The sequence below is a fragment of the Cornus florida genome, unplaced genomic scaffold (assembly GCF_030987335.1).
Source record: "Cornus florida cultivar Cherokee Brave unplaced genomic scaffold, ASM3098733v1 CherokeeBrave_3.0.0_Hap2_Chr05, whole genome shotgun sequence".
Lineage (NCBI taxonomy): Eukaryota > Viridiplantae > Streptophyta > Magnoliopsida > Cornales > Cornaceae > Cornus > Cornus florida.
Window position 1 is genome coordinate 47,628,959 of NW_026775575.1, and position 144,179 is coordinate 47,773,137.

Below are 144,179 nucleotides of genomic sequence, written 5' to 3' on the forward strand. Positions count from 1 at the left end.
TCTCTTGTGACATTGCCGTAGGTAATAGGGATGGCCACGGATTGGATTGGATTAGACATCAATCCTAATCCGATCCACTCTCAACAGATTGAAATATCTAAATCCGCCACCAATTTGTTATCCCACTGATCGGATTAGATCCGTTGAATGATGGATTGGATAGGATTGGATCCGTGGATTGGGGTTTGTCCTAAATAGTCTAACATTATTTATTTTTTAACCATAACCTACTAGATAGAATTTTAATTTATCACTACTAATTCATATATTTAACTGATCATTAACTAATACATTCTTAGAGTCCTATTAAATGATTATCAACTAATTAAATTAACTAATACATTCTTTGAATATATATATATATCATGGATCAGATCGGATTGGATCGGACTCACGGATCAGATCGGATTTTTAACTGCCCAATCTGTGAGCTACGGATTCAATTTTTTTGACCGATCTGTGTGCGTAACAATCCAATCCGATTCGCACGAATCGGATCGGATTCGCGGATTATTTGCACACCCATAGTAGGTAAGATTTGATCAACTTCTACTTTGAAAAACTTTTCTAGTAGATGCAATATTCTATGGTTATGTTTCGTAGGCATGGAATTCGGTAGAATTGGAGAAAAACAATTCAAAAAATTGAATCAAAATTTTCTCTAATTATACCAATCCCAATTCTAATGTTCCAATTCCATGTTAAACATAGCCTAAATACAATCCAAGCATTTGAAAAACAATAACCTAATAACCTAATTGAATCATCCTACTTTTTTGGGATGACAATGGACCATTGTTCAATATCCTTATTTTTTCCCATCTCCTTGTAATGTTTGTCTTACAAAACTAATAAAGTAAAAATAATAAAGGAAATGGAAAAAGGTATTAGATAAATTATGCAATTAAAAAAATTTCTAATTAAATTTCTAAAAATCACATTTACCAATCCTCTTAACTTTTTTAAAATTAAAAATAAAAAAATCATAAATTCCATTTAGTTAAATATATATAATTACACAATGTAATTAAAAATTTGCTAAAAAGTATAATACTAAACATTTTTACCAACACCACCACCTTAGAATTTATTAGTAGTTCATTGCTTATGCTAAATGATCTTTGAAAAATTCATTACAATTCATAAAAAAATTATTAAAATTCATCTTTGTCAAATTATGTTGTAAAAAGTTGCGTATTGGAATATTTTGGTTATGATGTGCGCATTTGAAAAAAACTAGATTCGCTGCATTGCAATATCACAATTGCGAACCATGGTTATGATTAGTTATGTTAATTAAATATAAGAAAGTTGCAATTTTTATTTTTATTTTTTTTTGGGTAAAGTACAATAATACATCATGAAATTTGCTACAAGACACCCATATACTAGTTGCCCTATTTTTGGACAATGACACCCCTCAGGTTTGATAAAGTTAACAAAAACACTTGATAATGACTAACAAAAACACTTGATAATGGTCAATTGACTTTATTACCCTTTTACACATTAAATTATCAATTTAAGCAATACAAGAAATTTTGATTGACTAAAATATCCTTGTATTAAATATGTTTAAATGGATTATTGGTTACAACCCATCTAAAAAACCTAATTTTTCTCTCTCTTCACTCTTTTCTTCTCTTTCCTCTCAAACCATAATGTAAACAAAGCGCTCTGTTATCCACATGGTATAAGAGTGAAATCAAACAAATCCAGCACTGCTCTCCACCTTTAGTTAATACAAGCGCACACATGTATATGTATATACACATCTATATAAACACATCACCATTAGCACAACCAAATCACCATCACCCCCAAATGTACACCAGCGGCACAAAGTCAGTTCAATGGACTCCCTACCATGTGGCGCCACCAAATTGGACATCGCTTGGAGGCTGGATCTACTTCGCCGCTGACCACGTCCAACATGGTCCGATGTGTAGGTGTTCAAAAGTGGTGATGGTGAACTGATCGGGCTCCATCGACATTGACATTTCTGACGGCGGGACTGAACCGAGCAGCGAGACACGACGATAACCATCATTTGTGTCGCCTTGGGGTAGATCAACGCCACCATGACCGATCTTGAATCACTAAAAATTTCTTCCACGGTCGCCGCCAAACACACCACTTATTCCCCAAATTCTTGCAAAGCTGGTGCTTCACCACCGATAATTTTAACCCAGTTTAGTGCCGACTTCTTTACATCCATAACCTGTTCGTATCAACTCCAAGTAGCAGATGAATCAACTCCGACTGGCGACTTTACGCCATCGTCACGAGGCTTGACACGCAGACAAAGTTGAGAACAATCTGCAAATCTATGTTGTACACCTCTTGGACAGCCTACGACGAGCTTAATCCACTTCGGCACCTAGTGACGATTTGGTCGGGAATCAATTCATACGCATTAAATCGGGTGGGGAATCAATTCGGATGCACCAAATCAGATCTCACGCTTTGGGGCGAGGGCTATGGTGGTGTCGGTGCCGCCTCTGCCGCGGCCACCATCGAAATCGTACTAGGACAATCTTTGATATATATATATATATATATACATATATTTATTTATGTGTGTGTGTATGTGTATATATGTTGAAGATTTGGGTGTTTGAAGGTGATGGTGTGTATGGTGGTGGTGGTTTTTTATCTGTTTCTTCTGTTGTGGTGGCGGTGGTGAACAGACATTGTGGTGGTGGCGGTGGTGTAACGAGGGTAATGAGGTAGAGAGAGGTGAGGTGTAACGAGGGCCAAAGTGTCATTTAGGAGTTTTGATATTTTAAAATTTAAATTAATAAAAAAATTGAAGGGCAAATTTAACATTTTACATTTTTAAGGGGTTATTTGGATTAAATTTTTGATAAGAGAGTGTCATTGTTCAAAAATTGGATAACTTATATATAAATGTTTTTATAACAAACTTCAAAGGTTGCCACCGTACTTTATCCTTATTTTTCCTTCAAAAGCAAAAAGAAAAAGTTAGGAATTTCACTTCCTTATATTTTGCTTACATGAGTTGTGCATTTAGGAATTCACACCAAGTGACAAAATCCCACGTTGTGGCCTAAACCTTCATCTCTCTCTAGAAGAGACGAAATGACTCAATAACCAGATTTGATAAGAAGTCATCTACAAGTCATTGTTTAAAAAGATTTTTCAGAAACACTCATGTTTTTTGGGGTGTTTTTTATAAATATCTTTTGAAGATATTTATTTAAGGGGTTTTTAAGATAATATCTTTTGGAAGATATTTTCATTCTGGGCAGTTTTGCGGTTATCCCTTTTTATAGGGGGCAATTAACGAAAGTTATTACAAAATACCTTATTTTGAGCCTGAATCCTCGTACGGGATTCATTTTCATATTTCATCGAGTCGTGTGTTCTTAGGATTGTTTGCTGGTCATTCCTTGTAGTTTTCAGATTGCTGGCCCCGGTTGCCGCAGAACTTGTTTGGGGCATATCTCTCTGCACGAGACTCAGTTTTCGACGTCGCTTCTTTCGTTATTCATTTTTTTTCATTTCGATTCTTTTTTGTTCACGGTGTTTTACCGTTTGAGAGTGTCTGCGCAAATTTTTCTTTTTCAGACCCCGCAGGACTCGTTCGGGGCACTTTTAGGGTTTAACTATAAATAGGGGTTTGAAAAAAATATTAAAACATTTCCTCTTCTTCTCCCACGTTTTAGACTAGCCATGGCAGTCCAAGAGGCTGCTACCCTTCTTCTCCCAAATTGACCTTCTTCCCCTTTGTAAAATGTCGTAGTGCCTTAGCGTTTATCGTACGCCTTGACGAGGTGGTCCTTTTCCCCTTATTAGAAGCCGATTCCGACCATTTTTGATTTCAGATTTTGAGTTCAGGTTTGAATTTCCATGGTGCCTCAAGGGTTAAAGTTGCTTCCCTCGTAGTCCCCAACATAACCTAGAAGTATCGTTGGATTCAGAGCGATTTCCTTCCGGTGGGGATTTAAGATTTCATCTCAAAGTGAGGTAAGAGATGTCTTAGGCTTATATAATTTTTGTATTGATTGTTTTATAAGCTTATACAACTTGTATGCATGCCTATGTAATTTATCTAGAATTTAATTTAATTATTTTCTTTGTATAAGATTTAATTCTCATAGTTGTATATAACTTGGAATTAAATTGTGACATGCTATTAAATTAGGCATTGATATGTTCATTAACATATATTAAATTGGGAGTATTTGATTAAGTATTGAAACTTTTATTTAATTATTTTCTTAAATAAAAATTTAATTCACAAGGTTGTAACTTGCATTGAATCAACTTGTAATGTGATATTAAAATAGGCCTTGGTATGTTCTTTAATCTATATTAAATTGAGAGCATTTGAAATTGTTTTAAAATCTAGAGAAAATTAATTACTTAGATTAATTAATTTTACTTTAAGTATTCTAATCACTTAATTAGATTTTTGACTTGATATTGTTGATGAGCTTGGCATGTTCTATCATATATATTAAAGTGAGAATATTTGGATAAGTTTTGAGAACTTTATTTATTTATTTTCTTAGCATTGAGTTTAATTCACCTAGTGATGCCTAGTGTAGAATTAACTTGTATCATGAAATTAAAATAGGCCTTGATATGACCTTTGACATATTTGATTTGTAAAAGTTTTGGGGTTACTTTGAAATCTTGAGAATTTAATTATTTAAGTTAATTAAATTCCCTTTTATGCTTCCATTGAGGTAATTAGGCACTGATGTTGTATTCTTGCTTAATTTGTAGTTTGTAAATTGTTATATGATTACATAATAGTTTTCCATGTGTTGAAATTATAATTTAACTTGTAAGTATTCACATTTTACTTATTTGACATTTAATATGCCATTGTAGCTTGAATGCCTAGGGCATGGCTTGTGTGTATTCCATGACTTGGTTGTACGTGGTAATTGATTTTGGTGCATTGTGTATATTTGATATACTTGTTACACAATTTGATGATTTTTGGAAAGCTTGTATGGACATTGAAAATTGTTATGGCTAGGGCATGGCTCTAGTACGGAGGATGAAAGTTCCCTCTATTTCATATAGTGCGCATTGGGTGGTACCCTGAGGGCTAGTAACCCGAAAACACCAATATAACAGTTTGTTTCCGGGTTTAGTGCGCATTAGGTAGTACCTTGCGGTTAGTAACCCGGAACCACTTGCTTGGTCATTGAGACCTTATGTCCTTTGTCTTTCCGTCATTGGTTGACTTCGCATTCAATTCATAGTTGTAGTCGTGGATTACTTTTAACTTGTGCTTGGATGCATGATACTTCATTTATTGATTAGTATACTTGGATTTGGATACTTGTATGCCTCATATATAAAAAATGCTTAGTATACTTGTGAGTGTGTACTTGTATATATGTTGCATTTTCATTTTAATATTACTTAGCGTACTTGGTGTGTACACTTGTATATTGATGATTTAGTAAGGTAGATAACCTAGTATACTTGTGGCTTGTATACTTGTCTTACGTGCATTTCAATATTAATTGTATACTTGTGTACGTATACTTGTATATTGATTATCTTGTTGCATTGTGCTGCATGATTCTATATTGTTTAAATTACATGAATGATGTGGTTTATGTTAGAAATGTTTTAAGGTAGCTTAGGATGCTCCTTGAGTCTCACCTTGGACATAGACGCTAGGTGGCAGGGACCTTAATTATTGATTTATATCAATTTAATGAACAGTAAAACGTTAGGTCTATGCATGCTTATCTTTTACGAGTAGCTTTATGTTACTTACTCACGTAGTGGGAACATTTTTCAGGTATAGGGACCATGATTTGGGATACACACTATGCCTTGGAAGTTCTGTAGACTTGAAGTTTTTATTTCATACAATTGTTAGCATGAAAGGCTATTTTTAGTTTATAATTTCAAAACTTGTATATTTGTTTCTAAATATGTAAAGTGTACATAAGTACACCTTTTGAGTTGTCTTTGATATGTATGAGATGAGGCTATAGGCCAACGACATTTGATTTGTATTCTAAGCACTTTTACTTTCAGGGCTATTTTGTTGAAAAATAGAAAAATGTAATGCTTTAACTCCATTACATTTGCATGGGTGGTGGGAAGTGGGTTTTAACACTTCCATAGTCTTCAATCATGCATGAAGTTTGGCCAAGGGCCAAATGGTCATTTGAAACATTTTTATAATTTTAAGTTTCAAATTTTCATTTTTAAGTTCATTTTCGGCATTTTTGAGCTTTGATAGGTCGTATTTTGCATCGGCTATTTTTGGGACTTGCAGACCATTCCTACACGCTTAAAATCACTAAATATGTTTGCGCGCATAATCATTTTAGCCTATAAATGCATTTGGGGTCAAATGAGCACTTGGTGCAAAGTTGCATTTTCCTCGTTTTTGGCCTAAACTGATCAGGGTCGTTCTGGGCATTTCACAGCACGTTTTAAAATTTTTTTTTGATATAGTTAGGTAGAAAACGTGATTTTAAGGGGGGTTTCTTCTTCGTGTTTTTTCAAAAAATGTCGTCTCGGACCCGAAAATCCTGCGTCAAATCTGTTTTTTTGGTGCGCGCATTTTTTTTTCAGGAAAAAAATCTAATTTAAGGGGCATTTTGGGTATTTCACTTGAAGAATAAAAACTTCTCTTGACATGGTCATGTAGGAAACATGAATATTTTTTTTTTGGGGGGAGGGGGGGTTACTTCACAACTTTTTTTCCAAAAAATGCCATCTAGGCCTTCAAAATTGCATTTCAAACTCCAAAATCTGTGCAAGCCTATAGCATGTCAGGGTGCTTGTTAAAATGCTCGTGGGGGTGCTCGATGGCGCGCGCGCGGGCCGTGAGCGCCCATGGCACCCCCGTCTCGACGTCAATTTTTGTTTTCGCTCGTTCTCCTTCTTCCAGACCCCAAATGAGATGAATTTTTTTTTTTGAAATTTTTTAATTTTTCACTGTCTTTCCAACGGTGTGCTCGGTTGCACCAAGATATTTTTAAAAAATTACCAGTTTGCCCTTTTATGCTTTATTTGTTCCTTTTTCGTCATTAGGCCATATCTTTTTCGTCCGGAATTCGAATCAAGCGATTTTTGAGTCTAACTTGGTTAATTTTTCATTGTTAATCCATTGGTGTACTTGGTTACACTTGGATATTTCTAAAAAATTACTAGTTTGCCCTTAGGGCTAAACTTGTCTGGTTTTCCTTTTTTTATTGCTTCCGCTTGCTTTCTTTGGATTCCGTGACTTTGTGAGAAGTCACGGATGTGTCTTGGCAGTGATATACATTTCTTGAGACGTTGCTTCAATGTAAAAAGGGCCATTTTGCCCTCGGGGACTTCTTTTGGTCTTTTTCTGTTCTTTTATTCCGCGTTGGTTCTTGTAGAGTTCCGTGGCCTCATGGAAGGTCGCTTTGGCATCCTAGGGATGTTGTATATCCCTAGATACCTTGTTTATGTTTTTGCTTCCGTATTTCGGATCTGTTATTAGGTCAAACTTTGATTTATCACAGGATGCACTGGCTTGAAAAACCAGGGCCGTCACAGGTGGTATCAGAGCTCCTAAGTTCGAATACCTTGGACGACGGGTTTTAGGTGCATATTATGCTTGTGTTTCCATGCTCTATGTGTTAAATTGCTTCTTGATAACATGTTTGATTTGATAGCATATCTGTTTGCTTATGTGGCAACTTGTTGAGAAGCTTACCTTAACCGCTTTAGTATTTGATTTATGCTTGTCTATCTTAGCATATGATATATGCTTGTTTATTATAACATGTTGTATGTGCTTGTCTGCCTTAGCATACTGTATATACTTGTCAGCTTTAGTACATTATCCATGCTTGTCTGATTTATCATATTATTTATGCTTGTTTGCCTTAACATGTTATATATGTTTATTTGTCTTAGCATGATTATATGTAGCATGTCATCATGCTTTACATCCTTCTCCTCTATACACTGACATGCCTTACGTGATTTTTACTACTTGTGTGAGTAGGTAGCTTGTTGCTATGCTGTATGCTAGCTGTTTATTTTTATGTCTTGTTTTGACATTACATGTTGTCCCAGCTTGGTTAGTAGAGATTGATGCCAGGGCATTGTCTCTTGGGGTCTGTCATATCCCTTGGCTATATTTTTGTTTTGCAGAGTTTCTTCCTTGGATAGGAGAAATTCATTCTGTAAGGAACCCACGACGGGAACCTTCTTGTCTTTCTTGCTGGTTTGGTTGTTTCGAGGCCTTGGTCTGATGGTTGATGCGAGTAAGGCTCATGTGAGCGTAAAATCACAGTCTTTGTCTGGTGGAATGAGATGTAGACCGTGGAGGCGCCGTTTCATCCCAACCTTCTTCCGTAGCTTCATGACATAGTCATGGGGTATTGAGATGTTGGTATTATCTCTTAGGGTTTTATGGTGACCTTGATGTGATGACATAATTGAGGTCTTTGTTTCTAGCGTCATGGGAATATGAGTCGGGATTGACTCGAGTCCTTCCTTGGGAATTTGGTAAGTTGCCTTGTGAGCCTCAGCGGCGAGGTTCTCGTGTTTTGCCTTCTTAGGACAATGGTTTTGGGATTTGGATAGATGTGTTTACCTAGGATCTTTTTGGTGTTGCCCCGAATAGGTCTTACGAGCTATTGTTGGGGTGTGAGTGGTTTCGTGACTTAATTGCATTAGTGCAATTAATTACTCTCCCTTGTCATTTAAGATTTGGGGTGGTGTTTTAGGGTTCCGTTAGAATCTTGTCCAGTTCTCATCGAACTCGTTGGCATCTTGAGTTGAGTTCTCTATTGGTGTCTCGTAATGACTAGTGTTGGAACTATCCATTGCGTCGTTGTTTTGTTTTGTGTGGCGTTAGGATTCCACCTTGGGTTTGAGTTTGTCTTGGGAAAGGCTTGTAGACTCTTTGTTTAAGGAACCTTAGTGTTTATTCTGGGAGATGATTCATTTCCTTACGGTGAGAGATTGGACCTATCCAGGTTTTTGGGATTCCATCCCTTCTTGCTTTTGACTTGTGGGATTATTATTTGCATAGTCCTTTCTTCATGTTTATATGCCTTGTTGTTTTGAGCATGCTGATGAGCGCTGAATATTGCATATTTGAGCCCCTAAATATACGTATGTTAAGGCCTAAAGTGATACTTCTATCCATTATTAGACTGATTTATGTTTATTGTGTGTTTATAGGTACTTTCCTAGAGAAACGGTTAAAACTGGGACCTTATGATGAAAAGAATGACATCAAAGCTTACAGAGTTGTTGTTGATCTTTCAAAGCAAGCTGAGAGCTTAAATGGTGAAGTTTGGAAGAATGCAAGTCCCAAAGCTCGAGCCTAAGTCTTGAGGCTCTAGCCCTGCAAGAAAAAGAAGAAAATTAACAAGGCATTAAAGCTCGAGCCTTGTACCTTTAGAGCTCAAGCCCTATTTCAATGGTGCTCGGGCCTTACCTAAGGGTACTCGAGCCTTGGTCCTCAAGCTCGAGCATGAGGCGTCGGAATTTGAAAATTTGATTTAAAAGAAGAACCAAGCTCCTAGGGCCTTGTGCTAGACCTCAAGGATCGAGCACCATCATTCAAAGCTCGAGCCTTGAGGACCAAAAGCTCGATCCCAAGACCACAAGCTTGAGCCCTATGAAGCTTAGATCGAGTAATGTTAAAAGAAGAGATCCTAAAATATTCTAAGTGTTGAAGGAAAAGACGCTTTGGAAAATAGTTGAAGAAATTTGACTAAGTATAGAATTGAAGATCGAACACCATCTTTTGAAGCTCAAGCACTAATTCTAGGAAGCTCGAGCTTTGATCCTAAAGCTCAAACTCTTCTAGGACAAATTAGATATAAAGTCGTTGGAATTATTCTTTTCCAAATCTTAATTCATTTCAGATGGGTCAGAAGACTTAAAAGCCCACCAAACCTTTATTTTCTGCTATAAAAGAAAGCATAGGCCTTGATAGAAGAGGTTCCAAGTTCCTTATTCTCGTATTATTCAGAAGGCTGATATTGTGGTGGCGACTTTTAGGGTTTCCATAACCTTAGAAGGTGAAGATCCTAAGAAGAGAAGTGTCGCCCATGACGATGAAGATAACAACAACACAGATGATATTCTGCATCATTATGAGTAGCTAATTCCTCTCTTAGGGCACTGATGTAACCCAATCTAATACTATGGTTTGATTATTTTAACTCTAGGTTATTTTTAATATATATTATGTTTATGATTACATGACTATGTGCAATTAAGACAATTCAATTGGATTTAATGTTTTAAATAGTTTTCGAATTGTTATTACCTTGTCTTAGATATAACTGTTCATTTTCTATACTCAACCCATTCTTATTGAATGGTATATGACGGATGATGAACACTGAATATTGCATATTCGAGCCCCTAAATATACGTATGTTAAGACCTAAAGTGATACTTCTTTCAATTGTTAGACTGATTTATGTTTAATATGTGTTTATAGGTACTTTCCCAGAGACACAGTTAAAACTGGGACTTTATGATGAAAAGACTAATATCGACACTTATAGAGTTGTTGCGGGTCATCCAGAGCAAGCTGAGAGCTTAAATAGTGAAGTTTAGAAGAATTCAGGATCCAAAGCTAGAGCCCAAGTCTTGAGGATCGAGCCCTGCAAGAAAAAGAAGAAAAATTAACAATGCATTGAAGCTCGAGCCTTATACCTCTAGAGCTCGAGCCCTACTCAGTGGTGCTCGAGCCTAACCTTAGGGTGCTCGAGCCTTGGCCCTCAAGTTCGAGCATAAGGCGTCGGAATTTGAAGAGTTGATTTAATGAAAAACCAAGCTCCCAGGGCCTCGTGCCAAACCTCAAGGATTGTGTACCATCATCCAAAGCTCGAGCCTTGAGTACCTAAAGCTCGAGCTTGGTACCTAGAGCTCGAGCCCATGAAACTTGGATCGAGCAATGTTAAAAGAGATGAATCCCAAAATATTCTAAGTGTCAAAGGAAAAGACGCTTCGGAAAATAGTTGAACAAATTTGGCTAAGTGTCAAAGTAAAGATCGAGCACCATTCTTTGAAGCTCGAGCAATAATTCAATGAAGCTCTAGCCTTGTTCCCAAAGCTAGAGGCTGAACCTCAAAACTTGAGCTCTATTTCCTAAAGCTTGAGCCTTCTATGACATATCAGATTTAAGTTACGGGATTATTCTCTTTACAAGTCGTATCTCATTCCAGATGGGCCAGAAGACTTAAAAGCCCACTAGACTTTTATTTTCTTCTATAAAAAAGAGGCACATGCCTTAATAGAAGAAGTTCATTTTTCTTGTATTATTCAGAAGGCTGATACTATGGTGGCGGCTTTTGGGGTTTCCATAACCTTAGAAGGTGAAGATCCGGAGAAGAGAAGTGTCGTCCGTGATGATGGAGACGATTACAACACAGATGATATTCGGTATCGTCATGAGTAGTGTAATACCCCTAATTTAACAAGGATAATTCTAGAATTTATTTAATTATTTAAATTGTGTTTTATTGATTTAGTTGTGAATTTGTTGATTTCATTATGAATTATTTAAATGACTTGTTTTTGGTTGATTATTTTATTTAATTGTTTATTTAATTGGGTTTTAATTATTGGATGTAATTGTTTTCTTTAAATAGAATTAATTATTTTTCTTGAAATTGATTTAATTGTTAAATGATTTAATTTAGTATAAATGGATTTTCTATAAATAGGGTTTTATGTTAGTAGGATTAATTAAGGGGGTTGGTTTTAGAAGTCACGTATGTAGCCGACATAATTAAGCATTAATTAGGTTTCATATGGGCTGACTAAGGATTTAGTTTAGGGTTTAAATTAAACTAGGGTTTTGTGTAAACTTATAAACCTATAAATATATCTGTATAAGGCTGTCAAGGGTTTAGAACCCTAACCACGTTGTGGAGACAGAAGAAACAGAGAGGAGGAAAACCAAAGGGGCGCCTGGAAAACTTAGAAGAAAGACGTTGAGATTTCTGAACCGAGTCTCACAGGCAAGTTTTATAACTAGCTCTACCTCTTTGACCTGTGTTCTTTGCATCCCTAACACAATCTCAGGATGAAATAAGGATTAAAACAAATCTGGTTCGCATGCTTGCATTGTTTAATAAACATATGTTTATGAACTGTTAAATTGTTTGTTTTACAGTGTTGCTTGTTTTACTGATTTGTTTTACTTAATTCATGATTTTAATGATGTCAATTGATGGATTAAGAATTTTAATAGTTCTAAAACATGGTGGGAAATCTTAAGATTATTCTGGGTCGCAGGGCTAGATACCTGAAACTGTATGTGTTCTTGTATGGGTTTTAATCCACTTAGAAACTGTTTTGCGTAATTCTTTTTCCATAGGGTTTTGATTCGTAAGTAATGGATTTAATCAACTTTAGAACACCCTATGACTTAGTTTTAATCAGTAATAAACTTTGGTTGGAGGAACAAAGTTGCCGGAGTTGGAGAAGAAGTTGAACAACATGTTTTCTTTTATGTGCATGTTAATCGTTTTTAAACTATTTTGTTTAATTCTTGTTCCCACTGAATGTGATTATTAATCAAGGAAGTTAATTAACTTTTGAACACCCAAGGACTTAATTTTAATCAGCAAGAAATTTGGTTTGGAAGATCAACACAGCCAGACACCGCCGAAATTGGAAAAACGACGCACAGGGGAAGGAGCCTGCTCTATTTCAAGTAGAGCAGGCTCAATTAAAAAGTGGAGCAGGCTCTACTTTGTAGTAGAGCCGGCTCCTTTGTGGGTTTTCATTTTTTTGGCTTTCTGCGAGACTGCTAGCTACTGTGCTTGGGTTAATGGGTTTCCAGGGGCAACTGAGAGTTTAATTAGAGGTTCTCAGTGATGTTTAAATTCTACTAAAACTTCAGAAGGCATGAAAATACATATTATACCATAGAAGGTTAGTAGAAGGGACGTTATGAAACTGTTAAGAAAGTTTACATGGTTGCTTTCTGTGGATGATTCAAGTTGTTTAAATTTTATTTAGCAATTGAATTAGGAGATTGATATGTAAATCATATAACAGGGGTATGGGATTAAGCCTATTAACTAATATAAATTCAGTTAATACTTAATAAGGAACTAGTTGATGGTTACCAAAATAATTGTTTATGTCAACTTGTAGGATGTTGTGGAGTAATTACAAGTAAGCATATAGATACTGTTAATGTTATTATTATGCTTATTGTGAGTTACAGGATGGTTATATTTATTCTCTGCATTTAAAATTTGTTAGAGAATCAGGTACTGGATGTACTGAACAAGCATGCTAGTTAAACATTCTTGTTATGCTTATGATTAGGTATGTTGATATTGATATGTTATGCTGTTATATATATATTATCAATTCTGGATGGATGTTTTGTATGCACCGGTATGGGACAGTGACATACTAGGGCGATTAGCTTAAAAATGCTAAGTCCTACCTACTCTGGAATAAGGGATGGATTAACTACAAAAGTTAAGTCCTACATGTCTTCTGTGTCAGATCAATAAATAATTGAGTGACACTTTGGTTTGGAATGGAATTTAAATATATTTTTATGATGCCACGATATGAGCCTGAGTCTCAGAGTCGTTGGTTAGGGAGCGTATATGCATTGGGATGCATAACTGGCTATGATGGTTGGATGTGTACCCTGTTAGGACTAGGTAGTCATACCCACCTTTGGGTGCGTTTTCGCATGGTGCCTACTAGTCAGGTTGAGACGGGCCTGTAGTCCAGTGAGAGTCCTGTAGTGTGATTATATATATATATTTATCTACGGACTATTAGCTATTGTTGGATTGGTTAGGATGTACATGCGTATCGGGTCTCTGCTTAGGTAGTAGTAGTATAGAACTTGCATGTGGGCCTGACCCACTCATCATTTTTCAGGTATGGGACATTTCCAGTCTAGAGCTTGTTCGTGCTGAGCAGAGACGATCTTCCATTCTACCGACGACGTAGGACTTCTTTCCAAATATTAGATTTGGATTTTGTTTTCAGTTTTTACTTTCATTCAGTTTGGGATTTTTTTTATTAGGGGTCCATTAGAGATGGATTCCCGAGTTGTTAAACTGATGGAGTTTTGGATTATCAGATTCTAAGTATTTAATTATAAAGGATTTTACTTTTAGTTTCTTCCAGCTTAAACTCTATTTATTAAATTCATTTTGTCATCTGTGTTCGCTTTAAAATACTTTAATTATTTGATATTCCCTCGGGTTTGGGCCTGGGCCTGATCAACCCGTGTCTCGAATTCGAGGGGTATCACAAGTAGCTAATTCCTCTCTTAGGGCACTGATGTAACCTAATCTAGTACTATGGTTTGATTGTTTTTAACTCTGGGATATTTTAATATATATTATGTTTTTGATTACATGACTATGAGTAATTGAGACAACTCAATTGGATTTAATGCTTTAAATAGTTTTCAAATTGTTATTACCTTATCTTAGATATAACTATTTGTTTTCTATTCTCAACCTATTCTTATTGGACAGTATCTGGCGGAGCCCTGCCGGACATAAGAATAGAGGTCATGTAATGGTGTTCCAATATTTTTTATAAAAGAATGTTTTCATAGTCTATACTTAGGAAAGATGGATTATTTACAAATTAGTTAAAATAGTTAGAGTAGGTAGGTAGATAGTCCATGCTAACTGTAGATAGGTTATAGTTAACTGCATTTTATAAAACATATTTCTTTAAAACCCAAATTGAACGAATGTTATCGAGTTCAATTCATTTGAAATTTAATTTGTTAAATCCCCATAGTTGAAACAGTTAACCATAATATGACGGTTGTGGTGAAGTCAAAACCCTAAGACCTTTTTCTCTCTGATCACTCTAGTTTAATTTTAGTTTATAATCGTGAAAACCAATCAAACAATTCAACCAGTTACCTGTAAACCAATAGAGATTAATTAAAAGCAGAACATAATACCTTATCTCCCTGTGGGTTCGACACCCTCTCTATAGTGCTATCCTACAAAGATTTGTACTATTGTGAGTGGTTATTTATAATTGATAAAACAACACAACAAGTTTTTGGCGCCGTTGCAGGGGAGATTAGTTATTTAGTTTAGTTTTTAATTAGTTTTATTTTTGGTTTACCAGTCTTCGGACTTTCTGATATCTCACCCTATTTCTTTTTCTTTTCAGGTGCAGGAAATTTGCAGTGAGAATAATGACGCTTAAGAGATAAAAAGCTTCAGTTTATTAACCCTTCTGTGAGTTTTTGCTGTTTTCTTTTACTTAGAAAATTTTGTTTTTGTCACTATTAGGATTAGTGGAACTAGTGCATGTTAACTCGCCATACTCCGTCAAAACCTTTAGTGCATGATCTTGAAATAGAGAGAACTCTTAGTCAATTAAGAAAACTTAAAAAATATTTGAATATAATAGGAAATTCCTCTAATAACATGGCTGATAATCATGATGTACTGGGTAATGACAATGGTAATGGTAATGGTAATGGAGAACGGGTGTCACCTGTTCCTCCATAACCACAATTGAGGGATCATTTTATTCGTACCACATATACTTCTCCTTCGTGCTTTGTAAATCCGGATGCTGATGCAACCCATTTTGAGATCAAGCCTGCTATGATCCAAATGCTTCCTACCTTCTGTGGGTTTGCAACAGAGGATCCTTATACGCACTTAGATGTTTTTTTGGAATTGCGTTCGATTACCAAGTTAACCACTCTTACCAATGATTCATTCATGATGCGACTTTTTCAATTCTCTTTCAAAGACAAAGCAAGAACTTGGTTGTAGTCCCTTCCACCAAATTTCATATCTATATGGGATATATTGCAATAAGAGTTCTTGAAAATGTAATACACAGTGGGTAAAACCTGTCAAATGAGAAGAGAAATCATGGCATTTTCCCAAATTCTGGGAGAATAGCTCCATGATTCATGGGAAAGATATAATGATCTTCTAAGAAAGTGTCCATACCATGATATTGCTAAATGACACTTAATACAGATTTTCTATGATAGTCTTTCTGATTCTTATAGAAACATGGTTGATGTATCTAGTAATGGAGCCTTTCTGCGTAAGAGTTCAGCTAACGCTTGGGAACTATTTGAGGCCCTAAGGGAAAATTCAGTACAATATGCGTCTTCCTCTAGGTCTAGGTCTTCACCTGGAATGCATAAGGTTGAAAAACTTTATGAGGTAGACAAATCTAGTGAGTTAGCCGCTCAAATAGAAGTATTGAACCGTAGGTTTGATAAAATCTTATCATTTGGCTTTGCTTTTGTTGCTAATCCACAAACTGCCTTACTAAAGGAAGTTTGTTCAATCTGTGCTAATCCTTCCCATTTTGCTAACACTTGCCCTATGACGAGACAATCATCTAAGATCCCACAGGAACAAGTGAATGCTACATTCTCTAGACCAGCTTATAATCCATATGCTTTTACATATAATTCTAGTTGGAGAGATCATCAAAATCTATCATAGCGTAATCAAAGTCAAGGAACCACTGTTCCTCAATCACAGGGACAGTACCAAAATTCGTCCAATCCTATGTCATAAAATAATTCTTTTAATCAATCTGGTATTTATTGTCTACCTCAGTTCAGGAATTAACCCACTCAAACTCTTAATCTTCTACCTCCAACTAGAAATTCTACTTTTGAGGATCAATTACTCATCAATGATCTTGTTGATCTTAAAGCCAATACCAAACTTCTTAATTTTCATTCACAAGCCATAGCAAAGCTAGAGGCACAAGTTGGGCAAATAGCGAGTACTCTATCTTGAAGAGAGAATGGAAAGCTGCCTAGTCAGCCAGTAGCCAACCCGAAAAGGCAGACTTACATGATTGATGAAACCAATTCCTTAGCTACTCATCATGAGCAAGTTCATGCTATTACTACATTGAGGAATGGTAAAGTGGTTGATAATCAAGTTAAAAAAGAACAGGAAGAAAAAGAGAGGCTTAGGGTTCCTATTGTTCCCATCATCCATAATCCACATCCCAAGGATGCTTCCTCATGTTTTATTCCATAATCCACCATAAGAGTTGAAGGTGAAGTCACTTCTTCATCTGCTCATAACCTTGAGACAGCTTATGAGCCAAGAGCACCTTATCTTGAACGTCTCAAGGAACCCTCCCACTTTGGTAAGTAAGGGGAGAGAATTTGAGATATGATGGAGGTCTTTAAACATGTCAAAATCAATCTTCTTCTGCTTGATGCTATAAAGTAAATTCCAGCATACTCCAAATTTTTAAAGGACTTGTGCACTCTTAAGAAAAAATTCAAAAGCCAAGTTCCTAAGAAAATTTGTCTCACCAAGTAAGTCAGTGCTATTCTTAAGTACAACACTCTGCTTAAGGTTAGAGATCCTGGTGCTCCTATAATTTCTTGTATCATTGGAAATAATGTGATAGAACAAACACTTCTTGATCTTGGAGCAAGTGTGAATCTTATTCTTTACTCAGTGTATGAGAAGCTAGGGCTGGGAGAGTTAAAACCTACGTCGGTTGTTCTACAGCTTGCTGACCGTTCTGTCAGATAACCACAAGGTATTATTAAAATTCTTTTTTTCGGTCAATTTCTTAGTTCTTGATACAAAATCGGTCCACGATTCCAAAAAAGTATATTCCAGTCATTCTTGGGCGTCCTTTTCTAGCCACATCAAATACTTGCATTAACTGTAGGACTGGAGCCATGGATTTATCTTTTGGAAATATGAAAGTCAAGTTGAACATCTTCAATGGTATTCATCATCCCCACGATGATAATGAATGCTTCTTCCTTGATGTTATTGATGAGTTGGTTGAGGAATCACTCCCAACTATTTTATCCAAGGAGACTTTAGAAGCTTGGATGAATCATTTCAATTATGAAGACTTCGATATCGAATCTTTAATAACTGAAGTGAATTCCTTGCTCAATTCCACTCCTATCATAGATTTTCCTCCATGGAAATCTAGACTTGAGCCTCTTCCTCCACTTTTTAGTACTTCGCCTATTCCCTTTTTAGAGTCTCCACCTAAGCTTGAGCTTAACCCATTACCGGAGAAGCTCAAGTATGCTTTCTTAGGTTTAAATGACACCCTCCCAGTGATTATTGCTTCCAATCTTACAAGTTCCCAAAAAAGTAGTCTCTTAAAAGTTCTTGAGCGAAATAAAGAGGCTATTGGGTGGAGTATGACTGATTTAAAAAGAATTAGTTCCACAATTTGCATGGATCAGATTCATTTGGAGGAAGATTCCTGAATATCTCAGGAACTCTAAAGAAGATTGAATCCGAATATGAAGGAGGTGGTTTTGAAGGAAGTTGTGAAGTTGCTAGATGTGGGAATAATCTACCCCATCCTAGATAGCAAGTGGGTGAGTTCTATTCAGGTAGTACCTAAAAAAATAGGTATTACAGTAGTTGAGAATTTTGAGGTTGAATTAATTACACAACGCACCACCATTGGATGGCGTGTGTGTATTGATTACTAGAAACTCAACTCCGCTACTAGAAAAGATCATTTTCCATTACCATTCATTGATCAGATTCTTGAGCGATTGGCTAGCCAGAGCTATTATTGCTTCTTATACGGATATTCCGGCTATAATCAGGTGGCCATTGATCCTAAGGATCAAGAGAAAACTACTTTTACTTGTCCATTCAGTACATTTGCATATAGACGGATGCCTTCGGATTATGTAATGCGCCAGCAACTTTCTAGAGGTGTATGATGTCTATCTTTTCGAACATAGTTGAAAAGTTTCTCGAGGTCTTTATGGATGACTTCTCTGTTTTCGGGTCCACATTTGAAAACTGTCTCCAAAATTTGTCCCTAGTACTTCAGCGTTGTAGGGAGACTAATCTTATTCTTAGTTGAAAGAAGAGCCATTTTATGGTTCAAGAGGTGATCGTTTTAGGACATACCATTTTAGAGAGAAGTATTGAAGTTGATAGAGATAAAGTAGATTTGATCTCTAAATTGCCTCCTCCTACCTCCGTAAGGGGAGTGCGATCATTTCTTGGGCACGCCGAGTTCTATCGACGTTTCATTAAAGATTTTAGCAAAATTTCTCTTCCTTTGTGTAATTTACTTTCAAAGAACGCTCCTTTTGTCTTTTATGAATCATGCCTAGAAGTTTTTCATAAGTTTCGCTCTCTTCTTTCTTCAGCTCCTATCATGAATCCTCCAAACTGGGCTCTTCCATTTGAGATCATGTGTGACATATCTGATTTTGTTATAGGTGTTGTCTTAGGACAACGAGTAGATAAGCTTCCTCATGTTATCTACTATATGAGCAAAACTCTTTCAGAAGCACAATTGAATTATACCACTACTAAAAAAAAGTTGCTTGTAGTTGTCTTTGTTTTGGACAAATTCAGATATTATCTGTTGGGTTCCAAAGTAGTGGTCTATTTTGATCATTCTGCTTTGAGACATCTTCTCTCCAAAAAGGAAACCAAACCCCGCTTAATTCGATGGATCCTCTTGCTTCAAGAGTTTGATTACGAAATCCGAGATAAGAAAGGGTCAGAGAATGTGGTAGCTGACCATCTTTCTAGAATTCTTATTGAGGATACCTTAACTTCACTTCCATTTTGTGATTCCTTTCTGGATGAACTACTGTTTGGGGTTTTTCATACGGATTTGCCTTGGTTTGCTGATATTTTGATTGTCTTGGTCAAAGCAAGAAAAAGATCGATTCTTCTCTCAGATTAAGATGTACTATTGGGAAGATCCTCAGCTCTTCAAATATTATGCTAATCAAATCATTCGTAGATGTGTTCCTAAGAGTGAGTTTTATAGTATTATGATCTTCTGTCACAATTTAGCTTGTGGAGGTCATTTCAGTGCAAAGAAAACTGTAGCTAAAATTCTTCAATGTGGTTTCTTTTGGCCTTCACTATTTCGGGATGCATACTTGTTCTGTAGGTCATGCCTTCGATGTCAGTAGTTAGGATCAATTTCCAGATGAAACATGATGCCCTTAACTCCGATCTTAGTTATAGAGGTTTTTGATATATAAGGTATTGATTTCATGGGTCTTTTTATTCAGCCAAATCATAATGAATATATTCTTGTGGCTGTTGATTATGTATCTAAATGGGTTGAAGTAGTGGCTACTAAAACCGCCGATCACGCAGTCATGCTTGAGTTCATTCAAACGAATATTTTTTGTCGGTTTGGTATGCCACGAGCTATTATTAGTGATGGGGGTGCTCATTTCTATAATAGGTATTTTCGTACTTTGGTACAAAGATACTCCATCATTCATAAAGTTGCTACTCCCTATCATCCCCAAACAAGTGGCCAAGTTGAAATATCCAATTGTAAGATTAAGAGAATTCTTGAAAAAAACGGTTAAGCCAGATCGTAAAGATTGGTCATTAAGACTAAATGATGCTTTGTGGGCTTATCGAACAGCTTTTAAGACTTCGATTGGTATGTCACCTTATCGTCTCGTCTATGGTAAAAGGGTGCCATCTTCCTGTAGAGTTAGAACATAGAGCTTTCTGGGCCATAAAAAAGGCTTAATTTTGATATGAACTCTGTTGGTTCTGACAGGAAGCTTCAACTAACTAAGCTTGAAGAATTACGTAATGATGCTTATGAGAGTGCTAAGGTTTATAAATCAAGGACTAAGGCATTTTATGACAAGCATATCATGCGTAAGACTTTTGAGCCCAGAAAGAAGGTTTGGTTATTTAATACACGACTGAAACTTTTTCCAAGAAAGCTGAAGTCATGTTGGGAAGGTCCATACATGGTTATTTCTGTTACACCCTATGGTGCAATAGAAAGACAAGATTGCAAGACTGGACAATTTTTCAAAGTCAATGGACAGAGACTTAAACCCTACATAGAGGATAATGTGCAGAGAGGCACAGTAGAGGCAGTAGAACTACATGAACCTTTTTACTTGGACTAGAGAGGTCAATTTTCGTCCAGCTATCGACGTTAAACTTAGCATGCTATCGAGTTATCGACGTTAAATTTAGCATTTATACGTTGTACCGTAGTTTATTTTTTATTTTATTTTATTTTTATTTTTAGCTTTGCTTTAATTTTTAGGGTTTAGTTTTTTTTATTTTTATTTTTTTTTATTAGTTATTTTATTTTTAGTTCATTTTAGGGTTAGGTTTATTAGGAAAAAGAAAATAAAAATTGAAAAATACAAAAAATTGTTTCTAAGCTCGAGCTTTCACTTTGAAGCTCGAGCATCAGCTACTAAAAGCTCGAGCTTGCACACGCTAAACTCGAGCCTTACATCATCACTAACTTTTGGGTTTTTGGCGGCAGGCTTGAGCTCTTATCCTGAAGCTTAAGCCATGGGTTCTAACATTTTTAAAAGGGCTGAGTTCTCCTTCTTCTATTATATCATACATCTCTCTTGTAGAGTTCTCTCTAAGTATTCTCTCCATACTAATTCTATATGATATTTAACATTCTCCTTCAAGATTTGCAGGCACTATTCTGGTAAAAATCTTCTTCTTCTTCTTCTTCATCTTCTTCCATTGTTACCTCCTTAGTTGATTAAATTTCTAAATCTGGAGCAAGAGAGTATGAGTTTCTTTTTGGATGAATGAGTCTTTGGATTTTTATACATCATCTGCATATAATGGTTGTCTAAAAAGCTTTTTAGTTGATTTACGGACTGATTTCTGAGATTTATTTTGGTGTAGTTCCAGGTAGAGCTCGAGCTCTGAAACTTTAAGCTCGGGCATTGATTGAAGCTCGAGCCTCAGTTTCCAGATTGCAGAAATTGGAGAATTTTTGGTAATTTTAGGAATTTTCTTGGAGGATACTATTAATTAAAAGTAGAGATGGTTCATCCTGCTCCTTCTAAGCATGCTTGGGTGACTAAAGATATTTTGCCAAGTGCTTGGAAGACAATTCCAATTTTTTATGAGACGACCTTTGATTATCAAACGTTCAACACTGATCCTCGCACTAGATGGGCTATGAAGTCCTTCAGTTACAGGCATTTTATAGTCCTTGTTACTAAGATTGCTTATCCTCATCTTATTCGTTGGTTTTATCTCAATCTTGTTTATAGTGAGGATGACCCATGGGAGCTTAGGACTATGATCGATGGACATGAGCTGATTATTAATCCTTATATTATTGTTACAGTTTTAGAATGTTATCATACTCTACCTGAGGTGGTAGATGAGAGACGTAGTTGTCCTACTTTCACAGCTTTCCCTAGGGTACCAATTGCAGAGAATTTGATTCAAAAGCTGTGTGATGGTATATTTGCTAGGCGAAAGTGTAGTAGTATTACCAACGCAAAGATTCCTAGGAGGTTATGGATTCTAGATTCTATCATCTCTGCTAATGTCCATCCTCTTGGGTATAAGAATATTAGGAACACTGATTTTCTCCAGGCACTTTATGCTATTCAGTTTGAGCACTAGTATTCGTTTTCTAGGATGATTTTTGGTCAGCTACTGGAGTTTTGATCAGAGATTAGCCCATATAAGACTGTTCCTACCCATATGCTACCTTTTCCATATATGATTACCAGGCTGTTAGAGTTACAGGGTTTTGTGGTAGGTCAAAAAGAGGAGTCTTGTGATGAATCTCCAAAGTTTGGAAAGAAGTAATGGAATAAGGTATGGACACATATGCCGGCACATCGCTGTAGTGTAGTAGAGTTTGGCGATGAGGGGTATATAACAGTTACTGCTAGGCAGCCAAAGGATGATAATGAGGCCACGGAGGATGAAATGGATACCTTTGATGGCCAGGCCCCACTGAGGAGGAGGCCAGTTCTTACAGCCTAGCCTGAGAGTTCTTCTCAGGATGAGATTAGGGAGCTACAGGACAGGGTGACCCAGCAGCAGGATGGATAGGCAGTGTTGAGACAGATAATGACTGCACAGTAGAGCATTCTAGAGATGCTATTACACCACACTCCGTCTGTCCCTTCTTTTTCTACAAATACTCCTCCACCTCATATAGATTAGCTGTATAGGGCTTTTATGTATTTTCTTTTGCTAGATAGGCACTTTTGTTGACTAGGGTAGTATTTTTTATGTATTTCTTTCTTTATGCTATATATCTGCCCTAAGTCTGTTATTTCAAAAGCATTGTACTAATATTGATCATTTATATACATGCTTTCTGCCTATATTGTCCTTGTGCTGATATTTGAGCTATATGTGATATGTCTCTGTTATTACTCCATATACTTGAAACTTTGATGTGTGTTGGAGTTTATTGATTTTTCCAGGTACTACTGATTAAGTTTTGGGGTGATTTCTCCATTTTCCCCTTAGTGCTTCAATTTGGTCTATCTTTGCTGATCTATATGGTAATATCTTTCTAACTTTTTTGTTCTCACATATTGAGGACAATGTGCACACTAAGTTTGGGGGTAAGGTAACTTTTGGAAAAAAAATTAAATTTTAAATTTTGATAAACACAAGGACATGATATGATATTTGATGTTATAAGCATGAGTTTGAGTCTGTTGATTGTCATATATTTTGTTTGCAGTCTGATGTTGGTTAGAAATGGTTTGTATTCTAAAATATTGTGAAAAGTGATTCTTGAACTTTTTTGAAATCAATTGGTGATCTGTGATCCACTCTGTTAGGATGATTATTGTTTAATGATATTGATCTCTGAAATGCTACACTTTGCACATATTCACACGTGCATGAATTCTATGGGGTAAAAACTAGAAATCTTGTTTGTTTTGAGTTAAACTGAGATGAGCAGGTGGATTTGATAATTTTGATAACCAGGGCATAAAAAAAAAAGAATCAAAAGAAAAATTGGAAAAAAAATTGAAAGAAAAAAGTTGGTATGTATGCAATGCAATAGAAGAAAAAATTTCTTCACCAATGTGAAAAAAAAAACCGTAAAAAAAAAAGGTCAAGTTCAGGTCTGTACCTAGATTGCTTGAGCAATTAAGTCCTTAGGGGTGTGTTTTGACACGTAATGCCCTAAGACCATCTGGTCTGGGAGTTATTGGTAGAAAACTTGTTACATAAGGAGTTTAGGTTGCCTAGATTACTTGAACAATTAGGTCCGGAGGGGTGCTTTATCACTTGATGCCTTATAACTATCTGGTCTGGGAGTTATTGGCTGAAAGTTCATTACATGGGTGAGTTAGAAAGCTTAATAAACCTGAACATTACACAGTATCCTTTTTAAAATACATACCTGTAGAAAAAAAAAACAATAATGCCTTGGGAGTTGGAATTTGAAAAGTTTACCTGTGAATTGAGGAATAGCAAAAAATAAAATCAAGTATGGACAGTAAGCTACATGTTTAATTGTAAGATCACTTTCAAAAAGTGTTTTGGAGTTTAAGATTTTTGAATGAATGACTAAACTGACATATGGGGACTGTGGCTACAAAATTGAAATTGGAAGTTGAAAGTTTTTCTGATTACATGATTAGCTGTACTTACTATATTTGACTAATTAATGAACTGCAGAGATATTATGATTTGAAAACAGGCTTGAGTGAGCTTGTTGTGCAATTAAGGCACTGATTGAGATGTTTGTAGGTACCATAACTGGAAACCCTTACGAGACTACAAATAGTTCACTAGGGGTAACCTAAGGGTTTAAAAGCTTGTTGCATAGGCTAAATGTAACCGTGATTATCACGAAAGTGGTTTTTTAGTTTTGTATTTCTAAGGGACTAGCACTATGTAAGTTTGGGGGTGTGATGAATACCGAATATTGCATATTCGAGCCCCTAAATATACGTATGTTAAGACCTCAAGTGATACTTCTATCCATTGTTAGACTGATTTATATTTAATATGTGTTTATAGGTACTTTCCTAGAGAAACGGTTAAAACTGGGACTTTATGATGAAAAGACTGATGTCAAAGCTTACAGAGTCATTGCCGGTAATCCAGAGCAAGCTAAGAGCTTAAATAGTGAAGTTTGGAAGAATTTAGGATCCAAAGCTCGAGCCCAGTCTTGAGGCTCGAGCCCTGCAAGAAAAAGAAGAAAAATCAATAAGGTATTGAAGCTCGAGCCTTGTACCTCCAGAGCTCGAAGCCTACTCAATGGTGCTCGAGCCTAACCTCAGGGTGCTCAAGCCTTGGCCCTTAAGCTTGAGCACAAGGCGTCGGAATTTGAACAGTTGATTTAATGAAAAAACCAAGCTCCTAGGGCCTCATGCTAGACCTCAACGATCGAGCACCATCATCCAAAGCTTGAGCCTTGAGTACCTAAAACTCGAGCCCATGAAGCTTGGATTGAGCAATGTTAAAAGAGATGAATCCCAAAATATTCTAAGTGTTGAAGGAAAAGACGCTTCGAAAAATAGTTGAAGAAATTTGGCTAAGTGTCAAAATGAAGATCGAGCATTATTCTTTGAAGCTCGAGCAATAATTCCATGACAGATCAGATTTAAGTTACGGGATTATTCTCTTTGTAAGTCGTATCTCATTCCAAATGGGCTAGAAGACCTAAAAGCCCACCAGACCGTTATTTTCTTCTATAAAAAGGAGGCACAGGCCTTACTAGAAGAAGTTCATTTTTCTCGTATTATTCAGAAGGCTAATATTGTGGTGGCGGCTTTTAGGGTTTCCATAACATTAGAAGGTGAAGATCCTGAGAAGAGAAGTGCTGTCCATGACGATGGAGACGACTACAACACAGATGATATTCAGCATTGTCATGAGTAGCTAATTCCTCTCTTAGGGCACTGATGTAACACAATCTAGTACTATGGTTTGATTGTTTTTAACTCTGGGATATTTTAATATATATTATGTTTTTTATTACATGACTATGAGCAATTCAGACAACTCAATTGGATTTAATGCTTTAAATAGATTTGAAATTGTTATTACCTTGTCTTAGATATAACTGTTTGTTTTCTATTCTCAACCTATTCTTATTGGACGGTATCTGGCGGAGTCCCGCTGAACATAAGAATAGAGGTCATGTAATGGTGTTCCAATATTTTTTATAAAAGAATATTTTTATAGTCTATACTTAGGAAAGATGAATTGTTTATAAATTAGTTAAATTAGTTAGAGTATGTAGGAGGATAGTCTATGCTAACCGCAGATAGGTTATAATTAACTGCATTTTATAAAACATCTTTTTTTAAAACCCGAATTGAATGAATGTTATTTAGTTCAATTCGTTTAAAATATAATTTTTAAAATCCCCAGAGTTGAAACAGTAAACCATAGTATAAAGGTTGTGATGAAGTCAAGCCCTAAGACCTTTCTCTCTCTGATCACTCTAGTTTAATTTTAGTTTATAATCGTAACAACCAATCAAACAATTCAACTAGTTGCATGTAAACCAATAAAGATTAATTAAAAGTGGAACATAATACCTCATCTCCCTGTGGGTTCGACACCCTCTCTATAGTGCTATCCTACAAAAATTTGTACTATTGGGAGTGGTTATTTATAATTGATAAAACAACACAACAGCAGAGCCCTATCGAACATAAGAATGGAGGTCATGTAATGGTGTTCTAATGTTTTTTATAAACGAATGTTTTCATAGTCTATGCTTAGGAAAGATGGACTATTTACAAAATTAGTTAAAGTAGTTAAAGTAGGTAGGTGGATAATCCATGTTAATCGCAGATAGGTTATAGTTAGCTGCAATTTATAAAACATCTTTCTTTAAACCTCGAATTGAACGAATGTTGTTGAGTTCAATTCATTTGAAATATAATTTGTTAAATCCCCAGAGCTGAAATAGCTAACCATAGTATGAAAGTTGTAGTGAAGTTAAAACCCTAAGATTTTTCTCTCTGATCACTTTAGTTTTATTTTATTTTATGTTCGTGACAACCAAAATTTTATTTTATGTTCGTGACAACCAAAATCAATCAATTCAACCAGTTGCCTGTAAACCAAATATTAGTTAAAAACAAAGCAAAGAAAACTCCTCTCCCCGTGGGATCGACACCCTTTATATAGTACTATCCTACAAAGATTCATGCTATTGCGAGTGGTATTAAATTGAGGACACACCACATGCCTTAGAAACATGTTTAGGGAATGTAACTATCTGGTAGTTATGTGATGATATAGATAATGTGTTTTTCATTTACTATATATGTTTAGTATGCTAGCGTTGTAGGTGATGTGTTGCGTGTCTCTAATGCTTGACCATATGTGATAGGTAGCATATTTAATTGCTCTTGTACACTATGTGTTTAGTTGTATGGTGCGATCTGGTCCATATGATTTGATTTTATGAGTCGTGACATGGTCACCTTATATATGTATGTCTTATGACTGATTGTTTTATATAGTTCATTCTTATTTTCATTCCTGTACTGTGCCTGGGGTTGTGTGACCTTGGTTGTCGGGATTGTGTGTGTGAGCTTGATTCGGTGTCTGGATTCCTAGGCGTAGCCTTATAGTAGGTCCACTTTAGGGCGACGTGGAGGATTTTGGGTTATTTGCCTTGCTGGGAGTCGTTATGACTAGGGCGATGGTGATGTTATTTGATTTTATAAAGTCTGATCCATTAGCTTGGGGGCATAGACTTGCCAGGTTTTGGATTTGTGACTGGTGTGGTTGACAACAGTGTTTTGAGACTTGGGGGTTGTCAGTTTTCTGGTATTGAGGATTTTAGGCCTTTAGCGTAGCGGTACCTATGGCATTATTGTCAGAGTTTTGGGATTGGCCAGGATGGTCCGACCGGACATCTTTGGACCATATCTCAACTCTCACAAAATGCCTGGTTTCCGTGGTGCTTTTGGTAATGATTGTTTTTGACATTGAGGTCATTCGTATTGATAGGTTTCATGGGTAAGCTTATTTGGGACAGGTGTTGAATTAGGCCTTTATATTGTCATGCTACCGTACAAGTCGTATGTGATGGGCGAGTGCTAGTTGCCATCGATGCTACCTTACATTACCTAGCTAGTAATATAAGTGTGGGAGGGCACTAGACGCTGTCGATGCTACCGCACCTTGAGTACATTGTGGGCGAATTCTAGTCACTATTCTTGCTGCCATGTTGCTTCTGGTCGTGTTCCTGGTTTCGGCGTATTGTTGCCTTGGTCTCCTTTGGGAAGTTGACATTGGGTTATATGTCAATTCGTTATGAGGGGTTTCTCACGGTTCACGGTTGCGTGTCTCTTTGTGGATCTTGAGGCTTCTGGGGTTGTCCTTTTGTTCTTGGTGATCCTTTCCTCGGTGTGGCCTTATGTTTAGTCCTTGTTCGGTTCTTCCTGTGATGTTCCTAATTTCGGGAACGAAATTTCCTTAAGAATGGTAGATTGTAATGACCCGATCATTTTCCTTCCTTTCCTTTTTCTCAAATTTTACGGATAAATTTTTTCCGTTGAATTTTCTTTTTTGAGTTCGATTACTCATCACTTAGTATCATCTCGAGTGCTCGGAAATGGTTTCCGAAACTCTTTCCTTTTGGATTAACAACTTCTTTTAAAGACCGAGTCATTTCCACATTTTCATTTTTTAAACATTATTCACTTTTCGTCCTTTTCCCGTTTGTTACTCTGTTGGCATAACCTCACTTTCCATGTTCGGAGTTAAGTTTGACTTCACGAGTTTTCATTCTAGTTGATTTCCTCGAAATACGTAGCTTTACTTTTGGAGAAAAGCTCGCTGGTTGTTTCTTTCTCCCGTAGGGGTGTGGATAAAAGGATTCTTCAGAAACATTGATGTTTCTTGTGGTGTTTTCCGTAAATATCTTTTGAAGATATTTATTTTAGGGGTTTTTAAGAAACTATCTTTCATTCTGGGCAGTTTTACAGTTATCCTTTTTTGTGGGGGCCATTGTGCAATTAACGAAAGTTATTACAAAATGCCTTGTTTTGAGCCTAGATCCTCGTACGAGATTCATTTTCACATTTCGTCGAGTCATGTACTCTTAGGATTGTCTACTGGTCATTCCCTGCAGTTTTCAGATTTTTGGCCTTAGTTGCCGCCGAACTTGTTTGGGACATATCTCTCTGCACGGGGCTCAATTTTCGACACCGTTTCTTCTATTTTTTATTTTTTTCATTTCGATTCTTTTTCGTTCATAGTGTTTTACCGTTTGAGTGCGTCTGCACAAATTCCACTTTTTCAAACCCGGCGGGACCCGTTCGGGGCACTTTTAGGGTTTTACTATAAATAGGGGTTTGAAAAAAAATATTAAAACATTTCCGCTTCTTCTCCCACATTCCAGACCAGCCATAGAAGTCCAAGGGGCTGCCACCATTCTTTTCTCAAATTCACCTTCTTCCCCTTTGTAAAATGCTGTAATGCCTTAGCATTTATCGTAAGCCTTGACGCGGCAGTACTTTCCCCCCTTATTAGAAGCCCATTCTGACCATTTATGAGTTCGGGTTTGGATTTTCATGGTGCCTCAAGAGTTAAAGTTGCTTCCCTCATAGTCCTCAACATAACTTAGAAGTATCGTCAGATTTGGAGCGATTTCCTTCGGGTGAGGATTTGAGATTTTATCTCAAAGTGAGGTAGGAGATGTCTTGGGCTTATATAATTGTTGTATTGATTGTTTTATAAGTTTATACAACTTGTATGCATGCCTATGTAATTTATCTAGAATTTAATTTAATTATTTTCTTTGTATAAGATTTAATTCTCGTGGTTGTATAAAGCTTGGAATTAAATTGTGGCATGCTATTAAATTAGGCCTTGATATGTTCATTAACATATATTAAATTGGGAGTATTTGATTAAATATTGAAACTTTTATTTAATAATTTTCTTGAATAAAAATTTAATTCACATGGTTGTAACTTGCATTGAATCAACTTGTAATGTGATATTAAAAGAGGCCTTGGTATGTTCTTTAACCTATGTGAAATTGAGAGCATTTGAAGTTGTTTTAAAATCTAGAAAAAATTAATTAATTAGATTAATTAATTTTTCTTTAAGTGTTCTAATCACTTAATTGGATTTTTGACTAGATATTGTTGATAAACATGGCATGTTCTGTCATATATATTAAAGTGAGAATATTTGGATAAGTTTTGAGAACTTTATTTATTTATTTTCTTGGCATTGAGTTTAATTTATCTAGTGATACCTAGTGTAGAATTAACTTGTATCATGAAATTAAAATAGGCCTTGATATGACCTTTGACATATTTAATTTGTAGAATTTTTGGGGTTACTTTGAAGTCTTGATAATTTAATTATTTAAGTTAATTAAATTCCCTTTTATGCTTCCATTGAGGTAATTAGGCACTGATGTTGTATTCTTGCTTAATTTGTAGTTTGGAACTTGTTATATGATTACATGATAGTATTCCATGAGTTGAAGTTATGATTTAACTTGTAAGTATTCACATTTTACTTATATGACATTTAATATGCCATTGTAGCTTGAATGCCTAGGGCATGGCTTTTTTGTATTCTATGACTTGGTTGTGCATGGTAATTGATTTTCATGCATTGTGTACATGTGATACACTTATTACACAACTTGATGATTTTTGGAAAGCTTGTATGGATATTAAAAATTGTTATGGCTAGGGCATGGCTCTAGTACGGGGGATGAGAGTTCCTTCTATTTCATATAATGTGCACTGGGTGGTACCCTGAGGGCTAGTAACCCAAAAACACCAATATAATGATTTTATTCCGGGTTTAGTGCGCACTAGGTAGTACCTTGCGGGTTAGTAACCCGGAACCACTTGCTTGGTCATTGAGACCTTATGTCATTTGTCTTTCTGCCATTGGTTGATTTCGCATTCATTTTCTAGTTGTAATCGTGAATTACTTTTAACTTGTGCTTAAATGCATGATACTTTATTTCTTGCTTAGTATACTTAGATTTGTATACTTGTATGCTTCGTATATCAAAAATGCTTAGTATACTTGTGAGTGTGTACTTGTATATATGTTGCATTTCCATTTCAATATTGCTTAGCGTACTTGGTGTGTGCACTTGTATATTGATGATTTAGTAAGGTAGATAACCTAGTATACTAGTGGCTTGTATAATTGTCTTATGTGCATTTCAATATTGATTGTATACGTATGCATACTTGTATATTGATTATCTTGTTGCATTGTATCATATACTTCTATGTTGCTTAAATTGTATGAATGATGTGGTTTATGCTAGAAATGTTCTAAGGTAACTTAGGATGCTCCTTGAGTCTCACCTTGGACATAGACGCTAGGTGGCATGAACCTTAATTATTGATTTATATCAATTTAATAAATAGTAAAACGTTAGGTTTATGCATGCTCATATCCTACGAGTAGCTTTATGTTACGCACCCACGTAGTGAAGACATTTTTTAGGTACAAGGACCATGATTTGGGATGCACACTATGCCTTGGAAGTTCTGTAGACTTGAAGTTTTTATTTTATGCAAATGTTAGCATGAAAGGCTATTTTTAGTTTATAATGTCAAAACTTATATATTTGTTTCTAAATATGTAGTGTGTACATAAGTACACCTTTTGAGTTGTATTTGATGTGTATGAGATGAGGCCATGGGCCTTGTATTCTAAGCATTTTTACTTTCAAGGCAATTTTGTTAAAAAATAGAAAAATGCAATGCTTTAACTCCATTACATTTGAATGGGTGGTGGGAAGTGGGTTTTAACACTTCTACAGGGTCTCTTCAATCATGCATGAAGTTTGGCCAAGGGCCAAACAGTCATTTGAAACATTTTTATAATTTTAAGTTTCAAATTTTCATTTTAAAGTTCATTTTAGACATTTTTGAGCTTTGATAGGTCATATTTTGCATCGGCCATTTTTGGGAGTCGCGGACCATTCCCTCGCTCTTAAAATCACTAAATACGTTTGTGTGCATAATCGTTTTAGCCTAGAAATGCATTTAGGGTCAAATGAGCACTTGGTGCAAAGTTACATTTTCCTCCTTTTTGGCCTAAACTGATCAGGAGTGTTCTAGGCATTTCATAGCTCGTTTTAAAATTTTCTTTCGACATGGTTGGGTAAAAAACGTGATTTTAAGGGGGGTTTCTTCTTCGTGTTTTTCCAAAAAATGTCGTCTCGAACTCGAAAACCCCGCGTCAAATCTGTGTTTTCTGGTGCGCGCATTTTTTTCAAAATATAGTCTGGTTTAAGGGATATTTTGGGTATTTCACTTGAAGAATAAAAATTTCTTTTGACATGGTCATGTAGAAAACATGATTTTATTTATTTATTTATTTATTTTTTTGGGTTACTTCACAACTTTTTCCCAAAAAATGCCATCTAGGCTTTTAAAATTGCATTTCAAACTCCAAAATCTGTGCAGGCCTATAGCATGTCAGGATGCTCGTGAGGGTGCTCGTTGGCACGCGTGTGCTCGCGGCGTGCAACGTGGGTGCCCATGGTGCCCCTGTCTCGACGTCGTGACGTCAATTTTTGTTCGTTCGGACCCCAAATGAGATGAATTTTTTTTTTTTTTTTTTTTAAAATTTGTTAATTTTTCGCTGTCTTTATAATGGTGTGCTCGGTTGCACCTAGATCTTTCTAAAAAAATACCAGTTTGCCTTTTTATGCTTTATTTTTTCGTTTTTCATTGTTAGGCCATATCTTCTTTGTCCGAAATCCGAGTCAAGCAATTTTTGAGTCTAACTTGATTAATTTTTCATTTTCAATCCATTGGTGTACTTGGTTACACTTGGATATTTCTGAAAAATTACCAGTTTTCCCTTGGGGCTAAACTTGTCCGGTTTTCCTTTTTTGTTGCTTCCGCTTGCTTTCTTTGGATTCCGTGACTTCGTGGGAAGTCATGGATGTATCTTGGGAATGATATACATTTCTTGAGACATTGCTTCCATGTAAGAAGCACCATTTTGCCCTCGGGGACTTCTTTTGGTCTTTTTCTGATATTTTATTCCGCGTCGGTTCTCGTGGAGTTCATGGCCTCATGGAAGGTCACTTTGGCATCCTACGGATGTTGTAAATCCCTAGATACCTTGTTTATGTTTTCGCTTCTACATTTCGGATCCGTTATTGGGTCAAATTTCGGTTCATCACAAGACGTACCGGCTTGAAAAACTAGGGTCGTCACAAGACTGAACCGTTATAATATGTGTGTGTGTGTATATATATATAGCTATACCTATATACTACTCTTAACTTTGTAAGGGATTTCGACATAACGATCAAACGTGAGCCAACATTCATTACTAGTTGATATTTTTTTATTTGCTTTTGTTTCTCCCATTGTTTTGATTTTCGGGTGCTTGCCAACGTTCCTCCACTACCTCTGTTTTTTTTTTCTTTGCTCACGCCGCCTCATTCACTTCTTAGATCTCATCGCTGCAAGATCTAATTTGTTGATCAATCTCTCTCACGCAACCTTCGAAGTTTGGTAATTGCCATCGATCTTACATCCTTTCTCATACTCTCTCCCTTTTTCTCCCACTTTCAGTTCACAGATCTCTAAGTCTAATGACGCGTTTGCGCCTCAAGCACAACCAACAACGATAACGAATCAAGTTTCTTAGTTTTTAACCACGGATTTGTCATCTTTTTCAGTTTTAGCAAGATTCAACCTTATTCTAATTTCCAGGGTTTAGTTTTTGGGTCTATTTCATCAATTTTCCCCTTTCCTTTTCTCTCTCTATTTTAGTCTTGGATTCAGGAATGTGAATGCTTTTATTTTTATTCTCGTTGTATATACAATTCAAGAGAAAAAATAGGTAAATAAAATTTAACTAGAACTGTGGAACCGAACCGAACCAAGCCGGTTTTTCATGGTTTAGGCTAGTTCAGTTTCATGGCTCAAATGGTTTGATTCGGTTTTAGATTTTTTGGAACTTTCGGAAGTGGTTTGGTTCCAAAAATCCTCAAAACGGGACCAAGGGTGCACCCCTAGGTTTTAGCATATTTTTTATATAACAAGATTTTTTTTTTTTCCCCCGCAATTTATCCTATTTTGTTTGTTTGTTTGTTTTTTTTTTTTTTTTTTTTTTTTTTTTTTTTTTTTTAAATTTATATGATATTAATTAAAGTGATAATAAGTTGTGCTAAACAAACTCCTTTAACTATAATTATATTCCCTTTGTCTTGAAAAAAAAAAAAAACTATATTTGTATATAATTTTGAAAAAATATTTTCTTATTCTTTTATTTATTTATTTTTCATTGACAAGAAACACATTCATATACTCACTTTTGCCTCTATGCTTCTCAATCACTTCATGTTTCCCCCTTTACTCCTTTTCTAAATTTACTTGGACATTTTTCCTCCTCCTTTTTTTATTTTATTTTATTTTTATTTATTTATTTATTTATTTTGTCTATCCCACTTGTTTCAATTTTATATTAGGTCTCAAATATTTATATCCTAAAATAACTTATTTATTTAATTATTTATCTTTTCTCTCTATCCTTATTCATTCCGATTTTATATTAGGCTTCAAATATTTATATCATAAGATAACTTCTTCTTCTTTTTATTTATTTATTTATTTTTTATTTTAATATTGGGCCAAAAAATTGTATGATTAAATATATATATTTTTTCATTCTTTTTTTTGTCTCTCTTTCACGTGTTTTTACACTAACGTTAAAAATATTTATGGATAATCCATACATATATATATATATATATATATATATATATATGGGAAAAGTGTAAAAAAATCCCCTAAACTATTAGGGTATTACAAGAAACTCCCGAACTATAAAAAAAAAAACCCCTAAACTATTGTTTTGTTGCAGTTTACCCAGTAACAAAGATTCCGGCACCGAAAAAATCAAATGACCATGTTACCCTTGCAGAAAAATGACACAGTTTAAACTTTATAGACTTAAAGCTTGTTGACATGGAATGTGAAATCTCAATAACCAATTAAATAGGGACAACACACCATTCAGCTTCGTGACCTAGAATGTGTATATCATATTAACGCATTTTAGAGAGAGAAAGAGGAGCCATAGATGGTAACAGGGGGAGGAAGATGAAGAAGAATTGAAGGGTCTTTATAAGAGAGAAATAGCGACAGAGGTTGAAGGAGAAGAAGGAATTCAAAGTTAATTTTTTTCGCACTGGATGGATAAACCCCCATCATCTTCTTAGAAGCTTGAACCTAGGGCATGAAGTTGTAGAGTTTTTTCTTTTGTCAAATAAGTTGCAGAGATGGAAATCAAATTTTCAGTGTTTCTGGATTACCAAATTAAATTAGTTACTACCATAATTTACCTATATATATATGGTTTGGATTAACATATTTATTTATTTTTTTTCCTTGCAATAGAACTAGAGTTACCATTTTTTTTCTCCCTTTTTTCTAGCAACAAAAGGGCATTACGGGCTTGTTCATATATATATATATCTGTAGAGAGAGATCATTCTGCTAGAGAGAGAAATTGTATATATATATCTATCTATAGTGAGAGAAAGTTCTGCTAAAAAGAGGAATTGGGAGAAGCTCTGAGAACCCAAAATTGACGTGACGGCGGCGAAAAATCCGTTTAAATGATGGCTTCCAACACTCTGCCAACCTCCTATCATCATCTTATTCTTCAATTATGCTTCTTCGTTATATGGGTCTGAGCCAATCAATATGAGGAAGAGACAAAGAATCCTTCTTCTTCGTCATCCTGGTCTCACTCTCGGTCTTGATTGCTCTCGTAATTACGAGAGGAGTGGTGGTGGCGGCGGCGGCGGCGGCGGCGGCGGCGGAGGACAGAATGCATAGTGGTGGCTATGGATTTGTGTATTTTCGTTGGGTTTGGGTATGGTGGAGTTTCAATTTGGTTTGGGTGGGTGGTTGAGTTTACCTTTATTGCACGAGTTATATCTTTAGTTGATATATATATATATATATATATATATTTCCTTTTTCAAAAAATTTCTTTTTTCACTTATGTATAATTATGTATATATATATATATATTTTTAATTAATTTATTTTTATCTATTACATTTGTGATTGTATTTAATTAAAATATTATTAATTAATATTTTGATTCTTATATTTGTAACTATATTTCTTTTACAATATTTATTTAGCATATTATTTTACAACTATTTTTTTTTTCTTATTTGCCTTTTGATTTAAAAAAATTATAATTCAAAATTGTCATATTTATTATTATTTTTTTCAACAAGTGCATTGTGCTCCCTCTGAAATAAAATCCGGGAGGGAGAGAGAGGGATTTGGGTAGAAGTAGATGAAGAACAGTAAGAGGAAGAAGATGAACAGTAACTATAAGGCGTGTTTGGGTGTTAATATAATTTGTGTTTTTTTAAGAGGGCCAAATTAGACTTTTCAAATTTATAAGGACAATATTGTCCATATTTTTATATATCATGCCGCGTTAGAAACACGCACTCCGATGACGGTAAAATTTTGGCCGGCCGTTCGTCTGATTGGGTCAACTGCAATAAAATTGTATAGCTCAGGGAGTTATTTGCATTTTTGATAGTTCAGGGAGTTTATTGCAGATATGGCAATAGTCCCTTTTTTCATTTTTATTTTTTTATGTTTTATCTTTTTCGTAAGTCTACTTCTCATCTCATTACAAGTTTACAGTTGTTATGAACGTATTTTTATTTTATTAAAAAATTTGTAAAAGTATTGGACTTGAGTTTTCTAAATTAGGTTGAATGGTTATTTTTCTTTAATTATTTTTTAATTTTATTAATTTTTGTTATTATAAATTTGTATGTATATATATTTGTATATTTTATTTTTGAATTGTGATTAATTTTATTTATATTATTAAAAAAGTCACTTTTTATTTTTTCACATCGACCCCAAATAGATTGAGCCCTGATCATGTTTATTGTGTGTTTATCATTTGTTGTGGTCGGAATTGTACTGTGCAGCACAGTACAATTCCTGACAGTGACCACAACAAATTACCATTCACCTTTCAATTATTAGAATAGGAAGAAGCACAAGAGAAAACCTAATAATCTTTTCACCGTTAGATGGGTAGGTGGACTCACTGGCGGCTCAAGGGGGCTTACTTGGACATTTTATATATCCATGAAAGGACGAAGACAAGTAAAATGTGTGAACACGTGCGTTTAGTGCTGTTACTCCGCAACAACCAGAGCTGATCATGTGATAATCAAATTCAATATGTAGTACTTCACAAGTTCATATACTTTAATGTGATTTTTTGGACCCATTTTCTATTGAATTTAAAATTGCGGTTTGTGAGCACAGTACAATTCCTTAGAATAGGACAATTCCTTATAATAGGAAGAAGCATAAGAGAAGAAAAATGCCAGATTTAACAATAATGCGCCATCAATATTATTATTATTATTTTATTTCCAATAATGCTTGGTGGTACTTGTGACACTTCTCTATATATATAGATCAATGTTTTAAGAGTTTCGCACAAAACATTAGACAAGCTTAGTTTATATGATGGATATGACCAATGATGAGCTTAATAAAGTGCTGCTCCATTCTCAAGCTCACATATGGAACCACATATTCAACTTCATAAACTCTATGTCACTAAAATGTGCAATTCAACTTGGCATACCAGACATCATCCACAAGCATGGACAACCTATGACTCTCTCCGAGCTTGTTGCAGTGCTCAACATCAACCAGTTCAAAACATTCTGTGTCTATCGCCTCATGCGTATTCTAGTTCACTCCGGCTTCTTTGTCAAGCAAAAAGTATCCGAAAACAAAGAAGAAGATGGTTATTTGCTCACACCCGCGTCTCGCCTTCTCCTCAAGGACGAGCCATTGAGTGTGAGACCATTTTTGCTAGCCATGCTTGATCCTATTTTGACAAAGCCATGGCATCATTTGAGCCAGTGGTTCCAAAATGGCAATCCCACGCCGTTTGACACGGCTCATGGGAGGACATTTTGGGACTACGTGGGCCATGAACCAAAGCTGAACCATTTCTTCAATGATGCTATGGCTAGTGATGCAGAGTTGGTCACTAGTGTGGTCGTTAAAGATTGTAAGGGTGTTTTTGAGGGGTTGAATTCAATAGTTGATGTTGGGGGTGGCACGGGGACTGCCGCGAAAGCCATTGCCGATGGGTTCCCACACTTGCAGTGCACTGTGCTTGATCTACCTCATGTGGTTGCTGGCTTGCAAGGGACTAAGAACTTGAACTATTTTGGTGGTGACATGTTTGAGGCAATTCCTCCTGCTGATGCTGTTCTCTTAAAGGTATATATGGAGTGTTTTTTTTTTTTTTTTTTTTTTTTTTTTTTCATAATTGGAGTGTGCGGGGTCCTAAAACTCTAATTGTGGAAGGAGCACCAATTCTTTTCTAACTAGCTAGGCCAATCCCTTGAAATTTATATATGGAGTTTTCTTTGTGATTTACTCTAGTTTTGTGAAGGAAGAGAGAAGTAAAGAGCCACCCTTCAGGTATCTATATATATATATATATATATATATATATATATATGATCTATAATATGTCTAGTGGCACTTCACTTTTAACTCTGCTTTTTCGATCATAATTTAATTGTCATAATATAAAAATTGACATGTATTACTAATTACTGAAATATATATAGAATCATATTTGTTATTCTGAAAATCAAAACCTTTATCAAATATTAAAAATATAAAACATATTTTGTTTTTTTCTTTCTTTTTTTGTTTTTTTGTCTTCAGCAAAAAAAACTTACACATACTCAATCTCATATCTGTTGTGCTGCTTTATGGGACTTATCGCTCACCTATCACTTTGGTAAAATAGCTTTACAAAAGTCACGTAGTTGTGCCTAGGTAAAATAGCTTTACCAAAAGTCACATAGTCACAATTATTTAAGTCATGATTTTGAAAAGTTTATGCTACTGATAATACGAGTGCAAATGACAAGCAGTGGATATTGCATGATTGGAGCGACGAAGAAAGTGTGAAGATTCTGAAAAGATGCAAAGAAGCAATTCCGAGCAGGGACAAGGGAGGAAAGGTGATTATCATAGACATGATGGTGGAAAATGAGAAAGGAGATGATGAATCTATAGAAACTCAGCTCTTCTTCGACATGCTGATGATGGTTCTTTTCACCGGTAAAGAGAGAAACGAGAAAGAATGGGCAAAGCTATTCTTTGATGCTGGTTTCAGTGACTATAAGATAATCCCCATACTGGGATTAAGGTCTCTCATTGAGGTTTATCCTTGATGATGAAGAAATATTTTATCAGTACTGTTTGGTTTTGTATTTAACATATGCATGGTTAAGCATGTTATATGTTTATTTTATTGGACTTGTGTAAATGTCCATAGTTAAGAATAAGGTATGAAATATCATATATATGTTCAATAAAAGAGGAAGGTGTAGTTTAACTGCTTGATCGTATTTGGTTTAAGGCCCAGCTGCTGAGGTACCACTAACAGAAACATGTGTCTTGATGATTTTATTTTAGGATTAAGTGCAGACATCCACCCTATATTATAGGTTTTGTGCACACTGACCTCTTACTTTTAAAAAGTGAGCAATGTCAGTCTTTATTGTTGGTCCCAACTTGTTATTCAGGGTTTGCCTTTTCAATGTCAACAAAGGTGTACTCACAGGCCCATTTTTGCCATATACTTGAATTCTGGTCTGCATTACACGTTGCTTCAAGGGCAATATTGTAATTTTTTACATATGTGAGGTCCTTTGAAATTCATTTGAGAAGGTACATTGTATCTTAGACTTTCAAAATAGGCTGAAAATGTAAAATTTTCTGATATACAAGGGCATCTGTTCCCTCAAGGGCATTTCAGTAGTCTTCTTTGATATTCACAAGGGTAATATGGTCACTCAAGTATGATGAGATTATTTGAAGTTCTCTAAGAAAGATACATTGTGTCACATATTAGTTTCACAGGTTTACATTGCTAATTTTCTGGTACAACACATTATTTCTGATCTCGATTACTCTCAAGGGTATTTTAGTCCTTTTCACACATGTGTGAGATCATTTTATAGTTGTTGAGGATACTACATTGCACTGCTAAGCTCAAAAATTAAATTGGTTAGCATGTACATAGGATGCATCACATGTTTTTGTAATATTGAGACAAGTGTCCTCTGGAAGGATATTTTGGTCATTGTGTATGTAGTGTATTTGCTTGACACGTGCTTAGTGGTCCTAGAGTGAGAGAGTGAGGACATCTATTCATTTCTTTGGCTCCAAGCTTGGTGTATATATTAGATATATGTATTCTTGTGAGCTGTTAATATTGATGGCGCACTAAAGGACAAAAACCTCAAAGTTGGCAAGGGCATTGTGGTCCTTTCACTCAGGGAATGTTAGAATATTCCCTCACCAATGGTTGGTAGAAAGTGCCACGTTTCTTTCTTCATTAGGGTAGGATTACAACTCAGTGTACTAGTATATATACATTGTTATAACATTAGCAGCTTTAGAGCCTCTAGTGTGTGTATTTTGAAACCCTTGTAAGCTGCAATGTGAGTTCTAATATCGAGTGACCAAATGAACAATGTTTTCTGAGTTTTGATCCAAGAATTGAGCTGCAAATTCATCTCAAAATTCTGTTTGTAAGAGAGCATTTCACTAAAGTGATGATGGAGGCCTTATGAATCAATTTTATGGTGCAAAATCATGGATTAAGGGGTCCAAATTGATTTGAGCTATTTTTGGTGTTGTGTGAAGGTTGAAGAAAGTTTATTTTATCATTTTATATATGTAGAAACTGTGTTCATGTTCATATTATTGCTGTAGTAGAGTTTCATGTCTTATATCTTAGCTTTGTTGAGTTTTCTGGTGCAAGTACCTCTGATCTGAGCTTGTATTGTTGATATCATGTTGTGAATATCTTGTTTATCATCTGAGCATGTTTATATAGTTGATTTATGGCTACGCAAAGTCATTTTTTGGTTAGAGAAATGGTCAATACAGATTTTGACTCTGTGAACGTAACCATTTCCTTAGTTTAGTTGAAATTAGCCTTGAATTGAGTTGAGAGTGTTAAATCTTGCTGTATTCTTTTTGTTTACTATTTGAGTAAGAGTATTTTGATGATATAAGGCTGTACAAATCAAATTCAAGTCCTGATTGAAGCTAAAATTGATTTTGACACATCAAACCTCACTTTTAAGATACATTCATGTTGTTAAGTTCTGTGCTATGTTTTTGGTTACTGTTCTGTAGTTAAATTGTTCATCCTTGCTTATACCACTGAAGAATATGTTTTGAGCAAGTAAAATATGACCTATTGAGATTATGTGTCCCGAGAACTAAGCTGTGCTCAGACTGCTTCTGGGCTTGAATCCTTAAAGCTAATAATCAATGTTGGTTGAGAAAATGGCATGCTCTATGTACTGAAGCTGCTATACCTTGCTGTGTTCATTGCGTTTGTCATATGTGAAAGTGTATTTAGAAGAGTAAAGGTTGTGGAAGTCAAAGTTAGGTTTTTGGTGAAGCTACATTGTGAATTGACATCTCAAACCTCAGATTCTACAAAAGGTGAACTAGGGTTTCAACTGTGTTCATCTTTGAACAGTGATCTCACTCTTAGTAGTTTTAAGAGTCATTTTATAATGTTGTTATATATGTTTTCATGTATTTGAGGAGCTGTGTGAGCTCAAGAGGTCCAAGTAGGGGTGCTTAGGATAAGAGGAATGTTGTATACACTGTGGTGAGCTATAGTGTGTGTGCTAGAGTGTGAGACAACTGAGTGTATATCAACTTGATGTGAGATATATATTTTGTAATTGGCTAATTTTGATGTCAAAATAAGTCTGATCAAGTTGTATTTTCAAGTTTCAAATTCAAGATCAAAATCGGCTATGGAATTGAAGAGTTGTTCGTGTTTGATAAACTGAGATCTACGAAAAAGGTATGAACAATACTTTAGGAAGTTCAGTTAAAGGTTCGGACATTATACATACATGGTATGTTTCTCAAAGTTTCCAAAACAATGATTTTTCCAAGTGGTTAAACCGTCCCATTCGAATCTACCATTTGGGAACCGATACGTACTTCTTCCTACCAGTTCAAGAACCATAGTTCGAATCCATATTTATTTCTAGACACTCTGAACCAGTTCTAGAAGTGGCTACTAGTTCAGAATGCTTCTACAAATTAGGTGTCCGTTTCCTGTTCTGTCTAAACTTCTTATTTGGTATGGATTTCTTTCCAAAAGACATATGCACGATATTTAACTCATCCTATGCATATCTAGGTCTTTGAAAATCTATATTAACCTTGATTTACATCAAGGTTGATATGGCTTTTGCATTAAAGCTTCTGATTCTTTAAAAGCCTCTTTGAGAGATATTTTGTAGAAAATCAAATCTGATTTTTCTGTTTTTATTTCTTGAAAGCACACATAAACACAAGAGTGATTTTAGGGTGTTGTTCAATTCTTGACTGTGTTCAAAGTTTATTGAATATTACATCTACAATGATCAGAGAAGCAGATCTATTTCTTCTATAACAAATTCAGATCTTGAAGAAAAGGGTTAAAGTGATCACACTTTGAAAGGGTCAAAGCATTCGAGGAGTGTTGTTTAATCTACCAACAATCCTTTTACAGAGATCAAGACTAAGCCTGGAGTCAAGAGCTGTTGAATGGGATGTTGCAAAGCCAGATGGTTGTCAACAATTGATTTTTGGTAGAACGATATGGCGTAAGCCTGAGTCAAAGTCCATTGTACTTTGTTTCAAACATGGTTGATCGTTTTCCTCTAGAATGCACAGTCCACAAGGTTTTTCCCACAAAAATTGGTCAATTCTACCAATTAGGGTTTCCTCGCTAAATATCCTAGTGTCATCTCTCAAACTTTATTTACTTTACTTGCTTTTATTTTGCATGTGATTGATTAATTATCTACTAAATTAGTATAGGTAATTAAAATAGAAAGACACAGATTTGAATATTTTCTTTAAAAATTTAAACTCTCCACAATATCTTCTGCTACACAAACTCACACTCGCAACACAATTAGTGGATTTACATTGGGTGAGCCCAACAACCAAGATTTTTATTGATGAGCACTGAAAAGTGCTCATTTAAACCCCTTAAGCTTAGGTATTTTAGAACCTTAATCTATCTTACTTTCCCATTTTAGACTAATTTCATGTTATTGTCCTTTTTAGGTGCTTATCCGCAAAATAAGCTAATTCAGCCAAATAAGAGTTTAAACGAAGCTAACTCAAGCTGGATTGAAGAAAGGAGCAAAGTGGAAGCAGAATGAAGCAAAGTGTGGAAATCATCATGTTCGATCGATCTCAAGAATACTTCGATCGATCGAAAGTTCATTGATCTAGACTCTCTAAGATGGATCCAAGCCCTGTTGTCCTTATCAAAAGATCCCACAAAGTTCGATCGATCTAATAATTCTCAGATCGATCGAAAAGATTCCATCTTATCCTGTTGTACCACCCTACCTACCACTTTTTTCTCTTTCCCCAAAATATCTCAAATCTGTCCTTATCCAAAAAGGCGCTGCCATGGAAGGATCGATCCACCCAAAGTTTGATAGATCTTAGCCATATTCGCTCAATCTCAACACAGTTCGATTGATCGAACTTCCTCAAGTCCGAAAAAAAATATATTTCTAGCTCATTAAAAGTTGTCTCATTGTGCAATCATTGGAGGAGCCCTTGTGTACGAGCCTAGACCATTGGGTATGACATTTGAGCTACCTATATAAGGATTATGAGCCACTTTTACACATAGTTTTGATATATGCTTTTTAGAGTAGATAGATACAATTCTTAGAGAAGAATAAAAGAGAAGATGAAGCTAGAGACACATTCTAGAGAGGTTTTCCATCTTCCTCAAGAAGAAGAGCACTTCTACGATGGAGATAGCCCTTGAGGGTTGGAGGACACCATTCTTGAGTGGCTAGACATCCTCTTGGGGCTAGAGTTAGCCCTAAGCATGCTTTCTTTACCTTGATTTATGTATTTTTGAGGGGATTTGTGTTGTAATACATGTTTTGACATATTTATTTACATAGATCTTGTTTATTTAATGATTTGTGTGGTTTAATTCTTCCAATTAATCATTTCATTCTATCCATATGTCTATGTATGCTAGAATAGATATTCATGTGTTTATCTCTATCTCTTGTATTGTTGATGCATATCTATGTGTGTTGATGCTATAGATTTAGAGATTGTCAAGACGTAGTGCTTAATTGAATGCTTTTGTGGTTTATTTGATGGTTCATACTCATTTCTTGATGGATTGTGCCTCTTCCTTAGTTTAATTAGTTTAATTTCCATGTCATTAGTTTAGATGTAGTGTAGTTACCTTACTTGTTAAATGGGAGGATAATCCATGCTTGTTGTTTGATGTTCCATACTTATTAATGCAAGTAGTATATTTCTCTGATTATGCGATGTTTTTGGATTGTGAGCTTAAAGAAGGATTAATGACTTAGTTTGATGTATTGTACTATTCATTTTGTTGTTTAAACAATATATACTTAATTGGTCATCCATGCTTGTTAAAACAACCACACACACTCACTATTGTTGCAACATATGTTTTCCCCCTCATTAATTGTGAATTGAGTGTATAGAAAGGTGATGCTTAGTAGTGATCTCTAAGTCCCAAGACCTCTCTCTCTTGTTTTCTGTATCCTTTCATTACTTGTTTTACAATGAGTTTGCTTAATCTTAATTGTAGTTTAATAAACCAAACAATCTACCTTTGATCACTCGACCTACTAATCCTAAGCATTGTTTCCATTACTGGTAGCCCTCTAATCTCTTGGGACGATCCCTACTCACTTTTGCTACGTTAGTAGTAGTGGTAGTAGTGGTTTTTATAAATTTAAACTTGACCCAAAAGGCTTTTCTTGAACTTGCGTTCACTACATTAGTTTGGCGCATAGGAACGGCCACCGTCAAATTTTGGCACCGTTGCTGGGGATTTGAATTGGCAACGCCGTGTTTTGGAAACAATTAAGGGATTAGTACTCTTTTGATCATGTCTTTGCTTTATTTTTATTTTTGGTTACTTATTGTGTTTGTTCTTATTTGGCTAGGTGAATTGAGCAAGGAAGTTGAGCAAAGGAGAATTTAAAGCAAGGAGCTAAGCTAAGCACAAAAAGGACTAGAAATCTAAAAAAAAATGCAAAGCATAACAAGGCTTGGAAGTTGAAAATGAATTGAAGTTGCTTAAGGACCATTTGTGAGATCTTTCTAACTCAAGCTATAGTTAAATCGTTGGCCCGCGTGGAGGCTTGTTTTTCATTTCTTAGATAAATCGTGAGCTCGCGTGGAGGCTATTTACTTTTCTTTGCATATTGTTCAAGCATGGGAGCATGGGATCATCGTATGTGGACATTTATTGATTGATTTGTTGCGGGGGCGAAGTGCTTGATTAGATGATTTCATTGTTGTGTTTCTTGAATTGTGTGTGGTCTTAAACAACCCATCATCATAATCAATGGAAAATCTAGAGGGTCATCTTAGTTATTTAGACCCAAACTTCATGGAGCATCCTCCTTTCAACTAATTTCCTCCCGGAGTTCAAGCTCCAATTCCTCCAATGATCCTTCGTGATCATTATAATCTTCATAAATATCATGCACCAACTTGCATCATGCTTCCTAATTTTGAGGCCAATCAATATGAGATTAAGTCCGAGACCATTCAAATGTATCCATTCTTTTATGGCTTAGATGGTAAGGAGCCATATAAACATCTTGATGAATTTCTTGAAATATGCTCCACTGTGAGGTATATGAATGTCCTAGAGGAAGTTCTTAGGTTACTTCTCTTCCCTTTTATTCTTAAAAATAAGGCTAAGCATTGGTTCAACAACTTAGGGGCAAATTCAATAACTTCTTGGTTACAAATGCAAAATGAATTTTTAAAGAAATTTTACCCCGTGAGTTTGACCAATATTATGCGAACTTCTATTCATGAATTTTCTCAAAGGGAAGGAGAACTTTTATATGAGGCTTGAGAAAGATTGAATGACTTGTTAAGAAAGTATCCACATCATGGTATTCCAAAATGGCAAGTTGTCCAATATTTCTATGAAAGCCTATCCGACACTCACAAGGACATAGTTGATACCTCATGTGGAGGATCATATTTTGGGAAGCATAAAGATGATGTTTGGCACCTTTTTGAGAAAATGAGTGAAAATTTATTGTATAAATGCCACACTTCTCGGTTGAGTCATGATTCTAATAACAAAAAGAAAAATTTGAAAGTGTGTCAAATTGGAAGTTCAATAGAGATTGTTGCCGAGGTCAAAACTCCAACTCAAAAACTTGATCAATTTTTATTGAGTCAAAAATCGGCAAAACAATCATCTCCTCTTCTTAATCATCATCGTGTATCTAATGAATCATGCATGACTTGTTCAATTGTATTGCATGCTACTTCCAATTGTCCCCATGGACATGTGCTCGATGAACCTTATGAACAAGTCAATGCCATATTTGCTCACCCTCTTTCGAATGCCTATGTTTCGGTGTGGAGTGAGCATTCAAATCCTTTTCAAGCTAAAAATTTTCAAAACTGATATGTTCCTCCTTACCAAAGAAATGGAAGCTCCAAAGGATTCGGCTTTTCTTTTTCTTTTCGTCAAAGAATGAACCATTTTTCTCATCCTCAAGCTTATAATTCTCAAAGTAATTCTAATCACCCTCGTACACTTTCTAGCAACCCCACATTTGAAGATAAAGTCTTAGTAGCTTTGGGTAGTTTGGAAATGAACACCAATTTGTTGCATTCTCATTCTCAATCGATATCAAAGCTTGAGTCTCAAATCGGGATGATAGCTAATGCATTGAATGCGAGAGAAATTGGCAAATTGCCTAGCTAACCCGAAAGGAACCCAAAATCACAACATTTTGTGGAAGTAAACTCCACATCGGGGTGTCTTTCCCAAGAGCATCTGCAAGTAATTACTAGTTTGAGAAGTGGTAGACAAGTTGACAATAGGGTTGAACAACCAAGTGAATATAGTGAACCGGTTCTACCAAAAGTTAACACCCGTCCTGTTTCCAATCCTATTCCTACTTCCTTGGTTGAGCAAGGCCCTAGAGGGAATTCTCAACCTTCTTCATCATCCCCTCAAGTTGCAAAGTCTTATGAGCTAAAAGCTCAATTTCCTTATGCTTTGAAAGAAACTTCACCTTTTGGGAGGTAAGAGGGAAAAATCCATGATATAATGGAAGTCTTCAAACAAGTTAATATAAATCTTCCTCTCTTGGATGCAATTAGGCAAATTCCGCCTTATGCAAAATTTTTGAAAGATCTTTGCACACAAAAGAGGAAAAACAAGGGACAAGGCCCTAAAAAAGTGTTCCTAATGGAGCAAGTGAGGTCCATCATCCAACATAACACTCCACCTAAGTTTAAAGATCCCTATGCTCCGACCATCTCATGTGTAATTGGAACCCATGAAGTTCGTAGAGCTCTTCTTGACTTAGGGGCAAGTGTCAATTTGATTCCTTACTCCGTATATGTCCAACTAGGTTTGAATGAATTAAGCCAACCTCGGTGGTGCTTCAATTGGCCAATAGATCCGTTAAAACACCTAGGGGCATGATTGAGGACATACTCATAAAGGTTGATAAGTTTTACTTTTCGGTTGATTTCGTAGTTCTTGATACCGAACCAGTTGCAAATCCCACCAATCATATCCCCATCATCTTAGGAAGGCCATTTCTTGCTAACTCAAATGCTACCATTAATTGTAGATCCGGTGTCATGGACCTTTCTTTTGGTAATGTGTTGGTTAAGCTTAATGTTTTTAATGCAAGTCGACATCCCATAGATGAAGACGAGTGTTGTCTTATAGATGTCTTGGATAAGGTTGTTGAGGAATCTATTCCTACCATGGTCATAAAATAACCAACCGAGGATAATCTTTCATCTCTTCTTTTTGAGGACCCCCTTGCATCTTGTCTTCTTGAAATGTATGGCAATTGTGGGTTTGATAGTGAAGGGTCAATGAATGAAGTTAATAATCTAATAGAATCCGTTGCAAGTTTGGATTTTCCACCTTGGAAAGATCCAAAGGAACCTCTTCCTTCACTCTCTAGCACTCCACTAGTTCCATCTCTAGTCTCTCCACCCACTCTTGAGCTTAAAACTCTCCCTCCCGATCTTAAATATGCCTTCCTAGGCCCGAAAGAGACTCTTCCAGTCATCATCTCTTCAAATCTTGAAAAAGATCAAGATAATTCTCTTTTGAATATGCTTAAAGAAAATAAGGAAGCCATAGGATGGAGTGTGGCGGATCTAAAAGAATTTGATCCTTCCATTTGTATACATAGAATTCTTATGGAAGAAGATGCAAAACCTTTTAGAGATGCTAAAGAAGATTAAATCCAAACATGAAAGAAGTGGTTAAGAAAGAAGTAGTTAAGCTCTTAGAAGCCGGTATCATTTATCCAATCTCTGATAGCAAATGGGTGAGTCCAACTCAAGTAGTTCCCAAGAAATCGGGGATAATGTTGGTTGAAAATGCAAAAGGTGAAGCAATTTCTAAGCGTACTGCCAATTCATGGTGAATATGCATTGATTACCAAAAATTGAATGCCGCCACTAGGAAAGATCACTTCCCTTTGCCATTTATTGATCAAATCCTAGAGAGATTGGCCGGGCAACAATACTATTGCTTTCTTGATGGCTATTCGGGTTATAATCAAGTAGCCCTTGACCCCTTAGACCAAGAGAAAACCACCTTTACTTGTCCTTTCGGCACATTTGCTTATAGACGGATGCCATTTGGTTTGTGCAATGCCCCTGCCACATTTCAAAGGTGAATGATGTCAATTTACAAATTTTGGTCCTACCTCTTAGGGTCGAAAGTCATTGTCTATTCTGATCATGCTGCTTTGAAGCACCTCTTGACTAAGAAGGAAACAAAGCTTCGTTTAATAAGATGGATTTTACTCCTTCAGGAATTTGACTTTGAAATCAAAGATAAGAAAGGTACCGAAAATGTGGTTGCCAATCATCTCTCAAGGTTGGTAGTTGAATCTTCCCTTAGCCCAACAATTTGTGATTCATTTCTGGATGAACAACTTTTTCAAGTTTCTACGGGATAAATGCCTTGGTTTGCTGACATTGTAAACTATATGGCAATTGGCAAGCTTCCAACTACTTGGTCAAAGAACGAAAAGAACCATTTCTTTGCCAACATCTGACATTACTATTGGGACGACCCTGTCTTGTACCGATATTGTCCGAATCAAATTATGGGAAGATGCATTCCGGAGAGTGAAATTCCAAGCGTTCTTGTGTTTTGTCATACTCTTACATGTGGTGGGCATTTTAGTCCAAAGAAGACCGCCTTGAAAGTTCTTTAAAGTGGGCTCTTTTGGCCCACAATATATAGAGATGCTTACAATTTTTGCAAATCATATGAAAGATGTCAAAAGATGGGCTCAATGTCAAGAAGAGACATAATGCCTTTGACAAATATTTGTTGTTGTAGAGATTTTTGATATTTGGGGCATTGATTTCATGGGTCCTTTTCCTATGTCTTATGGATATCAATAAATTTTGCTTGCCGTTGATTATGTTTCTAAGTGGGTGGAGGCTTGTGCTACCAAAACCAATGACCACTCCATGGTTATTCAATTCATTAAATCTAATATTTTCACTTATTTCGGTATGCCAAGAGCAATGATTAGTGATGGGGGAAAGCATTTTTGCAATCAATTCTTAAAGAAACTCTTTCTTAAGTACTCTGTTACACATAAAGTCACCACTCCTTATCATCCTCAAACAAGTGGACAAGTAGAAGTGTCAAACCGGGAAATTAAGCATATCCTTGAGAAAACGGTTAACACAACCCTAAAGGATTGGTCACGCAAATTGAATGACGCTTTGTGGGCTTACCGAACGGCATACAAAACTTCCACTGGCATGTCTCCTTATAGACTTGTTTATGGAAGGCCTTGCAATCTTCCGGTTGAGCTAGAACACAAAGCTTTGTGGGCGGTTAAGAAGCTCAATTTTGACCTTGACAAAGCCGGAGAGAATCGCTTACTCCAATTGAATGAATTGGAAGAGTTGAAGCACAATTCTTAAGACAATGCCAAACTCTATAAAAAAAGGACTAAAGTTTTTCATGACAAACACATTAGGAAGAAATCTTTTAAGCTGGGTCAAAAAGCTTAGCTTTTCAACTTTAGGTTAAAACTCTTTCCGGGAAAGTTGCGAACCAAATGGAAAGGTCTATATGAGATCATCTCTGTTGCACCGCATGTGGCGGTTGAGATTCAAAGTTTAAAGAATGGCAACAGCTTCAACATGAATGGGCAAAGGTTGAAACCTTATATTGAAGGATAAGTTTTTCAAAGACATATGGAAGCTGTCCTTTTGGTAGATCCAGTTTATGAAGAGATATAGTGATGTATTCATTGGTCCTAAGAGAAAGCTCAATTTTTTGCATATTCTTGCATTTTCGATCGATCTCAAATGAGGTTCGATCGATCGAACACCCATCCCTGCATCCAATCATCTCTTAGTCCCATCGATCGAGAAATCTCTGCATTTTTCACCTCTTTGTGTATCGATCGAATTTCATACTAGATTGATTTGAGTCATTCAAGATCGATCGAACTTTCTCTTCGATCGATCTTAGTTCCATACTTAAAATTTTTTTGAATCCCTACATATTTCACCTCTCTGTACATTGTTCGAACTTGTCTGTAGGATTTCACCACTTTGATCGATCGAAAATTAGATCGATCTAAGTTCGATTGATCTGAAGTATTCAATATATATATATATATATATATATATATATATATATATATATATTCAATCTTTCAAAGCAGCATTCCGTCTAACTAGAGCCGTTAAACTTAGCAATTATTGTTCATATTTTCTTGCATTTTGTATATACTTATATCATAAAATGAAAAATATAAAAATTTGTTTCACCATTGTGCCCTTATGTGTAGTCATGCTGCTTTCATATTTTCTATTGGGCTTGATCTCATATCTCTTTTTCATCTTGTGTTATATTGTCTTAGAATGTTTGATTTAGTTAATCTTATCCCATTTGATATCTGATGTGAGTTTGTTAGTGAAATTATTCCAATAAGTTGTTGATTCCAAGTTTGGGGGAGACGTCATTCGAATTACATCACTATCGGGCTTCATGTCTTTGCCACCACGGTATACTCTTTCCATCTTTTCTTTGGTTCTCACTACACATTGAGGACAATGTGCGGTTTAAGTTTGGGGGTAAGGTGAATTTGTTACATTCTATATAAGTTTGAGACTTTAAATGCATGATTGAGATTTGAGATTGATGTTAGCTATGATTTTGATCTTTTGAGGACTATATTGCTTAGAATTTAAAAATTGCTTGACTTGAGAGTCCAATACTCATTGTATGCCTTGTGGATGCCATTTAGGAGTAAATTTTTAAAAAATTGATATCTTGCTTGCATTTGTGGTCCACATCATCCTGATTTTGTGATTGTTTTGAGATTCACTCTAGGATTCTACACTAGCACAGGCGCACACTAGCATTCATTTGTGGGGTACATGCTTTGTTGATTATTGAATTGGTTATATCCTAATTGGGCTAGTAGTGCAATGAAAACTTTCATTCTTGATAAAAGTGTATAACAAACCCTTTTCATTGAGTAGCCGGGATTCTAGCCTCATCAAACACTGAATTTCTCGCACCGAAAGGTGGAGGGCCCAAACTCTAGGTTAATAATTGTTTATTAAAAAAAAAAAAGAAAAGAAAAGAAAAGAAAAGTTGCAAAAGAAATAAAAAGTGAGGACTTCTCCTAAAAAGTGAGAAGTAGGAAATGATTAGATGGAGGTTGTTTTAATTTGTAACCTAATTGATTTGAGCTTGTAAGTTCGTAGGGATGTTTGAACACCTAGTGCCCTAAAGCCGTCCAGTTTGGGAGTTATTGACCTAACGCTCGACCTCATGGATTGCTATAAAGCTTAATAGATCAACACATTACACCATGCTTCCATCTTTGATCTCTAGGATTAGAAAAAAAAAAAAAAAAAAAATCGAGTGAAAATAATAAGCTCACCTAGAACAATAAAGCTTTAATAAAAGGTCCACTCTTTGTCTTGATGATCGGGACTAGATTTGTATGCTAGTTTGAGGGTAAGGATGTGATTATTTTTTTAGTTGGCTTAGATAACAACATATTTGATATCGGTCCACTCAAAAAGGATTCTAGAGTTGTTTTGATTTGCATGATTATTTTCTTGATGTGTGGAGGATCATACTTGTTTGCTTGATGTTGAGATTTTGGGAGATTGCTTAGAAATGGTTGAAAAATTGCATACTTGAAGTAGTTTTCTCCCAATGCTTGTTTGCAATATTGGTGCCTCTTTAGTGAGAATGAGCTTAATGTTTGTGGGTATCATTACTAAAAACCCTCACGAGACTTCACTCATCCACTAGGGGTAACCTAGGGGTTTAAAAAGCTTGTTGCACATGCTAAATGCAATCGTGTTCCCTACGAAAGTGGCGTTATCCATTTATTGCTTTCGAGTTCATAGTTGTATAGTTGATTTCATTCCTTTACTTTATAGTTCATTGCTAGGGACTAGCAATATTTAAGTTTGGAGGTGTGATGAAAGCTGAAAAGTGCGCATTTAAATCCCTTAAGCTTAGGTATTTTAGAACCTTTATTTATCTTACTTTCCCGTTTTAGACTAATTTTATGTTATTGTCCTTTTTAGGTGCTTATCCCCAAAATAAGCTAATTCAGCCAAATAAGAGCTTAAAAGAAGCTAACTCAAGCTGGATGAAAGAAATGAGCAAAGTGGAAAGAGAATGAAGCAAAGTGTGGAAATCAGCATGTTCGATCAATCTGAAGAATACTTTGATCGATTGAAAGTTCATCGATGTAGACTCTCCAAGATGGATCCAAACCCTGTTGTCCTTATCCAAAGATCCCACAAAGTTCGATCGATCCAATAATTCTCAGATCGATCGAAAAGATTCCATCTTATCCTGTTGTACCACCCTACTCACCACTTTTGTCTCTTTCCCCAAAATATCTCAAATCTGTCCTTATCCAAAAAGGCGTCGCCATAGGAGAATCGATCCAGCCAAAGTTTGATAGATTTCAGCAATGTCGATCGATCTCAACACAGTTCGATCGATCGAACTTCCTTAAGTCCCAAAAAAAATATATTTCCAGCTCATTAAAAGTTGTCTCATTGTGCAATCATTAGAGGAGCCCTTGTGTACGAGCCTAGACCATTGGGTATGACATTTGAGCTACCTATATAAGGATTATGAGCCACTTTTACATATAGTTTTGATATATGCTTTTTAGAGTAGATAGATACAATTCTTAGAGAGGAAGAAAAGAGAAGAGGAGGCTAGAAACACTATCTAGAGAGGTTTTCCATCTTCCTCAAGAAGAAGAGCACTTCTACCATGGAGATAGCCCTTGAGGGTTGGAGGACACCATTTATGAGTGGCTAGACATCCTCTTGGGGCTAGAGTTAGCCCTAAGCATGCTTTCTTTACCTTGATTTATGTATTTTTGAGGGGATTTGTGTTGTAATATATGTTTTGACATATTTATTTACATAGATTTTGTTTATTCAATGATTTGTGTGGTTTAATTCTTCCAATTGATTATTTCTTTCTATCCATATGTCTATGTATGCTATAATAGATGTTCATGTGTTTATCTCTATCTTTTGTGTTGTTGATGCATATCTATGTGTGTTAATGCTATAGATTTAGAGATTGTCAAGACATAGTGCTTAATAGAATGTTCTTTTGGTTTATTTGATGGTTCATACTCATTTCTTGATGGATTGTGCCTCTCCCTTAGTTTAATTAGTTTAATTTTCATGTCATTAGCTTAGATGTAGTGTAGTTACCTTAGTTGTTAAATGGGTGGATAATCTATGTTTGTTGTTTGATATTCCATACTTATGAATGTAAGTAGTATATTTCTCTAATTATGTGATGTGTTTGGATTTTGAGCTTAAAGAAGGATTAATGACTTAGTTTGATGCATTGTGCTATTCATTGTGTTGTTTAGACAATATATACTTAATTGGTCATCCATGCTTGTTAAAACAACCACACACACTCATTATTGTTGCAACATATGTTTTCCCCCTCATTAATTGTGAATTAAGTGTATAGAAAGGTGATGCTTAGTGGTGATCTCTAAGTCTCAAGACCTCTCTCTCTTATTTTCTTTATCCTTTCTTTACTTGTTTTACATTGAGTTTGCTTAATTTTAATTGTAGTTTAATCAACCAAATAATCTACCTTTGATCACTCGACCTACTAATCTTAAGCTTTGTTTCCATTACTAGTAGCCCTCTAATCCCCTGGGACGATCCCTACTCACTCTTGCTACTTTAGTAGTAGTGGTAGTAGTGGTTTTTATAAATTTAAACTTGACCCAAAAGACTTTTCTTGAACCTACATTCACTACATTAGTTTGGCATATAGGAACGGCCACTGTCATTTATCCCTATTGAGAGGGGTTTTCCTTTTAAAATGTTGTGTCTCTGTGATTGTCATTGTGGTTCCAAACACTAGTAACAAATTGTGATCACAACACTTCAAGTACACTAGAAAATTGACTAAGTGTTGAAACAAGTATTTAAGATAAGTGGAAGAACTAATTCACCCCCTCCACCTCTTGGTTCATCACTTATTGATTTATTTTTTTTAAATGTGCAAATACACCCCTATGACTATTTTTTTAACAAAAATTGACATAAAGTAAATTTGATATCCTAATTTTTCCCTTTTCCCTTTCCATATTACCCTTCTCACATTATATATATTAAAAACATTAACAAATAGTAGACAGCTAAAAAAAATCACTATGCAACAAATTACTATAGATTTTTTCTATGGGTGTATAAGTTTCATGAAATATTTTGGTTAAAAATTCATATTAGCCTGGTAGTGCTATTCTATTATATTGACATGGGAAATATAGTCAAATATTCGTGTAATACCCCATAAATAATTATTATATATATATATATATATATAGTTATAGACGCATATTATTATTATTTAGGCATTATCCTTAATCAATATTTAGATAAGTGATTGTATTTAAATATTTAGATAAGCGATAGCATAGTTATCATTTAGTTTATTTGGAAATTTAAAAGAGTTCTTATTGAACTCATCAACTATATATATATATATATATATATATGTATGTATATATATATATATATATGTATGTATATATCTAGACTTAGTCGTATTTAGTTTTTTTTTACCTACGTTGCTATCCCGAGGATTTTTACACGTTTTGTGAAGCGAAAAAAAGCTCAAGCTGTGATTGCAATTGTAGGCAAGTTAATTCTTGCTTGTAAATTTGTATTTGTTTATGTTTTAATTGTTAGATTATTATGTATGATTTAATTGTAAACTCATGATAATTATTTTTAATTAGAGATGTTGGTCTTGATTTGTGGGATTTGTAAATCCTTATTTTAGTGGATTATTGGCCAAAATTCTTTGGGTGGCTATGCACGTGGATGATGTTGTTTGCTTGTTAAGTGAATTGGAAAGAAAGAAATAAGGGGAAATGGTAATGATGACGTGGGTGTGAGTCGTATGCAGCGGAATATTTAGAAAAGTTTTGATTATTTTAAAAACAGATCTTGTGTTTTTCTAACTTTCTTTATTTTAGAAATTAATAAATTAATATCATGAAATATAAAATAAAGCAAAGTAAAGTTAGAGATGACACCAGGATTGTAGCGAGTAAACCCTAGTTGATAAAATATGTCAACTGTTTGTATGGGAAAAACCTCATAAACTGTGCAGTCCAAAGTAAACCGATCCACTATGCTTAAAAAAAAGTACATTGAACTTTGACTTTGACTCATATCATATCGTTCTACCAAACACCAATTGCTAACAATCTTTTGGCTTTGCGGCTCCCCGTCCAGCAGCAACTTAACCTCAGACTTATGCTTGATTATTGTAGAAGAGTAACAGGTAGATCAGATAACACTCCTTGAATGCTCCAACCCTTTTAAAGTGTGATCGCTTTTACTTCTGTTCTTCTGTAATGTTTATATTTTTCACCATTTTCCATTTTTTGGAATTTTCTATTTTTGCAAGGGCATTTTCGTCTTTTCTCGTTTTGCATACCGGACACCGTGGGGGGTGCCGGGTGTGTCTGAGAGTTGATTGAGGCATTTCTTTGAGTTCAAGACTGTTTGAAATGTAAGGGTAGCCATTTCGGCATTTTTCCCTTTTTCGGGCCGGACGTTCCTGGGTGGGACCCGCTACCGGGATTGTTGTGCATGGGAGTTGTGTCTCGGGTCATTTGCATATCATGCATAATTATTTTATGCATTAATTAATTGTTTAGAAGCAAAATTGTGTGGTTGTAGTGTAATTAAAACATATGTATAATTTATGGGGGAAAGAATTAAAAGAAAAGATATTTTTAAATAGTGGGACCCACCACTTCAATCCTTTAGTGGCCAAGAGGCTTTTGGCCTCATTTTCTTTCTCTCACCCGTAAGCTCTCTTTCTCCCTCTCATTTCTTGTTTTTCTTTTTCTTTTCACATTAAATTTCAATCTTTGATTCCTTTCTCATTTTTGAGAATTTTGGGGTGCCGTTTGCGGTAAATTGAAGAGCTTGTTAAGATCTACACATAGATACAAACAATTCACCATTTGTCCAACCCTAGGAATTTCAAAATTTGGGCATAAAATTGGGGGTTTTTGCATTCTTGAAGGTAGGGGTCCCTAATCCATGTATTCTTGTACCTTTATGAGTTAATTCTATGTGATTTGTTGTCAAGCATGCATAATTCGTGTTGATTGCCTTTAAAATGATTAAATTGTTGAGTATGAAGTCTATGAATATGTGTATTAGTTGATTTGTATGAAAAACATGCCTAAGTGTTAATTTTCTATGTCTATGGTGTTTATTAACTTGGAAGAATATACTATATGGAAGCATGTTGTTTTGTGAATCATAAAATTCCCTTTTATTAAAGCATTGAAAAACATGAAACATTCATGCATATCATTGGTTAAGAAATGGGAAAGATTGTTTTGAAATAAAAGAAATGGGTTTTTGGGAAAAAGTTTTGATAAAGGGTTTTTGCGAAAACCTGGTCTCCAAGGGGTTACTGAGGGACCATGGCGTTAATATGACCTAGAGGGAAATAGGGAAATCACTCTAGCGTGGTTGAGCTATCTGGGCGCAAATGACACCATAGGGGTACCATGGGTCAGGGACAGTAGCAAATCCTTCTCTCATGTTGCCAGGGGGTCACCGTGGGATGGGTTATGTTAACGGTTTGAAAAGTGATGAATGGAAGTGATTTTGAAAATGGGGAGCGACATAGCACGGCATTGCATTTTATAGCACCACATTGTTCATTTTTGGACTTGAAATTGATGTTGTATTCTTCCCCGGCATAGCATGATCCCTATCCTTTATTCCTATTTATTACTTGAATTCATGGGGTCACAAGAAGTGTGTCCTAGGCACCACCTACTGAGTAATTTTGCTCACCTCTTTATATTAACATTTTTCAGGTCTCAGAAAATAAGTGGCGGATGACAACCCACCACAAGCTTGAAAGGGGAAAGTTCATTTTGTTATCTTTTGTGTTTTGAACCTTTTTCTATTGTAAAAGTATCATTTTGAAATGTATTAAGTTGCATAGCATGGCCTTGTAATTAAATTGTAAGTTTTGATCCTATTTTGATGTAAATTTGGATAAAATGTAAAGACTATTATTAATTCTTAGTTGAATGGGAGGTAAATGAAGGTTTTTGTATCTAAATGATGGTGTTTATAATTGTGGCATGTAGCTTTGTCATTTGCAGAGTCTTAGAACTGGTTTAGAACAGGGTGCAAGCCTCCACATAGGCCATTTTTTTTTTTGTTTTTTTTTTTTCATTCTCAATATTTCCAGTAGCTGAACCACAGCTCGAAGAACCATTTCGGTCGACCGAAATCGGCACTTTGGCTGACCGGTTCTTCCAGTAGCCTCAGCTACAGTAGGGATCACAACCAATCGACCGGTTGGCTATTTCGGCAGACTGGTTTAGGGGGGTTTGCTTTGGCTGACCGAAGCTTCACTTTGGTCGACTGAACTGATGCTACTTGGTCTTTCTGTGTTCCTTGTTCCGGTATTATCCACCCAGAGCCTTGAGATGATGATTAGAATTCCTTGTGAAGCATAATTTTAACCAATGAATGAGGTTTTGACTCTAGACATTGTTGGTTGAGGTTTGCCCTTTAATGTCAAATGTAAGTCAACAGTGTTTATGGCTTCTATTCTCTCTATATTGGTATCACAGGGGTATTTCTGTCCAGGGGTATTTCTGTCATTACTCATGTGTGTGTGTATAGGTTATATTTATTTCGTTTGCTAAAATTCACCACACAGTTTATACTCAAGTATTTGTACACATATATAGGTGCTGCTAAAAGTTCAAATCCAATGTGAGGGTAATTCTGGAATTTCTATTGTGTAATGAGGATTCTCTATAGTGTGCCACGTGCACAGTGGTTCTAATGAGAAAGGATAATGAAAGAAATGCAAACTTACAGCTGTAGATATCAGCATTGCATATTATTCTTTGAGGGCTGTAGGAAAAAGGTTTTTATTGTGACAAGCTAGGATTGTACAAGGGGTATTTAGGTCCATTCACTGAATATACTGTCTGAATTCTTCCCATCCAATGATTGGTGGATGATGTCTCACTCTTATCCACACAAGGGCAGCACAATGGCAGTATAAATATGCTGTTATAGCAGCTGCAGAAAGTAAGCACAAAATAGAGCCCTTTAAGTTTCATTAGAGCAGCAGTGAGTGAGAGGCTCGAGATTTACAAAGATAAGTGACTTTCAGAGTGGTAAATTAAGGTTTTGAATTATATTTAATCACTAAAATCATCATGGAAAGTGCACTAGTTCAATGAAGGAAGAAGCTACCAGTGAAACAGATTTTCTAGTGTAAATGCAGGCTGTAGAAGGTGAAAATGTGTTGTGGATATATCTGAGGCTAGATTAAGGTTTGAGCAAGTGTATCAGGAGTTTTAATATCTACACAAGGCTTCTACATAACCTAACTTGGGCTGGTATCAATTCTCACCTCTCAAACCAGTTTTATTTTAACTTTATGATGTATGGTAACTGTTTTGAGCTTGATATTGTGATACCTTGTTTCTACATGAATTATAACCTGATGAGCATGCTTAAAATGTTGATTAAAGTCTGTAGAAGCTAATGATTAAGACACATAAGTGGCCTTTAATATATTGAACCTCTAAACCCTAGTGAACTAAGGTTTTAAATTAAATATGCTAACATTTTGAAGTAAGTTAAGGTTATCTTGCTTAATCTGCATTGATAATCATCAAAGCAATTTATATTTTGTAAATCAAGGTTAAGGGAATTATTTGCAGACCTGAGCTACCTCGAATTTCTAGATTTACCCTTTGACAGTAGATTTCTGCAGAAACTAACTCTGAGCAGTTTTTGAGGCAGTTTTTAAAAAACTTATTGATGAGCTTAATATCTGGAATTTTGTGTGAAGATGAATCAAGTATATGAGATTATTTTCGATGCCCGAGACAGTTCAAAATACCTGTTATACCCTCAAAACAGTGGCATCATAGAGGCACCAAAACAGATCTTGAAGTGAGCTGTTTTGGAACTGAATTTAAGCTACACTGCTTTATACCTGCTTGTGTATCTTGAGTACTCATTTAAGCATATTCTAATCGTTGTTTTAAAGTTGTGGAGGTTATTGTTTGAGGAGAGTGTGAAGCATTTTAAGGCTATTACTGGTATATCTTGTGATTAGGGGTTTATGCCCTTATATTGAAGTTGAGCTTACAACTTATCAATATCTTGCTATACTCATGAGTATTGTTTGTTGAACAAGACTCTGTGATTGTTAAAAGTATATGAAAGTGAAGGTTGGGGTCTCATTGAAGCTACATTGCAAAGTTACCTTTTGAAGCTACAAAGCTAGGGTTTATTGAGATGTGTGTCTAATCAGAGTTTATAATGCCATACATTGCTGTTTTAACTGTTCCTATCATCTAAGCAAGTGAGTTATACTTATTAAAGATTGAGTGTGCAGAGTTTGGGTTGTTGGTGAAGCTAAATTATAGTTCTATCCTTGGAAAGCTAATTCTAGGGTTTTGAAGGCTACAAGACCATTGTGCGCTTTTATCTCTTTAGCATGCTGGTTTTACTCTATTTATCACTTAAGTAACTGTATTTAAGCTACTGAGAGCTATGGAAGACATTTGTAAACCATTCTTAGGGCTACATTGTGAAGTTATATCTTTACCCTAGATTTTAGGGTTTTTGCCTTTGGAAGCTGTTATTGTTCTACCTTGATTTTCTAATTGAGAACTCTATTCAAGCAAGTGTTATTGACTGAAATATGGCTGTGGGAACCTAGCTTGAGCATCAAGTGAAGCTGCATTGTGTTTTGGCAGTTCTATCCTTTGATTGCAGACAAGTGAAGACTAGTGTTTCATATTGTTCTACTTGAGGTTGTGTATTGCATTTCTTTATTGTTGTTGCAGCTGAAAAAGTATGTTCTTGATGTATTGACATTTTACTCCATTGGTGATTTAGCTACTGAGAGTTTGTAAGTCTAAGTAGGGTTGCTTTGGACAGGGGGAGTACATGTGTGCTTATTGTTGAGCTTGTGTGTGTGCAAAGGGAGTGAAAGTCAGTGTCCTAGTGAGTACAAGGTGGTAAGAAAAATGGGGCAGCTGAGTGAGTAACTACTTATATACAGCAAGTATTGTTGATGAGGTAGTGTGTGTGTGTATTGGTTGTGAAAGTTAGTGTCTATTCTAGTACAAGGGTGTGTGCAGAGTGTGAGACAGATGGGTGTGTAACAAGATACATACACCTAGTGGAGCTTATATTGGCTGAGGCCAAGAACTAAGGTTTTCCCTATTTGGAAGGGTTTCCTTGTATATTTTGTGTTATATTGTAATACCCGATATTTTAAATGATTTATTAAATTGGGATTAATTCATTTTATTTTATTTTTAAATGATTTATTTTATTTAATTTGAAATAATTGCATTTATTTTAAGTTTTAATTGATTTGTTTTATTAGGCGTTTAGATTAATTGTTTTATTTTATTTATATTTTGTGGAGTATTGATATGATGATTGTTGTGTGTGTGCTTAATTATTGATTCAATTGTTGGCGTGTTGATTTTATTGGTATGATATGACTTAGTTGTAAATTCTTGTTTGTTTATGTGCTTTATGTAATTAGTTATTTTAATTTAAGTGTTTATTTACTTATTTTATTTATTTAAATTAATTGGATTGGGCTTAAGGAAAGTTGGACCAAAGGATATGTGATTATTTAAATGATCGTTATTGGATAATTATATGTATATATAAATATTTATTGATATATATAGTTATATATGATTTAATTAACTAATGATTAATTATGGAAGGTATATATATATAATATAATATATGTTTACATATATATATATATATATATATATATATTATTTAAAGATAATAATAATTATTTTTATTTGGTAATCCTAGTAGAAATAGGATTAGGGTAATTAATGTGTATAAATATACACATAAGATTTTATTATTGAAAGTTTTTCACGTTAGAAAATAAGAAAGGTAAAGAGAGAGAAGAAGAGAATGCTGACAAGGAGGAGGCTAGATTTGAAAAAGAAGACGTCGGATTTGGAAGAGACGATCAATGCTTGAAGCGTCGGTTTCGTTTCGAAACCTTCAGGCTAGTTTTTTTTTTTTTTTTCCTCTTAGAACTCATAAGTATTTCACCTTGAGTATCAAGGCTTTAGATTAAATTTAAAAATTTAAATCATGGTTAGAACGGATTAATCAAATATATTAAGTTAATTTTATTTGATTAAATCAGGATTTAATCGGAATAGTTAAAAGCATGAATTATTATTATTTAATATTTTTGGAGTTTTAAGGTTTAATTGTAATATATAGGTGTTGTGTATATTTTAAATCAATTTATAAGTTGATTTATTACCCAAGACGGTTATTTATGGTTTCCGAAATTTTTGGATTTTTTCTTAAATTTTCTGGAATTTTCTGATATTTTTCTGGTATTTTTGGGAATTTATTAGAATTTATTTTTATATATTTATTGAATATATATATATATATATATATATATATATATATATATATATATTATATACACACTGGAGGCGTCTGTAACAATAGGGTTGTAATTCAGTGTGGGATGGCGCATGGAATGATGGTGTGCACGCTGATCTAGGCTGTTGAAAGAGTTTGATATAAGTGGATTGATCTGGTGTATCGCGGCACATTGAAGTATGGTGTGTATGTGAATCTGGACCATGGATTAGGTTTGGTCAATAGAAGATTGATTTGGTGTCGGTGCATACATGTGAGCTCAAGTGAGCTAATCTGGTATGGGTGTATTTGTATGAGCTCAATGATATAATCCGGTGTGGCGCGCTCACAGTAGCATTTGAGGTCAGCCTATTATTTTGCCTGTTTGTGACATAAAATTGAAACAGTCATAACTTAATCATTTTAAATCGAAATTGGGTCATTTTTAAGCTCAAATTGAAGGATTTTTTGTCCTCTTTCTAATGATACCAATTTATTCTTAGATTCCCATCATACTAGGAGATATTTACATTTTAGTGAGACGGTGTCGTAAAATTTTTTAAATCGAGATGGAGTATTTATAGGAAACCCTTTCTGACATATTTAGTAGCATTTAATTTGCTATTAATATAATAAATTAATAATTGGTTATGGAAGGATGATATATATATATATATATATGTGTGTGTGTGTGTGTGTGTGTGTGTGTGTGTGTGTTTGTATATATTTGTATATATGTATATATTGTTTATTTAATTTATAAGTTGTATGGGTAGATGTACATATATATATATATATATATATGTATATATATATATATATAATTGTTTATATATATGTATATGTGATTTTAGATAATTAAGGATTATTAAGGAAGGATTATACATATATATATTATATAATATATGTGTATATATATGTGTGTTAATTAAGATTATTAGTGTTATTATTCTTACTTGATATATTTGGATGGATTGGTTATTAAATTAGTGATATGCTTATAATTTGTATGAGATGTCTATGTATGAATTAGTTATTATTGAGTCTAAAATTAGTACATGGATGAATTGTAGGCATGGGTGAGTTGCCAAAGGCTTAAAAAAATATTACCTTATTTGTATGAATAAATTATATACATAGGAAATATGGATGAATGATTAATTTAAATGTATAAATAAATATACTTATGGAGGCATGGTTGGTTTGCCAATGTATAAATAAATATACTTATGGAGGCATTGTTGAATTGCCAATGTATAAATAAAAATACTTAAGGAGGCATGGTTGAGTTCCAATATATAAATAAATATATTTATAATGGCATGGTTGATTTGCCAAAGCGTAATTAAATTGTTATGTGTTAGATGATTAAAATTTCATCTATGGTTATTGTATGTATAGGTTGGATTATGATTTATTATTCTTAAATTAGAATAGTCGAGTATTTACAAGTTAGTGTATTATTTTATATATTAATAAAATAATATTGGAGAAGGCATGGATGAATTGCCAAAGCATAAATCTTTGCTTTATGATTTAAATAAATAAAATCATTAATTAGTGGTTATAGGGTTTTGGATTAAAGGAATTATTCATTACATTATGGTTTATTATTTAAGTGATTAAATAATTATTTAAAATGGAATTAAGGTTAAAAGGTTTCTCTTTGAAAGAGAAGTAGATTGTGGATTGGTTTAGGTAGGATTATATTTTAATTATGGTTTATTGGTTTTGAAAATTAATGAACCTATTAATGGATGTGAATGTTATATTGTATATAATTATTTATACATATGTGTATCTTTATTAAACTTAAAACTTTATTAGGTTTGGTTTTGATCAGAGATGATCTGCTTATTGGTTTTCAGAGGCTTGGTAGAGAGAACTTGCTTGTAGGGTTTAACTCATGATTTATTTTTCAGGTTATTAGAAGTTCAAGTATCAAGGTTGAGGATCCATAGCTAGAGGACTTATCTGTTCTTTCTATTTTATTTCAAAGTAGGATATTATTACTTCAGTAATTATTAATGGATTTATGGATAGTGGATTTTGGTTAAGGGGTCCTTGAGTTAAGTGATTCCCGAGTTGTAACCATTGGTGAGTTATTAATGGAAATTTTATTTATTAGTTTTTCTTCAGCGTACTATTTATTCTTTTATTTCATTTTGTACTCTGTGCTTGTTTGAAATACTTTAATTGTTTTGATATCCCTTGATTTTGTGTGCAGACTTGATCAACCCGTATTCCAAAATTAGGGGGTCTCACAGTTGGTATCAGAGCATTCCAGGTTCAAGTGTCCCTAGGGTGTCTTTCGTTGTGTGAATTCTGCCTTGTGTACTCTTTTCTTAGAGCTTAAGTTTAGGATTCACTGTATTCTATATTCGGTCCGTTAGTGCATTTTAATGATAAATCGTTGAGTCTTATCAGAAAAGGGTAAGACACCGATTTGGAAGGTATTTAAGAAAGAAGGAGCATAGGCGCTAGAATCGTATGGTAAATCAGTAAGTAGGGAGACAATATTTATTGCGAAAACTGATTAAATGACATAGACTACAAAGATCGATAGTTTACGTTCACATAGTAAACACAGATGCGAGATATAGTAGATAACTAAATTGTGGAAAATTATTACTTCTACACTCAATATTGTTCAGGGAGGATGAATGTAATTGCAGAATTGGTTTTTAAGTTCAGTTTTGAGGATTGGGGTGTTCCAAGGTTATTTAAATCAAATTAGGTGATTTAAATGGTTGAAATAGACTGGTTAAAATCTCAAAATGCATAATATACATTATTATGCTAAGGACTTGAACAATATGGAATTTTAATTAACTTACATGTTATGAATGAATGATATAGTTGCTTAATATTATTTTAGCAATTTCAGTGTAGATTTATGTAATTTTAAACATGTATTGACATATAATATAATCATGTATTTATCAGATTTTTTTTTTATTATGCCTACTTCTGGATTATTTGGTGTATAATTATATATGTTGCATAAATTATGGATTTTATATATTTATGCACCATTAAAATAATATGGAGGTATTTTAGGAACGAATTAAATGAAAAGTTAAGTCGTACCTACTTGTGTATTTTAGGGACGAATTAACGGAATAGTTAAGTCCTACCTACTTGTGTATTTTAGGGACGGATTAACGGAATAGTTAAGTCCTACCTATTTATATTTATAAGGAAACAGATTAACCATAGAGTTAAGTCCTACTTATTCGTGTCAGGTCAACAGAATAGTTGGATGGCATGCCATTGAAATAATATGGTTGGATAGTTTATTTTTATATTTGGATAGAATGAATTTTATATATGTATAGATATGTGCCATGATATGAGCTTGAGTCTCAGGATCAGTGGTTAGGATAGAGGTGTATATTGCCAATTGAGATGGGTAGTTGGATTTAAGGATGTGTGGGCCCTGGTAGAAGGAGGACTCGTGACCACCTTCGTATGCGTTTTGCATAAGATACCCACTATCCAGTTGTGACTGCCTTAGTCCAGTGAGATCTCTAGTGTGTACTTATATTTATCAATTATATAAATATGGAATTAGCTAATTTGGGATATACAAATATTAAGGTATGTAGACTACAGGGTAAGGCATATCAGAATGTACAATGTTAAGATGGAAGGTAGGAATGTAGTGGCAGTAGCCACCATTACTTCCAAAGTATCTGGTATGTTCGTTATTAGGTTTGATCAATAGAGATCATTAGTATTGTGCAGTCACTTTCCATATTAAAGTGGTCGAGGGGAGATATTTCTGCAAATAATATTGTTGGAATACTCATGTTGTGAGGGAAGTTTATTTCCATTGGGGTCGTCACTAGTTAGATAACAAGGTGGTTTATTCATTATAGCAAGTACATGCAGCAAAAAGGAGTTCTAAATAATATGGACAATTGGGTCTTTACTCAAATTGTCTCCCATAGGGGAAGTAATGTTGATTAGAAAGAAAAGGAGGTTATCACATCACTATGTAACGATTTATGTTTTATTTATTAAGCAATAACCGATTGTTGGTAACAATATAAATATGTTTTTTTTGCACCATGTGTGTAAAGGAGGTTTTTTTTTTTTTTTTTTTTTTTTTTTTTTTTTTTTTAGTGCAAGAAATTACAACAATTGGACATTTTTCCAACACATATAAGTTGGCGAGGTTAGGTTGCAAATAAATACAACTAGCATAGATTAGCTCAATATATTCTTAATAAATTACGAGATATGCCTGCTAATTATGAGTATGTGTGAATGGGTTAATTTCCACACGTATAAAGGGAACTTGGAAATTTGAAATTAAATACTCAATGTTTTTCATTTCATGGATTCGTGAATTCCAAGGACGGAATTCCTTTTGTGAGGGGGGAAGAATGTAATGAATGACTAAGGCATTAAAATGTTTCTGGATCATACTGAGACAAAACTTAAACTAGTAGCTGCCTTAGTAATTTAGGACGGATGAACTGGACGTCGCCGGAGAGGACACAGTTGAAGGAAGCAAGCAGAACGGAGGAGAGGAGGAAGGAGGCAGCTCCATGAAAACATGGAGCCGGCTTAAAGTGACTTGGAGGCGGCTCCAAGTGGTTTGGAGCCGGCTCCATCTGTTTGGAGGCGGCTCCAACCTGGTTGGAGCTGGCTCCTTCAAGGTTTTTCAGTTTTTCTTGGTTTTCTGCAAGTTTTGGGCTACTGTGGTTGGATTTTTAAAGTTTCAGGTTGATAAAGGAGTTGTTCTAGGGGAGTACAGTGATGTCTAAACCCTTATTAAAGCTTCAGAAGGTATGGTAATACATAATATACCATAGGAGGCAAACGTAGAGAACAATACGAGACTCTGCAGAAAGTTTGTTAGTTTGGCTTGGATGCAAATGACTCAAGTTGCCTAATTGTAAATTGGTAATTGACTTAGGAAATTTATGGTTTAAATCATATCACAATGTTATAAAATTAAGCATGCCAATTGTAATAATTCGCTGTTATGCTTAATGAGAACTTGGTTTTTAACTATACAATTATACAGTATTGTATCTTATCAACTTGCCGGATATCGTGGAATAGTTTTAAGAGAGCATGTTAATTCTGATATTGTTAATTTTATGCTTTTAGTGGATTACAGGATGCATTATACCTATTCTCTGTGTTTTAAACTTATTAGAGAATCATGTATTGGTAATACAGAACAAGCATGTTATACACATATTCTGGTTATACATGTGATGGACTCTTGTTATTTTTGCTATGGATTAGTTGGTATTTACATATATATATTTATATTGTCAACTACTGGATGGATGGATGGTATGCACCGGTATGGGACGGTGACATACTAGGGATAGATTGGTTTCAAAATACTACAATCTTACCTACACGGAATAAGGGAATGGATTTTAAAACAAATCCTATTTATGCTTAAGTCAAAGATGCTGCACAAGCTGAATGACTCACTGGATTGCTTGTTATATTTGTTAAGTCAAAGAAGCTGTACAAGCTGAATGACTAACTCGATTGCTTGTTATCAATGTTAAGTCAAAGAAACTGTACAAGCTGAATGACTAACTTGGTTCTTTATGGATAGTTAGGATCGGACTTTAAATATATTTTTATGGTACCCCGATATGAGCTTGAGTCTCAGAGTCGTCGGTTAGGGAGCATATATGCAATAGGATACGTAGCTGGATATGAGAGGTTGAGGTGTATCATATTAGGTCTAGGTACTCATGCCCACCTATGGGTGCGTTTTCGCATGTTGCCTTCTATTCAGGTTGAGACCCTCTCTATAGTCCCGTGAGAGTCCTATAGTGTGAATATATATACGTACGGACTAATAGCTATTATTGAGTTGGTTAGAATGTATATGCGTATCGAGTCTTTGCTTAGATTGTAGTAGGTTAGAACTTGTTCGTGGGCCTCACCCACCTCTATTTTTCAGGTACTCATCAGTTCCAGACTTAGACTTGATCGTGCTGAGCAGAGACTACTACTCACTCTTCCGACGACATAGGACTTTTCTCCATGGTTTACTCTGGATGTTCTTTAAGTAGCTTTCATTTCAGTTTGGATTATTATTAAGGGTCTATTAGAGATGGATTCCCGAGTTGTATTAGAATTGGAGAAGTTAGATGTATCTGATTAATTCTTTATTTATAAAATTTTAGTCTGAGGTTTTTAGTTTTGGATTATCATTCTAGTTTCGTTTCAGTAATTTATTTATTCTTGTTTATCTTAACTATATTCTATGTTCATTTATTGCTAATTTGTTTGATATTCTCGGGTAATTGGGTGTGGGCCTGGCCAACTCGCATCTGGAAATTCGGGGGTATCATAGGCAATAACAAGAAATAAGCAAGTAACAAACACTTCGCCCCCACAACAAATAAACAAATCTTCACATACAATTATCCCATACTCCCATGCTTGAATAATATGCAAATAAAAGTGGATTGCTTCCACGTGGGCTCACGATTTATCTAAGAAATGAAAAACAAGCCTCCACGTGGGCCGACGATTTAACTAGAGATTAAGTTAGAAAGATCTCACAAAGGGTCCTTAAGTTACTTCAATATATTTTTAATTTTTCGCTTAGCTTTGCAATTTTTAGATTTTTAGTCCTTTTGCCTTGCTTAACTCCTTGCTTTGAATTCTCCTTTGCTCAACTTCCTTGCTCAATGCACCTAATCAAATAAGAACAAACACAATAAATAACTAAAAAGAAAATAAAGTAAAGACATGATCAAAAGAGTACTATTTTCTATTTGTTTCCAAAACACGGTGTTACTTATTAATTCCTCGGCAGCGGCGCCAAAAACTTGGTGGCTCGAGGTTGCGTAGCACCAAAAGTTTGCAAAGATATGAACTAAGAGTGTGAGTGTGCTATGTGGCCAAGTTCTAAATTTATAAAAGCCACTACTTCCTCTAACTAAAAATATAGCTAGGGTGAATAGGGATCGTCCTAAGGGATTGTGGGTGCCTTTGCAATGGAAACAATATATAGGGTCAATAAGTCGAGTGATCAAAGGTTAATTGGATTAATTGATTAAGCTATTATGTAAATGAAATTAAAGTAAACATAATTCAATGATTGATAAAGTAGAGAAAGATATAGAGGGGAGGACTTGGGGTACTAGAGCTCCCACTAAGCTCGACGTCACTAGACACTAGCAATTGTATATTAATGGGGAGATTGACTTGTAACTTGTGTGTGTTTGTGTGACATTAATTGAAACTAGGCATTGATGGCAAATAAGCATAGATTGTCAAGCCAAATCAAATGGAAAGCACAACCTATCAAATGAGACTAAAATTCATTCAATGAAACCACAATTTATGCACACACAACTATCTAGAAACATACACCTAATGCATTCATACGTATGGAACACCAAGGAACAAGAGTAGATTGTCCACCTATTTATGAATTTAAAGCAACTACACTACATCTGCACTAAAGACATGAAATTAAACTTAGCTAAAGGTGTGGTACAATCCATCAAGAAACAAGTGTGAACCATCAAATAAATTGCAAGAGTGTTCAATTAAGCTCTATGTTTTGACCATCTCTAGATTAACTTCATCCATACATATACACATGAATAAATTCCAATAAATCTAGAGAAAAGCACATGAATCATCCATTCTAGCATACATGGACATATGGTTAGAAGTAGATCATCGATTGAAAGCATTAATCCATACACATCAAGTAGAAACCACAAGATGTATATATAAATGATCAAAACATTGTTACAAATAAATCCCCAAAAATATACAAAGAACTAAGTCTAGGAAGCAAACTTAGGGGCTACTTTAGCCCCAAGTAGATGTCTAGCCACTAATTGAAGTAGTCATCCAACCCTCAAGGGCTATGTCCATGGTAGGAATAACCTCCTTCTTGATGGAAACCCTAGAAGAATGGAAGAACTCCCAAAATATGTAAAGCTCTTTAATCTCTCGCCTCGTCTCTAAGATATGAGAAAATGATATATTTAATAACCTTTAACCTTCATGAAATTATTTATACTCTAAGAGTGGCTCTCAATCCTTATATAGGTAGGTCAAATGTCACACCAATGGTCTGGATTCGTGCGTCAAGGTCCCTCCAATGATTGCACCATGCGCCAACTTTTAATGAGCTGGAATTTATCTTTTTTCAGACTTGAGGAAGTTCGATCGATCGAACTATGTTAAGATCGATCGAACTTGGCTGAGATCCATCGAATGCTGTAGGGATTGATCATCTTTGGCGGTGTCTTTTTGAATAAAGAAAAATCTCAAAGATATTTTTGGATATTTTTGCGAACAAGACAAAAGTGGTAGGTGGGTGGTAGGTGTGGATAAGATCGAATCATTTCGATCGATTTGGGAAATGATGGATCGATCAAACTTATTGGATTCTTTTGGATAAGGACAAAGGCTTAGATCCATCTTGAACTGTTTAGATTGAAGAAATGTTGAGATCGATCGAACATGCTGGATTTCCACACTTTGCTTCATTTTGCTCCCACTTTGCTCATTTCTTCCATTCAGCTTGAGTTAACTTCTTTAATGCTCTTATTTGGCTGAATTGACTTATTTTTGGGATAAGCACTTGAAAAGGGCAATAACATGAAATTAGTCTAAAACGAGAAAGTAAGATAGATATAGGTCCTAGAATACTCAAGCTTAAGGGGTTTAAATGTGCACTTTTCAGTGCTCATCAATGGGCAACTGTCTTAACCCACGCCATGGCCTGCAAGACAGAAAAGAAACACTTGCAAAATAAGTCAGTAACAGATAATAGAGAATTGAAGCACAGTATATAGAAACATGTATGTCAAGTAAGATAGACAACTCTGAATAATTGACATCAATCTATGCAAGTGATGATGCGACCAAATAAACCGTGGCTAAGTGAAACATGCTAAACAGTGTAAGTATAGAATGCATCTAATGTGGAAAACACAGGCATTGGGCATTAGGGAACTCGCATGAACACTGTGGATGGTGTGTGAAGTGTGCATATGCAAATCTTTGAAGGTCCATCGATCAGAAAAATATGAGATCGACCTTTCCCGGATCGATTAGGACTAAGTTCTATCGATTTTTCTCTGATCGATCAGAGAAAATTTCGATCGATTGAACTGCTGTGAGAAATTAAAAAAGTTATAGATTTGTGATGTGGATGACACGAGGGCACCCAAGCAAGCTTGTGGGTCCCTTTACACCTCAACAACAAAAAAATGGTCACTTGAATAGGCAAGTGACCCCCAAAATCAAATCACAAATGAAAATATATATACATATATATATACATATATAGACATATGCTTCAAAGATCAAAAATGGAAAGAATTCATCATGAAAACTTGGATCTAATCATGGAAACATAAAAAACATGTAGGTTGAAGCTCGAAAATGGAAATAAAACTTAGACCTCACCAAGACGAATGAGAGAAATGGAGACGAAGGAGATGAGATGAGATCAAGAGGTGGAGATAAGATTTCGAAGCTCGGGAAACTCGCCGGAGGTTGGGAAGATGGGTTGCAGTGGTGGGAGGCGATGAGGGTTGATGAGGGTTGAGATCGATACCCAAATCGATCAAATGACTCTAGGGTTTCTATTTTTAAAAACTGTTCCTGATATGTTTGATCGATCATGAAAAATCTCAGATCAATCAAACATAGATCGATCTTTAAGAACACAGATCGATCTAAGCTCAAAATGACACAGTATTTTTGAAATTTTTTTTTTGAGAATTTTTTTTTTAATTTTAAAAAAATTATTTTTTGAATTTTTGAAAATAAAAATAAAAATAAAAATAAAATGAAAATGTTTTTGGATTTTTTTGAAAATATTTTATTATATATATATATATATTTTAAAATAAAATAAAAATAAAGGAAAAATATTTTTCTAATATATATATATATATATATATATATATATATATATATATATATTTAAAATAAATTCAAAAAGGGCAGTCAAAGTCATAGTCAATAAATGGACACAGATCGATCATTCTAAGATTGATCTGGAAGATACTTCGATCGATTAAATAGGTGAAAATCTGCAAACAAGTTCAATCGATACACAGAGAGGCCTTTTTCATGGATTTCAAAAAATTTTCTAAGTACAGAATGAAGATCGATCTGAGGAAAGTTTTGATTGATCTTGAAGCACTCAGATCGATCTGAACTGAAGTTTGCTCGATACACAAAGAGCTGAAATATGCAGGAAATTCTCGATCGATAGGACTGAGAGATTATTGGATGCAGGAATGGATGTTCGATCGATCGAACATCTTTTGAGATCGATCGAACAAGTGCAAAATGCTTATTTTTAGAATGAAAGTGCATGCATTCTCAATCACAGTTCCTAGCCATGTGTATAAACCCAGAATATATCTAGACGACGTAAGAAATGAAAGGTAAAATAGTAATGAGGGAGGAATAGGGTTGTAAACCTTACGAAGCATTGCTAGTCTTTAACGTCTCTAGCAAGACATTGGGCTTTTTTAGCCTGGATCAAATATCTTGTTATGCATTCCCTCCTTGACGGGGTGAATGGATTTTTGAATCCCACCCAACAAATGGTTCTCTAGAGAACTTGTTGAATTTGATTCAAAAGACATTGATGGTCCGTGGTCTATGCAACTCTTGGGCTTCCATGCCCTTGGAACACTTGGTTTTGAAACAACAATTCTTGAATTCAAGTTTGAAGATGAACTCTTAGAACTTCCACTTCTAAGCAAAGACTCATGTTTTTCAAGTTCATTGTCAATGCACTTTTCTACAACACACACTTCTTCATGCTTGTCTATTGAATTCGGGGTTAGATTAAAGATGTTCAACTTCACCTTCATGTAGCCAAATGAGATTTTCATTATCCCCGTCCTATAATTGATGTTGGCGTTTATGGTTGCCAAGAAGGGACGGCCAAGGATAACGGGAATTTGGCTCTTGGGATTTGGAATCAATTCCGTGTCAATGACAATGAAATCAACGGGGAAGAAGAACTTATCAATCTGAATCAAAACATCCTCAATGATACCCCGGGGCTTTTTGATGGATCGGTTGGCAAGTTGTAAAACCACTGACGTCGGTTTCAAGTCCCCTAAGCCCAATTTGACATATACTGAATATGTAAGAAGGTTAACACTTGCTCCTAAATCTAAGAGAGCCGATTAATGACATGGTTACCAATGATACAAGAAGTAGTAGGTGAACCGGGGTCCTTAAACTTTGGGAGTGTGTTATGTTGCAAAATGGAGCTCACTTGCTCGGTCAAGACCACTTTCCTTGGTGCTTAGCTTTTGTTCTTCCTCTTTTGGGTGCAAAGATCTTTCAAAAGTTTGGCATAAGCCGAAATTTGTTTGATTGCATCTAAAAGTGGATCTTCACTTACCTAAACACATCAATGATTTCATTAGTCTTGGTCTTTTGTTTGTCAAGAGAAATAGATCCTTTCAAGGCATCCAGAAATGGAGCTTTAGGCTCACAAGCTTTTTCAGAATTTTTCTTTGAAGAATCTTTAACGCAAGAATTTTTCAAATTGTCACAAGAGTTCTTCAAATCATCTTTCAAAGCTTTGTTCAAATCATTTTCCTTTACTTTTTCAACAAAAGGGTCATGCACATGCAATGAAGGAGGAATAGGATGTGAAATGGGACGGGTGTCAGCTTTTGGTTGCATCGGTTCACTCTCTTCATTAGACATACTCACTTGGTTGTCCATAATTCTCCCACTTCTCAAGGTTGTCACCGCATTGACATGTTCGATTGTGTGACCTACCGATGAAGAATGAGTCTCCACAACACATTGTTGCTTTGGTGGTGCATTCAAAGGCATCTTCCCTTTCTCTCTAGCATTCAAAGTACTAGCTATTTGCCCGACTTGGGTTTCAAGCTTAGCAATAGATTAGGAATGGGACTGAAGCAATTGAGTATTTACCTCTAGAGTGCCTAGAGTGGTCAACACTTTCTCCTCAAAAGCGGGACTCCTAGAATTTCCTTGAGAATACGATGATTGGATAGGGAAATGAGAATTAGAAAATTGATTTCCATGTGATGATTGAAAAGAAGATCTATAACCTTGGGAACCTTGGCTTTGCATTGGTGGTGGAACATACTTGTTTTGAAAACCACCTTGGGGAGGGTTTGAGCCTTCCCCTTGGCTTTTCCAAGAAAAGTTTAGATGGTTCCTCAAACTTGAATTGTAATGAGTGCCATAGGGATTATTCCCTTGGTTGACAAATGTAGCATTGACTTGCTCATGGTTTTCACTTGACACATGTCCATGGGAACAATTGGAAGTAGAATGTAAAACACTTGAGCAATTGAATGTAAGTAGGTGCATTTTATTCATTAAGCACATAATGGTCTCTTAAAGCAATGGGAGGATTCATAATCAGCGGTGCTACTCAAACACCTTGATTGCGTTTCATAATGGGGGGTTGTGGAGCAAAAATTGACCGAGGCATTCTCAATGGAATTTGGCCTTGTTGTTGTGGTAGGATAAATGGTCTAGGCATGCCTAATGGTACTTAAATATTCTCATGATACACATTAGGGTGGAGGATGCCTTGTTGGTCTGTGACTAAGTTCTTCCACATAGTCGTCATTCAATTCCTCCATTGGTGAAATGGAGTGATATGAACTACTTCTTCCCCTAGGATTAAGAACAACCGATTCAAGATGCAAATTAGGAGGGACAAGAGTAGGATTTAATAACCTACGACTATGCATGCACTAACAAAGCAAATAACAAGCAAATAACAATCACTTCGCCCCCACAACAAATCAATCAACAAACATTCTCCACATACATTGGTCCCATACTCTCATGTTTGAACAATATGCAAAATAAAAGAAAATTACCTCCACGCGGACTCACGATTTATCTATGAAATGAAAAACTTGCCACCACGCGGGCCGACGATTTAACTAAAGATTGAGTTAGAAAGATCTCACAAAGGGTCTTTAAGCAAATTCGATTAAACTTTTAAGTTTCAAGCCTTGCTATGCTTTGCAAATTTTTAGATTTTAGCTCTTTATGCTTTTGCTTAGCTTCACTTGGCTTCTTTGCTTCCTTTGCTCGATTTCCTTGCTCAATGCACCTAATCAAATAAGAACAAACACTATAAGTAAAAAAAGTAAAATAAACTAAAGGCACGATCAAAAGAATACTAATTCCTATTTGTTTCCAAAACACGGCGTTGCCAATTCAAAATCCCCGGCAACGGTGCCAAAAACTCGGTGTGTGTCGCGGGCACCAACATTTAAAGATGCACTAAGAGTGTGAGTGTGCAATGTGGCCAAGTTTTAAATTTATAAAAGCCACTACTACCTTTAACTAAAAAAATAGCTAGGGCAAGTAGGGATCGTCCCAAGGGATTATAGGCGTGCTTGCAATGGAAACAATGTATAGGGTTAGTAGGTCAAGTGATCAAAAGATGGTTTTTTTGGTTGATTAGACTACAATGCAATTGAAATTAAAGCAAGTAAAAAGTAAGAATTTAGAATGAAGGTTAAAGTTATAGAGGAGAGGACTTGGTGATAAGCGCCGAATATTGCATATTCAAGCACCCTTAATTGCATTATTTAAGTCCATTGTTTGTTTAATTATGTAGATTACCTTCATATGCACGTTTTTGCATATTTTCAGGTTCATTGGCCAAAAAGAAGCAAGAAGGATACTTTGTGGAGTTTTGAACATCAAAGGTCACAATGCTGAATTTCTTGCAGCAGTGGAACCTGGACTTTGCTCGCCATTTTGACCTTGAAAACTAGAGAACTAGACTTCCCTCATAACATGACATATTTAGATCTCTAAATCAGTTTTCCAAATCTTCAAGTGGTTCATCATTCGGAGTTTGGAGCAGAGAGTTATGATCTTCTTATCAGAGGTGCTCAGAACTGCCTGGCAGCAATGAATTTCTGTCTTTCTCTTCAATTTCGACCAACCAAACTTGAGAATTGGATCTCCACCAAAACATAAAGTTTTTATAACTCTGAATTAGCTTTCCAAATCTTCAAACAGTTCATCATTCAGAGTTTGGAGCACAAAGTTATGGCTGTTTTACCAAAGTAGGTCCGGGCAAAGCAAGGCAAGTATGGAGCAATCTGCTCCATTTTCGAGTGCTCGAGGCCCTATTTCGAGCACTCGAAATTTGGGCAGAATGCCCTTCGGAAGTCAGCCACTTGCACCTTATTTTCCTCATTTTTTATCTCCCTCTTTATGGAGTGGTTGGGGATGTTTTTGGAGGAGAGAGAGAGCCTTGTTTGGAGGTAGATAAGGGGAGGAAAGCCACACAATCTCAGGGCTGACTTTTGGATCAGATTTTTGGAGGGAGAAAGAGGAGCAAGAAGAGGGTTCTTGGAGCAAAAGGAAGGGAGCTCGAAAATGGAGGAAAAGGGCAAGCTTCTTCCTTCTTCTAGCTCACTCATGGGTAACTAAACCTCATCTAGGGAGGTGATGAAGCCTCTCCTTTGGCTTATGTTCTAGATTAGGTTCTATTTTGGGGATTATGATGTATCATTTTTGGTCTTTTCATAATCTAGAGCATATTACTTCTTGTAATGAATTCTAATGTTTATAAATGATTGTTGTAAGTGATTTATCTTGTCTTAGATGGTTTCTTGTAGTAATCATAATGCTTGCTTCTTCATGGTGACAATGGAGATAGGATTATGAATAATTTTCAAGGCATCTTGATAGAGAAAATGGATAGTCCATTGCTTAGGAACTTTCTTTGATGGGTTATGCTAGTTTCCTACCTCATGTGCTTTATCATTTGATTACAAACTTGATAGTTCTTGCTTGAGTGAGTATGTTGAAGGCTACACTTTAGTTTAGGTAGCTCAAATGTATTAATTTTTGAGGGATTATTCTTGTTTAATGATTTAATGAACTTCTCTAAGGGTATATGGTAATCTAGTGTTGCTATATATTCCGTGACCATTTTATACATTGTACTTCCCCAATTTAGCCTTAATCTAGCATGTACTTAGGGTGTAGTGTGGATTCATCTCCCTAGTCTTTTCTACTTGTATCTCACTCCTTTAATTTCTTTGCAATTTATTGTTTTATGCACTCCTAATTTCCTAGTTTAGTGACTATCAAACAAACCCTTATTACCCCTTATCATTCTAAGAACAATTCTAGACTCTTAGGTTGCCATAGACTAGCGCAGTCCCAGTGGTTCGACTTACTCGACCAATAGCCCTATTTTACAATGATTCGTGCTATTGCGAAGGTTGATGTATAGTTGATCAACCGATCAATTTTTGGCGCCGTTGCCGGGGATTTCAAACGGTTTAGCAACCAAAGTTTAGGGTTAATTTTAGTTTGATTGTGAATATTGTGTCTTGTGAATATTCCTTGTGTGTTTTGACCATCTTTGTGTTTTAAGTGTTGGAAGATTCTAGGGACTCGAAGCTCGCCGTGGGAATGCTAGCAAATTGTAAGTCTAGAGGACCTCAGGTAAGTCTCGTGACTTCTAGTTTCGAGTTGTGAATATTGTGCATGTGTTAAATTTAGTTTTAGTTTAGTTGTGAAGCCCTTGTTGAGGCTCTTATCCTGTTTAAATTTCGTGTTCAAGCATCGGTCCTTGTCGTGGCCAATTTAATTTTTGTCTTGATAATTGAGGAGAAAGGGAATATCATATGTGGAGGTTATGGTGATGAAGTGTTGTGTTGATTGCTTTGTGTGTTGTTGAATTACTCCTAGATGGAGAATAATTATCTCCCAACTCAATTCTACACACCACATGCGTTTTGTGCTTTTTGCTCTAGTAATACACATCATACAAGAGATTGTCTTCCAACGAGACAATTCTCGGATTTTTATCATGAGAAACTAAATGCAAATTTCTCTGAACTGGGTAGTGATCCATACTTCAATGGTTATAACTCGGGTTCAGGAGATCATCAAAACTTCTTGTGGCTTGACATAGGAAATTCAGCCCCACAATCTCTTGGGCAACATTTTCACTCCAATTGTCAACCCAATGATCATTATTTCCAGCCCTCTTCTTATCCTTTTCTACCGTCTCCATTGGATGAGTTAATAGCTGCCAACGAACAAATGATAGAGTCTATGCATACGCAAATGATGGAGTCCAACAAGCAAATGTTGGATGACATTGTTAGCATGCAATCCACCGCCTATTCTCATTCCCAATCTAGAGTTGATTTAGATGACCAAATAGCCTAAATTCAACAAATGGTTGATGTTCTAAATTAGGAAAAGGAAGAAGAATTTCCAATTGAACTTGTGGTCAATCCAAAAGAGAATTCTATGAATAATGAGTTTACTTCTAGTAATTTTCATCACGAGAATGTTCAAGTGGTTACTGCATGTGAAAATGAAGAAATAGTGGGTGAAGATCAAATTGTAGCCACACAAAAAATTGAAGAATTTGTGGTTCAAAATGAGGAAATTAATGATGATGAGATTGTATCCTATAAAAATCCAGCACAGCCCCTACATAATCCCTTGCTTGATGCACCTCCTTTAATGGAGGATCCTCTAAAAGCTTGCTTAGCTCATTTCAATTATGAGGATTTTGATGTTGACAATTCTATTCTGGAGGTAAATTCTTTGTTTGAAATTCCTCCACCTATTCATTCTCTTCCTTGGGCAACATCAAATGCACCCCTCTCTTGGGAGCTTGTATCACATCCCATTCCCTCACTTGAGTTATCTCAGGCTGTTGAGCCGAACCGCCGGATAAATGTGAGGAGGATGTTGAAAGTCTGAAGGATAACTTGTCGAGCATTCCCGTGCTCAATATGACACTTCATCAGTCTTTGCTTGGTGTACCCTCACCTAATCCATCTTCCCATAATCCAAATAAGCCCCATAATCCAAAGTTCTTCATTGAGGATGAAGAGTGGGTTGAGGTCTTTCTATTACCTCTTTTCCACTTTTGTCTTCAAGCTCTTCCTCCTCCGCTTTTAAAAGAATTATCCTATTTGGGGAAACATGACTCTCTAGAGATGGTATAGGGTGATAAGGACTAACCTAATCTCGGTGCGTCTAGCTATCGACGTTAACTTTAGTACTCATGGGAAGCAATTCTTTCAATTTCCAAGCTTCCCTCCTTTCAATTGCCTGAGCCTTGAAATTTTCTGGGAAATGGTTTCGAAAAGCCAAAAATTTGATTTTCCTGGAATGCTCTTCAGTTGTGTTCCACAATTTTAGACCGGCTTCTTAGACCTTCTAACTCTTGTTTTCATTCCCGAAAGTTTTCGGCTCTATCAGGCAATTTTCTTGGACTTTCGACATGGCACTCACATGCATAACCTCTCATCTTCAATGCATTGATGAAATGTTCTTAATCTCATCCATGCATTGAAGAGATGTTCCAAAGTTTGAAAATTTTCGCAAAATCATCCATGCATTGTGTGAGGTTGCAAAAGTTGGGAAATCTTCTTGAAATCATCCATGCACTCATTGAAAAAAAAAATTTGCACAATTTGAAAAATTTTCTAAATTTTCCATACATTGCAATGAAGTGTAGAGTTTGACAATTTTCCCTCCTTGTATTAGAATGGATTGAAGTTCAAAAGTTTGAAAATTGTCCATGCATTAGAACGAAGTTGAAAAGTTTTCAAAATTTTTCATCCATGCTTTGGAATGGAATGAATTTGCAAGGTTTAAAAAACTTTCCTACATTCATCCATGCATTTGAAGAGACCAAATTCCACCCATGCATTGGAATGGACTGAATTTGAAAATTTTAAAAATTTTCCATGCTGTGAAAAAATTTGCACAGTTTGAAGCATTTTCCAAATTTTCCATGCATTGCATGAAGTTGCCAAGTTCTTGATTTCCATCCATGCATTGGTTTGGAATAATGCATGCAGGGTCTGAAAATCCATCTATGTATTGCTTGGCATCAGGTGTAGCAGTTGCAAAAATTTTTCCATCTAGTTTGCATAATGTTGCTCACATTGCAAATTCCATCTCCATGTTGCCTAATGAGCTTACTGCCTCATTTCCGAGCACTCTATCTCTCATTTCAAGTGCTCGCTGCTACCATCCAATTTCAGCCCAACAACATGAGCCTACTGCCTTCATTTAGAGCACTCTAGCTCCCATTTGGAGTGCTCTAAATGTAAACCATCAATCCCAAGCTCACTGCCCATTTTTGGAGCACTCTAAATCCCATTCAGATTGCTCCAAATTACCACACCAACATCCCGCAGCTGTTGCCTCCATTTCGAGTGCTCGAACCTCCATCCCACATCTTGGCCAATCTCTCTGCCCCAAGCTCGAGCATTCCAGCTTCCTCTTTGGCGTGCTCGAATTTTGCTCCATCCCATACTAACCTCTCTTAATCTCACTGCCAAGACTTCGAGCACGCGAAGTCCCATTTTGAGTGCTCGAAGTGTGATCCAAGCATCAACCCAATTCACTCTCTCTTATCATCTCAGCCATCCTCCATCCAACCTTTCTCTTTCTCTCTCACTAACAAACCAACAACCATCCAACCCCAATACAAGCCAACTTCCCAACACAAGCAACCCACCACCTCATTTCCCTCGGCATAAGCAACACAAGCAACCTCTCGGCATCTCTGCAGCCCATCTTCTCAACACTAAACCAACTTCCTTCCCTACATCAACCTCCATTCCCCAAACCAACCACTCTCGGCATATCTCTCTGCAACCCAAAACACCAACCCCACAACCTCATCTCCATAAACCATGCATGCATTTCAACACCACCCCATCAACCACAAACCAACCCATCCATGCAACCCCACTCATGCACACCATTTCCAACCCTGTATCCACCCAAGTCCCCACCAACTCACCCTCCTTCCACCTCCAAACCAACTTCACCCACAAACCCATAACCAAACCACCACCTCAATACCATCACCCCTCTCAACCAACTCATCCCACACAAACCATGCAACACCCTGCATGCCTCAACCCTCATTTCCTTCTCTCGGCATCAACCTACCAACCACACTTCTCACACACCACACCAACCCTCTCGGCATCTCACCAAACCAACCATGCTCTCCTCTCTCTCCCAACCATTCAACCAACATACAACACCAACCAACCTCCCCATGCAACCTTCTCTCGGCTCCCAACCCAAACCCACTTTCAACCTCCACCTTCTCTCCATAACCACAACCAACTTCTAAACCTTCTCTACAGCATGCATGCAAAACCTTGACCTCCACCTCTTTCTCACACCTCTCGGCCTCTCTCTCAACCACCCACAAACCCTCAAAAATGCAAGCCTCCCCAAGCCACATAACCGACTCTCATCCTTCTCAAAGCCAACCAACCTCCACAACCCCTCATGCATGCCATCCATTCAAAAAAAAAAAAAAAAAAAACATAATACTATCTATATATATAATAATAATAATAATAATAATAATATTACTATATATATATATATATACACACACATAATAATAATAATACTAAATAAATAAATAAATACATAAATTTTTGGGTTTTGTTTAGATTTTTATCTTGCCATATAATTCATGTGACTGTTTTTATTTCTGTTTTGATTTTTCTTAAAAGCCTATGCTTTTACTTGTGTATAGTAGTTATGTTTTGACAGGTCTTCCTGTCCAAGTTTGGGGGACGCGTTTGCGCATTCACATCGATGGATATTTTTGCATTCGTCACTCCACTTGGTAATATTGTTCTTTTACCTTCTTTGCTCTTATTTTGTTTCACTTGTCTTCACACATTGAGGACAATGTGACATTCAAGTTTAGGGGTGCATTTATGCATTTTTTGGTTTTGCATTTTTGCTAAGCAATGATAGTATAACTTGATACTTGTCGGAGAAGAAGCATATGTTTAATACTTTATGTATATAAGCAATTGACATTTTTGAAAATAAAGAAAAATTTGAGTTGAAATGATTATGTGGATTCAAATTAGTCTGTATAAATGTCTCAATTAGATTCTCGCTGGATTTGACACTCTTTTAAGCTTCACAATGCACAGATGCACAGTAGAAACTTAACTGTGAGGCATGCAACTTGATTGACCTTGACCTTGGCCTAGTTAATCTGATTTGATGAACCTGATAGATGGAACCTTTGGCATGTATTTTGAAAAAAAAAAAAAAAAAAAAAAAATTGAGAAAGAAAGAAAATAATGACCGGTTGATGTTCGTAACCTTTCCAACTTGAGCTATTAAGCCCTTTGGAGTGTCTCTACACTTAGCACCCTAAAGCCATCTGGTTTGGGAGTTGTTGGCCTAACGCTCACTACAAGGGTTGGTTAGAAAGCTTAAAGGACTTAAACATTGCACGGTCATTCAAAAAAAATTTGTAATAAACATGGTTCGTTGGAGTTCGTAGCCTTTCCAACTTGAGCTATTAAGCCCTTTGGAGTGTCTCTACACTTAACACCCTAAAGCCATCTGGTTTGGGAGTTGTTGGCCTAACACTTGCTACATAGGTTGGTTAGAAAGCTTAAGGGACTTCAGCATTGCACAACCATCTTATGTTTCACTTCTGAGTTACAATAAATTGTCAATAAGCAACAAAAGTTGTCTTGTAAATAAAATAATGCCTTAGGGACCTCATTTAAAGGGGAATTCAATGATTTGAAAACTTGTGCTTTGGAATTGGAAAAGAAAGTAAAAGCCGCATGTTGAGAATCCAATTCACTTTCACTGAAGTTAGAGTTGATTTCCATTCAAGAGATGATAATTGAGTTATTTATATAGTCTATGATGTTGATACATACATGTTGACATGTGTTTAGTATCAATGCTTCATATATACAAGGTAGTCTTCCCAATGACCCCATCTCCAGTTCTTTGTTGTTTCAAATTGTATTTGAGCTATGTTTGCACTTCATTTCACCATGGATGATATTTTTGTGGTAGCATGCCCATGGTTGTATTTTCATTGAAGTATTCATTTTGGTTTTGCTAAGGGACTAGCAAAATGTAAGTTTGGGGGTGTGATAAGCGCCGAATATTGCATATTCAAGCGCCCTTAATTGCATTATTTAAGTCCATTGTTTGTTTAATTATGTAGATTACCTTCATATGCACGTGTTTGCATATTTTCAGGTTCATTGGCCAAAAAGAAGCAAGAAGGATGCTTTGTGGAGTTTTGAACATCAAAGGTCACAATGCTGAATTTCTGGCAGCAGTGGAACCTGGAGTTTGCTCACCATTTTGACCTTGAAAACTCGAGAACTGGACTTCCCTCATAACATGACATATTTATATCTCTGAATCAGCTTTCCAAATCTTCAAGCGGTTTGTCATTCGGAGTTTGGAGTAGAGAGTTATGATCTTCTTATCAGAGGTGCTCAGAACTGCCTGGCAACAATGAATTTCTGTCTTTCTCTTCAATTTCGACCTACCAGAATTGAGAATTGGATCTCCACCAAAACATAAAGTTTTTAGAACTCGGAATTAGCTTTCTAAATCTTCAAACGTTTTATCATTCGGAGTTTGGAGCACAAAGTTATGGCTATTTTACCAAAGTAGGTCTGGGCAAAACAAGGCAAGCATGGAGCAATCTGCTCCATTTTCGAGTGCTCGAGGCCCTATTTTGAGCACTCAAAATTTGGGTAGAATGCCCTTCGGAATTCAGCCACTTGCACCTTATTTTCCTCATTTTTTATCTCCCTCTTTATGGAGTGGTTGGGGATGTTTTTGGAGGAGAGAGAGAGCCTTGTTTGGAGGTAGATAAGGGGAGGAAAGCCACACAATCTCAGGACTGACTTTTGGATCAGATTTTTGGAGGGAGAAAGAGGAGCAAGAAGAGGGTTCTTGGAGCAAAAGGAAGGGAGCTCGAAAATGGAGGAAAAGGGCAAGCTTCTTCCTTCTTCTAGCTCACTCATGGGTAACTAAACCTCATATAGGGAGGTGATGAAGCCTCTCCTTTGGCTTATGTTCTAGATTAGGTTCTATTTTGGGGATTATGATGTATCATTTTTGGTCTTTTCATAATCTAGAGCATATTACTTCTTGTAATGAATTCTAATGTTTATAAATGATTGTTGTAAGTGATTTATCTTGTCTTAGATGGTTTCTTGTAGTAATCATAATGCTTGCTTCTTCATAGTGACAATGGAGATAGGATTATGAATAATTTTCAAGGCATGTTGATAGAGAAAATGGATAGTCCATTGCTTAGGAACTTCCTTTGATGGGTTATGCTAGTTTCCTACCTCATGTGCTTTATCATTTGATTACAAACTTGATAGTTCTTGCTTGAGTGAGTATGTTGAAGGCTACACTTTAGTTTAGGTAGCTCAAATGTATTAATTTTTGAGGGATTATTCTTGTTTAATGATTTAATGAACTTCTCTAAGGGTATATGGTAATCTAGTGTTGCTATATATTCCGTGACCATTTTATACATTATACTTCCCCAATTTAGCCTTAATCTAGCATGTACTTAGGGTGTAGTGTGGATTCATCTCCCTAGTCTTTTCTACTTGTATCTCACTCTTTTAATTTCCTTGCAATTTATTGTTTTATGCACTCCTAATTTCCTATTTTAGTGACTATCAAACAAACCCTTATTACCCTTTATCATTCTAAGAACAATTCTAGACTCTTAGGTTGCCATAGACTAGCGCAGTCTCAGTGGTTCGACTTACCCTACCAATAGCCCTATTTTACAATGATTCGTGCTATTGCGAAGATTAATGTATAGTTGATCAACCGATCACTTGGGGTACTAGAGCTCACCACTAAGCTTGACTTCACTAGACACTATTAATTGTATATCAATAAGGGAAATTGAATTGTAACTTATGTATGTGTGTGTGACATTAATTGAAGCTAGGCATGGATGTCAAATAAGTATAGATTGTCTAGCTAATTCAAATGAAAAACACAACCTATCAAATGAGACCAAAATCCATTCAATGAAACCACAATTTATGCACACACAACTATCTAGAAGCATACACCATTTGCATTCATAAGTATGGAACACCAAGGAATAAGAAAAGATTGTCCACCTATCTATGAATCTAAAGCAACTACGCTAAATCTACACTAAAGACATAGAAATTAAACTAAGTAAGCTAAAGGTGTGGCACAATCCATCAATAAACAAGTGTGAACCATCAAATAAATTACAAGAGTGTTCAATTAAGCATTATGTTTTGACCATCTCTAGATTAACTTCATCCATACACATAGACATGCATAAATTCCACTAAATCTAGAGAAAAGCACATGAGTCATCCATTCTAGCATACATAGACATATATGGTTAGAGATAGAGAATCAATTGAAAGCATTAAAATCCATACACATCAAGTAGAAACCACAAGATATGTATATAAATCTAAGATCAAAACATTTATTACAAGTAAATCCCCAAAAATATATAAAACACTAGGTCTAGGAAGCAAACTTATGGGCTACTCTAGCCCCAAGTAGATGTCTAGCCACTCATTGAAGTAGTCATCCAACCCTCAAGGGCTATCTCCATGGTAGGCATAACCTCCTTCTTGATGGAAACCCTAGAAGAATGGAAGAACTCCCAAAGATGTGTAAAAGCTCTCTAGTCTCTAGCCTTTTCTCCAAGATATAAGATATGATATGTGTATTGAAGTTTTGTTCAATCTTCTAAGCTATTTGTAAAAATGGCTCAAAATCTTTATATAGGAGGCTCAAGTGTCACACCCAATGGTCTGGATTGGTGCATTAGGGTCCTTTCAATGATTGCACCATGAGCCAACTTTTAATGAGCTGGACTTTGTTTTAATTCGGATTGAGGAGGTTTGATCGATCGAACTGTGTTGAGATCAATCGAACATTGGTGAGATCTATTAAATGCTGCAGAGATCGATCATCCTTGGCGGCGCCTCTTTGAATAAAGACAAATCTCTGAGATATTTTGGGATATTTTAGGAAAGAGACAAGAGTAGTAGGTGGGGTGGTAGGTGTGGATAAGATCGAATATTTTCAATCGATCGAAGGTAAGTTAGATCAATCGAACATGGTGGAATCTTTTGGATAAAGACAAAGGCTTAGATCCATCTTGAAGTATCCAGATCGATGTTGCTCTAATCGATCGAAGGAATGTTGAGATTGATCGAACTTGCTGTTTTTCCACACTTTGCTTTATTTTGCTTCTACTTTGCTCCTTTCTTCCATTCAGCTTGGGATTGCTTCTTTTAAGCTCTTATTTGCCTGAATTAACTTATTTTTGGGATAAGTACCTAAAAAGGGCAATAACATGAAATTAGTCTAAGACGAAAAAATAAGATAGATAAAGGTCCTAGAATACCTAAGCTTAAGGTGTTTAATTGCGCACTTTTCAGCGCTCATCAAGTGTTGTTTGATCTACAAAGATCAAACATAAGCCTGACGTCAAGTTGTTGTTGGATGGGACGTCGCAAAGCTAGAGGATTGTCAGCTATTGGTATTTGGTAGAACGATAGGGTGTGAGCTAGAGTCAAAGTTCAGTGTACTTTGTTTCATACATAGTGGATCGGTTAATTTTGGACTGTACAGTCCACGAGGTTTTTCCTGCGCAAACAGTTGATCTATTTTATCAACTGGGGTTTCCTCGCTAAAAATTCTGGTATCATCTCTAACTCTTACTTTGCTTTATTTTATCTTACATGTGATTAATTATTTAATTGCTAAAATAAGTAAAGATTAGAAAGACATTAATATGCTTCTAAAAATACAAAACTTTCTAAATATTCTGCTGCGTACAACTCACAATTTCCTCCATACTTATTGTGATAGTCAATTTACATAAAATAAAAATAAAAAAAATTATTATTTGTTACATTTTCTTATAATGCCTATATATACAAAGATATGATATCTATATATATATATAAATGTGTATAGTCAAATTTTTTATCCCAAATTTTTAATCCATACAAAGTATTATACACATACGTATTCGTATTCGTATTTGCATTTTTATATTTTCATTTTTTTAGCTGAAAAATACAAAATAAAAAATAATATTAATAATAATCAAATTATATTCGTACGTCTTCCAATCCATTTTTGTTATGGTACAGTATGTTACTAACTATGAATCCTGATATTAATTCTAAATACATAATTCAACATAATTACAGGCAGAAAAATAAATAAATAAAAACCATGATTACAATATTAAACATAATGGTTCTTTCTCTTATATAAAAGTTAATTATTTCCAACAAATGCACTTTAATCAAATTGATGCATAAATACAGCATTAGGCAAGTCCCAGACTATCTATTCAACTAGTTTAATCACTTCAATTAAATACTAAATACATTTAAATAATTCTTAGTCATAATATCATGAGTTTAGCAAACACTTTAATTAAGAATTAATTAATTAATAAATAAATACCAACATACCAGTACCAACTCATAGTCCTAATTATAATAAGTTGCAAACTAATACTCTAAATTTCAACCTCAATATTATTCAAATTTTTTGCTATTAACTGTACTCACCTTCCTCAATACTAAGGATATCGATGAACTGTAGCTACCCATTACCCATCAACCTACTCTCCTCCTTCTCTGTACTTTTATATTTTTCTTTTTCTCAATGGTTGCTCAACACAAACCCGAGACACCCTTTATTTAAAGAAGCCTCAATCGGCATAATTCTTCTCCTTCCCGTACATCATTAGATAAAGCTAAATCTTTTAACAAATAATCTTCTAATGGACCCTACTGTGAGATATTATTTTGTATTTGGCAATTATCGTAAACAAAACAAGTACAAGTTGAGTTTTAATTCCAGTTACTTGTAATGCAATTTATCAAGATCGATGACGACTACATAATTGGAAAGGTTGTTCAAAGTTACCACAATTGAGATCATTTGAAGAAAAAGGTAATAACAACACATTAGGAAGGATTCTAACCCAGTTAGGACACATTCTACACTTACCATTTTTTTCAAAATTTCCTGTAGAGTGTTTTTCGGCTGATTGAACCAAGGTATCAAGTTTTGGCCAACTTGAACCGGTTTAGCCCCTCTGAACCGATTCAAGAACTCAAGACAACTTTAAAAATTCTTGCTGCCAAACTTAAACTAATTTAGCCCCTCTGAACCGGTTCAAGGTGTCCTGATAAGATTCTAACGTAGTTTCCTTATCCTGATTTGTTTCCAAGTTGTTCTAGAATTGTACCAAGTCCTATGCACAATTTTTTCTATATTTTTAGAAGGACTAGGACATTCTAAACTCTATAAAAACCTTGTCATACAGATAGGTTTATTCACGGCTTTTGCATTATCAGTTTATTATTCTTAAAAAGCCTTAGGAAGATTTTTATCTTAGAAATTCTTAGAGAATTTTCTATTTGTCTTTCTAAAACACATACACATAAACATATGGTGAGTTTAGAGTTGTGGTGTTTGAATCCTGATTGTGATCATACAGTTGCATCTACATCGATCAGAGAAAAGCAGATTTACTTCTACATCAAATCCAGAAGTTGAAGAACAGAAGTAAAAGTGATCACACTTTGAAAGGGTTGGAGCATTTGAGGAGTGTTGTCTGATCTACCTGCTACTCTTCTACAAAGGTCAAGCATAAGTCTGAGGTCAAGTTGCTGTTGAACGGGGAGTCGCAAAGCCAGAGGAATGTTAGCAATTGGTGTTTGGTAAAACGATAGGGTGTGAGTCAGAGTCAAAGTTCAGTATACTTTGTTTCAAGCATAGTAGATCGGTTTACTTTAGACTACACAGTCTACAAGGTTTTTCCTACGCAAACAGTTGACATTGTATCAACTGGGGTTTCCTCGCTAAAATCCTGGCATCATCTCTAACTTTACTTTGCTTTATTTTATATTGCATGATATTTATTTATTAATGGTAAAATAAAGAAAGTTAAAAAAATACAAGATCTGTTTTTAAAATAATCAAAACTTTCTAAATATTCAGCTGCGTACGACCCACAAATTAGTATCAGAGCCAATCTCTACATATTGAGTTGATCCTTGTTGAAAGTTTTGTTTTGATTTCAAAAATTGATTTTTAATCATGTCTTATATGTTGAAAGAAAGTGGTTCTAATCAACATGGTCCTTTATTTGAATGAAATAAGTACAATTTTTGGAAATCAAAGATGAGAGCCTATTTGTAAAATTTAAATGGTAAAACTTGGGCAATAGTTGAATCTGGCTATACACCACCTACAGTAGATAAAACTATGGATGGTAAAGAAGTTAAAGAGTTAAAAGATGTTTTTGCTTTTACTGTTATTGAAACTGAGCGTAGTGATGCTAATGGAAAAGCTTTATATGCAATTATTAAATTCTGTTATTCCATTTGAATATGCTAGAATTTTTTATTGTAAAACTGCTAAAGAAGTTTAGGATATTTTGCAGGTTACTCATGAAGGGACTTCGAAAGTGAAGTTATCAAAATTTAAATGCTTTTTCAGAACTTTGGGAACATCGTGATGAAAAAAGATGAATCTTTTTCTGATTTTTATTCAAGTCTTCTTGAAATAATTTCTGAACTGTGTCACTTAGGAAAAAGGGTTAGTGATAAGAAAATCCACGAGAAAATCTTAAGGTCGTTACCTAAAAGATTTTAGATTGGGGTTAAAACTATCACTGAACATTGGGATTTAACTTCCTGTAAAGTTGATGAGGTTGTAGGTTCATTGAAAACTTTTGAGACGCAGAACTTCGATTTAAATCAGAAGGAGAAAAATTTCGTTTTAAAATCTTCACATGTTGAGAATTCTATGGATGATAACTCTGATGATGATTTTGCTTTTCAGTGAAGGCAATTCACTTAGATCTTGTAAAGACAACAGAGGAGAAAGAATGGAAATGTGGCCAATCCTCAAAATTTTAACAAGACGTCAAAATTTGGGTTTAATGAAAAGAAAGTAGAAGAATCAAAAGAAACTAAATTCACTTGCTTGAATTGTGGTGGTAAAGGTCACTCATCCAATGTTTGTCTTAGTCCTAGGAATGAACAAAATGATAAGAATAAAGGAAAAGTAATGAACGTTTCTATATCTGAAAATTCTGCTTTAAGTGATAATGATTCTCCTCTTGATGATACTAATGATTTTTCTTATGTCGCTTTTCTTGGAAGAGGTCCTTATGTTGTTAAGTTATTTGAATATGATATTTCAATTAATGAAGACAATGAAGTTTATGATGAACAGGTGCAAGAGGCTGAAAAGGATGATGAAAGATTGAAGAAGATGGTGAAAGAAACCATAGAAGTCAAATAGGCAATCAATAAGCTAGCAAAGGAGTTTATTTAAGTAAAAGGAGAGAAAGAAGATCTAAGGAAATAGATTGATGAAGGCAAGAGGGAACTGTTTGTAATGACCCTGTCATTTTCCTTCCTTTCCTTTTTCTCAAATTTTTTACGGATACTTTTTTTTCGTTCACCTTTCTTTTCTGAGTTTGGTTTCTTGTTACTTAGTGTCGTCTCAAGTGCTCGAAAATGGTTTCTGAGACTCTTTCCTTTGGATTTACAATTTCCTTAAAGGACCGCGTCATTTCCATATTTTTCGTTTTTCGACACTATTCACTTTTCATCCTTTTCCCCGTTAGTCACTTTGTTGGCATAACCTCATTTTCCATGTTTAGAGTTGAGTTTTGACCTCATGAGTTTTCATTCCAGTTGATTTTCTCGAAACGCGTAGCTTTACTTTTGGAGAAAAGCTCGTCGGTTGTTTCTTTCTCCCATAGGGGTGTGGATGAAAGGATTCTTCAGAAACATTAATATTTCTTGGGGTGTTTCCAAATATCTTTTAAAGATATTTTATTTTAGGGGTTTTTAAAAAAATATCTTTTGGAAGATATTTTCATTCTGGCCAGTTTCACAGCTATCCTTTCTTGGAGGGGCCATTGTGTAATTAACGAAAGTTATTGCAAAGTGCCTCATTTTGAGCCTGAATCCTCATACGGGATTCATTTTCATATTGCATCGAGTTGTGAACTCTTAGAATTTCCTTCCGGTCATTTTCTCCAATTTTAGGGCTTTCGGCCCAAGTTGCCCCGAACTTGTTCGGGGCATATCTTTCTGCACGAGAGTCTGTTTTTGATATTGTTTCTTCTGTTGTTTATCTTCTTTTTTTTTTTCATTTTGGTTCTTTTTTGTTTATGGTGTTTTACCGTTTGAGCGCGTCTATGCAGATTCCACTTTTTCGGACCTGGCGGGGCCCGTTCGGGGCACTTTTAGGGTTTTTCTATAAATAGGGGTTTGAAAAAAATTAAAACATTTTCATTCTCTTCTTCCTTGGCCGGCTAGCAGCAGCAGCCCAAGGGACTGCCACTTTCTTTTCTTTTTTTCCACCTTCTTCCCCTTTGTAAAATACCGTAGTGCCTTAGTGTTTATCGTAGGCCTTGGCGAGGCGTACCTTTCCCCCTTATTAGAATCCGTTTTTGACCATTTTTGAGTTCGAGTTTCGAGTTTGGGTTTGGATTTTGGTGGTGCCTCAAAGGTGTTTATTGTTCCCTTTGTTGTCCCCGTCATAACCTAGAAGTATCGTTGGATTTGGAGCGGTTTCTTTTCAGTGGGGATTTAAGATTTCATATCAAAGTGAGGTAGGGGATGTTTTAGGTTCATATATGTGTTGTATTGATTGTATTCCATGTTTATACAACTTGTATATATGCCTTTGTATTAAATCTAGAAATTAATTTAATTTTTTCTTTGTTTAAGATTTAATTCACATAGATGTATATACCTTAGAATTAAATTGTGGATTGCTATTAAATTTGGCCTAGATATGTTCATTAACATATATTAAATTGGGAGTATTTGAATAACTATTGCAACTTTTATTTAATAATTTTCTTTTATGAAAATTTAATTCACATGGTTGTAATTAGCATGAAATCAACTTGTAATGTGGTATTAAAATAGGCATTGGTATGTTATTTAACCTATGTTAATTTGAGGACATTTGGAGTTGTTTAAAAATCTAGAGAAAATTACTTAATTAGATTAATTAATTTTATTTTAAGTACTCTAATCACTTAGTTGAATTTTTAACTTGATATTGTTAATGAGTATGCTATGTTCTTTCATATATATTAAATTGAGAATATTTGAATAGGTTTTGAGACTTTTATTTAATTATTTTCTTGTATGAAAGTTTAATTCTCATGGTTGTATCTTGCATGGAAGTAACTTATAATGTAATATTAAATTAAGCCTTGACATGTTCCATAACATAGCTTAATTTGAGAACATTTGGATGAGATTTGAAATCTAGAGAAATTAGTTAGTTTATGTAATTAATTTTCGATTCTATTGCGTTAGTGACTTAATCACGTATTTGACATTGATTGAATGTTTAAATCATGATTTTAGACTTGTATTATATTTATGAGATTATGCTTTCGATATTGGAATAATATTGCTATAGCGTGTAACGAATCGCACCTTAAAGATTCAACATTTTAAATGTCATTGTAGACCTGAAACTCTAGGACATGACTTGTGTGGTTTCATCTCTACTTGTGCGTGGATGGCGGTTTTTGTGCATTATTTAATTTTGTATAAGTTTTGAACTTATTTTGAAAACACTTAGGATATCACACAATTTGATATGGCTAGGGAAAGGTTTTAGTACCGGGGATGAGAGTTCCTTCTACAAATATAGTATGCACTTGGTTGTTCCCGAGGGTTAGTAGCCCAAAGTAATTGTTGACGTTTAGTGCGCACTTGGGTTGTTCCCCTGGGTTAGTAGCCCGATCAACTGCCACGCCTTGGTTCTATTCCGAGATTTGATGTCCAAGATATTCCGCTATTTGATTTCTCATTTAATTACAAGTTGGCAACCAATGCTTAATTGTGACTTATGATTTTGTTTATAAAGTTCTAAAATTACTATAGAGACTTGTGTATTTTTATATTTCATTTCAACTATTTGCGTAGTTGAGATGATCCCTTAGTTCACTTTGGAATGTAGACGCTAGGTGGCATGAACCACTTTAGTTGATTTCGTATTTTAGATTTCAAGTTGATGACTTTAAGAATCTATATCTTGTTGCTTTGTATAATATGTTTCTATGTTGTTAAATTGCATGAATGATGTGATTTATATTAGAAATGATTTAAGGTAGCTTAGGATGCTCCCTGAGTCTCACCTTTGACATAGACGCTAGGTGGCATGACAGTTTGAATTAAATTATAACAACTTAATAAGTTAATAGAACGTTAGGTCTTTGCATGCTCATTTCTTACGAGTAACTTTATGTTACTTACCCACGTAGTGGGAACATTTTCAAGTACAGGATTCAAGATTTGGGGATTTGCATTTGCTTGAGATGATTTGTAGATTTGAAGTTCATGATTCATGCAAATGTTAGCATGAAATGCTATTTGTAGCTTTATATGTCAAAACTTATATATTTAGTTCTAAACATGTAATGTGTACATAAGTACACCATTTATGATGTATTTGACATGTATGAGATGAGGCCATGGGCCAATGACTTTTATTTTGTATTCTAAGCACTTTTACTTTAAAGCTTTATTGTTGAAAAATAGAAAAATTGCAAGCTTTAGCATCACTACATTTGTATGGGTGGTGGGAGGGGACTTTTGCACTTCTATAGGGTCTCTTCAATTATGTATGAAGTGTGGCCAATGGTCAAACGGTCATTTGATCTCATTTTGTAATTTTAAGTTACAAATTTCCCTTTTAAAGTCCATTTTTAGCATTTTTGAGGTTCGGATAGGTCGTATTTTGCATCGGACATTTTTGGGGCCCACGTGTTATTCCTGCGCACTTAAAATCACTAAATACGTTTGTGTGCATAATCGTTTCAGCCTAAAAATGCATTTAGGGTCAAATGAGCACTTGGTGCATAGTTGCAGTTTCATCGTTTTTGACCTAAACTGATCTATGGGCATTCTGGGGATTTCACATTGCATTTAAAATTTTTCTTTCAACATGGTCGGGTAGAAAACTTGATTTAGGTGGGGTTTCTTCTTTGTGTTTTTACAAAAAAAAAAAATCCTTTTTGATGCCAAAAATAACTTGCATATCTGGAAAATCTGGTGCGCGCCCTTTTTTCAGGTTTTTATGAAAAAAGTTCTGATCTAAGTGGGATTTCGAGTATTTCACTTGAAAAATAAAAACTTCTCTTGATATGGTCAGGTAGAAAACGTATTTTTTTTTTTTTTGGGGGGGGGGGGGGGGGGGGGGGGGGGTTCTTCACAACTTTTTTTTTTCAAAAAATGTCGTTTAAGCTCTCAAAACCCCATTTGAAATCCAAAAATCTGTGCAGGCCCTGCACAGATTTGAAACCCGAAAAGTCTAATTTTGTGAAAGTTTGAAGCTTCATATTTTCTTCGTCCGGACTCCGAATCAAGTGATTTTTGAGTCTAAGTTTTTTTATTTTCGCTTGTCTATCCAATGGTATGCACGGTTGCATCCAATTCTATCTAAAAGGACCCTTTTACCCCTTGTCAAGTACCTTTGCCGCATTGATTTGAAATCCAAAAGTCTAATTTTATGAAACTTTGGAGTTTCATATCTTCTTCATCCGGACTCAGAATCAAGTGATTCTTGAGTCTAGATTTATTAATTATTCCTTGTCTATCTAATGGTATGCTTAGTTGCATCCAATTTTGTTTAAAAAGACCATTTTACCCCTGGTCAAGTACCCTTCCCATTTTATAATCTTAGCTTCTACAGTTGATTCTTTTGAGTTTCGTGACTTCATGGAAGGTCACCGTGGTGCCTTAAGGATGTCGTATATCCCTAGAGACCTTGTTTTTGTTTTCGCTTCTACATTCTGGATCCATTTTGGGTCATCTTACGCGTCATCATAGGACACACTAGCTTAAAAAACCAAGGCCGTCACAGCTTTTGAAAACAATTCTGTCATCACTGAGCTTGAGAAGAAGATCATCATTCTTGAGGATAAGGTAAGTATTGCTAACTTATTAAAGGATGTCTTGCTTTGAAAAATGACTATCTTGAAACTGAATTGAAATCTGAACAAGATAAGCTGAAAGGATTCAATATGAGTCAAAACAGTTTGAATAAGATAATCAGCATGGGAAAGAATATAAATGATAAAACTGGGTTAGTATTTGTTAGAGGTTCATCTAGTGGTCAAGGTAAAACAATTTTGTTAAACCTGTTGATATGTCTAAACCATGTTTGTCTGAGTCATTGCATTCCAATATGTCTTATATGCCTAAACTGTTGCATTGTACTTTCTGTGATAAGATTGGACATAAGTATCAATCATGTTTTCAAAGGAAAAGGAAAAAGTCTGAAAATTCATTCTCAGAATATTCAAGCTAGGAAAAAGGTGTTTTCTAAAAAGAAAAAGAATTTTGTTCCACCTAAGTTTTCTAAAGCTGTAAATTTGCCTAGGAAAGAGGTAAAGAATAAGAGAGAATTTCAGGAAGTAAGAGTAAAGATTGTGTAGATCAAAAAGACTGATTTAATCAATTTTGTGCCTGTTGAGTCCGTGGAACTAGATTCCAAAATGACTTCACCTTCAAACTGAGTCCTACGAAATTTAGTGATCATGGCTTATGTTGAAAAGTAAATTTTGTTGCCATTGGATCACTGGTTAGGGTTTGGTTAGGGTTTTGAATTTTTGATCATAATCTTCTAGATATACATGTGAAAATTCTTTTAAGGAATTTATGATCTATCATTGAATGCAAATTGAGACACATGATAATTTGGATAAAAATAGATTCTTGGTCTGTAATCTATACATTGAAAGGTGATTTGCATTGATTAGGGGATTTTTAGATTTGAATCTCTTAAGTTCATAGACTTTTGTTCACTAGTCCATCTCTAACAAATTTGGTTGAAAATCTTTTGATCTATTGACTAGGGATTATTGTTCACAAAAGGTATAAAGGTTATTGTCTAAAAAAATAGGAGCTTAAAAAAAATTAAAAAATATTCAGCTTGAAAAGAAAAAAAAATTTGAATGTTGCTGAATACTTTGCTATGGAAAAGGCTACCTATTGAGATTTGATCAAAAGCTCCCATTAGACTATGACTGAAGCTAAAAGTGAAGATAAGTTGAGTTGTGGAATTGCTGACTACTCTTTACAGTGAAAGCCACCTTGCTTAGAAAAATTGCTCAAAACAATTTTATCTTGATGTTTTTCTATCAATAAGGTTAAGACAATGATCTGCTGAAATTCAATTGAAGATGGATTTCACACACACCCATGAACTTGCTAGATTAATTTCTAAATTTTTCTGTAAAATTTAAAGTTTGATTTCATGTTGTGATTACTTTCTGAGATTTGAAATTATTTAAAAGTCTGTGGAGTCAAATATTTGTTCTTTGAGATATTTTTTAAAAATTCTCTGTAAGGGTTTTGAATCATGTGTTGACCGGATGATTTTAATGATCGGTGATTTATTGTTTCAATTTTAAAAAAAAAAAATCAAAAATTTGGAAAATTCAAAAAGATTTTGATTTTTAAGTTTTTTGGATTTATGTTTTTGATTTTTTTTCACCGATGTGTTAAAATAATTTCTAGAAAACTTTGGAAAAGTTTTTTTTCAAAAATTCACTGTGGATTCAAGACTAAGGGTCTTGAACTGGTTCAATGGAAGTGAACCGATTCAAGTCTATCAAATTGGCCAAGCCAATGTTGACTGCCCATCTTGAACCAGTTCAATAGGGCTAAACCGGTTCAAGTTTTGTGCACCAAAGTGCACTGCCCTTCTTGAACCGGTTCAAGGGCTCATGATTGGGATTTTTAAAACTGCCTTGGGCTTCATTGTTTTCATATTAACTCACTATCTACATGCTTCATTGCCTCTTAACTCCATAGCGCACACACACATATATATATACGTGACCTATATTACATCTTTGTCATCATTCCATGCTATAACATTGATCATTACATGATAATTAAAGATTGAAGACAATGATTGAAGAAGTTATGTGAAGAATTGAAATTCAAAAATGGGTTTGACTTTGAAATTGGAGTATGGGATTGAAATCAAATAAGAGTGGTTAAGAAATTGATCCATGGGATATTGAATCTTTTTGTTTGCTTGTTGGGATTACACTATTGTTTTGGGTTATTGATTTTGTGGAAATTCGAGATTGAAACAACTTAATTCTATAACACTTTTGGGGTTGCACACCAAGTGTTTGATAGAATTCCCAAGAGAAGTTGAAGGCATCAAAGTGAATTTTTTTTTGAATAACATGGCTCCTAAATTGTCTAAGGAAGCTAAAGGCAAAGGTGTTGCACAACCTAGACCTCCCAAAAGGCGCTGAACCAGCATAACCATTCAAGAACCTCATGGTGGTTCACATGCTTCAAGAGATGTTCCAATGAATTATCCGTCTGTTTCTAGCACCGGTAAAATTGAGTTTGACGAGTCACACTTCTACAATGACAATGCTTGGAAAGTGTATCTCTCCGTCTACGTGGATGGTCCTATCAAGTCTGAAAGGAACATTAATCTTCATAAGCTTCAAGACACTGTGGGTCAAAACCTAGTGAATTACATCAAAAAAAAAAAATAAATGGCTTTTCTTTACTAAGCTTGGAAAGAGTACTTACTATCCAGATATGATTTGCTACTTTTATACGAATATTCGAGATACAAAAAATTCATACTTTATTGTATCTCTTTTTGGTGTTGATTATATGGTAGATTAGAATGATATTGAAACTATCCTAGACCTTCTAGACAATTGTCAGTTGACAGGACAGACTCTGCCTTTGACAATCACGGGTCCAGATTTTTCTCAGATTGTTCCAAAGATTTGTGTACCGAATTCTTCTCTGAATTAAGACAGTATTCTAGCCCGATTCCTCACAGACGAAGCAACATTCTTCAATTTGTTTGCAATGGCAAATCTTGGCTATTTTGGAAAGAAAGATGAGATTAATCTTGAGCGAGCACAAGTTCTCTATTTTCTTGCTGTTAATGAGACTATTCAGCTTGCACCATCTATTGTGTAGCTAATAATAACTCATTACAAAAAGAACTCACGAAAGTATTCTTCCCATTTTCCAGTAATTATCATGGAAATCTTCAAAAGATAGAATGTTCAGATTCCTCAAAGAGTATTTCATAGCCTATCATGACTAAATTAGATCCTCGTTCTCTAAAAAAGTCACAATCTGCTAGGGAGAATGCAAGAAAAGCTTGGAGAGGTGTTGATGAGGGGTCGTCACAAGCACCAGAAATTACTCAGCTATTTCCTCCAAATGGAAATTTCACTCTATTAGATGCAAACATCATGTATTCTCATCTTCTGCAGCATCAGACATCTATGTTTGACATAATGATGGTTGAGATTAGATATCTCAAGTTACAGATGAATCAGATGAGAGGACAACAGCAAGGGGTTCCGGATGAGGATGTTTACAAGTATGCACCACCAGATCTGTCTATGAGAGCTGAGTATGAGGATGACTATTCAGATGGGGATGAGGATGAGGAGGCTGAGGAGGCTGAGGAGGATAGTGGAGAAGACTGAAGATGATATTTTTCTAACATAGTGGTTGGGAAGATAATGATGCTATCTTTTGATTTTATTTATCATGCATCATGACATCATACACTTTCTCACATGGTCATTATTTTTGTATATTCTTGGTATATACTTTAATGACATGTTTGGATGTTATATCTGCTTCTCTTATTTGTCTTTATGCTTTGTCAATTTGTTACAAAAAGGGGGAGAACAAATGTGATGTTAAGGGGGAGATAATTTTTTTTTTGGATATTTACTTAAGGGGGAATTTATATAAATTTTTATTTATTAAACTTCACTGGTAATTGTTGCTTGATATTGTGTAGGATTTTAGGTCAAGCCGTATATCCAAGAAGAGAAGAGAACAAAGTTATTCCGTGTTTTACCTTTAAACAAATTTGTAATTTATTTTTCTGCTTCGGGTATATTATTCAAATTGCTTTTAGGGTTTTGTCACGAAATTGCTAAAGAGGGAGATTGTGAGATATTATTTTGTAATTGGCAATTATCATAAATAAAATAAGTCCAAGTCAAGTTGTAATTCTAGTTACTTGAAATGCAAGTTATGAAGATCAACGGCGACTACGAAATTGGAAAGGTTGTTCAAAGTTACCACAGTTGAGATCATTTAAAGAAAAAGGTCAGAACAACACATTAGGAAGGATTCTAAACCAATTAGGACATAATCTACACTTACCATATTTTTCAGAATTTCCTGTAGAGTGTTTTTAGGTTGATTGAACTAAGGTATCAAGTTCTGCCTAACTTGAACTTGAACCTGTTCAACCCCTCTGAACCGGTTCAAGAACTGAAGATAGCTTTGAAAATTCTTGCTGCCAAACATAAACTGTTTCAGCCCCTCTAAACCAATTCAAGGTGTCCTGATCAGATTCCAACTGATAATTTCCTTATCTTGGTTTGTTTCCAAGTTGTTTTAGAATTTTACCAAATCCTATACACGATTTTTTTTTCCATATTTTTAGAGGGACTAAGACATTCTAAACTCTATATAAACCTTGCCATATACATAGGTTTATTTACGGCTTTTGCATCATCAGTTTATTATTCTTAAAAAGCCTTTGGAAGATTTTTGTCTTAAAAATTCTTAGAGAATTTTCTGTTTGTCTTTCTAGAACACATACACATAAACACATAGTAAGTTTAAAGTTGTGGTGTTTGAATCCTGATTATGATCATACAGTTGCATCTACATCAATTAGACAAAAACAAATCTAATTCTACATCAATTCTAGAAGTTGAAGATGTAACGACTCGAACCCGTGGGTCCGAATAATTAACCAAGTCTTTACCCAAACCCGAGGTCACCTAAGTCAATCCCGTCATGTCTAAAGTCAAAACCTCATTCATTGGTCAAAATTATGTTTCACAAGGAATTTTAATCATCATCTCAAGGCGCTAGGTGGATAATACCGGAATAAGGAACAAAGAAAGACCAAGCAGCATCAGTTCAGTCGGCCGAAGTGAAGCTTCGGTCGGCCGAAGCAAACCTCCCCTGATTCGGTCGGCCGAAATGGCCAACCGGTCAACCGGTTGTGATCTCTACAGTAGTTGAGGCTACTGGAAGAACCGGTCGACTGAAGTGCCCATTTCAGTAAAACAAAATGGTTCCTCGAGCTGTAGTTCAACTACTAGAAATGCTGAGAATGAAGAAATGAAAAAGAAAAAAAAAAAAAAAAAAAAGGCCGATGTGGAGGCTTACACACTGTTTTAAACCAGTTCTAAGACTCTGCAAATGACAAAGCTGCCTGCCACAATTATAAACACCATCATTTAGATACAAAACACTTTCATTTACCCTATTCAACTAATAATTAATAATAGTCTTTACATTTTATCCAAATTTACATCAAAATAGGATCAAAACTTACAATTTAATTACAAGGCCATGCTATGCAACTGAATACATTTCAAAATGATACTTTTACAAAAGAAAAAGGCTCAAAACACAAAAGATAGCAAAATGAACTTCTATTCCCCCTTCAAGCTTGTGGTGGGTTGTCATCTGCTACTTCTTTTTTGAGACCTGAAAAAAGTTAATATAAAGGGGTGAGCAAACTTGCTCAGTAGGTGGTGCCTACGACACACCTCTTGTGACCTCGTGAATTCAAGCAATAAATAAGAATAAAGGATAGGGATCATGATATGCCGGGGAAGAATACAACATCAATTTCAAGTCCAAAAATGAACAATGTGGTGCTATGAAATGTAATGCTGTGCTATGTCACTCTCCATTTTCAAAATCATTTCCATTCATCACTTTTCAAACCGTTAACTTAACCCACCCCATGGTGACCCCCTGGCGACATGAGAAAAGAATTGGCTACCGTCCCTAACCCATGGTACCCCCGTGGCGTCATTTGGGGCCCAGATAGCTTAACCACGCTAGAGTGATTTCCCTAGTTCCCTCTAGGTCATATTAACACCACGGCCCCTAGGTAACCTCTCGGCGATCGAGTTTTCGTAAAAACCCTTTATCAAAACTTTTCCCCAAAAACCCCTTTCTTTTATTTCAAAACAATCTTTCCCATTTCTTAACCAATGATATGCATAAATGTCTCATACTTTTTAATGCTTTGATAAAAAAGAATTTTATGATTCACAAAACAACATGCTTCCATATAGCACATTCTAGTAAGTTAATAGACACCATAAGCATAAAAAATTAACACTTAGTCATGTTTTTCATACAAATCAACTAATACACATATTCATGGACTTCATACTCAACAATTAAATCATTTTAAAGGCAATCAACATGAATTAAGCATGTTTGATCACAAATCATATAAAATTAACACACAAAGGTAAAAGAATACATGGTTAGGGACCCCTACCTTCAAGAATACAAAAACCCCCAATTTGATGCCGAAATTTTAAAATTCCTCGGTTGGCCAAATGGTGAATTGCTTATATCTATGTGTAGATCTTGACAAGCTCTTCGATTTGCCACAAATGGCACCTAAAAATTCTTAAAATTGAGAAAGAAATCAAAGATTGAAATTTGATATGGAAAGAAAAAGAAAAACAAGAAATGAGAGGGAGAAAGAGAGCTTATAGGAGATAGAAAAAAAATGAGGCCAAAATGGCCTCTTGGCCACTAAAGGATTGAAGTAGTGGGTCCCACTACTTAAAAATATCTTTTTCTTTTAATTTTTTCCACCACAAATTATACATATGTTTTAATTACACTACAACCACACAATTTTGCATCTAAACAATTAATTAATATGAGTCGTACGTAGTGGAATGTACTAGGAAAGTTTTGATTATTTTAAAACAGATTTGTATCTTTTCCAACTTTACTTATTTTAACAATTAATCACATCTAGATCAAATAAAGTAAAGTATAAAGTTAGGATGACACCAGGATTTTAGTGAGGAAACCCCAGTTGATAAAATACGTCAACTGTTATGGGAAAAACCTCATGGACTGTGTATCCCACAGTAAACCAATACACTATGCTTGAAACAAAGTATACTGAACTTTGACTCTAGCTTACACCCTATCGTTCTACCAAACACCAACTGCTGACAATCCGCTTTCTTTGTGACTTCTCGTCCAACAGCAACTTGTCCTCAGGCTTATGCTTGATATTTGCAGAAGAGTAGCAGGTAGATTAGAAAACACTCCATGAATGCTCCAACCCTTTCAAAGTGTGATCGCTTTTAATTCTGTTCTTCAATCGTCTGAATTCGATGTAGAAGAATATCTGCTTTCGTCTGATCGATGTAGATACAGCTGTATGATGACGATCGGGATTTGAACACCACAACTCTAAACTCACTATGTGTTTATTTGTATATGCTCTAGAAAGATGACAGAAAAATTAACTCTGATTTTTTACAAAAATAATCTTCCTAAGGCTTTTAAGAATAATGAAGTTGTAGAACAAAAGCCGTGAATAAACCTATGTGTATGACACGGTTTATATAGAGGTTTGCAAAGTCCTATTCCTTCTGAAAATAAAGGAAATTTCGTGCATATGACTTAGAAGGTAAGTTAGATCAAAAAGAGAATTAAACAGAACAAAGAAACTCAAAACCTTTTATAATCAGGACTCCTGGAACCGGTTCCCAATCTTGGTACCGGTTCCTAAAAGATAGAAAAAAGTTCTTCGAATCTTAGCTCCTGGAACCGGTTCCCAAATGCAGGTACCGGTCCCCACTTGACAGAATCCAACTGAAACTTGGATTTTCTAGATTTGAAACTTCTGAAAACTATACCATATAGGTATTTGTGTCCTAAGTGGGAAACGATGTCCTAATGTGTTGTTCTTTCCTTTTCGATGATCAATAGTACTTTCCTCTTCTGAACAACCTCTGAATTCTGCAGTCAATGTCGAGTTTGATATGGTAACTAAAATTAGAACTCGACTAGGACTTGTTTTGTTACTGAAATATGCCAATTACAAAATATATCTCACAATCTCCCCCTTTGGTAATTTCGTGACAAAACCCTAAAAATAATTCATAATCTACCCAAAGCAAAAAAGTAAATTGCAACTGTTTAAGGAAACACAGAATTTTGTATATATCTCTGTTCTCTTTTAGCTCTTGGACAAAAGTTTCATCTAAATTCCTGCACATGGATCAAGCAAAACTACCACTGAAAGTTTTTAAAGATTTTTTTATCCCCCTTAATGTAACTTTGTTCTTCCCCTTTTTGGAACAAAATTGACAACACAATTGAAATAGGTTATTGAGAGTAGAAATAATACTAAACATAGAAAATAGTAATCAGTTTATTACATATAAGCAGGCAAAATACAATATCCAAAAATATCAAGTCATGACAATGTAAAAACTGAACAAAAAGTTATGCATGAATGATATGAACATAGAATCAAGCATCAGGATCATCTCCAGCAAATGAAACTGTAGAAGTCAGAATGTCTTCATCACCACCATCAGTATCAATCCCACGACCATCCTCGTCATCCTCTGCATCATCATTTATCTCATCATCATCATCTTTCTCCTCCTCAGCAACAAGTAACGGATCTGGAGGGGCTAGTCTGTAGACATCATTTGATGTACTACCCGTCCTCTACTCTTTAAGCAATCTAACATCTTCCTGAAGATCAAGAACAACATCCATCAAACCCTTCTGATTCTAAAGAATCAGTGAGTGGAGTAGATTAGCATCCAGTGTGTTGAAATTCCGTTTAGTCGGAAAAAGCTAAGTAATCTCAGGAAGTGATGACGAAGAAGCTGCACACCCTTGCTAGTTTTCCTAGATGAAGCTCTTACGGATTTAGACTTGTTAAAACCCCTAACATCCATCTCGGACATAATCTCAATATAATGAGCACGGGGTGGAAGTGGAATCTCAAACTGCTGATACAAACCCATGATGATCATAGGGAATGGAGATGACTTCTTCTTGGTATTGTTCTTGACGAAGAAGCTGCACACCCTTGCTAGTTTTCCTAGATGAAGCACTTATGGATTTAGACTTGTTAAAAGCCCTAACATCCATCTCGGACATAATCTTAATATGATATGCATGGGGTGGAAGTGGAATCTCAAACTGCTGATACAAACCCATGATGATTATAGGGAATGGAGATGACTTCTTCTTGGTATTGTTCTTGTAGTGTACTACCATCAGTCTATAGACAGAATAATCAAGATGTATCAGTGCATCAATAGACAGGAGATATAATACCTCGACACGATCTGAGGAGGTGACATCCTTCTTCCCGAAGTAGCCAAGGTTGGAGATGGCAAATAAATTTAGAAACGCCGCTTCAACTGTGAGATAACGAGATGGTATATGATCGGGATATCTCAACGAATCTAGAACACACAGCTCATTGCAAATATCTTCCCACTTCAGCCCGGAATTTTCAAGTGGAAGACAGTAGCCACTGCTTGTAAAACTCTTGGGAATGCAAAGAATTTTTCCAATCACATATATATCAACCATATAGTCCTTACCAAATAATAAGACCTCAAAATATCTAGAATCATGAACCTTGCGGATATTTGAGTAGAAATAGTGAACCAAATCTTAACTATAGGAACTCACCATCTTGGTAAACAATAGACCATTATGCTTCTCAATGTAGTCAACAAGCTTCTTCCCGGACTATCTTTAAGCTTCTTCAAGTTCACATTTCGTACCGACCTAATCGGACCATCTTTATACACCTTAGTGTACACCTTTCATGCATGCTTATTATAGAAGTGTTCTTGAGCAAACTCAACCTTCCCGATGTAAGATACTGTAGGATACCCAGATGGTGTTTCAGTAGAAGGTGAGGAAGAATGAATGGGAGAAATAGGATCATCCCTAGAAGCATTCGGACCCTCTTGTGGTTCTCGGATGGAAATTGTCATTCGGGCTTTCTTTGGAGGTGGAGAAGATCCAATACCCTTTCTTTTGGCCTTCCAAGACAATTTTGGAGGCATCTTGTGTTCGGAAAGTTTTGGTTTGAAGCTCCGAACTTCACTCGGTAATTTTATCGAACACATGGAGTGCGCTTCAATATTTGTTCTTGAACAAATTTGTTTAGATTCTTCAAAACCCCCAACAATCAACAAAGACACAAGCAAGAATCTTCAAATTATCAAACCCAAAGAATCTTCAATCACAATCTCAACCAAATCCACAAGAAATTTTGCAAACCCAAACCCCTCTTTCAAACTTCAAAATTATCTTCAATTCCCAATCTTCAATCTTCAATATTTATCCTTCAATAGGTTGATTCAATTTGTAATAGAGAGTATGCAATGATATGATGCAAGTTTGAAACTTATAGATGAAGATTTTTATATGTGAAATATAGAGAGAGAATTTGGTTTATGCAACAATGCCCAACAACATGCCAAATGGGTTCCTTTTATGCCTATGCCTGCTGCCAGGAACCGGCAGCCAAAGTGGGAACCGGTTCCCATTGGACAATGAACCTTTACAGAGTGAGGACCACTTTAGAACCAGTACCAAACTTGTGGTACCAGTAACCAAGCTCCAATAAGGATTGGCCTTGCTACTTGGCATTTTGAACCGGTAGGGGATCCGTGAACCGGTAGGAACATGGCAGAATGTTTTTTAGACTTGTAATTTTTCTAGAAAAATTTTCTAACAGACTTTTTGAATCACTCAATGATTAAATCAACTTAAAAAAAAAAATAAAACTACAAACTAAAAATAAAAATCTTTTTGAATTTTATAGTTTTTGAATTTTTTTATTTTTAAATTTAAAACAAAAATAAAAGCAAATCATTGAGCAGTTAATCAAAATTATTCAAGTCCACACATGATCCAAATTTTCAGAAAATTTTTGACATATCTATGAACGAAACTTTGGACTCCACAGAATATTCAATCAATTTCAATTCTCAGGAAATAATCACAACACGAATTTTAACTTTCAAAGCTTAATGAAACATTTATAAATCAATCTAGCAAGTCTAAGTGTGTGTGTGCGCAATCCATCTCATCAATTTTCAATCAATTATCAAAAAATCATTGTCTAAACCATATTGATCGAAAAAATCACGATAAATTGTCTTTGAGCAATTTTTCTAAGTTGGCTTTCACTCTAAAGAACAGACAGCAATTCCCCAATTCAACTTGTCTCCACATTTCTTTTTACTCAATTAGCTCCTCTTCAAAGTTTAATGGGAGCTTTCGAACACATCATAATAGGTAGCCTTTTCCTAAACAAAGGATTCAGCACTTTTCACATTTTTTTTTTTCTTTCTCCAGCTGAATTTATTCAAAAAAAATTTAAGCTCCTATTTTTTTTTTTTTCCAGACAATAACCTTTATAACTTTTGTGATCAATATACCCTAGTCAACAATTCAAAGATTTTTAATCAAATTTTTCAGATTTTGACTAGTGCACAAAAGGTTATAAACTTAAGACATTCAAATCTAAATATCCCTTAATCAATGTAAATCAACTTTCATTGTATAAATTACAAACCAAGAATCTATTTTTAATCAAAAATCATGTGTCCAAATTTGCATTCAAAGATAGATAGTAAATTCAATGGAAAATTTTCTTAAATATATCTTGAAGACTATGATCAAAAACTCAAACCAAACCCTAGCAAGTGATCCAATGGCAACAAAAATTTCTTCAAAAAACAAGCCATGATCACTGAATTTCATAGGACTCAGTTTGAAGTTGAAATCCTTTTAAAAACTTGTTCCATGGACTCAACAGGCACATAATTGATCAAATCAGACTTTTTGATCCACATAGTTCTCACTCTCACTTCCTGAAATTCTCTATCTTTCTTTACCTCTTTTTTAGGCAAATTTTCAGCTCTAGAAACCTTAGGTGACACATTCTTTTTCTTCTTAGAACGCCCTTTTTTCTTAGCATGTGAATTTTGAGAATGAATTTTAGAAAAGTCTTTCTTTTTCCTGTAAAGGCACGAGTTATACTTATGTCCATTCTTTTCATAAAAAATGCAATGCAACAATCTAGGCACATAAGACATATCAAAATGTGATGCATCAGGCAAACATGGTTTAAGCATAAAAGCAGGTTTAACAAAAGTTATTTTACCTTGATTACTAGAAGAACCTTTAACAAATCCTAACCTTATTTTATCATTCACATCCTTACCCATGTTGACTATCTTATTCAAACTATTGTTACTTAAATTGAATCCTTTCAGTTTATCTTGTTTAGATTTCAATTCAATCATTTTTCAAAGCAAGACATTCCTTTAATGAGTTAGCAATACTTACCTTATCCTCAAGAATGATATTCTGCTTCTCAATCTCAGTGATGACAAAATTGCTTTCAAAAGCCTTCCTTTTGCCTTCATCAATCTATTTCTTTAGATCTTCATTCTCTACTTTTGCTTGAATAAGCTCTTTTGCTAACTTATTGATTCTTTGTTTTACTTCCATAGTTTCTTTAACCATCTTTTTCAATCTTTCATTATCCTTTTCAACCTCTTCCACCTTTTCAATGTCTTAGAGTCAGATAAAGAAACGACATGAGGACCTCTTTCAAGAAAAACGACACAAGAAAAATCATTAGTATCATCTTGAGGAGAATCATTATCACTTAAATTAAAGTTCTCAGACATAGAAACTTTCATTGCTTTTCCTTTATTCCTATTCTTTTGTTATTTCCTAAGACTAGGACAAACATTGGATGCGTGACCTTTGCCACCACAATTCAAGCGAATGAATTCAGTTTCTTTTGATTCTTTTACTTTCTTTTCATTAAACCTAAACTTTTAATGTTTTGTCAAAATTTTGAGGATGAGCTATGTTGTTATTCCTATTGTCTCTACAAAATCTGACTAAATTGCCTTGACAAGAATGCAAGATCATCATTGGAGTTGTCATATATAGAAATCTCAACCTATGTAGATTTTAAAGCTAGATTTTTCTCCTTCTGATTTAAATCAAAGTTCTGTATCTCAAAAGTTTTTAATGAACTTACCATCTCATAAACTTTACAGGTAGTCAAATCCCAATGTTCAGTGATGGTTTCAACTCTAATATGGATTCTTTTAGTTAAACATCTTAAGATTTTCTCACAGATTTTCTTATCAGTAAATTTTTTACTTAAGTGACGTAGTTTAGAAATTATTTCAAGAAGACTAGAATAAAAATCAGAAAAGGGTTCATCTTCTTTCATCACGATATTCCCAAATTTATGAGAAAGCAACTAAAATTTGGACAACTTCACTTTTGAAGTTCCTTCATGAGTAACCTGCAAAATATCCCAAGGTTCTTTAGCAGTTTTGCAATCAGAAATTCTAGCATATTCAGATGGAACAATAGAATTAATAATTGAATATAAAGCTTTGCCATTAGCATCATTACGCTCAGTTTTAGTAGTATTAAAAGGAAAAGTATCTTTTAACTCTTTAACTATTTTACCATCCACAGTTATATCTATTGTAGGAAGTGTATAGCCAGATTCAACTATTACCCAAGTTTTACCACCAGAATTTTGCAAATAGGCTCTTATCTTTGATTTCCAAAAATTGTAATTATCTCCGTCAAATAAAGGACCACATTGATTAGAACCGCCTTCTTTCAATGCATAAGACATGATTTTGAAAACAATTTTTGAAAAACAAAACAAAACTTTCCAGCAAGGATCAACTCAATGTGTAGAGATTGGCTCTAATACCAATTTGTGAGTCGTACGCAGCGGAATGTACTAAGAAAGTTTTGATTATTTTAAAACAAATCTGTGTCTTTTCCAACTTTACTTATTTTAATAATTAATCATATGCAGATAAAATAAAGTAAAGTATAAAGTTAGAGATGACACCAGGATTTTAGCGAGGAAAACCCAATTGATAAAGTACATCAACTGTTATGGGAAAAACCTCATGGACTGTGCAGTGTTAAGTAAACCGATCCACTATGCTTGAAACAAAGTATACTAAAATTTAATTTTGGCTTACACCCTATCATTCTACCGAACACCAACTGCTGACAATCCTCTAGCTTTGTGACTCCCAGTCCAACAGCAATTTGACATCAGGCTTATGCTTGATATTTGTAGAAGAGTAGCAGGTAGATTAGACAACACTCCACAAATGCTCCAACCCTTCCAGAGTGTGATTGCTTTTACTTCTGTTCTTCAATCATCTAAATTCGATGTACAAGAAGATTTGCTTTCGTTTGATCGATGTAGATTCAACTGTATGATCACGATCAGGATTTGAATACCATAACTCTAAACTCACTATGTGTTTATGTGTATGTATTCTAGAATGATGACAAAAAAATCAACTCTAATTTTCTACAAAAATAATCTTCCTGAGGCTTTTAAGAATAATGAAGTTATAGAACAAAAGCCATGAATAAACCTATGTGTATGACATAGTTTATATAGAGGTTTGCAAATTCCTATTCCTTCTGAAAATAAAGGAAATTTCGTGCTTAGGACTTAGAAGGTAAGTTAGATCAAAAATGAATTAAACAGAACAAGAAAACTGAAAACCTTTTGCAATCAGGACACCTGGAACTAGCTCCCAATCTTAGTACTGGTTCCCAAAGGACAGAAAGAAGTTTTTCGAATCTTAGCTCCTAGAACTGGTTCCCAAATGCAGGTACCAGTTCCCACTTGACAGAATCCAACTGAAACTTGGATTTTCTGTATTCGAAACTTCTAAAAACTATACCATGTAGGTATTTATGTCCTAAGTGGGAAATGAAGTCCTAATGTGTTGTTCTTTCCTTTTCGATGATCAACAGTACTTTCTTTTTTTGAACAACCTCTGAATTCCGCAGTCAATGTCAAGTCTGATATGGTAACTGAAATTACAACTCGACTAGGACTTTTTTTGTTACTGAAATATGCCAATTATAAAAATATATCTCACAATTAATTCATAAAATAATTATGCATGGTATGCAAATGACCCGAGACATAACTCCCGTACACAACAATCCTAGTAACGGGTCCCACCCGGCACTGTCCGGCTTGAAATACAGAAAAATGCCGAAATGGTAACCCTTGTATTTTAAAGAGTCCTAAACTAAAAAAAAATGCCCCAATCAACTCTCGGACACACCCCGCACACCCCACGATGTCTGGTACGTAAAACGAGAAAAGACGAAAATACCCCTGCAAAAACAGAAAATTCCAGAAAATGAAAAATGGTGAAAAATGGAAACATTACAATCTCCCCAACTTAAAAGGATTTCGTCCCCGAAATCAATCCATACCTGAAAAAGAAAACAACTCTGGATACTTAGAGCGAACCTCTTATTCAAGCTCCCAAGTAGGCTCCTCAGCTCCGTGATGCCTCTAAAGAACTTTCACTAGCGGTATCGTCTTGTCCCTTAACACTTTCTACCGTGTGTTAAGGATTTGGATTGGTCCTTTTTCATAGGAGACATCCTCATCAATAGTCATATCAACCCAATCCAAAATTTGAGACGGATCTGGTTCATACTTCTGTAGCATCGACACATGAAAAACATTGTGAACTCTGTCCATCTGTGGTGGCAATGCAAGTCTGTAGGCAACCTCTCCTACGTGGTCCAAAATCTCAAAAAGTCTAATAAATCATGGCAATAACTTACCACTCTTCCCGAACCTCATCAAACTCTTCTGTGGAGAAACCCGAAGAAAAACGTGGTCTCCCACCTCAAAAGATAACGATTGCCTTTGCTTATCCGCATAGCTCTTCTGTCGGCTCTGAGCTGTGAGCAACCTCTGTCTAATCAACTTAATCTTCTTGGTAGTCTCAAGTACAATGTCGGGTCCTAAGGCGGCCGTCTTACCCACCTTACTCTAACAGACTGGAGATCTATAAGGTCTGCCATATAACGCCTCAAATGGAGCCATCTCAATACCCTCCTAATAACTATTGTAAGTAAACTCAATAAGCAGTAGATGATCTTCCCAATTACAACCCAAATCAAGTACACATGCCCGAAGCATATCCTCCAAGATCTGGATGGCATACTCTGACTAGCCGTCCGTCTGTGGATAGAATGCCGTGCTAAGGTGCAACGTTGAACCAAAGTCCATCCCAGAACTTTGAAGTGAACTTGGCATCCCTCTCTGAAATAATAGTCGCTGGAACTCCATGCAACCTAACAATCTCTTTCACATATAAAACACCAAGTACCTTTACATTATTTGTTGCCTTAATGGGCAAAAAGTGAGCCGTCTTGGCCAATCTGTCAATAATGACCCATACGACCTCACTTCTATGCTGTAACTTAGGCAGACCTATCACAAAATTTATAGCAATTTGTTCTCATTTCCACTGCGCTACAGGCAATGGTTGCAACAAACCAACGGGTCTCTGATGCTCGGCCTTTACCTGCTGACAAGTAAGGCATCTAGCCACAAACTATGTAACATCCTTCTTCATTTTATTCCACCAATACTGACGTCTCAAATTGTGATACATCTTGGTACCACCTAGATAAACTGCAAAGCGGAAGTGTGAAACTCTCGTAAGACGTCCTTACGACAACTTGTGGAAACAACCAATAAACCCTTGAACCGAAGACCTTCATCTACATGTAAGGTCCAATTTTTCACTGTCTCACCATTGGAGATCAAAGTGTGAATGGCATCCAAATCCGAATCCTGTCTCTGTGACTCAATCACTCGTCTGATAAGAGTAGGCTGAGCCGTAAGACTAAACAAGAATACTGACTCACTACAAATGTCATCATTAAATTAACACAATCCCATTTCTGCTAGGTCCTCAAGCATCTTCCACTTCCAAATGGCTGGATTAGTTTCAAGAGGTTTCTGGCTTAAGGTATCAGCTACCACATTTACTTTGCCCAGATGATACTACAAATCAAAATTGTAGTCCTCTAAGAACTCAACCCATCGCCTCTACCTGTTGTTCAAGTCCTTTTGGGATAAAAGGTACTTGAGACTCTTGTGATCCAAGAACATCTCGAATCTCTCACCGTACAAATAGTGTCTCCAATACTTTAGAGCAAACACAACTGTCGCTAACTCCAGATCATGAGTAGGGTAGTTATGCTCGCGAGTCTTCAACTGTCGAGACCCATAAGCCACTACTCTGCCATCCTGCATCAGCACACAACCCAAACTATCACATGAAATATCGCAATAAATCACATAACCTAAGCCATGCTTATGTATCACCAACACTGGAGCCGTAGTTAACCTTGTCTTCAGCTCCTGAAAGGATGACTCACAGGCTTCATTCCATATGAACTTGATTCCCTTCTGGGTCAATTAAGTCATAGGTGCTGCCAAACAGGAAAAATCCTTCACAAATCTCTGATAATAACCTGCTAGGCTAAGAAAACTTTGGATCTTAAACACATTCCTAGGACGCTCCCAATTCACAACCACTTTAATCTTCGATGGATTCATTGACACTCCGCCTTCCGAGACAATATGCCCTAAAAACTTCACCTCTTTCAGCCAAAATTCACACTTCTCATATTTGGCATACAAGCGGTGCTCCCGTAGAATCTGCAATACAATACTCAAATGGATCTCGTACTCCTCCTGAGATCGTGAATACACAAGTATGCCATCCATGAAAACTACCACAAACTAATCCAAGTAATCATGGAAGACGCAATTCATTAAGTTTATGAATGCCGCTGGTGCATTAGTTAAACCAAAGGGCATAACAAGGAACACATAATGTCCATACCGTGTACGGAATACCATTTTCGGGATATCCTCATCCCTAACCTGCAACTGATAATAGCCTGATCTCAAGTCAATCTTTGAAAAATAACAAGCTCTCCTCAACTGATCAAATAAATCATCTATCCTTGGCAAAGGATACTTAATCTTGATGATGACATGATTCAACTTTCAGTAATCAATGTACAACCTCAAAGAACCATCTTTCTTCTTAGCAAACAAGACCGGTGCACCCGGTGATGACATACTCAGTTGGATGAAACCTTTCATCCTCAAATCATCAAGCTGCTTCTTCAATTCCTCCAACTCCACTGGTGCCATACGATACGGTGCCATAGAAATCAGTGCAGTACCGAGCATCAAATCAAAAGTAAACTCCACCTCTCGGTGTAGAGGTAACTCTGTCAAGTCCTCCGAAAAAAAATCCAAAAAGTTACGAACAACTGTTGGATAAACCTCTTCCACAACATTATCTTCTTTGGCTAAAAGGCTAACCAAGCAATAATCACCACGATCCCGTCTATGAATTCCATAAAATGATGAAGAGTGGAAATCGCTCTGATCTCTGACGAAAAAGAAACAATTTCTGTCGAGAGTGCAAACTATGACTCTTCCTCTAAAACAGTCGATCGTAGCATGAAATGAAACCAACCAATCCATCCCAAGAATGACATCAAAACCAGTCATCTCCAGGAGGATGAGATCAAACACAAAAGTCCGTCCAGCTATCACTATGGAACAATCTCTCACAACTCTACACAAGGACACTAAAACCCCAACTAACGTATCAACACATAATGCCCGATCCATGCAATTGACCTCTAACCCCGATGCAAGTGCAAATGATGATGATATAAAGAATGAGATGCACTAGAGTCAAACAAAACACGAGCCCAAGAACCAAACACTGGAAAGATAACTCGAAGAACTAATGGACTAGAAGATGCATTAGGCTAAACAATTACAAAGACACATCCCTGTGGTGCCTGGGCCTGAGAACTACCAACCTGAACACCTGACTGCTGCATTGACATAGTAGGAGTATCCCTTCTAGCTAGCTGTGAACCCTGTGAAGATATGACAGGTTGTGGTGGTGCCGGTGGTTTGAAACATAACTGAGTTGTAGCCGACTGTGATGGCTTCTGCTGTGACCCTTTGCCACTACCGGTGCCTGCCTCCTATTTAGATAATCTCGAATCATATGGCCCTACTGGCCACACCCATAACAAGCTTTCGATACTGCAGAAGCTGCAGACGGGTTCATGGGACATTTGAGGGTACTGAAAACAAACGGCCTCACTCTTATCTGTCCCAACTAACATAGGAGTAGTAGGAGCGGATCATACCGACTTCTATCCCTGAAACTGAGATGAACCACCCCTGTTCCTCTTACATGACTGCCCTCTGAAGATGGTCCTGCATTTCTTTTTTGTTTCCACTGTTCCCTTCATGTGTTTCTATCCTTGGCTTCTGCCCTTAACATCAATGCTCTTTCCACTACCTCCACATAAACCTTAAAATGCTGAGCTATTATCAATGGCCTCATTTGGTAATGAAGACTAGAGATAAACGTCCTTGTCTTGTCGGCCTCATTTCTCACTATCTCTAGGGCAAAGCGAGAAAGAGAGGTAAACTTGTTTTCATACTTGGTCACCGACATATTAGCTTGGATGAGATCATCAAACTGTTTCTTTAAATCCCACCTCTTGGTAATCGGAAAATACTTCTCATAGAACAGCCCCTTAAATATATCCCAACTCATATCCTCCACCTTGTGTTGGTTAGTATCCAACTTCCACCAAAGCTTGGTGTCCTTGGTGTTGACCTTAAGGATTTCATCCAAGGACAATCTAGTTGTTTTGATGATAACAAACCATTAATGATGTTTAAGGACTAATGTTTACATTGAGTGTTATATAGATTATTCACATTCAAAGAATGACCTCAATGAAGATATAAAGATCATTCCAAGTATTCCATTATTCAAGATCACATCAATGAAAGAAATGGATACAAAGAAGACTTGAAGCTGCAAAGAACCAAATGTAAAGTCCATCCAAAGATAGCTTGGACTACAACAAGCAAGAAAGTAACTTAAAGAAAGGAAAAAAGCGAGTCCACCTGAAAGCCTACACGATCATGGACAAAGCGTGAAGAAAGGGGTAGATAGGCTGGTGAGTGTTTATGATTCAATGTCAAAGTATTTATGAATCCATTTGAAGATCATCTCTATAGGACTATGCATATCATATCATCATTCGTATGCTCATATATCCATTAGCAATTGACTATGCACTTCATTCATATATAATTGACATATGGAGTCTTTGCTAAAGAATGAGTTAGTTCAAGCTTGCATAAGCTTTGAAAGAACTCACCACTTTTGCTAGAAATACTAAGACCATGCACATCAATCATAAAATTCATATTGGTCAACAATTAAGGCATGAGAAGCCTTTATTACCATGAGTTGGCAACGGACATTAGGACCCCATGCATAATGAAAAACTGTGTTTTTGGCTAAGTGTGAAAAATGGATTTTTGAAATAATGATTATTTCAAAATAATTTTTCCCGGTAATAACTCTTTATACTTCAACTAGCCTAAACTATTTTTATCAAAATTTTTAACCAAGTCTACATTGGTCTACATAAGGATTCATTTTTACCAAAACTGTCAGAAATCCAAATTTGTACTAAAACTGAATTTCTACATTTTGATTTAGTTGGATTTCAATTTTTTAGTATTTTTTATTGAATCCAAATGGGGGGTACTTCCTTATTTACGTTGTAAACTTAAAGTAAATGGACATATAAATACTATAAAGACATTTACTTTAATGTTTTCAATGGAAATAAGCTGTGTCCAGAAGTCCTGTACTGAAAGTCCTATGCATAAGCTGTCATCTGTCAAAACTATTAATGCACCAGGTTTTATGTCGACCGGTTCTAGCTTTATGTCGACCGGTATCTAGGCAGTACTGAAATTTCAGGAACATATCATTTACGTCGACTGGTTTGATGCATACGTCGACTGGTATCTAGGTAGTAACAAATTTCAAGATGAAGCACATTTACGTCGACTGATTCAAAGCATACATTAACTGGTTCATAAGAAAACGTCGACCGGTTTGTAGCATACATCAACCGGTTTGTAGCATACATCAACCGGTTTACGCCACATGTCAACCGATTTGGTCGCAGCTTTGTAGATTTCAAACTACAACGGCTCTTTTCTTCTTGACCCTCGTGCATTAAACTCCTAACAGCTATATTGAGCTTGCAAACTCTATAAATAGAGTGGGGAAAGTCTGAATAATTAAGAGATATCATTTGAAAGACTTCATATTGCATTAAAGAGAGCTTTTGTTCTCAAATCTTCTCTTCATCTTTCTTATTCACTCATATACAAATCTTGAGAGATTTAACTAAGGATTCAAAAGGCTTTTGCTCTAATTCGAATCTTCATAGAGCTTTTGTTTTATTCTACACTTGAGAGATCTTATTGAGTTCATTAGACCTTTTGTTTTTCACTTATATCATCTTCTCTGATTTATATCATTTATAGAGTTTGAGTTTCACTTATATTCATAGATACTCTAGTTGAGAGGTAAAGTTTGCACATCAATCTTTGAGAGATATTTCTTATGAGCTTGCACTTGTATATCTATCTTGAGAGAGATTCAATCTTGTATTTCAATTACAAACTTTTTTACAAACTTGTAAGGGTTGGTGTGACCCAAAAGAAGCCTAGGAGAAGGGTGTTCTCCTAGCAAGGAAAAGAAGCAAGGTCTTGCTTCATGTAAAGGTTTGTTCTCCACTCGTAAGGAGAAGCACAATGGATTGGGAAGTCTCAAGAGGAGTCTTGAGCCGAGGAGTAGGAGTTTCTGAACTTCGCTAAAATCGCCGAGTCAATGTTTGCAATTTCTCTTCCCTTATCTCTCTTATAATTGTGTTATTTACTTCCTTATTTCATATCTTTATAATTGCACAATAGTGTTAAGTACTTTGCTTGAAATTGTTTTTCTATATTGTAAAAATTATCCATTGCTTATTATTGACTCTATTCACCCCCCCTCTAGAGTCAATTCTTGGGTAACAATTAGTATCAAAGCCTAACTCTAATTAAAGGACTTAATCGTCTTAGAGTACGATCATGGCCAACAATGGTAGTATCACATACTTAGAAGGACAATCCAATGATCAACCTCCTTGTTTTGATGGAAATGATTATATCTATTGGAAAATTAGAATGAGGGCCTTTTTAAAAAGTATTGATATTGATTTATGGAAAGTTGTAGAAAATGGTGGTTATATCCCAACCAAAGTTATTGAAGGAAATAAAATTCCTAAATCAAAAGAGGAATGGGATAAAAATGATCATAGATTAATTCAAAATAATGCTTTAGCCATATGTTATCTTTATTGTGATTAAGCAAAAATGAGTTCAATAAATTATCTTTTGTAAAACGGCTAAAGAAATTTGGGACTTGTTTGAATTAGCCTATGTTGGATCAAGTCATGGTAAGGATTCAAATATAAATGAACCCTCTAGCATAAATGAGATGCATTTTAGTTTTACTAACATTACTAATCATTTGAATATTATTGGTAGAACTAACTTATCCACCTATAGTGAAGAAAGTGACGAAATGCAAAAGAAGAGTATAGCTCTCCAAGCTTGTAACAAAGAAGCAAGTAACATCAAAGAGGTGGTCAATATTTGTCTCATGGCCAATAAAGATGAGGTAAATTCTAATCATGAATCCTTTAATTTAGAAATTTCCTATAATGAATTAGTTGATGAGCACAATGAATTACTTGATGCGTTTAAAGAGTTACAAGGTGTGCTAGAAAATATGCTTGTGAAATGTGCTTCCTTTAAAAAGGAAAACCATGATCTCATTCAAAGATATGAAAAAGTTCAAATACAAAATGACTCTTTGAAAAAGGAAAAATATTATCTTATGCAAAAATTAGAAAAAATTCAAATTGAAAATGAGTCATTGAAAAATGAAATGAAATGTGTATTCTTTAAAGAGTCTTCATCAATTGATCTTATTTCTGAAAATGAGTCTTTAAAGAAAATCATTGATGATCAAAATGACATTTTAGCAAAGTTTACCAAAGAAAAAGAGAATTTGAGTATTATACTTGGTAATCAAAGAAGTGTCTTCTTAAAAAATGAGATAAGATATGATCCTCATGTTAAAGATGCATGTTTATTAGAAAACAAAAAATCTTTGAAAGATTCTTTTGTGAAGAATTCTCTTACATGCTATTATTGTAAAAAGTTTGGACAAAAAATTTATAGTTGTCCATTTAGAAAGAAGACAATAACTAAAAGGATTTGGATTCCAAAAGGAACTTATGTTCCATTGCCTAACTTATATGGGCCCAAGAAACTTTGGGTACCAAAAGAAGAATATGCAACCCTTTCTTGTAGGGTTACTTGATGGCATCAATCAAGGATTATGAAGGAAGCATCACACTTGGGAACAACCCCAAGAGCAAGGTAATTGGTAAAACTCCACAAAATCTTTCCATGCCATGAATCGCTTGAATTTCATGGTTTGTTGTAATCATTCATATATTGTGGAAATTTTCCTTTATTGTAATTCAATTTTTCATCAATTATAAAAACTGTTTTTAATGCATGCTTTCATTGATTGAAAAATAATTTTCTACATACATTATATTCATATGAATTACTTGTAATTTTATTTGGAATGCTACACCTTGAATTAGAATAAAATTGTTTTAAAAGGTGTAAATCTTAGAAGGAACTTTGCCTTTTAATAATCTAACATTCTTTAAAAAATAAATTTGATTTAGAAAGAAATACATCTTCCTTCAAATTATTGAATCCTTTAAGGATTTCAAAAAGGGGACACTTTGTTTAATGTTGCCTACTTAGGAAGAATTATGTTTCTCTTTGTCAATTCTTAAACTTTATTACGGACAATGCTCATGGAATTACATTATGATCCATATATGAAAGGTTGTTACTTCACTCATTTTTTTTTTTATGTCTTATGGATTCATTGAATTGAATGTAATCATAAGCATGTCTATTTATTGCATTGACATTTGCATTAGCATGCTAAAGACATTTAAATTCACAATTTAGTTTAAAGCATGTTGATTAAAGGTAGTCTCACATTTGTGCTTAATATTGAATTGTGTTCTAAAAGAAACCTTGATAATGTGTTCTAACTCATAAGGACCCTAAAAGAATTGGGTACCAAGAATGCTACTTGAGTATGTTTTATAGGTGTAAAATCCTTTTCACTCAAGGACAAGTGGATTCTCAAGTTGGTGCCTAGAGCACAAAAGAAATGTCATGCCAAGAATTCCTCTCACTCACAAAATGGAAAGGATGCATCACATTGAGAAACAACTTCCAAGCTAATGAAGTTAGTACCATGGGTAAATAATTCCTTTCTCATTAATATGCTTTTATATGAAGAATTCAATCATGAAATTCTAAGCATGATGCTCTTGATATGCTATTTGTTCCTAATAGATGTAAAAATGTCTATGTTTTTTATATTTTGCATAAAAGTTGTTTGTTTTGACATATGAGTTATGAACATGCTAACATGAAATGATTCTCTATCTCTTAAATGATCTTTAGATTAACTATGCCCAATCTATATGAAGATCTATTGGTAGATATGCCACCATCAATGCTATTTCATGTGAACCTTATCAAATGTATTAAAGTAGCAATGTTTAAAAAGTCATCTATATGCTTTTGTGATCTTAAATGTTTTATCTATACTTAATTGTGTTACTTCCATGCATATAGAAAATGAGGTTGTTCATCTTGAAAAGGTTTAGATGGACTTAAGGTAATGAAAAATCAAATAAGTCCTCACTTGAAAACCTAAAGGGACAAATCTCATTAGAAGAGCCATCTCATGAAAATGAAGAATGAGAATTTATGATATCATCCTAACAATTGAAGAATTGTTCACTACCATCCAATTGATCATTCATTGGTGAACATTCTATTGTGCAAATTAAAGGAATTAATTCTTTCTTAAAAGTTGATATACTTTTAACCATATTCCTTTACCGTGTAATCTCATCATGATAAGTATCTTGAGGTATCATTTGTAACTAAGCTAGACTACTCCCAAAGGTTACACCAAAAAGAAGAAATTGAATACATGTCTTTGTGCAAAGAAGCTTACCTCTAACATGCAAAATAAATTGAAATTAGTATGATGAGTAAACATGATTTCTTCTAGAGTTTAAACTCCTCAAATGTCATAAACTTAAATTTCATATATCTATTTGACTCTTTAGTCTTGGGAATATGACATTCAAAGGATACTATGTTCTAGCTTAGATGACTAATGTGATATCACAAGTGCGATACTATTTTGATATATCCATTTTTAGCACTTTAGAACTTCATGTGATGTTTTTACATCACTTCTTAAAGAATGCATCTAGAAGAGATAGTTAACTCATCCACATGGAAATTCATGTCGCCAATCTCTCACCACATCTCTTAAATAAGTTATTTTGATATCAAGACCTCATTTTTGATGATTTTAGCCATACTTGCTCCTATGTGTTATAATTGCATCTCTTTATTGGCTTATATACTTTTGGGAAACCCATGATTTTCAAATAATACATCTTATCATTTCCATTAATGAATTAAGGGTTTTTGAGTATGACTTGCTTTATGATATATCTTAAGCATACTTTACCTATCATTGTTTTATTGTTTCATTAGTTGCATAATCATTGAATAATATATGATGTAAATGAAAACATATTGATAGGGGGAGATTATTAGTAATTTCTTGTGAAGGAATATTGCATGATTTGCTTAGCTTAATTGATTTATCTTGTATATTGTCAAAACATGCCTTAAAATGACTTTTTGATCATTATATTCCATTCATATGAGCTTTCATAGCTTTGAAAATTTTTCCCTCTTTATTGAATACATCAAATGGGAAAAATATATCTTAGGATTGAAGCACACTTAAAGTAATACCCCTAATTTTCAAAATGATAAGATTGGAATTTAAATTTGATTCTATGTATCAAATTGTTTATTTGAATAGTGTTTTATTTTAATTAATTGTTTTATTTAAATGAATTGTTTTGTTGTTATTGTGTTGATTTGAATTAATTAATTGTATTTTGATTTTCGGTAGTTACATTAATTAATTATTATTTTTTTTTATTGTGTTTATTTGAATTAATTAATTGTATTTTGATTTTCGGTAGTTACATTAATTAATTGTATTTTAATTACGTTAATTACTTACAGTCTTTTGAACGTCACGTATGTGACGGCCTTGGTTTTTAGGCCAGTGCGTCAGTGATGAACTGAAAGGAAGATCCGATAATAGATCCGAAATGCAAAAGCGAAAACGGAAAACAAGACTCAAAGAAGTCAAAGTAACCTTCCATGAGGTCGTGGAACTTACTGAAAACTGATGCGAAAGCAAATGGTCGAAAATATGACAAATAAGCCCCCATGGGCAAAATAGTCATTTTACATAGAAATGACGTCCCTAGAATGTAAATTATTCTCGAGACACATCCATGACTTCTCGTAAAGTCATGGAACTCAAAAGAAAGTAGCGGAAGCGAATTAGAAGAAAACCGGACAAAATAGCCCCAAGGACAAAATGGTCATTTCTAAAAAAATATAAAATCGGGTGCTACCAAGCACACCATTGGGAAGACAGCAAAAAATTAATCAAGTTAGACTCAAGAATCACTTGATTCGGAGTTCGGATGGAAGAGAAAACGTCGCCGCGGCCGTGAATAGTAACCTGGGCAAAATGCTGAAGTTCGTGTGCCGTTTTGAGGTACTAAACGATATTTTCTGGAAAAACACAAAGAAGAAACCCCCCTTAAAATAATTTTTCCAAGTTGACCATGTTAAAATAAAATTTTATTTTTGACGTGGAATCCTCGAACTGCCCTTACAACAGACTTTTTCAAATAGTGCAGATGCGCATAGGAAAACAGATTTGACGTGGGGTTTTCGGGTCCGAGACGACATTTTCTGGAAAAATGTTGTGAAAAAACCCCCTCTAAAATCACGTTTTCTATATGACCATGTTAAGACCGGAATTTATATTTCAAAATAAATTCCCGAAATGCCCCTAGATCAGTTTAGGCCAGAGGGTTAAAACAAAAAGCTGTTACATGATTTTTTTTTAAAAATCTGGCAGAACAGAGAGCGAAAACGGGTTAGTAGATGAATTTTTCTGGAGAAATACAAAGAAGAAACCCTCATCAAAATTGATTTTTCTATATGACACGTAGGGGAATTCAAAAAAAAAAAATCACTGTAAAATGCCCAAAATGCCTCTCCATGAAATCTGGTCATGAAGGCCAAAAAGCTGCTACAATTGAAAATAGAAAGCTGAACTTCCCGAGGGATTTCTGATACCAAGATGACATTTTCTGGAAAAATACGAAGAAGAAACCCCCCCTAAAATCACATTTTCTAAGTGATTATGTTAAAAGAAGAAAATAAAACTGATGTAAAAAGTCTAGAATGCCTCTAAATCAAATTATGCAACAAAGTTTCAAAATGAGTCCATATGAGGCTCATTACACCAAAGAGGAAGGTTTGCCCGGAAACGACCATGCACACAAACGTAACTTACCTATTAGGATGTGTTACAATGGTTCATGGCTTAAAAATACCATCGATGCAAAATTTGACCTCCCAACAGCCAAAAGGGCAAAAATGCACACGAAATGGAAAATTTAAAATTTAAAATTAAAAATGATTTCAAATTACCGTTTGGCCCTTGGCCACACTTCATGCATGATTAATGAGACATAGTCGAGGTGTCGGAACACAGTTTGCACCACCCAATTTAAAAATGAACCCTTAAAGGCTCGGATTTCACTATTTTAGCCCAAAACGCAAAATATGAAACTAAAATGCAAAAATTAGAACAAAATGCTGTTTGGCCCTTGGCCACACCTCATACATGATAATTGAATGCTAGAGAATGAATTTCATACACAATGCAAGCTCCGGTGCAAAAATGACATAATAAACGGATGATTTTCATAATATTATCATTAACGCAATTTCAACATTTATGAGTATACATGAATTTCAAATATGTTTTGGCCCTTGGCCTCATATCATATACATAAAATGAGAGTCAAAAAGTGTGTTTAGGCACATATTACAAGTTTAGAATCAAATATACACAGTTGACAAATAAGGCAACGAACGGCATTTTAAGCCAACCTTCACAAAATGGAACCTTCAAGTCCATTAATCGCCCAAGCATAATGAAAATCTCAACCTTGATTCCTGTACCTGAAATATATCCCAGTAACTTTGGGATGAGCAACATAAAGCTACTCGTAGGAAATGAGCATGCATCGACATAGCATTTTACAATTTTATCACCATAAGGTGAAACATGTTAAAGGGGCTCATGCCACCTAACGTCTATGCCAAGATGAGACTCAGGGAGCATCCTAAGCTACCTTAGAACATTTCTAGCATAAATCACATCATTTATGCAATTCAAACAACATAAGAGCATACTATATAAAGCGACAAAATATAGATTCTCAAAGTCATCAACTTGAAATTTAAAATGTGTAAACAACTAAATATAACAATTTAGCATAAATTAGAGTTTCTAGTACCACACGTCAAGACATAAATCCCCAAAGTAATCAACTTGAAATCTAAAATTGTGGAAACAACTAAAGTGGGTCATGCCACCTAACGTCTATGTTCCAAATGAATCTATAGGATCATTCCTAAATCACATTTAAGCAATATAACATAGATGTGTTAACAACATCAAAATTTATAATGATTCATTAAAAATCATGAAACATGGATGTACTTAACAATATTAAAACCTGTAATGATTCATTAAAAATCATAATGCCTGAATGTACTTAACAACATTAAATCGCCAATAACCAAAACCACAAGTCACAATTAAACATTGGTTGTCAACTTGGAATTGAATGTGAAAACAAATTGTGGAAGACTTGGACATCACGTCTCGGACTAAACCAAGAAAAAATTGGTTATTCCGGGCATTAACCCATTGGGAAGACCACCCTAGTGTGCACTATCTCAAAGGGGAGAACTCATACCTCTCGCACTAGAGTCAAACTTTAGCCATATCACAGTAACAATGTCCCAAGACTCCAAAATAAATAAGTTAACAACTTATATACAAAATATATATATATATCAGCACGAAACTACATTCCATGCACAAGTAGGTTGAAACCACACAATACATGCCCTAAATCCACACTACTATAAGATGACAATGTCGAATCTTCAGAGCGCGATTCGTTACGCGCTATAATAACATCACATATCGAATCTTCAGTGTGCGATTCGTTACACGCTATAACAATATAATTCAATATTGAAACATAATCGCATAAGTCCATTACAAGTCTAAAATCACGCTTCAAACATAATATCAATGTTAAAACACATGATTTAATCAATAATACAATAGAAACGGAAATTAATTATATAACCTATTCTCTAAGTTTCATATCTCAATCAAATGAACCCAAATTAACACATGTTAAACAATATAACTTATTCATTACATGAATCAAATCAAAAGCTTACTTAGGTCATTGGATCAATAGGATAGAATTTAATTAAAACATGATAATTAAATCCATAAATTCTAAAACAACATCAAATGGTCCCAAATTAACAGATGCTAGTATACAAACCCTAGTCATCACAAATATCAAGTTAAAAACTTAATTAGGCCAATAGAACCATTAAATGGATTTTAATTAAAATATCTAGATTTTTATACTTATCTAAATGCTCTAAAATTAAAGTATGTTAAGGAATATGCCAAGACTTAATTTAAAAGCATATTACAAGTTCATTTCATGCAAGGTATGACCATGGAAATTAATCTTTGACAAAAGAAAAATATTAAATAAAAAGTGCAATTCTTATTCAAATAATTTCAATTTAATATATGTTAACAAACATATCAAATCCAAACTTTCCAGAATACCACAATTTAATTCTAAGTTATACATTATCATGAGAATTAAATTCTAACCATAGAAATTAATTAAATTAAATTCTAGAACTTAAACAAAAACATGCATACAAGTTGTATAATCATGGAAAATACTCCAAACAACACATATAAAATCCTAAAACATCCCCTACCTCAATTTGAGATGAAAATCTCAAAAGCCACCAAAATGAAACGGCTCCGAATCTGACAATACTTTGGGATTTTGTCAAGGACAACGCCGTGAACATTAAACTCCAAAGAAGACCTACCAAAATCCTAACTTTACCCCAAACTCAAACTCAAAATTTGGCCAAAAACGGGTTCTAATAAGGGTGAAAGAAGTGCGTAGTCAAGACAAACACAAAACGCGAAGGCACTATGACTTTGTAACAAAGGGAAGGAGGTTTAAATGAGAAGAGAAGGGTGGCAGCCCCCCTTGGGCTGCCATGGAAGCTTCAGGTCATGCATGAAGAGAGGAAAAAGTGACTTTCAATTTTATAACCCTCTATTTATAGTAAAACCCTAAAAGGGCCCCTCTAGGTCCAGAAAAGTGGAATTTCAGCAGACGCGCTCAAACGGCAAAACTCCGTGAATGAAAAAGATTCAAAATGAGAAAACATGAACAACAAAAGAAGTGGCGTCGAAAACTAAGTCTTGAGCAGAGAGATATGCCCAAACAAGTTCGGCGGCAACTAGGGTCAAAAACTCTGAAACTAGAGAAAAACGACCAGAACGGAATTCTAAGAGTACACGATTCGACAAAATGTGAAAATGAATCCTGTACGAGGATTCAGGCTCCAGACGAGGTATTTTTACAATAACTTTCGCTAATTGCACAATGGCCCCTCTAAAAAGTGAAAACTGCACTAATGGCCCAGAATGAAAATATCTTCAAAAAATATTTTCTTAAAAACCCCTGAAATAAAATATTTTCAAAAGATATTTACGAAAAGCACCCCAAGAAAAGAAAAGGATTCTGAAAAACTATGCACCCATGCCCCTATGGACACCGGGAGCAATCAGAGTACTTTCTTACAAAAGTAAAGATACGTATTTCGTGGAAACCACTTAGGATGAAGGTACGTGAAGTTGAAAACCAACTCCGAGCATGAAAAGTGAGGTTGTGCCAAAAAGTAACAAATGGGGAAAAGACAAAATAGGGAAAAAGACGAAATAGGGAAAATGACGAAAAGTGAATAGCGTCGAAAAACGAAAAATGTAGAAATGACTCGGTCCTTAAAGGAAGTTGTCAATCAAAAGAAAAGAGCCTCGGAAATCATTCCAGAGCACTCGAGACAACACTAAGTGATGAAAAACTGAACTCAGAAGGGAAAAGAACAACGGAAAAAAAAAAAAAAAAAAAATATCCATGAAAATCTGAGAAAAGGTAAGGAAGGAAAATGACCAGGTCATTATAACCTACACTCCTTAAAAGGATTTTATCCCCGAAATCAGGAACAGACAAAAGAGAACTAAACAAGATCAATGTAAGATGAAACCAAAGGACATACCATAAGGTATAAAAAGACAACTTCAAAAGCCTGAAGGTCTTCCGAAGGAACACAAAACCTAAGAACTGAGTGACAATCCCCAGACGAATCGGCATATTAAGTCAACGTCAATCACCGAGAGAATCCCAAGACGACGACAAGTTAAATCAAAATAGATGGCTAAGAATGACATGGCAGTACGAACAATAACCAGAACCCGCCCACACTTACTCGTCAGTAAGGTAGCATGATAGTATAAGGCATTAGTTCATAACATGCCCTCATCAGATCAACCCAGAAAGAAACTTTTCGATACAAATGGCATCAATGTCGAAAGTGATCATTACCAAAAACATTACAAGAACCAGGCATCCGCGAGAGTTGGGGTAGCTAATCCCAAAACTCTAATAATAATGTCATTGGCACCGTTACGCTTAAGGCCTTAGATCCCCAACGCTGGAGTAACAGCGACCCCCACATCTGAAAATGTAACAATAACAGCACAAGTCCCGAATCCACAGCCTGACGAGTCTGTGCCCTAAAGCCAATGGATTGGACCCACAAAACTAAAACCCTAAGCACAGATTAGAAGTAGACCTACCGTAAGGCTACATACAAAAGACAAAACATTGGGTCAAAATCCCTATCAAGGGCAACTAAAACCTCAAAACACAAGTTTACTACGTAGCTCGCTCATGACAATCCCGACATCCAAGGTCATAAAACCCCAACATAAGTGCAGGAAAGATGAAACAGTATAAACCAAATACTCACATAGTATATGCTCGCAAGATTAAATGACATAATCAAATAATATCATAGTACTAAGCATAGTACATATAAGGTAAACCAAATAAACCACCTATCACATAGAGGTTAAACAAATAGCGACAAGTTATACACCACCAACGGCACTATCATGGTAACAGGTACAGTATAAACAAATATATCATCTATATCCTCATATAACGACCACATAGTCATACATCCTAAACATGTTTCTAAGGTATGCCCGAAAACAATGGAGCTCATAAACATATAAAAATGATCATACAAATGGCAAGTTCATAAAATCAACAGAAATGAATGGAATGCCTCTCAAAAGATAGCACGCAAAAATGAAACACAAAACCTGGATGAGTCCAATCTCTTATTACGAGGAAAGGAACCATCCCCTAAACTAAGATGCCAACGAGCTCTATAAGAACTCTACAAGACACTACCAGAACCCTAACACGATGACCCAAAAGAAAACAAGATCAATAATAACACGAGTTATTATGATCAAATGCAACTCACGCCATGAATACACGACACAAGAAGTAAGGCAATGTATGTAACATACAGTCATGCTAAAGTAGATAAGCATATACAACATGCTAAAACGAATTAAGTAAGCTTCAAAATAATTTGTCAATTAAGCATGTAGACAAGTTATTAAACCAAGCATGTTATTAAGAAGCACGTAAACATATTATAATACTGAAACATGTTAATAAATAGCATATGTACACGTATAATATAGCAACAAAAATGTGATATGCACCCAAAACCCATCGTCCAAGGTATTCAAACCTAGGAGCTCTAATACCACTTGTGACGGCCCTGGTTTTTAGGCCAGTGCGTCAGTGATGAACCGAAAGGATGATTCGATAACGGATCCGAAATGCAAAAGCAAAAATGGAAAACAAGACTCTAAGAAGTCAAAGTAACCTTCTATGAGGTCATGGAACTCAATGAGAACTGATGCGGAAGCAAAAGGTTAAAAATATGACAAATAAGCCCCTAGGGGCAAAATAGTCATTTTACATAGAAATGACGTCCCTAGAATGTAAATTATTCTTGAGACACATTCATGACTTCCTGTAAAGTCACGGAACTCAAAAGAAAGTAGCGGAAGCAAAGTACAAGAAAATCGAACAAAAATAGCCCCTAGGACAAAATGGTCATTTCTGAAAAAATATAAAATCGGGTGCTACTGAGCACACCACTGGGAAGACAGCGAAAAATTAATCAAGTTAGATTCAAGAATCACTTGATTTAGAGTTCGGATGGAAGAGAAAAGTCAAAACAAAGTTTTGACGTCGCCGCGGCTGTGAATAGTAACCTGGGCAAAATGCTGAAGTTCGTGTGCCGTTTTGAGATACTAAATGATGTTTTCTGGAAAAACACGAAGAAGAAACCCCCATTAAAATAATTTTTCCAAGTTAACCATGTCAAAAAAATATTTTATTTTTGACGTAAAATCCCCGAAATGCCCTTACAACATACTTTTTCAAATAGTGCAGATGCGTACAGGAAAACAGATTTGACGTGGGGTTTTTGCGTCCGAGACGACATTTTCTGGAAAAATGTTGTGAAGAAACCCCCCCTAAAATCACGGTTTCTATGTGACCATATCAAAACTGGAATTTATGTTTCAAAAGAAATTCCCAAAATGCCCCTAGATCAGTTTAGGACAAGAGGGTTAAAACAAAAAGCTGCTGGTTTTTCTTGAAATCTGCCAGAACAGAGAGCGAAAACGGGCTAGTAGATGAATTTTTCTGGAAAAACACAAAGAAGAAACCCCCATCAAAATTGATTTTTCTACCAGACTTGCAGGGAATTCAAAAAAAAAAAAAAAATTCACTGTAAAATACCCAAAATGCCACTCCATGAAATCTGGTCATGAAGGCCAAAAAGCTGCTACAATTAAAAACAGAAAACTGAACTTCCCGAGGGATTTTTGATACCAAGATAACATTTTTTGGAAAAACATAAAGCAAAAACCCTCACTAAAATCACATTTTCTAAGCTACCATGTTGAAAGAAGAAAATAAAACTGATGTGAAAAGTCTAGAATGCCCCTAGATCAGATTATGCAACAAAGTTTCAAAATGAGTCCATAGAAGGCTCATTTCACCAAAGAAGGTTTGCCCAGAAACGACCATGCACACAAACGTAACTTACCTATTAGGATGTGTTACAATGGTCCATGGCTTAAAAATACCACCGATACAAAATTTGACCTCCCAACGACCAAAAGGGCGAAAAAGCACATGAAATGGAAAATTTGAAATTTAAAATTTACAAATGATTTTAAATTACCGTTTAGCCCTTGGCCACACTTCATGCATGATTAATGAGACCTAGTGGAGGTGTCGGAACACAGTTTGCACCACCCGATTTAAAAATGAACCCTTAAAGGCTCGGATTTCACTATTTTAGCCCAAAATGCAAAATATGAAACTAAAATGCAAAAATTGGAACAAAATGGTGTTTGGCCCTTGGCCACACCTCATACATGATAATTGAATGCTAGAGAATGAATTTCATACACAATGCACGCTCCGGTGCAAAAATGACATAATAAACGCATGATTTTCATAATATTATCATTAACGCAATTTCAACATTTATGAGTATATATGAATTTCAAATATGGTTTGGCCCTTGGCCTCATATCATATACATAAAATGAGAATCAAAAAGTGTGCTTAGTGTCACGGGCTTAGAGTTTCAGTACCACTCTAGCTGCTCCCGTGCGGCACCAAGATGTTGCTTCCACTCTCGCAAGTACTTGGTCAGCCTAATTCCCGTGCACACCTTAGCCAACACACTCCCCTCGTGCGCTTACTAGTGTTGTAGTTGCACTCGCCCTCTCCTCACTTGGCTTGCACACTCGCACACACTAAGACACTTAAGTTGGCAAGGAAAGAACACTTCTATTACTTCAAAGAATGCTTTGTACAAGGCTAGCACTCAAGCTCTCTACAAGGCTCTCAAGACTCACTCTAGGACTTGTTCCCTACAAAATGAAGTCCTACCTCTATTTAAAGGCATCCCCATCCCTAATGGACAGCTAGGATGCATTCTAACCAACGGTGGAGATTGATTATCTAGAATCTTCTCCCACCTTCTTCACACTTCCATACTTATCTACTAGTATCTACAACATTCTAGAATTCTCCATACTACTCCACACAACTCTGGAGAACTCTAGAACCTTCCACACACTTCTACACATTTCTACACATATCTAGAATCTTCCACATAACTCTAGACTATTCCGGAAGACTCTTAAAACTCCACTTGCCATGCAGTTGCCATGCAGCGTCCTCCTCAGCGTCTGCGTGTCGCCTGCGTGGCACAACCTCCATAGGCGGGGCGTGACATTCTCCCCCACCCATTTCCGTGACGCCCTCGTCACGGTTTCTTCAGCTGACCCAGCCTCTCGCAGGTCATCAGCACTTGCGCATATGTCCTTGGCCCAAACGTACGAGCGCCCTTCGGGAGATGTGAAGTCCTCACGAGCTCCATCGTGTTGACTGCCACCTCTGGACTCTCCTTCCTGCCCACGAGCGGCACCATGCATGCGGCCTTGCCTTCCTCGCCTCCAAGTATCATCAACGCACCAAGGCATGGTAGTGGCGCGGCGTTGTTCCTGTCCATGAACTCCAGCCCCAGCACCATGTCATGGTCGTCCATCTCCGTAACTTGGAAGTCAGCCTTGCCCTTCCATCCTTGCATGCATAGCTCCACCTCCTTGCACACTCTACTCACGCGTGCCTCTTCGGAGTTGACGGCCTTGATCCAGCCCTCCGTCTTGCGCATCTCCAAGCCAAGTCGTTGCGCCTCCTCTGGGGTAATGAAGTTGTGTGTAGCACCCGTGTCTACCAACGCTTGCACGGCTTTGCCACCAACCTGCGCATCCACATAGCGCACCCCAGCTACCTTCTTTGCCTTGCCCTTCTTCTTGGTGTCATACGCCATGCTACTCAGCATCTGTATTGCCCCCATGCACCTGTCTTCGTCGCTGCCCGTATCGTCCACCTTACCCTTGCCCTTATCTTTCACAAGGGCGCTCATGGTCTTCTTGTTGGGGCAATGTCGCAATATGTGCGGCCCGTCGCACAAGTAGCACTTCGGCTCCCACTTGCCCTTATCGCGGCGGTCCCATTTTCCACTAGCCTTGGACCTCTCTCCACGGTCCTTGCCCTTATCATGGCGTGGGCGTCTCTCCTCATCGCTGTGCTCATCATCACTGGACTTGGGCGAGCCACGTTTCTTAAGGCGCTGGTCTCCCCCACCTTTGCCGTGGTCCCTCCTGGGAGACATGGCCCTCTTGTCATCGTGCCTAAAGTCTTCAAGGCGCTCCGCTATAGCCATTACGGATGCCAAGTCTCTAGGCTCCCTCCTTCTCAGCTCTGTGGCTACCCAAGACTGCAACCCATCAATGAACAAGCACACGCGTTGCCGCTCCGGCATCTCTGGGATCTCCAGCATCAAGTTGGAGTACTCCTTCACATACTCCCTTATGCTGCCCTTCTGCTTCAGGCGCCTTAGGTTGATCATGGCGAGGTCCTCAAGGCACTTGGGATAGAACTGCCTCTTGAGCTGCCTCTTAAACTCCTCCCATGTGTCAACTGCTTTTGCGCCTCTACCGGTGAAGCGCTGCCTCCACCATAGAGCGGCAGTGTCCGTGAGGTACATAGTGCCTGTCTGCACCTTCTCCTCATCATCCTCAATCTCCATGCACTCGAAGTACCGCTCCATGTGCCAGAAGAAGTTGTCAATCTGGCGCGCATTCCTTGCCCCATCGTACTCCTTGGGCTCCGGCGCCTTCTTCTTCCTTGGCTTCACCACGACCTCGCGCGCCTGAGAGAACTCCTTCTTGCACTCGGCAATCTCCATGCGCAAGTCGTCTACTCGATCATGCAAGTCCCTTTCTTTCCCTTGCGCCTTGTTGGCGATGCCATCAATCAGCTCGTAGAGCTCCGCCATCCTTCTCTCGAGCCTATTAAACTTAGTCTCCGTGTAGACCAAGTGTGTGGCAAGCTTCTCCTCCAAGCTCTGCTCTAAGATGTGGACTTGGTGGTCTCCTCCGCTAGCCATGTCTACTCCAACAAAGCTCCCTTGACGAACCTGGCTCTGATACCAACTGTCACGGGCTTAGAGTTTCAGCACCACTCTAGCTGCTCCCGTGCGGCACCAAGATGTTGCTTCCACTTTCGCAAGTACTTGGTCAGCCTAATTCCCGTGCACACCTTAGCCAACACACTCCCCTTGTGCGCTTACTAGTGTTGTAGTTGCACTCGCCCTCTCCTCACTTGGCTTGCACACTCGCACACACTAAGACACTTAAGTTGGCAAGGAAAGAACACTTCTATTACTTCAAAGAATGCTTTGTACAAGGCTAGCACTCAAGCTCTCTACAAGGCTCTCAAGACTCACTCTAGGACTTGTTCCCTACAAAATGAAGTCCTACCTCTATTTATAGGCATCCCCATCCCTAATGGACGGCTAGGATGCATTCTAACCAACGGTGGAGATTGATTATCTAGAATCTTCTCCCACCTTCTTCACACTTCCATACTTATCTACTAGTATCTACAACATTCTAGAATTCTCCATACTACTCCACACAACTCTGGAGAACTCTAGAACCTTCCACACACTTCTACACATTTCTACACATATCTAGAATCTTCCACATAACTCTAGACTATTCCGGAAGACTCTAGAAACTCCACTTGCCATGCAGTTGCCATGCAGCGTCCTCCTCAGCGTCTGCGTGTCGCCTGCATGGCACAACCTCCGTAGGCGGGGCGTGACATTAGGCACACATTACAAGTTTAGAATCAAATATACACATTTGACAAATAAGGCTACAAATGGCATTTCAAGCCAACCTTCACAAAATGGATCCTTCAAGTCCACTAATCGCCCAAGCATAATGAAAATCTCAACCTTGATTCCTGTACCTGAAATATACCCCAGTAACTTTGGGGTGAGCAACATAAAGCTACTCGTAGGAAATGAGCATGCATCGACCTAGCATTTTACAATTTTATCACCTTAAGGTGAAACATGTTAAAGGGGCTCATGCCACCCAACGTCTATGTCAAGATTAGACTCAGGGAGCATTCTAAGCTACCTTAGAACATTTCTAGCTTAAATCACATCATTCATGCAATTCAAACAACATAGGAGCATGCTATACAAAGCGACAAAATATAGATTCTCAAAGTCATTAACTTGAAATCTAAAATGTGTAAACAACTAAATATAACCATTTAGCATAAATTGGATTTTCTAGTACCACACGTCAAGACATAGATCCCCAAAGTAATCAATTTGAAATCTAAAAGTGTGTAAACGACTAAAGTGGGTCATGCCACCTAACGTCTATGTTCCAAATGAATCTATACGATCATTCCTAAATCACATTTGAACAATATAACATAGATGTGCTTAACAACATCAAAATTTATAATGATTCATTAAAAATCATGAAACATGAATGTGCTTAACAACATTAAAACCTGCAATGATTCATTAAAAATTATAATGCCTGAATGTACTTAACAACATTAAATCGCCAATAACCAAAACCACAAGTCACTATTAAACCTTGGTTGTCAACTTGGAATTGAATGCGAAAACAAATAGTGGAAGACTTGGATATCACGTCTTGGACTAAACCAAGAACAAATTGGTTATTCCGGGCATTAACCCGCTGGGAAGACCACCCTAGTGCGCACTATCTCAATGGGGAGAACTCATACGTCCTGCACTAGAGCCAAACTCTAGTCATATCACAGTAACAATGTCCCAAGACTCCAAAATAAATAAGTTAACAACTTATATACGAAATATATATATATCAGCACGAAACTACATTCCATGCACAAGTAGGTTGAAACTACACAATACATGCCCTAAATCCACAACTACTATAGGATGACAATGTCGAATTTTCGGAACGCGATTCGTTACGCGCTATAATAACATCACATATCAAATCTTCAGTGTGCGATTCGTTACACGCTATAACAATATAATTCAATATTGAAACATTACCGCATAAGTCCATTACAAGTCTAAAATCATGTTTAAAACATAATATCAATGTTAAACACATGATTTAATCAATAATACTCTAGAAATGGAAATTAATTATAAAACCTAATTAATTTCTCTAAGTTTCATATCTCAATCAAATGAACCCTAATTCACACATGTTAAACAACATAACTTATTCATTACATGTATCAAATCAAAAGCTTACTTTGGTCATTGGATCAATAGGATAGAATTTAATTAAAACATGATAATTAAATCCTTAAATTCTAAAACAACATCAAATGGTCCCAAATTAACATATGCTAGTATACAAGCCCTAATCATCACAAATATCAAGTTAAAAACTTAATTAGGCCAATGGAACCATTAAATGGATTTTTATTAAAATCTCTAGATTTTTATACTTATCCAGATGCTCCAAAATTAAAGTTTGTTAAGGAACATGCCAAGACTTAATTTAAAAGTATATTACAAGTTCATTTCATGCAAGGTATGACCATGGGAATTAATCTTTCACAAAAGAAAAATATTAAATAAAAAATGCAATTCTTATTCAAATAATTTTAATTTAATATATGCTAACAAACATATCAAATCCAAACTTTCTAGCATGCCACAATTTAATTCTAAGTTATACATTATCATCAGAATTAAATTATAACCATAGAAATTAATTAAATTAAATTCTAGGATTTAAACAAAAACATGCATACAAGTTGTATAATCTTGGAAAACACTCCAACAACACATATAAAATCCTAAAACATCCCCTACCTCAATTTGAGATGAAAATCTCAAAAGCCACCAAAATGAAACGGCTTTGAATCCAACAATACTTCGGGGTTTTGTCAGGGACAATGCCGTGAACATTAAACTCCAAAGAGGACCTACCAAAATCCTAACTTGAACTCAAACACAAACTCAAAATTTGGCCAAAAACGGGTTTCTAATAAGTGTGAAAGAATCGCGTAGTCAAAACAAACACAAAACGCGAAGGCACTATGACTTTATAATAAAGGGAAGGAGGTTTAAATGGGAGGAGAAGGGTGGCAGCCCAAGGGCTTTAGGTCGTGCATGAAGAGAGGAGAAAGTGACTTTTCAATTTTATAACCCCCTATTTATAGTAAAACCCTAAAAGTGCCCCGAAAGGGCCCTGCTGTGTCCAGAAAAGTGAAATTTGAGCAGACGCGCTCAAACGGCAAAACTCTGAGAACGAAAAAGATTCAAATTGAGAAAATATGAATAGCAAAAGAAACGGCGTCAAAAACTGAATCTCGAGCAGAGAGATATGCCCCGAACAAGTTCCGCGGCAACTGGGGTCAGAAACACTGAAACTAGAGAAAAATGACTAGAACGGAATTGTAAGAGTACACGATTCGACAAAATGTGAAAATGAATCCCGTACAAGGATCCAGGCTCCAGATGAGGTATTTTTACAAAAACTTTCTCTAATTGCACAGTGGCCCTTTCAAAAAGTGAAAATTGCACTAATGGCTCAGAATGAAAATATCTTCAAAAAATATTTTCTTAAATACCACTAAAATAAAATATCTTCAAAATATATTTACGAAAAACATCCCAAGAAAAGAAAAAGATTCTGAAAAACTATGCATCCATGCCCCTATGAACACCGGGAGCAATCAGAGTACTTTCTTGCAAAAGTAAAGATACGTATTTCGTGGAAACAACTTAGGATGAAGGTACATGAACTCAAAAACCAACTCTAAGCATGAAAAGTGAGGTTGTGCTAGAAAGTGACAAATGGGAAAAAAACAAAATAGGGAAAAAGGCGAAATAGGGAAAAGGACGAAAAGTGAAGAGTGTCGAAAAACGAAAAATGTGGAAATGACTCGGTCCTTAAAGGAAGTTGTCAATCCAAACAAAAGAGCCTCAGAAATCATTCCAGAGCACTCGAGATGACACTAAGTGGTGAAAAACTGAACTCAGAAAGGAAAAGAATAACAGAAAAAAAATATCTGTGAAAATCTGAGAAAAGGAAAGGAAGGAAAATGACTGGGTCATTAAAACGTATGTGGAGCTGTAGATTATAATTTAGGTGCCATGGATGATAACTTAGGTTTTGTTCTATGGGCCGACTAGGATTTAGATTAGGGCTCTATCTTTAATCTTACAGGGAGTAGGGTTTTAATTAAGTCTATATATATATAACAGTATAGCACCTTAAGGTTTTAGCAAACATAGACCCTATTTATGTTCAGAGTTGTTGAGAGAAAACAGAGAGCTGTTGTGAGAAACAAATAGGGCAACTTTGGTGAGGGTTTGGCTGTGGCTTGAAGGACGGACGTAGGAGAGGGGAAGATGGAGCAATAAGAGATTGAACAGTGAATTGGATCATCGGGAAAAACTTAGAAAGATGGCAACAGAGTTTGGAATCCAAAACTATAAAGGCAAGTTCTATTCTCTCTCTATCCCTTTGTCCTATGTTCTGTGCATACCTAGATGTATCTAGGATTTTAATTGAATATTAATTGAATCTGGCATGCGTATTATATGTCCAATTGATTATCTGTAGGTGTTTATGGTTGTCAGAAACAATTCTTGCTTGATTGGTGTTTGTCGTTTATTTTAAGCTTACAGATTTGTACAGTTTTGATGGGTGATTTAATTCATATTATTATAAACAAGGGTTTAGGATGTTATTGAATATATATAAGATGGTTAAGATCAGTTTTGATTATCTGTATATGTTTTAGAATTGTCTATAATTATGCCTGCAAATTTGAGTTCAAATTTTGTGTTAAAGTGTAATGAATCGGTAGGGGTTTTAAGTCACTGTAATAAATTCCAACTATCAAACCAAACCATTGGGATGCTACTGAATATTTATCAGATTGCTAAGATTAGTTTTAAGGAAGAACAGAGGGGTAGGAAGAGGCTGGAAGTGAAGCAGATGAAGCAGAATGAAGTAGGACGCAAAGGAGAAGGCTCAAAGGAGGAAAGAGAAGTCTCCAGAAGGTGGGAGCCTGCTCCCCCTTCATAGAGCTGGCTCTAAGGGGTTAAGGAGCCGGCTATAAGGTAAAAAGAGCCTACTCTGTGTTTTTAGAGCAGGCTCCTTTGGTTGGGTCTTCTTTGGGTGCGTTCCGGAGTTTGTCTGGGCACTTTTGGGCCATGTTTGGGATTTTAAAGGGTTTCAGGGACTGAAATGAAAATTATAAAAGTAATTTTAAGGGATGTGAAACCCTCTAAGTGTATAATTTGGTCCACAAGGCAAATGGAATAAACAATGAAAAATAAGCAACTTTGTACGTTGCTAACAGATAGGAAGGACTAAGTTGCTAAATCTTGTTTTAAAATTTTAACGGATTGTAGCATGGACTTTAAACACGATATTAGGCTATATTGGAGCCACATTAATTATCTTAATGTCTTTGTGCTCAGGGATTTAACCGTAAGGAAGTTTAACCATTTTTGCAGGCTGTTAACGAACAAGCAGTATTAAATTGGTCAGTTTTATTTTACGAATATAATGGATTGTAGAATGATTTTTAAATCATGTTCTGGATGCATAATAGAGTCATGTAATTATCAGACTTATTGTATGCTTACTTTGGATTATAATTGCTGAACTAATACTTACGTTCTGTCAATTACCTGGATGGATGCTGGATTTTAACATGATGAATTATTAAACTTTGTCTCGTTAGTTACATGGATAGATTTTGGATTTTTAGTTGATGAACTGTTTAAATTATGTGTTTATCAACTAGATGGATTATGTGGACTTTATTTAATGTATTGCTCATAATGTTGCATCATTTACGGATCATTTACATGTCATGCACCGGTATGGGACGGTGGCAGACGGAGGGACGGATTAGATCCAAACGCTAATCCCTACCCATTCATACATATGGAATGGATTAACTAAAATAGTTAAATCCTACATGGTTTCATGTCCTATCAACTAAAACTGTTGAACGACATATCGGATGGTTGTTTGTGTTTCGGTAATAGGAAGGTTAGGGATTTAATTAAAATATTTAAATCCTAATTATATGTTACGTCTTGACTGACGAACAGTTAACCGGCACAACATTGCTTTTGAATGGAATTTATATATATAACTATGGTACCGCGATCTAAGCTTGAGTCTCATAGTTGACGGTTAGGGAGCGTATATGCAATATGATGCGTAGCTAGCTATGTTGTTTAAGGTATACCCTGTTAGGCTTAAGTAGTCATGCCCATTCAGGTGCGTTTTTACATGTTGCTTTTTATTCAGGTTGAGACCCTCAACATAGTCTAGTGAGAGTCCTGTAGGGTGGTTATATATATATATATATATATATATATATATATATATATATATATATATCTATTTACGGACTGTATAGATATGGTTGAGACATCTAGGATGTATCTGCGTATCGGGTCTCTATTTGCATTGTAGTTAGGATAGAACTTGTTCATGGGCCTGACCCACTATTATTTTTCAGGTAACGGACGGTTCCAGGTTTTAGAGCTTGTTGGTGCTGAGCAGAGACGGCTTCTCATTCTTCCGACGATGTAGGAGTTTCTTCGGGATTTAGCATTGAAGTCCTTCAGTTGTTGATTTCAGTGTTGGAGTTTATTAGGGGTCCACCAGATGGATTCCCGAGTTGTATTAGAAATGGAGAATTAGGATGTATCAGAATAATTCTTTATTAATAAAATTTTATGCTGAGGTTTTCAGTATTTGGATTATCATTCTAGTTTCTTTCCACAGTTTTTATTTATTCTTGTTTATCTTATTTATATTCTGTGTTCGTTTATTACTAATTTGTTTGACATCCTCGGATAATCGGGCATGGGCCTAGCTAACCCGCATTCGGAAATCCGGGGGTATCACAGTTGGTATCAGAGCACTCTAGGTTCTAGTGTCCTTAGGAGTGTTTTCGTTATAAGACTTCCGCGTTGCATCTCTTAAAACTTAGAGCCATATTAAGATTCATTGTACTCTATTTACGGTTCATTAGGAGGAGTCAATGTCAATTAAATTCTGTAGATACAGAGTGGTTGACACTAGGAGGAGGATAGGGTTCAAGACGAAAGCGATACGGACCCAAAGGAGTAAAGGAGTAGGTTGTTGAGTTCTTTGGCAGAACCAGAACTTGGGCTCGACGGTTTAGTTTCGGAGTTGGCACTACTTAGAAAGTATTAGCCAAGGAAGGATTCAGGTATAGGTATTAGGTCATCGCATATCAGGGCCAACACAACTTCAGTTGTTCTAAAAAAAGAGACAAGCGAGGAGTAGAAGTCTGAAGAGGATCCTAAGGGAGGAGATTTCAGCGTATTCAAGAAAAGGGATATTGAAGTTTGAGGATGAAGGATTGCACGAGTGTGCTCTCATTCACCAGCAGTATACTGAATGATACTAGTAGAGTTGGTATGAACCAATCAACATATAGTTGAATTTTCGTATCATCTCTCATAGAGTGATTTGAGAAGTACTCTTCTAGAGGGTTGGAATTTGATGGAGTTATTATCAGAATGAAGACGTGAATTTATATCACATTCCGGAGCGTATGGGGATTAGGGTGTGACATTATAAGTTGCTTGTAAAGCTGCGGTAGATGGTTTGCATTCCGTGTATAAGGAAGATGAGGGTTAAGCCTTTGAGTATTTGCTTAGGAAAACGATTGTGCAATTAAGCTATGGTTAAGGATATGTTTCGAGGTTGGATGTTTACCAATGAAACTACGAAATGAACTTAAGTGAGAAAATTTGGCAACTTGAGTTCAAAGGAGGTTTTCTTCTCTGAAATGGAGGATGTCTTAATTAGAATCATATTTTGGTTGTTTTGTTGTATTGTGTGTATCTACGTGTTTCATTTTTGTGATTTTGTATTGTATTTTGTTATTACGTGTTTCATTTTTGTTAATTGGTTCAGGAGTTGGAATATGGTTTAGTTGGGGGCACAAGTATTGATAAGCGCCGAATATTGCATATTCAAGCGCCCTTAATTGCATTATTTAAGTCCATTGTTTGTATAATTATGTAGATTACCTTCATATGCACGTTTTTGCATATTTTCAGGTTCATTGGCCAAAAAGAAGCAAGAAGGATGCTTTGTGGAGTTTTGAACATCAAAGGTCACAATGCTGAATTTCTGGCAGCAGTGGAACCTGGACTTTGCTCGCCATTTTCACCTTGAAAAATCGAGAACTGGACTTCCCTTATAACATGACATATTTAGAGCTCTGAATCAGCTTTCCAAATCTTCAAGCGGTTCATCATTCGGAGTTCGGACCAGAGAGTTATGATCTTCTTATCATAGGTGCTCAAAACTGCCTGGCAGCAATGAATTTCTGCCTTGCTCTTCAATTTCGACCAACCATCCTTGAGAATTGGATCTCCACCAAAACATGAAGTTTTTAGAGCTCTGAATTAGCTATCTAAATCTTCAAACGGTTCATCATTTGGAGTTCAGAACCCAAAGTTATGGCCGTTTTACCAAAGTAGGTCCGGGCGGAGCAAACCAAGCATAAGGCATTCTGGCCAATTTTTGAGTGCTCGAGGCCTTATTTCGAGTGATCGAAATTAGGGCAGATTGCTTCACGAGATCAGCAGTGGAGTCAGGACTTTGCTCGCCATTTTGACCCAGAAAGCTCGAGAACTGGACTTCTATCATAACATGAAAGATTTAGAGCTCTGAATTAGCTTTCTAAATCTTCAAACGGTTCATCATTCGGAGCTCGGAGCAGAGAGTTATGGCCTTGTTACTAGAGGTACGCAGAACTGCCTGGCAGCACTAAAGTACTGCCTTTCTCCCCATTTTCGACCAACCAGACTTGAGATTTGGGTCTTCATTAAAACATAAAGTTTTTAAAGCTCTGAATCAGCTCTCCAAATCTTTAAACAGTTCATCATTCGGAGTTTGGAGCGCAAAGTTATGGCCATTTCATCAAAGTAGGTCTGGGCGGAGCAAATGAAGCATGGAGCTTTTTACACTAAATTCGAGTGCTCGAGGCCTTATTTCGAGCACTCAAAATTTGGACAGTTTGCTCCACGAGACAGCCCATTTGTGCTCTGAAATTTTCAACTTTGGATTTCCCTATTAATGAGGTGGTTGGGGATGTTTTTTGGAGGAGAGAGAGGGTTTTGTTGGAGGACAAAAGGCAACCAAAGGCCACATATTTCATATCCTTGAATTTTTGCAAGATAGAGGAGAGAGAAGAGAGCAAAGAGGAGGACTTCTTGAAGCTTCAAGGAGGAAGCTCGAAAATGGAGGGGAAAGCCTTGCTTCTTCCTTCATCTAGGGCCACCATGGGTAACTAAACCTTCTCTAGGGAGGTGATGAAGCTCCATTTTGTAAGCTTTGCTTTGTTTTGATTTATATTTGGGGGTTAATATATGTATGTAATCCTTCCATGAACTAGAGCTCTTCATTTGATGTAATGAATTTCAATACCTACACATAATCATCTTGAGTTAAATATCTTGTCTTAGATGGTTTTTCTCCTATGATTATATTGCTACATTTTCATAGTGACAATGGAATGGAGTTTATGGAAGTGTTGTTAATGGCATGATATTTAGGAGATTTGATAATCTATTGCTTAGGATCTTCCTTTGATAGATTATTCTTGGATTCTATGTCATGTGCTTCTACTATGTGATTAAGGGCTTGATAACTCTATGCTTAGTGAGTATGTCTAAGGTTACAACCTAGTTTAGGTAACCAAAACATGCAATGCTTTGATAGGTTATTCTTACCTATTGATTTCATAAATTTCTTGAAGGGAATGTAATAATTTGTGTTGTTGCATCCTATGGTTATACATATATGTTATTCCCCTAAGTAAATCATATCCTAGCATGCTTATTGATGGTTGTGGAGTCTCTTCCCTAGTCTCTTCTCTATTGTTCTATTTCATCCTAAATTCCTTGCAAATTAGTGTTTTATGCACTTTGAATTCCTAATTTAAGTGACAACAAACAAAACCTTTATGAACACCCCCTCATCATTCTAGAAAGATTCTAGACATTAAGGTTGCCGTAAGACTAGCGCAGTCCCAGTGGTTCGACTTACCCGACCAATAGCCCTATTTTACAATGATTCATGCTATTGCGAAGGTTGATGTATAGTTGATCAACCGATCAATTTTTGGCGCCGTTGCCGGGGATCGAACCCGGGTCATCCGCGTGACAGGCGGATATACTCACCACTATACTACAAATTTCAAGCACTCCCAAGCCCCATTCGAGTGCTCAAGTTTCCTTGCTCTATCTGCCGAGCTTGCTTGAAGCCCTCACCCGAGCCCTCTCACTTCCCTCTTAAGTGCTCGAGCTTATTTGAAGCTCACACCCGAACTCACTGCCAAGACTTCGAGCACTCGAAGTCCCATTTCGAGTGCTCGAAGTGTGAACCAACTTCTCTTCCTCCCTCACCCGAGCCCTCATCTCTTACAACTCACCTCACCAAACCATCACCCTTACCTCCTCTCGGCATCAACCATCTTCCCCATCTCTCTCACCTGCAAACCACCAACTCAACCTCAACCCCACACACCACCCTCCTCCCTCTCGGCAACTCCTCAACCAACCCACATCAACCCACAACCATGCATGCACAACTTTCATCTCAAACGCATCAACCTCACCTCATGGCTATAAACCCTCAGCCTCAACACCAACCACTCATCCCTCTTAACCGAGCCTCACCAAGATCCACACAAACCAACCAACCCACACACAACCTATCTTTCCCTCTCTGCAACTTAACCACTCCATCCCTCCATAACCAAACCACCACACAAGGAAATGCATTCATGCATGCACCACCACTTCCACCCCACATTTCCCACCATGCATGCATGCATGCACCTCTCCATACATGCTTATCCATTTCCTTCCACTCCCCATGCATGCTTACCCACCCATCCATCAATCTCTCATCCACATCTTCCATTAACCACAAATAATGGGCCTTGTGTTCTCCATTGTTGGGTAAGTGTCTAACCCTCTTTTTCTTTCAATTTTTGATCAATGGAGGATGGGATTGCTTGTGTGAAGGATTTGTGATTGTTTGGGAGTTGTGTATTGCATTTGTAGGGCCAAATTTTTGGATTTTCTCATCTCTAATCAACCTTTGGCCCTCTTCCTTTTTGTCTTGCACACAACGTGTTTGACGAATTGCCTAAGCCAACTTCATCTCTCTAAATGCACGGCTTTTGGCATTTTTTTTGTTTTCCATTTTAAACTTATGACTCATGTGTGCCAATTTGTATTTTGTACGGATTTTTACCTTGCAATAACATTTGTCTTAGTGTTTTCATTTCTGTTTTGATTTTTCTTAAGAGTCCTATGCTTTTACCTGTGTCTATTAGTGCTGTTTTGATAGGTCTTCCTGTCCAAGTTTGGGGGACGCGTTTGCGCATTCACATCGATGGATATTTTTGCATTCGTCACTCCACTTGGTAATATTGTTCTTTTACCTTCTTTGCTCTTATTTTGTTTAACTTGTCTTCACACATTGAGGACAATGTGACATTCAAGTTTGGGGGTGCAATAGGACATTTTTGGTTTTGCATTTAGACATTTTTGGTTTTGTATTTTTGCTAAGCAATGATAGTATAACTTGGAACTTGTCGGAGACAAAGCATATGTTTAATACCTTGTGTATAGAAGCAATGGACATTTTTGAAAATAAAGAAAAATTTGAGTTGAAATGATCATGTGGATTCAAATTAGTCTGTATAAATGTCTCAATTAGATTCTTGCTGGATTTGACACTCTTTTAAGCTTCACAATGCACAGATGCACATTGCAAAATTAACTGTGAGGCATGCAACTTAATCGACCTTGACCTTGGCCTAGTTAATCTGATTTGATGAACCTAATAGATGAATATCTTTGGCATGATTTAAGTTGTCTAAAAAAAAAAAAAAAAAAAAAAAAAACCTGAGAAAGAAAGAAAAAATGACCAGTTGACGTTCGTAGTCTTTCCAACTCGAGCTATTAAGCCCTTTGGAGTGTCTCTTCACTTAACACCCTGAAGCCATCTGGTTTGGGAGTTATTGGCCTAACGCTTGCTACAAGGGTTGGTTAGAAAGCTTAAAGGACTTTAACATTGCACGGTCAATCAAAAAAATTGTAATAAACATGGTTCGCTAGAGTTCGTAGTCTTTCCAACTTGAGCTATTAAGCCCTTTGGAGTGTCTCTACACTTAACACCCTAAAGCCATCTGGTTTGGGAGTTGTTGGCCTAACGCTTGCTACATAGGTTGGTTAGAAAGCTTAAGGGACTTCAGTATTGCACAACCATCTTATGTTTCACTTCTGAGTTACAATAAATTGTCAACAAGCAACAAAAGTTGTC

General features: G+C 35.8%; 1 protein-coding gene across 1 annotated transcript; it reads left to right on the plus strand.

Moving 5' to 3' along the window:
- The first annotated feature begins 37,246 nt into the window (after positions 1–37,246).
- Positions 37,247–39,140, plus strand: LOC132310134 (trans-resveratrol di-O-methyltransferase-like). Its single transcript, XM_059808359.1, has 2 exons — positions 37,247–38,026; positions 38,695–39,140. The coding sequence occupies exons 1-2, from the start codon at positions 37,253–37,255 to the stop codon at positions 38,995–38,997; spliced, it is 1,077 nt and encodes a 358-aa protein (XP_059664342.1). The 5' UTR covers positions 37,247–37,252; the 3' UTR covers positions 38,998–39,140.
- The last annotated feature ends 105,039 nt before the right edge of the window (positions 39,141–144,179 follow it).

Excerpts from the sequence above, each read along its gene's own strand:
- LOC132310134 (XM_059808359.1), top strand. The coding sequence starts at position 37,253 with ATGATGGATATGACCAATGATGAGCTTAATAAAGTGCTGCTCCATTCT. Across the intron at positions 38,027-38,694 it reads CTGATGCTGTTCTCTTAAAG|TGGATATTGCATGATTGGAG; the intron begins GTATATATGGAG and ends AATGACAAGCAG.